Below are 139394 nucleotides of genomic sequence, written 5' to 3'. Positions count from 1 at the left end.
ACACTCAGGAGGCAATTCTATAACAGGATGCCAACATTTAGCCACCATAAGTGCATGGGTTATGAGCCTATTCTATAAGAACAGATACACGCACAAGTGTCCTTATAGAATACTAGTGTAAACCAGCACCAACACGCCTAAATGCAGGCACGCATATTTTCACCAGGTCTATGACTAGCATAAATGGGCAACATCTAAATACAGCATTTACACACGTAACTTACATAGTAACATAGTAAATGACGGCAGATAAAGATCTGAAAGGTCCATCCAGTCTGCCCAACAAGATAAAGCGAAGATACTTACCTGTAGCAGGTATTCTCCGAGGACAGCAGGTGAGTTTTCTCACACTTGGGTCGACGTCCATGTCGGCCAAGGATCGGAAGTTTTGCTAGCAAAATCTCAAAAATCTTCCAGAGTCTTCTGGCACACGAACGGTGCGCACCACGCATGCGTGGACCGGCTTCCTGCCCGTTGCGTGAGTAAGGCGCTCAGTGTAGTCCAAAAGCAAGAGGAGAACAATGAACAACTTCAAAGGGGAGGAGGGCGGGTCTGTGAGAACAATCAGCCTGCTGTCCTCGGAGAATACCTGCTACAGGTAAGTATCTTCGCTTTCTCCGAGGACAAGCAGGCTGCTTGTTCTCACACTTGGGGTATCCCTAGCTGCCAGGCTCACTCAAAACAATGAACATTGGTCAATTGGGCCTCGCAACGGCGAGGACATAACAGAGATTGACCTGAAAAGAAACACAACTAAGTGAGAGTGCAGCCTGGAACAGAATAGAAATAGGCCTAGGAGGGTGGAGTTGGATTCTAAACCCCAAACAGATTCTGCAGCACTGACTGCCCAAACCAACTGTTGCGTCGAGTATCCTGCTGAAGGCAGTAGTGAGATGTGAATGTGTGGACTGATGACCACGTTGCAGCCTTGCAAATCTCTTCAATAGAAGCTGACTTCAAGTGACCCACTGACGCAGCCATGGCTCTAACATTATGAGCCGTGACATGGCCCTCTAGAGTCAGCCCAGCTTGGGCATAAGTAAAGGATATGCAATCCCCTAGCCAATTAGAGATTATGCGTTTTCCGATGGCAACTCCCCTCCTGTTGGGATCAAAAGAAACAAACAACTGGGTGGACTGTCTATAGAGCTTTGTCCACTCCACATCAAAGGCCAATGCTCTCTTACAGTCCAAGGTGTGCAACTTGTCTTCATCAGGGCGGGTATGTGGGCGGGGAAAAAATGTTGGCAAGACAATTGACTGATTCAGATGGAACTCCGACACCACCAGAACTACTCTGTTATGATGAAATTTGATATCAGGTGCATGCACTACCAGGGCTTGGAGCTCACTGACTCTACAAGCTGAAATAACAGCCACCAAGAAAACGACCTTCCAGGTCAAGTACTTCAGATGGCAGGAATTCAGTGGCTCAAAAGGAGCTTTCATCAGCTGGGTAAGAATGACGTTGAGATCCCATAACACTGGTGGAGGTTTGACAGGGGGCTTTGACAAAAGCAAACCTCTCATGAAATGAACAACTAAAGGCTGTCTAGAGACAGGCTTACCCTCTACACAATGATGATAAGCACTAATTGCACTAAGGTGAACTCTCACAGAGTTGGTCTTGAGACCAGACTCTGATAAGTATAGAAGGTATTGAAGCAGGGTCCGTGTAGGACAAGAAAAAGGATCTAGGGCCTTGCTGTCACACCAGACGGCAAACTTCCTCCATTTGAAAGAATAACAATTTTTCGTGGAATCTTTCCTGGAAGCAAGCAAGACTCGGGAGACACCCTCTGAAAGACCTAAATGCAATTTCTAAGCTCTCAACATCCAGGCCATGAGAGCCAGAGACTGGAGATTGGGATGTAGAAGCGACCCCTCGTTCTGGGTGATGAGGGTCAGAAAACACTCCAATCGCCACGGTTTTTCGGAGGACAACTTCAGAAGAAGAGGGAACCAGATCAGACGCGTCCAGAAGGGAGCCACCAGGATCACTGTCCCGCAGTCTTGCTTGAGTTTCAGCAAAGTCTTCCCTACTAGAGGTATGGGAGGAAATGCATACAGAAGGCCTGTCTCCCAATGCAGGAGAAAGGCATCTGACGCTAGTCTGTCGTGGGCCTGAAGTAACAAAATTGAGGGACTTTGTGATTGAACTGAGTGGCAAAAAGATCCACCGAGGGGGTGCCCCACGCTCGGAAGATCTTGTGGACAACGCCCATGTTTAGCGACCACTCGTGAGGTTGCATGATCCTGCTCAACCTGTCAGCCAGACTGTTGTTTACACCTGCCAGATACGTGGCTTGGAGAAACATACCGTGACAGCGCACCCAAAGCCACATCCGGATGGCTTCCTGACACCGAAGGCGAGATCTGGTGCCCCCCTTGCTTGTTGGTGTAATACATAGCAACCCGATTGTCTGTCTGAATCAGAATGATTTGGTTGGATAGCCGATCTCTGAAAGCCTTCAGAGCATTCCAGATCGCTCGTAATTACAGGAGGTTGATCTGAAGACCTTTTTCATGAAAGGACCAGGCTCCTTGAGTGTGAAGCCCATCTACATGAGCTCCTCACCCTCACCCTAGGAGGGATGTATCTGTCGTCAACACTTTTTGTGGTTGAGGAATTTGGAATGGACATCCCAAGGTCAAATTGGATCGAATGGTCCACCACTGAAGGGAACTGCAAAAGTCGGTGGAGAGATGGATAACATCCTCTACATCCCCTGTGACCTGGCACCACTGGGAAGCTAGGGTCCATTGAGCTGATCTCATATGTAAGCGTGCCATGGGAATTACATGAACTGTGGAGGCCATCCAGCTTATAATCGAAAGTGCTCGCCGGCTATCTTCCAACACAAATCGGGAGATGGCCGGCGATTTCTTAAAAGCGGCGAAATCGGTATAATCGAAAGCGTCATTTTAGACAGCATCGCCGCTTTCCCGTTGCTTCGCCGGCGAAAGTTCAAGGGGCCGTGTCGGTAGATTAGCGAAGGCGGGACATGGGCGGGCATGGGCTTGGCTACCAGATGGCCGGCTTTCGCCGATAATGAAAAAAAAAAAAAAGCGGCGTTAAGCAGTATTTCGCCGGGTTTACTTGGTCCTTTTATTTTCACGACCAAGCCTCAAAAAGGTGCCCCAAATGACGAGATGACCACTGGAGGGAAATGGGGGATGACCTCACCATACTCCCCCAGTGGTCACCAACCCCCTTCCATACTAAAAAAATAAAACTAAAAACCTTTTTTGCCAGACTGTATGCCAGCCTCAAATGCCGTACCCACCTCCATGACAGCAGAATGTGTTGTATCCTCCGACAGCCTTTCCCTGGTTGCGATGTGGCTCTCTGGTGAGTGTGACACCTTTTCAGTTAGGTGCCCTGCAGAGTCACATTAGCAATGCATTGTGGTGGATGTAGGGTACTGGGCTCTACTCCCATGGTGCTTTTCCCCCCTGCTAACTGGGTCAGAGTGTGCCCTGTTTTGTTTCCTGTTGTAGTCCATGCGGTAGTGGCCATTTTTGTAAGCCAGTTTTAGTTCCCTTTCCTGTGTTACCCACGTTAGAGAAGGTAGTTCTTACCTTGAATGGTGCTGAAAGAGGGCATTGTACACCATTGTGCCAGCTCTGACCTACTGCTAATCTTAGTACCAGGGGACTCTTTGTCAGTGGGGCACAACCTCTGATCTGCAGTTAACTGTGAGTAGACATGCTTATTTCAAGAAAGGACTTTTTCAGAGAGATTAGTCTTCAGGTGTGAACTGGTGTGCCAAAGTTATACAGCAGCAATAAGTCCTAGAGGCTGTATGCAGGTCCCTGGAGCAATTTTAGTGGGTGCAGTACATTTGTGGGTAGTGGGGTTTGGGGGGCTCAGCTCCCAAAGTAAGGGAGCTATGCACGTGGGAGCTTTTCTGAAGTCCACTGCAGTGCCCCCTAGGGTGGCTGGTTGGTGTCCTGGCATGTCAGGGGGGCCAGTGCACTAAAAATGCTGGCTCCTCCCATGGCCAAATGCCTTGAATTTGGCCGGGGTTTGAGATGGCCGACATAACTTTCCATTATCGCTGAAAAACAAACCCGGCCATCTCAAACCCGGTGAACTCCAAGGCATTTGGCCGGGCTAAACCGTATTATCGGAAAAAAAAAGATGGCCGGCCATCTTTTTCAATAATATGGTTCCAGCCAGCTGTAGCGCCGCTGCCAACATAGATCGTCGGCGATCTATTTGGCCGGCGATGTTCGATTATGCCCCTCTATGTGTCCTAAGAGGCTCAACATCTGCCGAGCTGTGATCTGTTGAGACGCTCGAGCTATGGACACGAGGGCCAGGAGATTGTCTGCCCTTGCCTGGGGAAGATAATCTCGAGACGTCCATGTGTCCAACAGAGCTCCAATGAACTCCATTTTTTGAACTGGCATGAGATGGGACTTGAGATAATGGATCACAAACCCTAGTAGTTCTACCACTCGAATAGTCATCCGCATGGACTGTAGAGCGTCTGCCTCCGAGGTGCTCTTCACCAGCCAATCATCAATAAGGGAACACATGGACTCCCAGTCTGCGTAGCGATGCTGCGACAACCGTCAAGCACTTTGTGAAAACCCTGGGCGCAGCCGCGAGGCCAAAGTGCAGTACACAGTACTGAAAATGATGTGTTCCCAGCCGAAATAGAAGATACTTCATGTGAGGTGGGAGTATCGAGATGTGGGTATAGGCATTCTTTAAGTCCAGAGAGCATAGCCAATCGTTTTCCTGAATCATGGGAAGAAGGGTGCCCAGGGAAACCATCCTGTACTTTTCTTGGATTAGAAATTTGTTCAGGGCCCTTAGGTCTAGGAAGGGACGCATCCCCCGTTTTCTTTTGCACAAGAAGTACCTGGAATAGAATCCCAGCCCTTCTTCCCCTGGTGGAACAGGTTCGACTGCACTGGCCTTTAGAAGGAAGGAGAGCTCCTCTGCAAGTACCTGCTTCTGCTGGGAGCTGTAAGAATGAACTCTCGGTGGACAATTTGGAGGCTTGGATTCCAGATTGAGGGTGTATCCTAAGCGGACTATTTGAAGAACCCACCTGTTGGAGGTCATAAGAGGCCACCTTTGGTGAAAAAATATTAACCTCCCCCCAACCGGTAAGACGTCTGGAACGGACACTTGCACTGTGGCTATGCTGCACTGGAGCCAGTCAAAAGCCCGTCCCTTGCTTTAGGCGCATGCTGTTGACGAGAATGAGCACGCTGGGACTGAATCTGGATAGGCTGCCGAGAAGCAGGAGTTTACCTACGCCTATTTCAGGAATAGGGAGCACTCCTCTTCCCTCCAAAAAGCCTCCTAGATGAGGAGGTGGTAGCAGAAGACGCCCGGCGGGAGAAAGAATCCATAAGAATCCATTGTGCTTTTTGATCTGATCGACCACATCCTCTACTTTTTCACCAAAAAGGTTATCTCCCCGGCAAGGAACATCCGCCATTCGCTGCTGGATCGTATGATCCAGGTCAGAGACACGCAGCCATGAGAGTCTGCGCATCACTATACCTTGAGCAGCTAATCTGGATGTCACATCAAAAGTGTCGTACGTACCCCTGGCCAGGAATTTTCAACACGCCTTCTGCTGCCTGACCACCTGGTGAAAAGGTTCAGCCAGCTCTAGTGAAAGCGCTTCGACCAAACTAGACAGTTGCCTCACCGAGTTCCGCAAGTGGATGCTCGTGTACAGCTGGCATGTCTGAATCTTGGTTGCGAGCATAGCGGCCTGATACGTCTTCCTCCCAAAAGAATCCAAGGTCCTAGACTCTCTGCCTGGGGGCGCCGAGGCATAGTCCCTAGTACTCTTGGGAGCAGAATCCACCACCATGGAATCGAGAGGTAACTGAGACTTCACCATTACCGGCTCTCCGTGGACTCTGTACTGGGACTCAGCTTTTTTGGGGACCACTGGATTAGAGAGAGGGAACGACCAGTTTCGCATAAGAACTTCCCTGAGTGTGTTATGCAAAGGAGCCGTTGCAACCTCTGTAGGTGGAGAAGGATAATTCAACACCTCAAGAATCTCGGCCCTGGTCTCATCCACAACCTCCATAGGGAAGGGAATATCCTTAGCCATTTCCCGGACAAAGGAGGAAAAAGACTCTCAGGCGGAGACATCCTTCTCTCAATGGGCGGAGTAGGATCAGAGGGGTCCCCATAGGACTCTTCTTCAGAAAAGTATCTGGGATCTTCCTCTTCCTCCCACGAACACTCATCCTCGGTATTGGACAAAAGCTCTCTAAGAGCAGCCCGAACCCAAACCTGTCTCAACGTCGAGGAACCAAGACCTCGAGGGCGATGTTGAGAAATTGACCCCTACCTGGAGTGCGGCGAAGCTTCCTCCGCCGACGGAGAATCGACCTGGGTGACAGCCGAAGCCAATGCCACAAATGGCACCGAGGTCGGGGACCTCACCACAGGCGAAGGACCAGATGCCACTTCAACAGATGGTGCAGAAGGTGCAAGCACCTCTGGCACCAAAGTAGACTGGCGCAGCAATCACTCCAGAAGCTCTGGAAGAAAGGCACTGATGCGCTCGAGAGCCGCCATCAGAAAAGGCTGCGGGGCCAGTGCAGGGGCCGGTGGCAGAATCTGTGGGAACTCAAGAGACGGTACCAGGCTGCCAGAAGACAGACGCATTGGCACCTCCTGTATAGAGGGTGAGCGGTCCTCTCGGGCGCCGACACTTCTCGGGTGCCGAATCCCTCGGCTTCCCGGAGCTCTTGGTACCGTGCATGGAAGGAGATCGATGACAGTGCTACTTAGCCTTCACTCGACGTCCGTCATCGAGACTCCTCGGTACTGAAGAGGAGGACATGGAATCCTCACGCCTCCTCGGGGCCGGGTCCGACGAAGGGCGGTCCCGGGGGGCCTGCATAGCAGTAGGCCTCGAGACAGGTGGAGACCCACTCGATGTCTCGCTGCTCCCAGCACGATGTGGTCGTTCGACAGCCATTACCTGTGCTCTTGAAGTCGATGCTTCCCTCAACGTCAACGCCGCTGACCTCGATACCGATGCCAACGTTGAAGGACCGAACCGATCTGCAAAAAGATTTTCTCGTTGAGCCTCCCGAGACACTTGGGGCCGTTTTTTTCATCAAAGGACACAGCTTACAAGCAGCTGGTAGATGATTGGGCCCAAGGCACTGGAGACACACCACGCGTGGGGGTCGATACCCGAGATGGTCCGGTTGCACCGAGTACAACACTTGAAGCCGCTGGGTGTCCTCGATGACATGGATGGTAAAACGGCGGCTGTGAAATTAAAGGACGCGATTCTGCCAATTAAAAAGGCACAAAAAAGAGAACAAAAAACGGCCGCGGCGAAAAGAAAGAAAACTTAAACTTAGTGACAAAACTAAGGAAAATAAAGGTAAAGAATTCTTTTTTTTTTTAAATTTGTGAAAACAAAGAACAAAAAAGAAGAAAAAGAAGCGGTAACACGAAGACTCTCTCCTGGGTCGAGAGGAACACAGCGAAAAATCCATGTCACCTCAGTTGTGGAGAAAAAGAAACTGATCTCCTTACTCACACGACAGACGGGAAGCCAGTCCGCATATGCGTGGTGTGCGCCATTCGCGCACCAGAAGACTCTGGAAGAGTTTTGAGATTTTGCTAGCAAAACTTCTGATCCTGACCCAAGTGTGAGAAAAAGCAGCCTGCTTGTCCTCGGAGAAACTCATTTTACATGGTACGTAATATTTATATGTATATCCGAGTTTGATTTGTCCCTGACTTTCTCAGGGCACACACCGTAGAAGTCCGCTCTGGACCAGTTTTATTCTCCAAATACCGGCGGCATCACCCAATGTCTGCTAAGATTCCATAGATCTATTCCTTCTGAACAGGATTCCTTTGTGTTTATCCCACGCATGTTTGAATTCCATTACCATTTTCATCTCCACCACCTCCCGCGGGAGGGCATTCCACGTATCCACCACCCTCTCCGTGAAAAAATACTTCCTGACATTACTCCTGAGTCTGCCCCCCTGCAACCTCAATTCATGTCCTCTAGTTCTACCATCTTCCCATCTCTGGAAAAGGTTTGTATGCGGATTAATACCTTTCAAATATTTGAATGCCTTTATCATGTCACCCCTCGACCATTCTTTTAACTTTCGGAGATCCCTTCTCATAAAGAAGCCCACATGTCAGCCATGGCTATGGCACCCCATACCCCTCCCTTGAGAACACCCATTTATGCTAGTCTTTAATTGAATTTGAGCACCAAGATGTTACAGAATTAGTGCTTAGGGCGCTGCAGCTTGGTGTCTAATTTTTAGCACCCTTTATATAACTGTCCCCTTTGTGAATACCCGGGTGCTGATACGAAGCCAAATGTCACATGTGACAGTGATAGTAGTGCTTCCCTAGCTGGAATTTCAGATACCTCCTGTGGCCTGGATATATATGTATATGGACATAAGCATCCTTCAAGTCCAGAGAGCATAACCCATTTCCTTTTTGAATCGTGTGAATCTGGGTTCCCAATAAAACCATCTTGTACTTTTGCTTGACCAAATATTTAAGGGCCCTCAAGTCTAGAATGGGACAGCCCCCCCCCCCCCCCCCCCCAATCTTGTGACCAGAAAGTACCTGAAGTAAAATCCTTTCCCTCTTTCCACTATTGGAACAGATTCAAACACATTGGCCTGTAAGAGGGAAGAGTTCTTTGGTAAGCAATTCCTGATGCTGAGAGCTTAATTTTGACACACTCAGTTGGCAATTTGGAGGAATCCTTGCCATCTGTGGAATGTAATGTGTACTGACACATAGGTCTCAGGATATAAGGAGCCACCTTGTCTGGAAAAAAATTCAGCACCCTTCCTCCTGGTATGTCACTCAGACAGTTACTGAGGCTATGTTCTCATGGAGTCAGTCAAAAGCTCGCCCGCTTTGACTGGGGAACTGGTTGGGAACCCTCTACTGTCTTGCATGATAGTGAGGTCCCTCTGTCATTTGGAATGCAGGGTGGGGGGGGGGGGGAGAAGAATACCTACCCCTTTAAGAGCAGCAGGACCTCTGTTGCCCTCTGTCCAATTCCCTTCTGGGTGAGGAAGTCAAGCTGGGAGTAGGCCTGGGGGACAGTATCAGTTAACTCCACCACACTGCACACAATATCCCACAAGTCCATGCTCATTAAGAGCTGGTAAGAAGGAGAAGTGATGTCATCAGCCTAGATGGCAGCTTAGCTTGAGGGCTCCTGACTCCTCACCTTTATTTTTCATAATCAACCAACATCCAAAGCTTTTCTGCTACATACCTTCTTTCTATACAATGTGGCTAGTGCATTGATGGATGTGAAATCAAAGCTACCTGACGTGGGAGAGACTGGGCGAATATGAAAGAGCTGGTCGAGAACAAGGTGGATGAACACACGGAGGCCTTAGATGAGGCACGGGCCCAAACAGCTACGTTCGTTCTGCAAAAGGAAAAACTGCAATTTAAAATTGATGACTTGGAAAATAGAGGAAGAAAGAAAAACCTACAGTTTCAGAGTTTACTGGAAGCAGATAATGCAGATGTCCTGTCATAGTACAAACTTTGTGCTTACAATTGCTAGGGGGGAGTGATATTCAGGACCCGGTAGAGCTGGAAAGAGTGTAACGGATTCTGCCCCCCCCCCCCCATTACGAAATAAGCTGCATGATATTACAGTGCAGTTCGCAAAATAATCAAGGAGCTGCTCCTGCGGAAGCTTGGAAAGGGGTTTCTCTTCAATTTCAGCATACCAAGATGTTTCGTCCTTTATCCTGGAAAAGAGAGAAATACGTCCTGTTTTGGACTGTCTCAGCAAGGGAAAATTTAAATACGGATTGTCTTTTCCTTTTAACCTGTGCTTTGGTGCTGCTGGGAAGCTACACAGAGTTAAGTCTGTGGCCAAGGCCTGGAAAATCCTACAAGAGGCAGGTGTAACATCAGTGCTTTTACCATCTGCCTCAGCCACTCTAGTGGCTTCCTCGGCCTCGTGTCTAAGGTGTTCTAGTGGCAGAAGGTGTCATAGAGAGCCTATGGGCTTATGAAATGGTGAATCTCACTTGCAGCACTAGCTAGATAAATGTCTGTATCTTTATTTGCCTCACCTGAGAAGCACTGTACTGTTTCATTGAATACAAAGACTTTTCTAAAGGGGAAGAGTGAATGTAAAAGTATGTGTGACTGAAGGATATTTGCTTAATATAAGTTTTACTATGAGGGAGGGGCGAGGTCTCAAATGGGAACTGGATTGGAGGCTCAGGAACCTCTTTAGTCCTCACAAATTAGTGAGAGGTTTGGTAATATTTGTTACTGTTCAGGACTGTGGTTGCGGGATGTTGAGGAGAAAATGAGGAAGGAGTATTAGGTGGGGGAGGAGTACAGGATTGGGGGGGGGGGGGGGGTCACCAGTACTAATTTAATGTCAGCCTCCAGTCACTATGATTATCATATTGCTCTGACGTATTTTGTTAAGGAGAATGTCTAAACTATCTATTGCCATGCTAAATGTAAAGGCCCTGAACTCCTAATAAGCGGATTAAAGAACTAAAATGATTATCTTGGGTTTTTGTTTTTAGGGTTTTTTTTTAAGAAATGCATCTCAAACTGGAGAGTGAAGGGCTGCTTTGTTGTGCCCGGTATCCTACTGTTTTATTTTCTGAAGTAACAAACTCTAAGAAGTGTGGTGTGGCTATATTGATGCTCAAATTCATAAAGTTAAATGTGACTCTAGGGACTGTTTTTGTACAGCTGAGTGTGGATACAATGGACTTTGCTCTCGCAAATCTTTAAGCCCCTAATGTTGACCAACCTCTTTTCTTTCAATCACTTGTGCCAAGCTAGTCTCATTTCAAGTTGGTAAATTTATTGTGAGGGGCAATTTTAACTCATTGTATGATCCTTTTTTGGATACTACTGGTGCATAAGTAGGGGGAGCTGTATGTAATTCCCAAGCCTTTGGGGACCTACTACAGGTCTTAGGGGTTTAAAATGGATGGAGTGAAGTGCACCTAGGCAGACCAAATTACACCTTTTATTCTGTCCCCATAGAATGTACTCTCGGATTGGTGCGAAGGTGCAGCGAAGGGCGACTAAAATGATAGCCGGGATGGGACGACTTCCCTATGAAGAAAGACTAAGGAGGCTAGGGCTTTTCAGCTTGGAGAAAAGACGGCTGAGGGGAGACATGATAGAGGTATATAAAATAATGAGTGGAGTGGAACAGGTGAATGTGAAGCGTCTGTTCACGCTTTCCAAAAATACTAGGACTAGGGGGCATGCGATGAAACTATAGTGTAGTAAATTTAAAACAAATCGGAGAAAGCTTTTCTTCACCCAACGCATAATTAAACTCTGGAATTCGTTGCCGGAGAACGTGGTAAAGGCGGTTAGCTTGGCAGAGTTTAAAAAGGGGTTAGACGGTTTCCTAAAGGACAAGTCCATAAACCACTACTAAATGGACTTGGGAAAAATCCACAATTCCAGTAATAACATGTATAGAATGTTTGTACGTTTGGAAAGCTTGCCAGGTGCCCTTGGCCTGGATTGGGCGCGCTCGTGGACAGGCTGCTGGGCTCGATGGACCCTTGGTCTTTTCCCAGTGTGGCATTACCTATGTGCTTACTTATGTACTTATATACTGCTGGAAGGTTCCCTGCACTTTCAATAATGTACAGCTGATACTGGCAGTACTATTCTTTCCAATCATGTACCTTGTGTGGTAGTAATTCCAAATTTTATTGAGGAGTCTAAATCCAGATGCTGGACTATAAATGTGAGTTTGTTGCAAGAAGAACAAGTGGTTGCTAAATGCAGAGTTCAGCTTCATGAATTAGAGCCCAATTTGCCCTCGGGTCCTTCTCTGGACACTGTATGGGATGTTCTTAGTCATTAGCTGTTAAAGCTGTTATAGAAAAGTGAATGCCCTCTTTTAGTTTCAATCAGTGAAGAAGTGAATCTATTTATTTATTTGTTACATTTGTATCCTACATTTTCCCACTTACAGTGGTGGAAATAAGTATTTGATCCCTTGCTGATTTTGTAAGTTTGCCCACTGACAAAGACATGAGCAGCCCATAATTGAAGGGTAGGTTATTGGTAACAGTGAGAGATAGCACATCACAAATTAAATCCGGAAAATCACATTGTGGAAAGTATATGAATTTATTTGCATTCTGCAGAGGGAAATAAGTATTTGATCCCCCCACCAACCAGTAAGAGATCTGGCCCCTACAGACCAGGTAGATGCTCCAAATCAACTCGTTACCTGCATGACAGACAGCTGTCGGCAATGGTCACCTGTATGAAAGACACCTGTCCACAGACTCAGTGAATCAGTCAGACTCTAACCTCTACAAAATGGCCAAGAGCAAGGAGCTGTCTAAGGATGTCAGGGACAAGATCATACACCTGCACAAGGCTGGAATGGGCTACAAAACCATCAGTAAGACGCTGGGCGAGAAGGAGACAACTGTTGGTGCCATAGTAAGAAAATGGAAGAAGTACAAAATGACTGTCAATCGACAAAGATCTGGGGCTCCACGCAAAATCTCACCTCGTGGGGTATCCTTGATCATGAGGAAGGTTAGAAATCAGCCTACAACTACAAGGGGGGAACTTGTCAATGATCTCAAGGCAGCTGGGACCACTGTCACCACGAAAACCATTGGTAACACATTACGACATAACGGATTGCAATCCTGCAGTGCCCGCAAGGTCCCCCTGCTCCGGAAGGCACATGTGACGGCCCGTCTGAAGTTTGCCAGTGAACACCTGGATGATGCCGAGAGTGATTGGGAGAAGGTGCTGTGGTCAGATGAGACAAAAATTGAGCTCTTTGGCATGAACTCAACTCGCCGTGTTTGGAGGAAGAGAAATGCTGCCTATGACCCAAAGAACACCGTCCCCACTGTCAAGCATGGAGGTGGAAATGTCATGTTTTGGGGGTGTTTCTCTGCTAAGAGCACAGGACTACTTCACCGCATCAATGGGAGAATGGATGGGGCCATGTACCGTACAATTCTGAGTGACAACCTCCTTCCCTCCGCCAGGGCCTTAAAAATGGGTCGTGGCTGGGTCTTCCAGCACGACAATGACCCAAAACATACAGCCAAGGCAACAAAGGAGTGGCTCAGGAAGAAGCACATTAGGGTCATGGAGTGGCCTAGCCAGTCACCAGACCTTAATCCCATTGAAAACTTATGGAGGGAGCTGAAGCTGCGAGTTGCCAAGCGACAGCCCAGAACTCTTAATGATTTAGAGATGATCTGCAAAGAGGAGTGGACCAAAATTCCTCCTGACGTGTGCAAACCTCATCATCAACTACAGAAGACGTCTGACCGCTGTGCTTGCCAACAAGGGTTTTGCCACCAAGTATTAGGTCTTGTTTGCCAGAGGGATTAAATACTTATTTCCCTCTGCAGAATGCAAATAAATTCATATACTTTCCACAATGTGATTTTCCGGATTTAATTTGTGATGTGCTATCTCTCACTGTTACCAATAACCTACCCTTCAATTATGGGCTGCTCATGTCTTTGTCAGTGGGCAAACTTACAAAATCAGCAAGGGATCAAATACTTATTTCCACCACTGTATTTGCAGGCTCAATGTGGCTTACTTAGCACCATAAAGGCGTTCGCCAAGTCCGGTAGATAACAAATACAAGGTAATGTTGTGGTCAAATAAGGTTCATGGGTTTTGGACGTAATGGGGATAGAAGAGAGGAAGAGTTATGTGGAGTCCATTACGAGCTGTGGTTTTGCTGTGTTGCAGAGTTCAGGCACTTATGTTGGGTCGGTAGGATATGCCTTTTTAAACAGGTAGGCTTTTAGTGATTTCCTGAAGTTTAGATGGTCATAGGTTATTTTCACGGCTTTTGGCAGCGCATTCCATAGTTGTGTGCTTATATAGGAGAAGTACTGTGAGCAGTACACTTTTAAAACTTGTTGACTGGGCTCTGATTGGCTGGAGTTTGAAATTATCCAGCAGTTGTTGTTGCTGCTGGCTGTTACTTCAGTCTTAGCCCAGGAGAAAAGAGAGACAGATCTCTTTGCTGAGGCTCAGTGAATTATATGTCCTGATCTTCCCAGGTACTGTTTAGACAGTATGCAAATGTTTAGTTAGTGTTATAATTGATTCATATTTCAGTTGCCTGTTATTGTTTGCTAATTGCATTTTGTTTGTTCCACTGTTCAATTTTTAAGACAATAAACAATATTTAGTTTATTGCCTTTCTATCTGGACTGATAAAAATCCTGGTGGTTTGTGTGTTGGGACTATGAGTGCTTTCTGGGAACTGGGGGACTACTGAGAGTGTGGCCCCAGTAACCTAGAAATCACTAGGGATAATTTGAGAGGACTTGCCCAGAGGCGGTTGTGACCCAGTCGGTGGAAGGAGGGTGCTAGTGTAGAGCAGAAGCAGCAGGTGCAGGCGAACCTGAGCTGGGCCAGGGATAGACCCTCTAATTGGCTATGGGGTAAACCCAGGCGGGTGGCTAGGCATTTCGTGACAACCACTTTGAACTGCTAGTAGCAAAGGCGGTATAGCAAATGCAAATAAATACTGAGGGGCTAGGTCTCAGCTCTTGGAGGCCAACTCGCTCATCTGATGTCAAGGAGGGCAAGATACCCCATGTTGGAGGCACTTCAAGGGTACACATCTTAAAACCACTGGGAGTTTCCTGTTGAAACATGCCAGGGAAAATAGCTGCAGCAAAATCAGATGATTTGACTATGAAAACATTTGCACAGCCGCTTCACAGAGGCCCTAACTTCAGAAGGGTACACAGAACCAACTTATTGTTGAAAAACTTGCAGTACAGTGGACCAGTCACTACAGTCTGGAGCCAAAGTCAAGGCCACCAAAAACATGATCTTACTTCAGATCACATGACTCTAGTAGCTCTAGTGGGATGGTGAAACTAAAAACATAAGAAACAAAAACACTAAGTAGGGGAAAAATCAGGAAAGAGGCACCACATGGCTGTAACAGAACTTACAAACTGCAGCCGACAAATTCTGAGGAAAAACACACTTCAGTGACAAATCACAATGCAAGTTGACAGGAGGGTTATGAGGCGGACCCATACTGCTCCAAAGAAAAACAAAGACTGACTGGGTTCTATGATGCAATTCTTCCAAAAGCTTCTAGATATTGAGTTGATGAGCATTACCACATGGGCTCAATCAGATGACATCATCCATCTGTAAGAATCTAACATTCTGCTTGTCCTCAGAGAAATGCAGTCTGGTAGACAACTGCATAGAATGCATGTGACAACGGCAGTCCCAGGTTTATTGGGGTCAAAAGAACCAAAACCTGGGGTTGTAGTCCACTCTAATTAGAAGGCTAAGGCTTGTTCACAATCCAAAGTGTGGAAAGCACTTTTATCTTCATGAGTATGAGAACAAGAGAAAAAAGTTTACAAGGACAATTGACTGGTTAAGGTACAAATTTGGCACTACCTTATGAAGGAACTTCAGAAGGGTACATAGAACCACCTTATTGTTGAAAAACGTGGTGTAGGGTGGACCAGTCACTACAGTCTGGAGAAAAGTCAGGGCCACAAAAAACATGACCTTACTTCAGAACACAGGACTCTAGCTGCTCAAAGGAAGCTTTCATCAGCTGGGATAGAACAATGCTGGGATCCCAGGACACAGTGAGTGAGTGTCGTGATGGGAGGCTTCCATAGAGGCTGTACAGAGAGGGGTTTACCTCCTGCATTGTGATGATAATGTACCAAGCGCATTAAGATGAGCCCTAATAGAGTTGGTTTTCAAACCTGACACTCAAAGATGTAGATGGTACTGAAGCAGTCTGTTGAGTAGGATAGGAAGAAGGCAAATCTACTTAAAACATAAAATAATCCTTCTAGTGGATTATTTCCTACAAGCCAGAATGATCTCTGATACATGGCAGCTAAGGTTGCCTGCTCAACATCCAAACTGGAGGCAAAGGGGCTTAATGCTGGGAAGCAATCCATCGGAACAGAGTCCTGTAGAGGTCTGATAATGCAGATTATATTGTGGAACTTCAGAGTGGACTCCACACACTGCCAAGTGCAAATCCCTGAAATCAAAAGCTAACAATAAGGCAGCGGATCACACTCTCCTTATATGTACACACACATATATAGAGCTCTGTCTCTCCAGCTCCTTCCATGTTGTACATTATCTTTCCCCTTGAAGTGTCTAGACTTGTACAGAATAGCTCTCTCAAAGTGTGTGCCTTGCAGGTGCCTGAAATCCTGAACTGTTCTCAGTCTCGCCAAAACAGCACTGGACTTTGGGACCAAGCAGATCACACTCTAAGAGAGCCATGCTGTGCAGAGAGATGTTGACACTGGCTACACAGCTCTGTCTCCTATCACCTTTGGATAATTCTGCATAAATCTGCCTTGCATAGGTGTAATTTCATCAGTAACAAATTCTGTGGTGAAACATGTCCTCTAGTGTCCAAAGAAAATATAGCAGTCTAAAAAACTTCCAATAAAGAACATTAGAGGTTGGATCAAAATGAATTAGTATTAGGATCATACTAAGCCCACAGTTTTGCCACCTGACAGAAACGGTGGGGCCAAAGCAGAACATGAGAAGATAGGAGATATGCATATAGTTCTGGATAATCAATGCTATGTGCATATTTTCTGGTGCAAACATTGTGTACAGAAAAAGCAAGTGCAATTTAAGTAAATTAATTTTTCTAGGTATAATAATCAAAGCAAACACTGTCTTGCTACCTCTATCCCCTGTATTCCCCTTCCAGTTCCCAATGTACCAGCTCTTGCATGTTCCCTTCCCACTTGGGACTCAGAGATGGTTCTTCATCCATCTAATACTGAAGAATTCCTTTCTTAGCAAGTACTAAAGCTAACAGTACAAACTTGCACTCTTTCACTGCTCTAAGGATCTGTTATTCCCCAAAGCAAATAAAGCATAGGTCCACTGTACAGAAAGCGGAAGAGTTTTTTTGAATAACACAAAGATACTTACCTGTAGCAGATATTCTCAGAGGACAGTAGGCTGATTAGTCTCACACATGGGTCGATGTTCGCATCGGCCTGGGAACTGGCGAGCGTGCAGGGGTAGAGAAATGCCCAGTGTACCTGAATTAGAGAGCTGCACGGGAACGGGGATTCCCGCAGGGACGGAAGCAGTTCTGCGGAGTTCCCGTGGGGACGGAAGCAGGTCCTGCGGGGTTCCCACGGAAGCAGGTCCTGCGGGGATGGAAGCAGTTCTGCAGGGTTCCCGTGGAAGTGTAAGCTGCACTGCATCAGCCTCTCATCTACTGAGTACCTTGAGTGCTGTCTCCTCCTCTTTCTTCCTTCCTTGCTTTAACAGCACAAATGTGGAAAGTCTTCCGTTAAGGAGGTGGTAGAGACACAAATGATGATGGAATTCAAAAAGGCTTGGGATGAACACAGAGGATCTCTAATTAGAATATGGAAGTTATAAAAATCCTAACCTTAAATGGCTGCATGTGTGTGGATGTGTCAAGTAACACTTAGATGGTGACTCTGGCTGTGAATAACTAGGGCCGATAACGGGCAGACTTGTATGGTCTGTTTCTAATATATGGCAGTCTGGTTTAGGATGGGATAGAAAGGGCTTAGACAGCAACTTCAGTGGCTGGAACACAAGGACAGTGCTGGACAGATTTTTATGGTCTGTATCCCACAAATGAGAAGATGAATAGACTGGAGTGGGCTTCAACGAGAACTCCAGCAGTTGGAACATATATATATATATATATATAGGGCCAGATAGACTTCTATGGTCTATGTTCCAGAAACACGAACGAAAGTATATAATATCACACTCGTTGATTTAATCATGAATTGATAATGAGTGTGACTATTGGGCAGACTGGATGGACCGTTCAGGTCTTTATTTGCTGTCACTTACTATGTTACAATTAATCCTCTTTGCTCCCGGGCTGATGCGCAGACCTCAGCTCTGACACAGGCAAGAGCATCGGATGTCACCTGACCTACTGGCGCGTGCATGTGGTGACCTCTCAGCACACAGTGCCAGAAATCAGAGACAAATCTTACATGTGCACACCAGAGTGTTCTAAGTTTCAGCTTCCATTCTTTCCTTGTCTACAGTGATGTGGCTCAAATCCAGAGAGAGACTGAGGGAGCTGACCAGAATTTTCTTTTATGTACCATTAAATTCTTGCTGGGACGGGTTGGGATGGGTTAAATTTTTGCGGGGATGGGTTGGGATGGGTAATATTCCAGTGGGGACGGGTGGGGATGGGTGAGATTCTAGCAGGGACGGGCGGGGATGGGTAAGATTTCTGTCCCCGTGCAACTCTCTAACCTGAATGCAACTCACCTTGAGCTACTAATGAAAAAGTGTAAGCAAAATCCAAATAAAATAAATAAAATCTAATGCAACATCAGGACCATGACATGGAGTCCTTCAAACCACAAGTAATGTAATGTTTGAGTAATCAATCTCCTAAAAAGAGAATTAACAGTTTTCCAAACTTAGCAAATTGACATCAAAATAACTTATGGGGACCCAATAGTAGTAGAGTGTTCTATCCCTACATCATATCATAATTTCAGAACCAATCTATAGATCCTCCACATGCATATATGAATGTCTATTCAGCTGCATACCTTCCAACATCATCCCAAAGGCTGCTGGAAACCTAATGATGAAGATCAGGTACTGTATCTGTATGTTCTGTTTAAAAATCTGATAAGGGAAGGGATTTTGGTTCCCACTATTTTTCAGTTGTAGCTCAAGTTGAGTTGCCTTCAGGTATTTCCTGTCTCCAGGGGGCTTACAATCCAAGTTTGTACCTGAAGCAATGGAGGGGTAAGGTAACTTGCCCAAGATCAAGAGTCACAGTGGGATCTGAACCAGACTCCCTTGGTTCTCAACCTGCTGCTCTAACCATTAGGCTATTCCTCTACTCCAGTTCAGTTTGTTTAATCAAAATGCAGAAAGCTTTGTGGTAGAGCTGGGTCAGTACACAGCTCTATCGCAAAATTAGTAATTCAAAACCACCGCGGAATGCTATAAAAATGAGAATGCAAATTACTGACAAGTTATAATTGTGGCAGTAATTTGCAGCTCATTGCGACATGTCACCCTTTCAGTCTGTACCGGCCCTATCTCCCTTTCCTCCTTCCTCCCACTGTACCTGCCCTATCTCCCTTTCCTCCCTCCTCTCACCTACAGCCGGTCTTAGGCAGGGGTGACAGGGGCGATTGCAAAGGGCCTCACACTCCCAGGGACCCCACAGCAGCCTTGGCATCTCCCTCCCGCTCCCTGCTATTGCCGTCTCCTCTCCTGTTTAGAGAGCTGCATGGGAGGGGGGGAATGAACGGCAATCTAAGCTTTGCCTCTCCTCCCCTGAGCTGCAGGGTGCCCTCCCGACACATACCTCAAGCCACCCTGGTGGTCTAGTGGATTCTTCGGGGCAGGAAAGATCCCCAGTCTTTCCTGCCTGCTGCCGCTGAACCTCTTGCCAACACATCACTTTTTAAAAATGGCTGCTGAGACGTCCAGCAGTGGCCTCATTCCGCTGAAGTCTTGTGAGGCTACCGCTGGAAGTCTCGGCAGCCATTTTAAAGAAGATGTGGCAGCAAGAGGGTCAGCGGCAATGGGCAGGAAAGGCTGGGGATCCACTAGACCACCAGAGTGACTTGAGATATGTGCCGGGAGGGTACACAGGTGAGGAGGTCTGGAATATGTGGAAGGGAAGGAGGGGAGGGGAATGTAAAAAAAAAAAACCACACACACACACACACACAAAGGTAGCATGTTTCCCCTTCCTTGAGCAGCTGGATCCCTGTGCACTCAAAACAAGCAAGCAAACCTATGAGCTGCTGCATCCATGTTGTCTTTCTTTATTGTTGGTGGAATTTTTACTTAATCTTCACTTAGATTTTCAAACATGCTGTGCATACAGATTGTACACAGAGGCAGTATAACAACAGAATAACTTTTTATAGGTACAGTAGTAATTTGTTATAAATCATAATCAGTGTGTCATCTGGAGGGGCTGGTTAAAGGGACACCCTAGTACTGTTATATTCGTGCAGAGATTTTTTTCTCCTGGCAAAGGGCCAATAAACAGACATCATGTTATGAGAATCAGGTGTTCAACATTCAGAGTTTCTATTTATTTATTTACTTATTTATGGCATTTATATCCCACATTAAACATGAATTAGGTTGAAACCTGGGAGCATTTAAAATCTTTTTTTTCCCCTGTACCTACATCAAAAGAAAAAAAGATGGCATGTGAGAACTTGCTCCTTTTGCTTTGTGGAATGCAGTGGTATATTATAAAAATGCACTTGCCTTTTGTTTTAATTACTATTACTACAATTTCACAGAGAAGGTACTGAATAATGGGGGAAGGGTTTCCTTCGTGCAGAACTGTCCAGAGTTAGTCAAAACGTGCCAGCATTGGCCAGTTCAGCACACTATTAGCAGCCAAGTTCATACAAAGTTAATTATGTTCAGTGGAAAATAAGGGCCCTGTTTTCTAAGCCGTGTTATAGGCGCATTAGCAGTTTTAACGTGCATTAACTGTGTACACGCCTACAATACCCCTACAGGCACCTACACAGTTAGCGCACATGCTAATTGTAGCCATGTTAAAAACAATAACGTGCCTTAGTAAACAGGGCCTAAATCTGTTGGCTCAGGCTGCTTATTATGTGAATATTCAATCACTGTTTCATTATTGCTACCAATTATTACATATTAAAGGCATTTGTTTTAATTCATTTATCCAGTCCTTACATGAACATGGTTTTGCTTTTTAAACCCAAAGGTTTCCTATGATAGCATTGTGCTTATTTGAATTAGTTTTTCTGTAGAAGTTTTGCTTGATTTGTCTGTATTTGAAATCAAAAAAAATGTTAAAACACATCTTGTCAACAAGGGGCGGGGCTAGGTGGGGCAGGGGGCCCCACCAAACTGGTCTGCACAGGGCCCCACAATTGCTAAGACTGGCCCTGCTCCCACCCAACCTGAATTGACCCCCCCACACACTTCAAAAAGCTTTTCCTGGTACTCTAATGACCCCTGTCCCTCAACAATCCAACCCCCTACCCCATTTTCAAAAACCTTTCAAAACTTTTCCCTTATATGGCAGACTGACCCCACTTGGTGCATCCTGGGGATGCACCATGCAGGGTAGGGTGCTGCCATTTTTGAAGATGGCAGTGCTGGAGGCTGGAGCAAGTGGGCATTGCTCCTGCCTCCCATTTAAAGGTATGGAACGTGAGCTTGGGTGGGCCTAGAAAATGGAATGTGCTACTAAACACCAGGGATCTAATTTTTTCATTTTTAGTTGGGGAAAAGGAGGGTGGATCAGGGGGAGACAGAGGGAACCACTAGACTACTAGGAAAAGCTTTTTAAAGTCAAGGGAAAGAGGGAGGTCATGGGGGTCCACTAGACTATCAGGGGGCCAATGCACAAAAGGTATCCATGGCAGAATGCTCAGGTTGAGAAGCAAGGGGTGCCCCTCTCAACCAACCCTGCTATGCTGCCCCGACCTGTCAAAACTTTTCTCATGTTATTCATGTGCCCCAAAATGTTTTTCTTCCATGGCTGCTAAATGGGTAATCACTGTATTAGCATTAATTTTAATGTGATGTACAGCCAGGGTTTCTGTGCAAATTAACACCCATGCTGAAACTCTTTCTGCATTGCTTGGATAGTAAAAGCCCATGGTAAAACAAATTTAAACCCAAGGTAACTACAGGGAAAGCTTTCTGAATTGGCCCGACATCTTATGAGCAGATTTCTAGATTCTTTTTTTTTTTTTTTGCAAGTACCTGAAGATGTCCTCCTCTGTGAAAATCTCTCCTTTGCTATTTAAAAGTGGGTCTGTCACTGCAAACATTCTCAGTCTACTCATGAGTGTGGACAGACTTGGTAGCTGCTTTCTGTATTCCACAAGATAGTCAACAAATATAAAGTCATCCAAGATATAAAACTCTTGAAATAAAGAGAAGACACAGACAGCAACAGTTGGCAGTTTTAGTAAGATCACAAGACAAGGACACTCATTAACTAAAGTAAACATGCTACCATATTGCTTAACAGCAGAAAATTAATGTCACCCGAGTTAAAATCTTTTTCCCTGCCTTCATTTTCTGACATATAAATGGGTTTTTTGGGCACGTGAACACCATATTTTTAAGTTATGAAAAACATATCTACAATTAACTGCTGAAGCAAGTGCAAATGACTCTAAATGGCACAGAAGCAGTTCATAACATCTTAACAATAATAGAATACAATGCTCTACTGCATCTCTAATATCACTTTATACACATAAAAAGCAATTTGCTGCAGTTTGTGTCTGTTGTGCTTTTATGTTTGATATCTACTCTGTACATGCACTGGAAGGAAATATCACATGCTGTAAGTCCCATTTTGCATAGGGGCTCAATGTGGGAAATAGGATGCCACATTAGGATGCTCACATTTTCCCCATTATTTTACACAAAGTGTGCAAAACATGCTTAACAGACAGAAACTGATTTATAAGAATCTTCACTCATTGGAGGCAATTCTATACATTGGTGCCTCCATTTAAGGGTGCCAATGTTGAGCGCTGGGTGCTAATTCTATAATGGCATCTGGGTGACAAGATCCCATTACAGAATATTAGTATAAGTCAGCAAGGATGCACCTAAATTTAGGCATGGCCATTTATGCCATTGTCAATGGCAGGTGTGAATGGGTATGTCTATATGTGCAAAATGATTCACATAACTAATAAGGCATGTGGCACATGAAAACATGCCTATGTCCCTGCCCATGCTCCGCCTGCATATATACCCCCCTGCAGTTATGTACTATGGTGGTTATTTTAGAAATTCTATTCTTGTTTTAGATGTCTGAAAACCAGCATTGAGAGGGCCATATTGCATGGATGTCCAAATCCCAATTTTATAAAGCCAGGATATGGATGTTCTAAAACTGCAAGGGAGCATGGACAGGGTATGTTTTGGGACGGATAGGGAGGGGGCCAAAATATGGATGTCAAACTCCGATTTCAGAAGAGGAAGGAATATCTATTACTAAAAAGATGGACATTATTATTTCCATCTCATAATTGGAACGTCCAAGTTACAGAAGGGTGTTCCTATTGATCAGCTGTCCACTGGAAAGATTAAAACACATCTGTTCCCTAATCCCACAGTAGCTGCTGTCCCCTTCCCTGCCTCAAATGTGAAACTGGCAAGGGATACCAGGCTCTATGATAGATCTGCATGGAGGATTATTAAGAATGTCCATAGTTCCTTTAGCTGAGTAGCCACCTAAAGCGAATGCTACATACCTGTAGAAGGTATTCTCCGAGGACAGCAGGCTGCTTGTTCTCACTGATGGGTGATGTCCACGGCAGCCCCCTCCAACCGGAAACTTCACTAGCAAAGGCCTTTGCTAGGCCTTGCTCGCCAATGCGCACCGCGCATGCGTGGCCGTCTTCCCGCCCAAACCGGCTCGTGTTCGTCAGTCCCGTATATAGCAAGACAAAGACAAGGGAAGACACAACTCCAAAGGGGAGGCGGGCGGGTTTGTGAGAACAATCAGCCTGCTGTCCTCGGAGAATACCTTCTACAGGTATGTAGCATTCGCTTTCTCCGAGGACAAGCAGGCTGCTTGTTCTCACTGATGGGGTATCCCTAGCCCCCGGGCTCACTCAAAACAACAAACATGGTCAATTGGGCTTCGCAACGGCGAGGACATAACTGAGATTGACCTAACAACTTATCCAACTAACTGAGAGTGTAGCCTGGAACAGAATAAACATGGACCTAGGGGGGTGGAGTTGGATTCTAAACCCCGAACAGATTCTGAAGCACTGACTGCCCGAACCGACTGTCACGTCGGGTATCTTGCTGCAGGCAGTAATGAGATGTGAATGTGTGGACAGATGACCACGTCGCAGCTTTGCAAATCTCTTCAATCGTGGCTGACTTCAAGTGGGCCACTGACGCTGCCATGGCTCTAATATTGTGAGCCGTGACATGACCCTCAAGAGCCAGCCCAGCCTGGGCATAAGTGAAGGAAATGCAATCTGCTAGCCAATTGGATATGGTGCGTTTCCCCACAGCCACTCCCCTCCTGTTGGGATCAAAAGAAACAAACATTTGGGCGGACTGTCTGTTGGGCTGTGTCCGCTCCAGATAGAAGGCCAATGCTCTTTTGCAGTCCAATGTGTGCAGCTGACATTCAGCAGGGCAGGAATGAGGACGGGGAAAGAATGTTGGCAAGACAATTGACTGGTTCAGATGGAACTCCGACACAACCTTTGGCAAGAACTTAGGGTGAGTGCGGAGGACTACTCTATTATGATGAAATTTGGTGTAAGGGGCCTGGGCTACCAGGGCCTGAAGCTCACTGACTCTACGAGCTGAAGTAACTGCCACCAAGAAAATGACCTTCCAGGTCAAGTACTCCAGATGGCAGGAATTCAGTGGCTCAAAAGGAGGTTTCATCAGCTGGGTGAGAACGACATTGAGATCCCATGACACTGTAGGAGGTTTGACGGGGGGCTTTGACAAAAGCAAACCTCTCATGAAGCGAACAACTAAAGGCTGTCCTGAGATCGGCTTACCTTCCACACGGTAATGGTATGCACTGATTGCGCTAAGGTGAACCCTTACAGAGTTGGTCTTGAGACCAGACTCAGACAAGTGCAGGAGGTATTCAAGCAGGGTCTGTGTAGGACAAGAGCGAGGATCTAAGGCCTTGCTGTCACACCAGACGGCAAACCTCCTCCACAAAAAGAAGTAACTCCTCTTAGTGGAATCTTTTCTGGAAGTAAGCAAGACAAGGGAGACACCCTCTGACAGACCCAAAGAGGCAAAGTCTACGCTCTCAACAACCAGGCCGTGAGAGCCAGAGACTGGAGGTTGGGATGCAGAAGTGCCCCTTCGTCCTGTGTGATGAGGGTCGGAAAACACTCCAATCTCCACGGTTCTTCGGAGGACAACTCCAGAAGGAGAGGGAACCAGATCTGACGCGGCCAAAAAGGTGCAATCACATTCATGGTGCCTCGGTCTTGCTTGAGTTTCAATAAAGTCTTCCCCACCAAAGGTATGGGAGGATAAGCATACAGTAGGCCGTTCCCCCGATCCAGGCGGAAGGCATCCGATGCCAGTCTGCCGTGGGCCTGAAGTCTGGAACAGAACTGAGGGACCTTGTGGTTGGCTCGAGATGCAAAGAGATCTACCAAGGGGGTGCCCCACACCTGGAAGATCCGGCGCACTACTCTGGAGTTGAGCGACCACTTGTGAGGTTGCATGATCCTGCTCAACCTGTCGGCCAGACTGTTGTTTACGCCTGCCAGATATGTGGCTTGGATCAACATGCCGTAACGGCGAGCCCACAGCCACATGCTGACGGCTTCCTGACACAGGGGGCGAGAGCTGGTGGTGGGAGGCGGGGCTGGTGGTTGGGAGGCGGGGATAGTGCTGGGCAGACTTATACGGTCTGTGCCAGAGCCAGTGGTGGGAGGAGGGGATAGTGCTGGGCAGACTTATAAGGTCTGTGCCCTGAAGAGGACAGGTTCAAATCAAAGTAGGGTATACACAAAAAGTAGCACATATGAGTTTATCTTGTTGGGCAGACTGGATGGACCGTGCAGGTCTTTTTCTGCCGTCATCTACTATGTTACTATGTTACTATGTAAATCGTGGCAACACTCCATGCTACCAATCCTAGGGCAAGCATTTGCTTTCCCATGTTTGTAACTGAATGTATAAGAAACCTGCAAGACTAGTGAAGTGCTGTATATTCTCTGGAGAGCTCACAATAAAAAATTTAAAAAAATTAAAAATTAAAAAAAATCACAAACGGCTGAAGTGGATTTTGAATCTGAGTCCCCTGGTTCTCAACCTAGTACTCTAACCATTAGGCTACCCCCCAGTTCTTCACAGATGGCTATATGGCCGTTTTATAACATGGACGTTTCTATGCTGCCACAAAGATGCCCATGTCCCTTGTTATTCTCCATTCATAATTTGGACATTTCAGTTTGTAAAATGGATGTTCACTGGACATCTCCAGCATATGGATGTCCATTTCTCATGTATTTTAGAACAGGCTGTATATCAGCAGATCCTATTCTAAAATACATAAGAAATGGACGTCCATATTCTGAGTTGGTCATCCTTTCTAAAACCTGCCTCTATAGCACTTAGGCACTATCTTATAGAATAGCGCCTAGTGCACATTTGTGCATAAACTATCAGTTGTTGGCACCTATGACCTGGCATAAGTGGCACATAGGTCTAGGTGCCAGTTTATAGAATAATCTCCATAATGGGCTCAATTTTCAAAAGGCTATGCAGGAAGTTGATATCTAAACTTTGCACTTACAGTAACAATAAACATCTAATAATTTTTCAATAAACCCCAGCTGCACATCTAAATAGTTAGGTTTTATTTATGTTTGCTGAATTTATTTTCTCTGTACTGCTTTCCTTAGTAACTTATCAACTTAAGAGGATTCATTAGATATATTTTTAATTACCCATCACTCCTAGGAAAGATCATTTATAAATAAATTATATAGCACATGTACCAGTACAGGTCCTTGAGGCAACTCTACTACTGACCTTTTTACATGTGGAAAACTAATCATTTGTTTCCTGCCTCTTTTAGCCAGTTTCGAATTCATAGAAGTTCATTGCCTCCTATTACACGACTCTTTCACTATCTAAGGAGTCTCTCATGAGAGACTCAATACAGATCCAAAACCACCAAAATAACGCCCCCCCCCCCCCCCCCACCTATAAATCAAAACAAGGAAGGGAAAGCTTGTTCACACAACCAAGTTTTTACTTTGGATTTTGTTCCTACCTAAAATCCAAAGTTACAAAGATGAGGACACTGTGAGGACACTGAAGAGTGAGCCCTAGAGCTTTTGGCTTTTTGACAGCAGATTTTACCATCACAGAATGGTGAGGAAGCTGAAGCTTCTCAATTCTGGGGGCCTTCGGGACTCTATATAGAGTTAGCCTTCTTATGAATGAGATGTGGGTCTCCCACTGCTTCATCTGTACAGACTGAAGTATCCTGTGCATGGACACTATTGCAGCTTCCTTTCAGAGGGGCATCAAAGTCTAGCATATCCAATATCTTAGCCCTGGTCTCATCATCAACATCTAACTGAAACTAGATGGACTGAGTCATCTCCCATACAAAAGAGATGAAGGTGAGTTCTGCAGGGGGATATTTTCTTCTCTCGGGGTGAGATGGATCTGATGGGATACCGAGGGACCTCTCTTCTAAGAGGACATCTGGTTCCGGGTCAGACTCCCAGCAGTCCAAATCAGACTCAAGAAAATAGTCCTCCAAGGACATCCCAGTCTATGTCTGCCTCAGTCAACTGAGCTGATGGCCAGGCTCAGAGCAGGAACGCTGAAGAACGGGGGTTCTCCTGGGCCATGAGGAAGCTTCCTCCCTCCGAAGGACTGGGTACTGACACAAACTTGCATGATGTAAACCACCTTGACTTTGTAGATTTGGCAGTATATCAAGTTTGAATAAATCATAAATCAGATCACCTTGACCAGTACTAACTCCAGTGTCCTTCAATACATTGATGCTGGTGCACAGTCCACAGGCAGAGCATGGACCTCCAAAACAGGCTATAATTCCATTGGGCCCAGCATTGAAGCCCTCAAAGCCTTAGTCTCACACTGAATGAGAAAACGCCCCATCTCCTTTTAGAGGAACGCTTGGATTCACTCCTTGAGGTCAGCCACTGGTAAAGGCTGTGGCCCAGCCGGTGTTGGTCAGTTCTTCAGAAGGTATAAGGGTTGAATCAATGGCCCGGTCCTGGGTTGAAGGCGGCTGGTGCGGCTGTTCCGATTCCTTGGAGGGGGAGCAAACCTGTTCTGCTCCCATTACAAGGGGCAGCTTGTGTTGTCTGAGTATATCAGATTACCTGTCTATATATTATTAAGATGCTTGTATGGACCAGGTCTCTGCATTTCTGCAGTCCTTTCTGATTAGCCTTTGTTAACACCTCTATTCAGCACTCAGTGTGTTTTAGACCTTTGTTACTGCTTGCCTCTAGGCATGCTAGGAGAAGCAGAATTCCCCTTCCCTCTGATTGCTCTCTGTGAGAGAACAGGAAGCTGTACCTAGGTCTTTGATCCAACATACAGACAGCATGAACTCTCCATGTTGACTCAGTAAACTGCTGCTTGTTTTTTACCTTCTCAGGGTAGAAAAGTATAGTGATTTTTCACCTCTGCGTGGTTGCTTATGATTACCTGTACTGCTACTCTGCCTGTTGATTTCAGTATCCAAATTACCAGGCACTGACAGTTCCTACTCTCTGGAGAGAGGCTTATCACAGACACAAACTCAATCTGTATATGCAGTATCCCTAATCCATTTTAACACAACTGTGACTGAATTTTTATTTTGTATCAATTGGATTAAATAAAGAATTTGGAATAAGGATTAAGAGTTTGTTTGGGGGGGTTTTTTGTAACTAGAAGACTTCTGGATACACAGGACTAATGTAACACCTTTTTGAGACCAGAATAAACCCTCTCAGCGCAGACGTTTCTTCGGTATGGAGGTTGTCAATGCCTGGTGCTCCTGACTCCATGCCTCAAAGGGGATCAATGTCGATGCTTACTGATCTTCACCCAACACTGATGCTCCTCAGTGTCGATAAAGATGACGTTGAATCCTTGAGTCCTCAGGGCAGGGTCCAAAGATGCTCGAACCTGATTATCCACTACCAACAAGACAGGTGAAGACCTCCTCAAAGTTGATGTGCCCCCAAGTGCCTTATGCTTCTCCCAAAGCCATTAGGTTCAACATCCCTCAGTGCCTTATGCTTCTCCCAGAGCCATTGAGATCAACACCTCTAATGCCAAAGTCAATAGACAGGACTTCTCCATCCCAAAAATCTTTTTACACTACTTCTCATGACTTTGAATATTTCTTGTTGCCATCTGTGAACACAGTTTACAAGAAGGATTATGATCAGGCCCCAGACATGACAACCACTAATTATGGGTGTATTAAGGATATGGTCCTGTCACACCAGAAGCCACTTTTAAAACCACTGGGAATTTTCTGGGACATATCAGGAAAGATAGCCAAGGTGAAATCAAATAATTGAATTGTGGAAAAAAGGTAGCTGACCAGGGTGTTCGAGGCAGAAAATAAAAAGAACTTGAAAATGATGAAAAAACTGAGAAACTAAGGGAAGGGTGGAAAACCTGGGGAAACCCTACACATTGAAAGCAGCAGAAAAATAGCAAAAATTACTCAAAAAAAGTTCAAAGACATGAGTTGAGGGGACAGGAAGAAGATCATGTCCTTGCTCCTCTGCAATGAGAAAAGACTGCCCTGGTCCCACACATCGAACATAGGTGGGAAAGCACATAAATGTGCAGAGGCACACGTCCAAAGGCTTCTAGAAATTAAGTTGGGAAGCATCTCTGCACCAGGATCCGTTGACGAAATCAGATATATCAGATCTGATCTGCTTGTCATTGGAGAAAGGTTTTATTACTATAACCCTCTATTCACCTGTTCAGTACAGATTGTAAAATTATGTCTTATCAGATAATTTTCTTTCCTTTAAAAACGCAGCAGATGAATCCAGTGACTAGTGGGTTGTGACCATCTACCAGCAGGCGGAGATAAGAAACACTGAACTGAAGTGCCTCATGGGACGGATAGCTCCTGGCTAGTTAGTATTTCTCCTAACAAAGCAGAAGGAAAACCAAGGAAGCAAAAACCACCAAATTCTCCTTTCTCACAGTAACCAATATCCACTGAAATTTTGACGTGAAGAACAATAACTGAGCAACAACAACAAAACCAACATCGCCGAAAACTAAGGGAGGGCCCCTGGACTCATCTGCTGCATCTAAAGGAAAGAAAATTATCTGGTATGACATAATTTTACATTCCTTGGCACCAGCAGCAGATGAATCCACTGACTAGTAGGATGTACCCAAACAGTCCAAACTAGGGTGGGAAATCGATGCACCCAAATAAAGGAGCAACATCCCAAACCCTGCATTGGCATGAGCTGTGACATCCAGATGATAATGCCTGGAAAAGGTACGCAGGGACGACCATGTCAGCGCTCTACAGATTTCATCCTAAGAAACCAGCCGCATCTCTGCCCAGGAGGTAGCCACCGTCTGAGTACTATGCGCCCACAGCCACAAAAGAACGGACTTCCCAGCTGCCAGATATGCTGCGACTATCGTTTCCTTAAACCAGCGAGCGATAGTTGCCTTAGAAGCCGCTGCCCGCCCCTGCAAGGGCTGGCATGAAGGATGAACAGGTGGTCAGACCTCCAAAAGCCATTGGTCGAGTCTAGATAGTGAAGAAGGAACTGACGCAAATCCAGAAGCCAAACTCCCACGGGTACAAGTCCTTCCAAAAGGCGTGAAGAAACAATGGTTGATTAAGGTGAAAGGATGACACCACCTTCGGAAGAAAGGAGGGAACAGTCCTGAGTGTAACCCTTTCGGAGGAAAAATGCAAAAATGGGTCCCAACAAGACAACACCTGTAACTCCGACACACTGAACGCTGATAACACAGCCACCATAAAAACTGATTTGAAGGTCAAATCCTTCAAAGATGCCTGATGTAAGGGATCAAACAGAGCCTTCTGAAGTGCCCACAGAACCAGATTCCATTCCAGGCATATGCCTGTAAGGGTGGGCATACCTCACACGCACATTTAAAAAAAACAAGACGACATCTGGATGAGGCAATAAAGAACCAAGAATCCAGCCCCTGAAACAGGCCAAAGCTGCCACTTGAACCCGCAGAGAACTACAAAATCTTTCTCCAAGCCAACCTGCAGGAAGGCTAAAATTTGGGGAAGGGAAGAATGAAGCGGGTCTAAAGCCCACTCAGCATACAACTCAAAAAGCCTCCACAATCGTGCATAAGCCGCCAAGGTCGAATGCTTCTTCGCCTGTAACAGCATAGCATTGACATCCGACACACCCTTTCTTCCTCATCTTTGCCTGCTCAACAGCCAAGTTGTAAGACCATAATGGAAGGGATCCTCCATCTGAATTAGGCTTTGCCTTAGAAGGCCAGGAGAGGGAGGCAAGCGAAGAGGTTCATCTACTTGTAACAGAACCAGGTCCACTTACTACGGCCTCCGAGGCCAATTGGGTGCCACCAGAATCACCCGACCTGGATGGCAGAGAATCTGTTGCAGCACCCTGTCCAGCATGGACCAAGGAGGGAAGACAAAGCAGGAGAGTGCTTGTCCATGACTGGATCAGAGCATCTATAGCTTCTGATCCATGATCCCACTTTCTGTTGAAAAGCCGCAGGGCTTTGGTGTTGAGATGGGTCACCATGAGATCCAAACCCGGTGTCCCCCACTTGGCTTCTATCAGCCAAAACGCTGACCTGGAGAGTTCCCATTCTCCCGGATTCAGGAGACATCTGCTCAAATAACCTGCTTTAAACATTCCCACATTGATAATTGCAAAGTGGATGTCCCTGCTGTTGTAGCCACCACCTAAATGTGCACTCCTACATGTATGTTACAAAAGTATCTACATTCTGACCTGGATCTCTCAATCCTGAGTTCTAGGTTCTATATAAAATTAGCCTTCTGAGGTATACTACAGTCTAAGCAAATGGAAAAAAATGAAATTCACTAAAAGTATCAGAAACCTGATTCATTATCTTTTCAGCATAAAGAACACTACAATACCATAAGCTTTTGCTTCACGTTCCGTGGCACCAAATATGAATCTGTCAATGTGGGTGTACTCTTCCTTCCAATCATTCTGCAGAAGACAGAGTTCCTCCATGTCTGCCTGAGAACATGGATTTGAACTTGGAACAACTTCCACAATTTTGGTACTGATATGGAAGACTGTGGATGAAGTCCATTTCCTAAAAGTCAAAAAACGAATTAATACATTTAATAGTCCATGACCTAGAGATTTCATTTGGTATAAGGTAGCAGTTTGGGTAGAAAGTTGCAACTACAACCACTTTAATTCCCTTTATCAATACCTAGTGGGGTTGTTATCAAGCTGCATTTGGCTTATTAAGGGCTCTAATAAAAAGGGAGGGGGTATCACATGGAAAATTACCATAAGGTGTGTATGATCTGTATAGCGCTAATGGTTTTCTGTGTTGTTTCAATTTGTTGATTTTTGTGGTTTGTAATAAAGAATACTTTTTTTTAAAGGACTCTTATGTTGGTTTCAATGCCGTAATCCAGCATTATTTAGGTTAGCCTGTGGTATATAATGAGGTGCAAAACACTTCATTGTACATAAGTTCTATAACACATTATAGCTGGAGCTGGAAAAATAACCCCAGAAAAAAGCTAGGGCTATTTTACCATCCCAGGAGCATCAGGCCAAAAAGCCATAGCCCAATGTTCTTGGGTCACATCTTAAAAGGCCATTCATAGCACCCACGAGGTGCCCCCGCCTCCCCAGCCCAAGCCAAACTCCTTCCTGAAGCCTCCCTCCAAATAAAAGCCCCCCCATACAAGATTCCGAACCTGAACCTCCCGCCATAATACAAAATCGGCCTCATAAGTTAAGGTCCCAGATCCCCCGGGTCTACTTTAACAAATACCTGGTCCCTAGTGTTAGTCTTGTGGTACTACCACTGGGAGTCTTGCTTCTGTATAAGGCTTACACAGAAACATGACTCCTAGTGAAAGTATTGTGAATCTATCTTTAGGGGTCACTGGCACCATTCTGAACCAAGACTCAGCAAGAACAGGAACGATGGGGATCAAATATAATTAAGAAATACAGATTCTGTTTGGGAAAACAATGGCAGATTTAGGGAACATATTATGTATCATTCAGTGGCACTAAACAGATGCAGTGTAAGGTTTTTTTTAGGCTAACATGACCTGCTTGAGAGAACTGCAGCTGGTGAGAAAAGGACTCTGCACTAGGTAAATGCTAGATGTTCTCTAAACAGGCTAAAAGTAAAGGCTGAGAGGATCTAGAAGTAATCTGGTACCTCTTGCTAAGGGCGTAACCAGCCCTCCAATTTTTGGAGATCCCAGAGGTGGACTGAGAGAGCAACATATTCCCCCTTCTCCCAGCATTAAAAATAATACCTTTGCTGGCAGAGATACCCAAACCAGCACTGTAAACACTGAAGTGGATACTAAAATATCAGGGATGGTCCAAGAAAACAGCAGGGTAATCGATCTGCAAACTCCAAGATGGAAACCAAACGAAGCAGATATATATGTGGAAAACAATATTTAATGGATACAAGTCAATAAAATTAGCAAGCCCGACACAGGCCGTGTTTCGCCCCACTGGGCTGCATCAGGGGCTACAAAACAAACAATCATATAACAATTAAAACAAGTATAAAAGCAAATAAAAATAAAATAATCATTTCATTCCATTATCATAATTACATGCTCGGCTGATAGTCATAGAACACCATGATAATATAATTCGATATAAAAAAAAAATAAATTAATTAAAATATCCAAATGATATTACGACGTACTTAATTACACAAATTAAATGATAGACATGAATTAAACAATATTAATCAATAACATACCATTCACAAACAATATATATATATATATATATATACAAGTATATATATATATATGTGTGTGTGTATATTAATAAACAAATATGGAATGAAATATGTATTATAATAATAATTAATAAAAAATTACATAATATGTTACACATATAAAACAGTAAATTAGGTAAGTTAAAACCAATGAAATATATGCTGCGTTTATGCTTGACATAGATTTGACACATACCTAATAAATATCTGTATGATTATATAATCTCCACTTGAGTATCTAAAGAATATTAAATAATAAATAGTAGAAAAAGATGTAAAAAAAAATAAATTAATAATAAAAAATAAGATTAAAATTAAAAGTTAAAAAGTTTTAAAAGATTATTTAAAAAAATTTATTGAAACAAAAATGCTAAGGATTATCAAAATCATAGACAAGCATCCAAATTCGAATCATCTCTCCCTCTATATATACACACACATATATATATATATATATATACACACACACACACACACACACATACACACGTGTGCATTCTCTATTAAACTAACCTGATTCAAAGATTAGATATATAAATTATTAAATAAATAAATCATAAGCAAATCAAACATATAAATGGCAAGTGACCGACTCACCTGCAAATGCGCAGTAGAGACTTCCCTCTCTGTCCCGCCCTCGCGTCAAGACGTGATGACGTCAGAGGGCGGAACAGAGAGGGAAACGGAGTCGGACTGTCAGACGCTGCCGCTGGAGCCTGGAAACGAACATCGCACGCACCAACCTTCACCCTCCCCCCCATCCCCGCCGCCGCTCCCGCCCCCCCCCCCCCGTATCGGGCCCCCTGCACTGACCTGACAGCGCCTCTCACATCCGTGTGAAAGCGCTGCAGGCAGCAACAGAGATCTGCTGCTGCCTGCAGCACTTTCACACGGAGGTGAGAAGCGCTGTCAGGTCAGTGCTGGGGGCCCGGCACAGAGGGGGGAGGGAGCGGCGGCGAGGAGGGTAGCTGGAAATCTCGCCCGTTTTAACGGGCTTAACGGCTAGTTAAAATGAATAAATAACTAATTACAATTGGTGATAAAATCCAATAATATAGGTTACCTATCTGTTGCACAATCTATTTCAAACATAAACGCAGCATATATTTCATTGGTTTTAACTTATCTAATTTACTGTTTTAGATGTGTAACATATTATGTAATTTTTGATTAATATTTATTATTATAATACATATTTCATTCCATATTTGTTTATTAATATATATATATATATATATATATATATATATTGTTTGTGAATGGTATGCTATTGATTAATATTGTTTAATTCATGTCTATCATTTAATTTGTGTAATTATGTCGTAATATCATTTGGATATTTTAATTTATTTATTTTTTTGTATATCGAAATATATTATCACTAGTAAAAAAAGCCCCGTTTCTGATGCAAATGAAACGGGGGGGGGGGGGGGGGCTAGCAAGGTTTTCTTCAGAGTGTGCATGTGGGAGTGTCCCTGCCCTCTGCCCTCTCTCCCTCCCCCTCCCCTCCCCCCTCCGAGTCCAGTCCTTCAGTGTTAAGTTTCCTGCTGTGCTGTGTTTGTGTTAGGGAGAGAGTGAGGGCATTTCTCTCCTCCCCCCTCTGAGTCCTTCACTGTTACAGAGAGAGGGATTTCGTGCTGTGCTGTTTTCCTTGACTCATGGGGAAACCGGATATCTCTGGCGCTTCACACTTCCGGCTGGAGGCTTCATAGAACGTTGGGGTTGCCTTTTATATATATAGATGGTGTTCTATGACTATCAGCCGAGCATGTCATTATGATAATGGAATGAAATGATTATTTCATTTTATTTGCTTTTATACTTGTTTTAATTGTTATATGATTGTTTGTTTTGTAGCCCCTGATGCAGCCCAGTGGGGCGAAACACGGCCTGTGTCGGGCTTGCTAATTTTATTGACTTGTATCCATTAAATATTGTTTTCCACATATATATCTGCTTCGTTTGGTTTCCCTACTAAAATATCAGTGCATCTACTGGAAAACTAAACAAACCTAATAACTACAAATTCATCCTACACAGACATTCAGTGCTAAAAGAACACCCGATCTCTTGCACACGAGTAAAACCTCACCAAGTCTAAGTAATCACAAACTAAAGATAGAAATATGTAGACAAAAATTAAATTGAAGATCAAGAAGCCAAACACTGCACACAATGCAACAACTAGATAAAGAGAAGCAGTGATGCATGTTCCCCTGTACTGTGAAAATTATAAAAGCGAGCAGGTGTAAATTTCAAAAATTGACATACTCTAACCATATTTCAAATAAAGAAACAAAACAAAAAAAAAGGAAAATAAGGTACTAACGTTTTATTGGATTAACTTAATCGTACAGTATACTCTTTTCTTGATGGAGGTTTTGGCCTCTGAAAGCTAGACAAAAATGTTTTTAAGTTAGTCCAATAAAAAGGTGTCACGATTTTCCATTTTTTAAAAATTTATTAACATCTAAAGTAGATTAAGCAAAGTTACTTACCTGTAGCAGGTATTCTCCGAGGACAGCAGGCTGATTGTTCTCACATGTGGGCCAGCAAAGCGCGGGACGGACGCACTGCGCATGCGCGGCCATCTTCCCGCCCGCGCGCGTCCGTTCCCGCCTCAGTTATATTAAAAGCAAATAAAGAATAAAACAACTCCAGAGGCGAGGTGGGCGGGTTGCTGAGAACAATCAGCCTGCTGTCCTCGGAGAATACCTGCTACAAGTAAGTAACTTCTCTTTCTCCGAAGACAAGCAAAACAACAAAGAAAGGTCAATTGGGCCTCGCAACGGTGAGGACATAACAGAGATTGACCTACGAAGAAACAACTGAGTGCGCAGCCTGGAACAGAACAAAAATGGGCCTGGGGGGGGGGGGGGGTGGAGTTGGATTCTAGACCCCAAACAGATTCTGCAACACCGACTGACCGAACCAACTGTCGCGTCGGGAGTCCTGCTGAAGGCAGTAATGAGATGTGAATGTGTGGACAGATGACCACGTCGCAGCCTTGCAAATCTCTTCAATAGTGGCTGACTTCAAGTGAGCCACTGACGCTGCCATGGCTCTAACACTATGAGCCATGACATGACCCTCAAGAGTCAGCCCGGCTTAGGCATAAGAGAAGGAAATGCAATCTGCTAGCCAATTTGAAATGGTGCATTTCCCGACAGTAACTCCCCTTCTGTCGGGGTCGAAAGAAACAAACAGTTGGGCGGACTGTCTGTGGGGCTGTGTCCACTCTAGATAGAAGGCCAATGCTCTCTTGCAGTCCAATGTATGCAAGTGACGTTCAGCAGGGCGGGTATGAGGATGGGGAAAAAATGTTGGTAAGACGATTGGTTCAGATGGAACTCTGACACCACCTTAGGAAGGAACTTAGGGTGCATGCGAAGGACTACTCTATTGTGATGAAATTTGATATAAGGTGCATGAACTACTAAGGCCTGAAGCTCACTGACTCTACGAGCTGAAGTAACAGCCACCAAGAAAATGACCTTCCAGGTCAAGTACATCAGATGGCAGGAATTCAGTGGCTCAAAAGGAGCTTTCATCAGCTGGGTGAGGACGACGTTGAGATCCCATGACACCGGTGGAGGTCTGACCAGGGGATTTGACAAAAGCAAACCTCTCATGAAGCAAACAACTAAAGGCTGTCCAGAGATAGGCTTACCCTCTACACGGCGATGATAGGCACTAATCGCACTAAGGTGAACTCTTACGGAGTTGGTCTTGAGACCAGACTCTGACAATTGTAGAAGGTACTCAAGCAGGGTCTGTGTAGGACAAGAGAGAGGATCTAGGGCCTTGCTGTCACACCAGATGGCAAACCTCCTCCATTTGAAAGAGTAACACCTCTTTGTGGAATCTTTCCTGGAAGCGAGCAAGACTCGGGAGACACCCTCTGAAAGACCCAAGGAGGCAAATTCTAAGCCCTCAACATCCAGGCCGTGAGAGCCAGAGACTGGAGGTTGGGATGTAGAAGCGACCCCTCGTTCTGAGTGATGAGGGTTGGAAAACATTCCAATCTCCATGGTTCTTCAGAGGACAACTCCAGAAGAAGAGGGAACCAAATCTGACGCGGCCAGAAGGGCGCAATCAGGATCATGGTTCCGCCGTCTTGCTTGAGTTTCAGCAAAGTCTTCCCCATGAGAGGTATGGGAGGATATGCGTACAACAGGCCCTTCCCCCAATGAAGGAGAAAGGCATCTAACCCTAGTCTATCGTGGGCCTGGAGCCTGGAACAGAACTGAGGGACTTTGTGATTGATCTGAGTGGCAAAAAGATCCACCGAGGGGGTTCCCCACACTTGGAAGATTTTGTGGACTACACCCATGTTCAGTGACCACTTGTGAGGTTGCATTACCTTCCTCAGCCTGTCGGCCAGACTGTTGTTTATGCCTGCCAGATAAGTGGCTTGGAGAAACATGCCATGATGGCGTGCCCAAAGCCACATCTGGACAGCTTCCTGACACAGAGGACGGGATCCGGTGCCCCCCTGCTTGTTGGTGTAGTACATGGCAACCTGATTGTCTGTCTGAATTAAGATTACTTGGTTGGACAGCCGATCTCTGAGAGACTTTAGGACATTCTAGATCGCTCTTAATTCTATGAGGGTGATCTGCAGACCTTTTTCCTGGAAGGACCAAGCTCCTTGAGTGTTAAGCCCATCTACATGACCCCCCCTCCACCCCAGAAGGGATGCATCCGTCATCAGCACTTTTTGTGGCTGAGGAATTTGGAATGGACGTCCCAAGGTCAAACTGGTCTGAATCGCCCACCACTGCAAAGAATTCCGAAAGTCGGTGGACTGTTGGATCACATCCTTTAAACTGCCCGCAGCTTGATACCACTGGGAAGATAGGGTCCACTGAGCTGATCTCATGTGTAGACGTGCCATGGGAGTCACGTGAACTGTGGAGGCCATGTGACCCAAAAGCCTCAACATCTGCCGAGCCGTGATCTGTTGAGACGCTCGAACCGTAGACACTAGGGACAGGAGATTGTCTGCCCTCGCCGCGAGTTGTCTTTGTGTTCAACAGTGCTCCAATGAACTCCAATTTTTGAACTGGGGTGAGATGGGACTTGGTATAATTGATCACGAACCCCAGTAGTTCTGGCACCTGAATAGTCATCCGCATGGACTGCAAAGCACCCACCTCCAATGTGCTCTTCACCAGCCAATCATTGAGATAAGGGAAGACATGCACTCCCAGTCTGCATAGAGACGCTGCGACTACAGCCAGGCATTTGGTAAACACTCTGGGCGCAGACGCCAGACCAAAGGGCAATACACGGTACTGAAAGTGCTGCGTTCCTAGCCGAAACCGAAGATACTTCATGTGAGTTGGAAGTACCGAGATATGGGTATAAGCATCCTTTCAGAGAGCATAGCCAATCATTTTCCTGAATCATGGGAAGAAGGGTGCACCCAGGGAAACCATCCTGAACTTTTCTCGGACTAGATAATTGTTCAGGCCCCTTAGGTCTAGGATGGGCCGCATCCCCCATTTTCTTTTGCACAAGGAAGTACCTGGAATAGAATCCCAACCCTTCTTCCCCTGGTGGAACGGGTTCGACCGCATTGGCCATCAGAAGGGCGGAGAGTTCCTCTGCAAGTACCTGCCTGTGTGAGAGCTGTAAGAATGAGCTCCCGGTGGGCAATTTGGAGGTTTGGATATCAGATTGAGGGTGTATCCTAACCGGACTATTTGAAGAACCCACCGGTCGGAGGTTATGAGAGGCCACCTTTGGTGAAAAAACATCAACCTCCCTCCTACCGGCAAGTCGTTCAGCACGGACACTTTGACAGAGGCTATGCTGAACTGGAGCCAGTCAAAAGCCCGTCCTTTGCTTTTGCTGGGGAGCAGAATGGGCCTTAGACGCATGCTGTTGATGAGAACGAGCGCGCTGGGGCTGAGCCTGGACAGGCTGCTGAGAAGCAGGAGTGTACCTACGCCTAGAGTAGGAATAGGGAGCACTTCTCTTCCCTCCAAAAAACCTCCTAGATGAGGAGGCTGTAGCAGAAGGCGCCCGGTGGGAGAATCCATAGCATCATTATGCTTTTTAATCTGATTAACAAGATCCTCTACTTTTTCTCCAAAAAGATTGTCCCCCCCGAATGATCCAGGTCAGAGACACGCAGCCATGAGAGTCTGCGCATCACTATACCTTGAGCAGTGATCCTGGATGTAACGTCAAAAGTGTCAAAAGTACCCCTGGCCAGGAACTTGCAACATGCCTTCTGCTGCCTGACCACCTGGCGAAAAGGCTCGGCCAACTCCGCAGGGAGTGCATCAACCAAGCTGGACAGTTGACTTATCAAGTCCCGCAAGTGTATGCTCGTGAAGAGCTGGTATGACTGGATCTTGGGGGCGCCGAAGCATAGTCTCTAGTACTCCTGGCTCTCTTGAGAGCGGAATTCACCACCATGGAATTGTGGGGTAATTGAGACCTCATCATTCCAGGTTCACCGTGGATCCGATATTGGGATTCTGCTTTCTTGGGAACCACAGGGCCAGACAGAGGAGCGGACCAGTTTCTCATAAGGACTTTCTTCAGTACCTTATGGAGAGGGACTGTCACAGCCTCTTTAGATTGAGAAGAATAATCCAGGACTTCCAACATGTCAGACCTGGGCTCATCCTCAATCTCCACAGGGAAAGGAATAGCCGTAGCCATTTCCCGGACAAAAGAGGAAAAAGAAAGACTCTCTGGTGGACATAATCTTCTTTCTAGCAGAGGAGAGGGGTCAGAGGGAATTCCTAAAGTCTCATCAGAAGAGAAGTAGCTGGGATCTTCCTCTGATTCCCATGAGCACTCCTGCTCAGTGTCAGACACAACCTGAGTGAAAGTACTCTGACACTGGACCTGTCTCGATGCCAAGGAACGATGTCCTCCATGGCGATGTCGAAAAGTCAACCCCCGATCCGACTGCGGCAAAGCTTCCTCCACCGACATCGAAGGGGAGTCAACCTGGGTGGCAGCCAATGCAGATGCCGCAGGCGGCACCAGAGTTGAAGACCTCACCACAGGTGAAGGGCCAGGCACCGCTACAGCAGATGACACAGAGGGCGCAAGCACCCCCGACATGGAAGATGATTGTCCCAGTAAGCATTCCAGAAGTTCTGGAAACAAGGCCCAGATATGCTCGTTGAGAGCCACCATCGGAAAAGTCTCTGGGCCGGTGGAACAGGCGGTGTCAGAATCCGTGGAGGCTCGGGAGCAGGTACTGGGCTGCCTGCAGACCAACGTATCAGCACCTCCTGTAACGAGGGGGAGCGGTCCTCTCGGCGCCGACACTTCTCGGGTGTCGATTCTCTTGATGCCCTGGAGCTCCCGGTACCATGCATCGAAGGAGAACGACGACGGTGCTTCTTAGCCTTCGCTCGACGCCCATCATCTAGACTCCTCGGTACCAACGAGGAAGACGTGGAATCCTCACGTCTCCTCGGGGCCGGGTCCGACGAAGGTTGGTACCGGGACCATGCATAGCAGGAGGCTTCGAGACAGGTGGAGACCCACTCGACGTCTCACTGCTCCCAGTGCGAATTGGTCTCTCAGCAGCCATTACCTTGCTCCCCGAAGTTGATGCTCCTGTCAATGTCGACGACGCCGACCTCGGCACCGATGTCGACATCGAAGGACCGTACCCCGGCTCCAAAAAGCTTTTACCGTTGAGCCGCTCGAGACGCTTGGGTCCGTTTCTTCATACTAAGACACAGACTACAAGCAGCTGGGCTATAGTCGGGACCAAGGCACTGGATACACCAAGCATGGATATTGGTACCTCAGATGGTCCGGGTGTACCGAGTACAACGTTTGAAGCCGCTGAGTGTCTTCGATGACATGGAAGAAAACACAGCCTTGGCGAAATCAAACGGCGCGATTGTGCCAAAAAGGAAGGGCAGAAAAAGGGGAGAACCCGACCGAGCGGCCTAAAGGTCAGCCGCGTCGAAAAGGAAAGGAAACTTTAAAATTGTCAAAAAAGAATAAGAAACTACGGGAAACTAATAATTTTTTTTTTAATATGTTGAAATAAAAGAAAAAGAAAGCAAACAAGGATCGCGGAAGAAGTCTTAGTCCTGGGCCGAACGGTGCGGAGCAAAAAACACTGCCACACCTAACCGCGGAGAAAAAAAGACTAAGGAGACATGCTCATGCGGCAAGCGGGAAGCCATTCGCGCATGCGCGGTCCATCCTGCTCGTGCGATGGAACATTCCCAAAGTCTATTTTTGCTGGCAAAATTTCTTTCCGGTTCCTGGGCCGCCGTGGACAACGACCCAATTGTGAGAACAAGCAGCCTGCTTGTCCTCGGAGAACTAGCAATTTTAGAACAGGCACTACTTATTATACACGTACCTGAAACACATAGAGGGAGCATGTTCAAGGCATTGTTTATGTGGACTTAGAAAGCATATATGTATTCTGTGCTCTGCAATAGTAATGCATTTAATATTTCAAAAAATGCACACACTGGCATTTACACCTGTTTTTATTGGGCAATTTTTAATTTGGACTTGGAAGGACAGCGTGAAGAAAAATTGTGATTACCCTTCTGGTGTTGAAAAACAACTCAAAATGCAAAAAAAAAAAAAAGTTTTGGGGCACTTGACTTATCTGACACAGGCATTTTTTTGAAAAGCAACTATACATTTAAGTAGCAAAATTTGACTTTTACATATCTATGAACTGCTACTCATACATGCAAAGCTCTGAGTAATGATGCTCCTTATTTTTTCCATAATAGCTGTTCCTGCTGTATATGCTGCCAAATACCTGTATTTTTTCCATGCCCTTACACATTTTATAAACCCCACATTCAGCAAGTCTTTAGTAAAATATAGGGTAGAACTGAATCACCACTTTCAAGACCTAGATGCCCTTATATATATTTTACAAACAGTCCTACATTGCCTGTTTTTTTTGGTAAAACAGAACACAATTTAAACATCTGAGTTGACCACTTTCAAGAATTTAGATCAGTGGTTTTTAACCCAGTCCTTAGGGACCACCTGGCCAGTTGGGTTTTCAGAATATCAACAATGAATAAGCATGAGATACATTAACAACACTTTCTCCACTGTATGCAATTATCTCTCATGCATATTCATTGCTGGTATTGAAAACCTGACTGGCCAGACTGGGTTGAAAACCACTGACCTAGATTACATAATGAAACTAGGTTTTATGTTGTATGAATGAATCCCTTAGGTTTTACCAAAATTAACCTTTATCCTGCTGCATTTTTCAAGATCTATAGACTAATTCTAATTTAACATTTCTCTGATATTCAATAAACTAACACAGAGGCAAAACAGTCTTCCTGGACTATGATGCTGTTTTTTGGTCAGCCACCAAGAGGCAATGTGCAGCAAGGTAGTCTCTGGGGTCATCTTCCTTGCCTTTTCCTAAAACCATTCCTCCAATACTGATCAGGACTTTCAATGTGCTCTCAACAAAACCAAAAGCCTGAAACAAAAAATGACATTTTTTTTTATTTCAAAGTTTAAATGAAGGATACATACTTCTCCAACAAGTCCTTAATACAGAAACTTTTTTTCCATTCATTCAGTGCTGAGTCATCCATCAACAATTTGTAGGTTGGAAGAACTGAAAGTAGAACAGAATGTAAATACCCAGGTTCCATGAAAAGTCAGCCATTTGTTTTAGTGGGGGTTATCATGCTTTACTGAATAGGCCCAACTACGAAATAGCAAATATGTTGGTAAGGGTTGATCTGGCCCTTAACCTTTCAGGTTCCTCCTCTGTACCCAATTAAAAGACAAATCAATACATAGCTTTCAGATCTTTAATGTTTGAAACCTCTGTTTTTTACTTGTCTGCTAATTTCTTTTTTTTAGTCATCTTCATCTCCAAGTCTCTATTTAATGTTTCTAAGCTGAGGAATATTTTATAGAAAGATGAACAGAGAGCACATTTTGCATTTGTGTCAATGCATTTTCTTTATTACAAATCATGCTCAGTTTAACAGAGAACAAAATGAAAAGAGAAAGGAAATCTGGACTGGTCCCAGAACAAGGAATTCTCTCACATAAAACAGCACTAAACACAAGAACTTGAGCAACTGTAGAATATGTATTTTGTATTGAATACTACAGGGCCCCAATTTTTGTAAGAAAAAAAAAGCAACAGACAAGTCGAACATGGTTACAACTTAGCCACTCCAAAACAGAAACACCCTACGCCTGGAATAAACTTCCTGAGCCCCTACGTCTTGTCCCATCCATGGCCACCTTTAAATCTAGACTGAAAGCCCACCTCTTTAACATTGCTTTTGACTCGTAACCACTTGTAACCACTTGCCTCCACCTACCCTCCTCTCCTCCTTCCTGTACACATTAATTGATTTGATTACTTTATTTTTTGTCTATTAGATTGTAAGCTCTTTGAGCAGGTACTGTCTTTCTTCTATGTTTGTGCAGCGCTGCAGAAATGCTAAATAGTAGTAATAGTAGTAGGAAAGTAATGGACGTACTCCTAAATCAGCACAAATTTTGATAAACCTTCATTGCTTCACAGAATTTGTCCTCACAGAGGATGATGCTGAAAAAAAGTGACTTTGCTTTTAAGACTTTTAATAGAACTTCAGTAAAATGTATTATTATTTTCATAGTATAGCATAGTTACTCACCTTTAGCAGATGTTCTCTAAAGACAGCAGGATGAATATTCTTACTAATGGGTGACATCACCAATGGAGCCCTGGCGCAGGGACAGTCCCCAGCATTCTTTGCTAGAAGCTTTTGAAGTGCCGCTTGCGTCATCCTACCCGCCACCACCATCATGAAGGACCACGTCAATCTAATACAATAGCTGGTAGAATACAACTCCAAGGGAAGATGAGCGAGGTAATAAGCATATGCAATCATCTCTGGGAAAAAATGGCTGAAGTAGCAAATCAAAAATGCAGGGAATGGACCTATGGGCTATGTAGGAAAGAGAGTCCGAGAAGCACACAAGTAAAATCAAGCACACAAAAAGAGCACAAGGAGCATTTCTCACAAGACCTGACATGGTCTGTGTTTTGGCGAAGCCACCTGCTTCAGGGGTCTAGCAGCAGTTTCAAACTTCTAATGTATCAATCGACAAGAAATACAGTCTTGCAAAATCTCCAAACCATAAAGACGCCAACAATTGAGTGGGAACTAAAAGTAGAAAAAAACAGTACAAATGCTCAGTCATAAACAGTCTGCAAAAGTTACAGAATTTCTGTAACTTTTTTAAAAATTGTTTTCACATAAAAAAAAGAATGGGGTTTGAACGGTTATATTACAAACCTCATTTTTTTTCTAGAAACTTTTCATCCTGCTGTCCTTTAAGAACAACTGCTGTTACAAATAGGAATCCCTACCAAGCTATCTGAAATTTAAAAATAAAATAGAGGGAAGAAGAGTTTGCAATAGGCAAGGCCCAGTGAACAAACTGAGAACTATAACTGGCATTAAGTTTCTTCTTCATTTATTTATTGATTTATGTCTTTATTTTTGGAATCACCTGGAAAAGTAAACGTGCCTGGGGGATGGAGTTGATGCTAGACCACAAATAAATTCTGAAGGACTGACCAACCGACCGACCTAGCTTTCACATGGGGAATCCTGTTCTAAACAGTAGTGCAATGTGAAGGAGTGCACTGAAGACCACATCACAGCTCTGCAAATCTCCTCTATGAAGGATGATTCCAGGCAGGCAACTGATGCAGCCATGGCTCTGACAATGTGAGCCATGACATGATCCTCCAGAGTCCTCCCAGACACAAGTAAAGGAGATGCAATCTGCGAACAAATCGGAGAGTGTGTGTTTACCAATGGCATCCCACATAATTTTTTGGCCAAAAGAAACAAAAAGCTGGGTGCGCTTTCTAAGAGTTTTGGTCTACTTCAGATAGAAAGCCAAAACTCTCCTGCAATCCCAAGTGTGCAGTATGCTTTCACAATGACGGGCATGGGACTTTGGAAAAAATGTTGGCAGAACAATTGACTGATTAGATAGCACTCTGACACTACCTAAGGAAGAACTTCCATGGATGTGCCTGTACTAGCTGAGCCCCAGCCTTTACTGATAGTGGGCATCAAGGAGTGGCTAAGGGCTATGATGCAGGAAAATGGAGGATGGAGGAGTGGCCTAGTGGTTAGAGTGGTGGACTTTGGTCCTGGGGAAGTAGGTTCGATTCCCACTGCTGGCAGAGGCAGCTCCTTGTGACTCTGGGCAAGTCACTTAACCCTCCATTGCCCCATGTACAAATAAGTACCTAAAGTCACATTACGCCTGCCATGAGTGGGAAAGCGCGGGGTACAAATAAAAATAAAAAAAATAAATAAATTAAAAAATATAGGGAGGCTTCTAGCCCGGCACGATGCTACAGCATCGAGAGCATCAACATTGACTCCTCAAGAGCTCCAACCCATCCTATAGACCCGTATCATGCCTGTTGGGTGTGAGAAGTGTCGGAGCCGGAGCACAGCATAACAGTGTCAATCTCCAGTCCCTCAGAGAGGGAGCTTCTCAGGGTGCTGGAGATCACCAGTTCCTTGGTGGCCTTACCCAGGGCCTGACCAGAATGTCAGTACACTGACAAGGAGTATTTTTGTGAGTCTGATTCAGACTGCTCCTGGGTGTCTGAGGAGGCACCAGAGGTATTCTCAGAGAAAGGGGTCCATTGGTCTTCCTTCAGACCTTTCCCTTCCACATGAAAGACGTCTCTGCTGGAAGAGCTCTCCTTTTTTTTATTTTTGTCAGGGAAATGGCTAAGTCCATCCCGTTTGAGTTAGAGACGAGGATGCACCCCAGGCTAAGTTCTTGGACATCCTTCAGTTTGACACACTCCCAAAGGAAGCTGTGACAGTGCCCACGCACAGTATCCTTAAGAATGTACAGATGAACCAATGGGAGGCCCTCCCTCTCTGTACATCTGATCAATAAGAAGGCCAACTCACATATACAGTTCAGAAGTAAATTTAAACCAAATCGGAGAAAGTTTTTCTTCACTCAACGTATAATTAAACTCTGGAAATCATTGCCAGAGAATGGAGTAAAAGCAGTTAGCTTAGTGGGTTTAAAAAAAAGGTTTGGATGGCTTCCTAAAGGTAAAGTTCATAGACCATTATTAAATGGACTTGGGAAAAATCCACTGCTTATTTCTAGGATAAGCAGCATAAAATGTATTGTACTTTTTTGGGATCTTGCCAGGTACTTGTGACCTGGATTGGCCACTGTTGCAAACAGGATGCTGAGCTTGATGGACCTTTGGTCTGTCCCAGTATAGCAATACTTATGTACTTACAAAACTCCTGGATTCGAGAAGCTACAGCCTTCTCACCATTCCCTGGTGGTCAGATCCACTCTCAGAAGAGCCTGGAGTTCCAAGTCTTACTCCTCAGTGCCCCAGGGAGGGAAGCTCAGACATCAGAATCTTTTGGGAAAAAGCTTTTTCAGAATGCTGTGTTCACTTTCCAGCTCTTAAAAAGCATGCACTTGAGGAACATTGTGTGCAGTGTGGCGGAGTTAGCAGATACTCTCTCCCACCCCCCAAGGAAGGCAGAGGAATTTTGTCAGTTAGTAGCCAAAGTGTGGGAGTGTGAAAAGTACATGGTCCGTGTAACCTTTGATACTGTCAAGATGGCATCCAGGGCCTCCACTATGGCATTGGGTTACACAGACTCGCCTAGTTGTGTGCCTCAGACGTAGAACCTTTGGTTCAGAAGTTGGTGAACGTTCCATGCCAAGTGAATCTTTTTGGTGACATAAGTAGAGGACGTTGTGGAACATAACTAAAAAATGCACTGATACTATCAAGTCACTGTCCCGATCCACTCCTTGGCACAATGGACTTGGATCTAAGGATAAGGGGCGACACATTTATTACTGGCACTATATTTACTAATGTTAGTTTTATTTGGGACCCACTTCTGTCATAAGTTATACTAAGTGTCGGGTACCCCAATAACCCCCCCCCCCCAACCACCCAAAAAAAAAGAGTGCTGTTTTGTGCCTACAATTTAATAGAAAAGGAAAAAGCTGTACTGTTAGTGTCCTCAAAGAGGAAGCAGCCAGAATGTGTTTGTAAGCTGTTCACAACTTATAAGGGGCCTGGGACAGAAAAGAGGAACTAAGAAAATTATGTGAATTAAAGAATCGAATGCGGTTATTATTGTAAAATGTCAGGATGTTATTTTTTTATAAAACTGAAGTATACCAGCAGATAATAGAGAGCGCCTGTCAGGGTGGCTCAGTGTAAGTATCGCAGATGAGGAGGAACAGGTTTGAATATGTGGAAATCCACAGAAATTTATAGGGCGTTGAGGTAGCTATAAATGGTTTGGGAGGAAGGTAACACCAGCAGTTTCTACTAAACCACTTATGCAGATTGGCCAATTGCCCATGAGAGAATATTCTGTTTTAACTGTACTTCTTCAAGGATATATAATTGGAACCAACATTTTGAAGGGGTTACTTTACATTTAAGGGATGGGCAGTATTCATTTGGGAGATCACTGCATATATATGCTCGGCTATAATAGTGGGTAAACTAAAAATGCCTCCAGTTCCACTGCCAGTTGTAATCAAGATTATCTGGATGAAATAATATAGAATGCCTGGGGGACTTGATGTAATATAAAATACTATTTGAGATTTATTGAAAGTTGGGGTATTAAGATACACCACTTGAAAGCATTTATGTGTAACAAAATCTATTTTGGTTTCTAGGAATAAGAAAGAAATATACCTCACCATAAAGAGGTGAAGTCCTAGTAGAAATGGAATTTGTATTTATCCACTACAAATATGTATTGCGTCTAAGTTTTTTAACCTGCTTTTATATTCAGGGTTTTTTTAACCACTGTTCAAACAGTTTTGTTTTGTTTTTGGATTTAATTTTTAAATCAAAAGGCATTTGAAAGGTTGTTCTTTTTTTGAGAGAGTGACCATTTATGTTTGTATATACTGTATTTGTGGAAGAATGTAGTGATGGAGCTCCTATATCTGTATGTCAGACTATAGTCATGTCTTGTCTGATATTGTCTATCATATGAGATCTCATATTAAAAAAAGAGGGTTTCCGGCAAGTTTGTAAACACCGAATATTCATTTTGTATATGGTTATTTCTGGTGATACTTAGTGCTATAGGTTTCATGCTAATTTGGGTTAAACCATAAATGTTTACATAAGTACATAAGTATTGCCATACTGGGAAAGACCAAAGGTCCATCGAGCCCAGCATCCTGTTTCCAACAGTGGCCAATCCAGGTCACAGATACCCAGCAAGATCTCAAAAATGTACAAAACATTTTATAATGCTTCTCCCAGAAATAGTGGATTTTCCCCAAGTCTGTTTAATAACGGTCTATGAACTTTTCCTTTAGGAAGCCGTCCAAACCTTTTTTAAACTCCGCTAAGCTAACCGCCTTTACCACATTCTCTGGCAACGAATTCCAGAGTTTAATTACACGTTCAGTAAAGAAACATTTTCTCCGATTCGTTTTAAATTTACTACATTGTAGCTTCATCGCATGCCCCCTAGTCCTAGTATTTTTGGAAAGCGTAAACAGACGCTTCACATCTACCCATTCAACTCCACTCATTATTTTATAGATCTCTATCATATCTCCCCTCAGACGCCTTTTCTCCAAGCTGAAGAGCCCTAGCCGCTTTAGCCTTTCCTCATAGGGAAGTCGTCCCATCCCCTTTATCATTTTCATCACCCTTCTCTGCACCTTTTCTAATTCCACTATCTTTTTTAAGATGCGGCAACCAGAATTGAACACAATATTTGAGGTGCGGTCGCACCATGGAGCAATACAAAAGCATTATAACATCCTCATTTTTCTTTTCCATTCCTTTCCTAATAATACCTAACATTCTATTTGCTTTCTTAGCCGTAGCAGCACACTGAGCAGAAGGTTTCAACGTATCATCAACGACGACACCTAGATCCCTTACTTGGTCCGTGACTCCTAACATAGAACCTTGCATGATGTAGCTATAATTCGGGTTCCTCTTTCCCACATGCATCACTTTGCACTTGCTCACATTAAACGTCATCTGCCATTTAGACGCCCAGTATCCCAGTCTCGTAAGGTCCTCTTGTAATTTTTCACAATCCTCCCACGATTTAACAACTTTGAATAACTTTGTGTCATCAGCAAATTTAATTACCTCACTAGTTACTCCCATCTCTAGGTCATTTATAAATATGTTAAAAAGCAGCGGTCCCAGCACAGAGCCCTGGGGAACCCCACTAACTACCCTTCTCCATTGAGAATACTGACCATTTAACCCTACTCTCTGTTTTCTATCTTTTAACCAGTTTTTAATCCATAATAGAACACTACCTCCTATCCCATGACTCTCCAATTTCCTCTGGAGTCTTTCATGAGGTACTTTGTCAAACGCCTTCTGAAAATCCAGATACACATTATCAACCGGCTTCCCTTTATCCACATGTTTGTTCACCCCTTCAAAGAAATGTAGTAGGTTGGTGAGGCAAGATTTCCCTTCACTAAATCCATGTTGACTTTGTCTCATTAATCCATGCTTTTGAATGTGCTCTGTAATTTTGTTCTTAATAGTCTCTACCATTTTGCCCGGCACAGACATCAGACTCACCTGTCTATAATTTCCCGGATCTCCTCTGGAACCTTTTTAAAAATTGGCGTTACATTGGCCACCCTCCAATCTTCCGGTACCACGCTCGATTTTACGGATAAATTACATATTTCTAACAATAGCTCTGCAAGCTCATTTTTCAGTTTTATCAGTACTCTGGGATGAATACCATCCGGTCCAGGAGACTTGCTACTCTTCAGTATGTAGAACTGCCCCATTATATCCTCCAGGTTTACAGAGAATTCATTAAGTTTCTCCGACTCGTCAGCTTCAAATACCATTTCCGGCACCGGTATCCCACCCAACAACATTTCCTCTTTAGATAGAAGAAATTATTCTAGCTGCTTAGGGTCAAAAATTGAAATTGTTTACCCTGAAAAATCATAAAACATAGACAAGGAAATTTAAGCACAAAATTGGTAAAGCCTGTACCCTAGGCCGAAAAGATACAGGCTTTACCAATTTTAGCAGAGGGTACAGGCCAGGAATGCTTTGGGGCTCATTTTCAAAGAACTTAGACTTACAAAGTTCCATAGAAACCTATGGAACATTGTAAGTCTAAGTGCTTTGAAAATACACCTCTGTGTCTCATCGAACTTTAGAACCCAAACACTGCATCCCTAAATGTCTAAAACAAAGCTTCAAAACTGCATTGTGGTCTGGCTCCAGGGCAAAAGATACCACCAATGTAGTTCTCTGTGTAATTACTTCCAATGAGGACTCTAAAAAGGATGTAAGATTCATGCTATCCCCTTCTGGACCCCGAAGGGCCTCACCAGTAGATCTCCCCGACGTCAGCATATACTGGGCTCATGTAATAGGGGTAACGAATCACTAGACATTCCCAAGAGCTCAGTTAAATATTTCTTGACCATACAGGAGCAATCAATGGAGACCTAGGAAAATTAAGTAATCTCGTTATGCCTCCAAATTTGATTTTCTAGATATTCTAATCGATGTATAAAGTTCTTATTTTTAACTGAGGCTGAACCCAAAGATTCCACGGACTTAATTTTAGTCTCTAAAAAAATCTAATTTAGAGGACTGCTGGGCAGAAGCCTGTGACTGGAAAAGAACTGCTTCAGACAAAACTTTATCTTTAGTATTTTCCAATGTCAAAGTTTGTAAAGAGGAATGCATGTTAAATGCAAGGTCCCACAATGACTCCAATGTTACCACAGCTGGTTTAACAAAACCCCGTGAAGAAATAACAGGAGTAGGTAAGCTTGTGACCTGGGAGAGGTTAGTCAGTTTGTAAAGGCAAAATACAAGCAGCAGATTGCAGCAACTCTTGACCAGAATCCAGGCTTCCATGTGCTAAGGACTAGTGCCCTCCCTGTACACCCAGTTCTTCAGCCACAAGGGCACCGGGGACAGAACCAGCCAAAGCTCCACTACTTCCTGGTTGCGGGGGAGCTGCAGCAACTCTTGACCAGAGCCCAGGCTTCCAAGTGCTAAGGACAAGTGCCCTCCCTGTACACCTGGTCCTTCAGCTACAAGGGCACCGGGGACAGGAACAGCCAAAGCTCCACTACTTCCTGGTTGCGGGGGAGTCACCCGCTCGACAGGGCTCAAGGAAGCTGCATCACTGCTGCTGAAAGATGCCAATGTGCTGGCACCGACAGAAGGGGAAGAAGTCTGTACGGGACCCACTGGAACGCTGAATCTGTCTAACACCGCTTGCTTCAGTGCTGGAGCAGTAACGGAAGTCAAGGGAAACTCCTGCACCTTCCCTCTCCTCTTGCCCATCTCCAAAGCGGACAGGGAGATGCTCTGAGACCAGCAAAGTCGTCCAGAGACAGAGCTACTGCAGGTACAACCAGCCACTACGTCGTCATCTTGGATCGCCAGGATCAAATCCCAGAATCTTAATAGAGGATGACAATTTATTATTTTTTTAAATATGTTTATTAAAGGCTTTTTCATACCGATAATACAAAAGTAAACTCAAAAATAAACATAAAAGCAAACAACCCCCCCCCCACAAATAAACACAAAGGAAGATCAAAGAGCCATGGCAATACCCGGAAACACACAGTATGGATACACAAGATCAATTGGTGCTATGCGACTCCTTGCAAAAGAGATCTAAACGAGCCCAGGTCTTCAAAACAGACTTAATTCGTCGACGCCTATGGGCCAAAATGGTTTCATATTTCCTAATCACACAAACGTAACTCCACCATTCATTATAATTGAGGTACACATTATTTTTCCAATTGGAGACAATTAAATGCAGTGCAACAGCTAACAGTATGTTGAACAACTTTTTATCGGACTCCAGAAGGGAGACATTAGGACAAGAGGCCCGTAAGATCACAACCTCATAAGAAAGCGCAGTAGTCTCTGGCAGGTGAAAAATAAGACACATTCTTGTCCAAATAAGTTGCCAGTAAGCTCTGACGTTTTTACAGTAGAAGACCATATGCGCTAATGATTCAGCCCTCTCCTGGCAAGACCAGTAACTAAAGTTGACACTCTTAGTGATTCTTGCCACACGAGCAGGAGTCCAATAGGCTTTGTGAAATATAAAATATGAGGATTGGGATATCGCTGCTGACTTAGTGGAACGCAGGGAGTTAACCAAGAAAGTATACCAGTCAAATTCTGACGCATCCAAACTGAACTCCGCTTCCCAGGACATCCTTAATGGTGCAACTGTATCAGCATATGAATCCTGAAGTTTTTTATATAGTAGGGATGCCTTCTTTCCACCCGATGTGCTGGTGCGACAAAAGGAGAGAAAATCTGAAGGAGTTGTTGTAATTGAATTGGAGACCTTAAAGGTTGAAAGATATGTGGATATGTCCTTCCATGTGCCAGAATCTATTAAAGAAACATTATACAATGCAGACAGAGCATCACGTGACAACAAAGTACCAGCACATTGGCATCTTTCAGCAGCAGTGATGCGGCTTTCTTGAGCGAAATCTTTGATGGACTCAAAGTAGATTTATTTGCAAACCATATAAACTTTCTTTTGTCCGAGTTTAACTTCAATTTGCGTTTATACATCCAGTTTTCTATTAAATTTATCCCCATCTGTACTCTAGACAGTACTGCGTCTGAAAAGTAACTAAAATGAATTAGTACTGAGATGTCATCTGCATAGATATAAGATATGTATCCATTCTTCTCAAATTCATATCCTAAAGTGCTCAGAAAAACGTTAAAGAGTATCAGAGATAGCAGAGAACCCTGAGGCATCCTGCTTGGATTCTTCCAATTTTATGAGACATCTGTATACATCTTAACTGTATAAAATCTGTGAATTACAAAGCCCTGGAACCAATTTACACCCTACCTGCTATTCCAATATCCTCAAGAGTCATCAGCAAAATATCATGATCCACAAGATCGAAGGCAAATGACAGGTCGAATTGAAGAACTGCCTGTTTCCCCTCACTAAGTAAAGCATGTAAATTATTTACCAATGATCCAATAACAGTTTCAGTATTAAACAGCGAGTGAAATCCAGATTGAGAATAGTGTAAAACATTATGTTGATCCAAAAACTCTGTCAGCTGAACCACAACCAACCCCTCCATTAACCTTGCAAATAATGGTATAGATGCCAATGGCCTAAAATTTGATATAACCATGTTAGATTCTTTCTTATCTTTAGGAATAAGTGTAATAATAATTTCCCCTAATCTAACAAGAAAAATCCCCATATTCAACTGAGATTGGATCCCCTCCAACAATTGACGCTTTGTCACGGTCTTAGGCTCTCGGACACTGGAACAACGTGAGCCCTTGGGCTACTGTCGAGGAGCGGCAGCAGCAGACAAAATCCCCCAACCAGGACTAGACAAACGAGCAAGGATGGAGCTGGAATCTGGAACGGACTTGGCTTATTATTATTATTTATTGCATTTGTATCCCACATTTTCCCACCTATTTGCAGGCTCAATGTGGCTTACATAGTTTTGTTATGACATTGTCATACAGGATATCAGATACAATTAGTGGTGTGCAAAGATTAAGGGAAGAAAGAAGGAAATTATTAGGCGGGTGAGTATAAACGGTGGACTTTCATAACTGGGTGGGTTGGTGAGGTGGATTAGTAGAGCTGTAGGTTCTCTTTGTAGGCCTCGTTGAAGAAATATGTCTTCAGAGATTTGCGAAAGTTGTTTGTTTCGTCGATTGTTTTAAGGTCTGTAGGTAATGCATTCCATAGCTGCGTGCTCATGTAGGAGAAGGTAGAAGCATGCATCAGCTTGTATTTTAGTCCTTTACAGCTGGGGAAGTGCAGATTGAGAAATTTGCGGGATGATCTTGTGGCGTTTCTGGGAGGTAGGTCCACAAGGTTTAGCATGTAAATTGGGGCATCTGCGTGAATGATTTTGTGTACAATCGTGCAGATCTTGAACGCAATGCGTTCCTTAAGTGGGAGCCAGTGAAGTTTCATTCTTAGGGGTTTTGCGCTTTCATATTTAGTTTTTCCAAATATGAGTCTGGCGGAAGTATTCTGGGCTGTTTGGAGTTTTTTGATAGTCTATTCTTTGCAGCCGGCGTACAGTGCGTTGCAGTAGTCCAGGTGGCTTATTACCATTGACTGTACCAGGGTGCGGAAGATGTATCTCGAGAAAAAAGGTTTTACTCTTTTGAGTTTTCACATGGAGTGGAACATCTTTTTCGTCGTATTCTTCACGTGGGTATCGAGAGTGAGGTTTTGATCAATGGTAACACCAAGAATTTTCAGGTTTTGTGAAATTGGCAGAGAACAGTATGGTGTGATTAAGGTGGAGAAGTTTTTTGTGTTGTGTTGTGTTGTGTTGTGAGGTAAGTACAAGACATTGTGTTTTCGCTGTGTTCAGTTTTAATTGGAATGCATCCGCCCAGGTGTGCATGATTTGGAGGCTTTGGTTGATTTCGTAGGTGATTTCATTTAGATCATTTTTGAACAGCATGTGGATTGTAACATCGTCTGCATATATGTAGGGGTTAAGGTTTTGGTTGGCTAGAAGTTTGGCTAAAGGTATCATCATTAGCTTAAATAGGGTTGGTGAGAGGGGGGAATCCTTGGGGGACTCCACATTCAAGTATCCATGGGGGTGATCTGTCCGCATTCGTTGTTACTTGGTATGATCTTGTGGTTAGGAATCCTTTGAGCCATTTGAGAACTGTGCCTCCTACTCTGAAGTATTCTAGTATATGTAATAGTATTTCATGATTAACCATGTCAAAGGCACTGGACATGTCAAATTGTAAGATGAGTATGTTGTTACCAGTTGCAATTGCTTGTTTGAATGAGTTCATTGCGGATACTAGAACAGTTTCGGTGCTGTGACTTGACCAAAATCCTGATTGAGACTCGTGCAGAATTGAGTGTTTATTTAGGTATTCAGTGAGTTGTTTCGTTACTATGCCTTCCATGAGTTTCGTTATGAGCGGGATAGATGCTACTGGGCGATAGTTGGTTAGGTCCATTGTGCTTTTCTTAGCATCTTTTGGCAGCGGAGTAAGATGTTTCCTTTATCCGTGGAAAAGAGCCCATTTTGAAGTCTGTGGTTTACGTGATTCGTGAGGTCTGTTTTGAATTGTTTGGGTGCAGTTCTTATTAGGCTGGTAGGGCAAATGTCTAGTTTGCATTGTGATTTGGCATATTTTCCGATCCAATACGAGATTTCATCTGACGAGAGCATATCAAAGTTGGTCCATGATCAATCTGCTGGGCATTCCTCGGGTTTTGGGTCTAGACATTCAAGGATGATTGTGTAATCTGTTATGTTGGTGGGTATCATGCTTCGGAGCTTTATGATTTTTTCATTGAAGTAATTTGCAAGGTTGGTTGCTGATGGGGTGTCTGTATTATTAGAGGTAACTGGTGTAGTATTTAGGAGCTTGTTTACGAGTGAGAACAGTTTGTGTGTATCCTTGTAATTTGGTCCTATTTTGATTTGTCTGATAGCATATTTGTATTTTCTTTGTAGCTGTTTCCAGTCTTTGAGTGTGTGTTCGTCTTTTTTCTTACTCCAAGCTCTTTCTAATCTTCTGACCTGTGTTTTTAGTTCTTTCAATTCTTCATTAAACCATGGTATTGAGTTTTTTCTATGTGAGGTTCTGGTTTGAAGTGGTGCTATGTTGTCTAGTACCGTTCTGCATCTGTTGTCCCATTCTTGGAGAAATGGGGGTGAATCTGTAGGTGTTGTCCATTCGTCGTTGTATAATTGTTGCCAGAATGTTAGTTGCCTCTCGTAGTATAGGTTTGTTGTTATTGTTTTTGTTGTGTCTTTTTTGTTCTCCATTGGAGGGAAAGGTTTGCACTGTAGTGATCGGACCATGGCTTGGCCGTCCATTTTATGTCTATTAGTGTGAAATTTGGTTCTGATAAGAATTTGTGGGTAATGATATCTAGTGTATGTCCTTTGTTATGGGTGGGTTGCATGTTTGGCCAGTGGAGCTCCCATAATTGGAGGAAGTCCTTGCATTCATGCAAATTGCTTGAGTTAGTATCTTCAAGGTGAAGATTGATGTCTCCTGCTATGAGAAGGTTCTGGGTGGAAACACAGGTGTTCGATATGAAATCCAGAAAGTGTGTTTGTGAGTCTTGCCAGTTGCCCAGGGGTCTGTTAAATAATATTAGGTTTAGGTGATCACGTAGGTTGGAGTGGTTGATTCTGACTGAGGCTATTTCAAGTTGGGGAAGGATATATTCTGCTGTTGTTGTGACTGTGAATTGAGATTTATAGATTATTGCTATGCCTCCTCCTCTTTTTCCTTCTCTTATCCAGTGGGTAATTTTGTATCCTGGAGGACAGAGCTCTAGAATTATTGGATCTTTGGAGTCATGGATCCAAGTTTCGTTAATAAGTAGGAAGTGGAGATGGTCTGATGTAATCCAGTTGGTTATTGTCGTGGTTTTATTGACTGCCGATCTGGCATTAATGTATCCTATTTGTATTTGTTGGTGGTGTTCCGTTGGGTTTGAAGTGGTGATAATTTCTATCAGCTGTCTGTCTTCTTGATGTGTGAGTTTGTTATGTCCTTTCTTTCCTTTCTGTTGATGGTGACCGTGGATAGGCATGTTGTGTGTGGATTGTGTGGGTGGTTTATGAATTGTGGGAGTGTTATTGTCTCTGTTAGGGGTTGTGGGTGTGTGGTGGGTTAGTGAGATACAGCAGATAATTAGGAATAGTTTGTTGGCGTTCATATCAGTGTTAGTTTGTGTTTTAATTTGTATAACTGTGTAATTCAGTGTTTTACGGAGTGGAGTATCAGAAGTGGTTAGTGTCACTTGGCGGTTTCCAGTGCTGGAATTGGTATAGTGTTATGAGATGTATTAGCAGTTTTGCCTTACATAAGTTACATGGTTGGTTTGTATCAGCTTTAGCAGAATTCAGTGTTAGAATTCAGTGTAATGCTGTGAGATATCTAAACAATTCAGTTCTATAATGATACAGTAATTGTGTCTTGCATAGATTACATAGATTGTTAAACTGGGCTGTTAGCTGCAAGAAAAGCTTTTAGAATGATTAGAGGTTTGAGATCGTTAAACAATTCCCTCCAACAATGAATCAGTAATCTAATCTAACCTGCGTAAGATGCATAGACAAGAGAATTAGAAATTCTGTAAGAAAAGCATTTAAAATTTAAAGCATTTAAATTGGCTGGACCCAAACACAGGAAGGGACTAGTGCGCATCAGCTCTGGGTCCCCATGGATCCGATACTGGGATTCGATCTTCTTGGGAATGTGGGGATTAGTTAGAGGTTTTGTCCAGTTCGCAAGCAATGTCTTTTTTAGGACATGGTGCAAGGGAACAGTGGACGCTTCCTTAGGTGGAGAAGGATAGTCCAGGAGCTCAAACATTTCAGCCCTGGGCTCGTCCTCCACAACCACCGGGAAGGGGATGGCCGTAGACATCTCCCGGACAAAGGAAGCGAAAGACAGACTCTCAGGAGGAGAAAGCTGTCTTTCAGGAGAGGGAGTGGGATCAGAAGGAAGACCCTCAGACTCCTCGTCAGAGAAATATCTGGGGTCTTCTTCTTCCTCCCACGAGACCTCACCCTCGGTGTCAGACACAAGTTCACGAACCTGTGTCTGCAACCTCGCCCGGCTCGACTCAGTGGAGCCACGTCCACGATGGGGGCGTCGAGAGGTAGACTCCCTGGCCCGCATCGGCGAAGCTCCCTCCGCCGACGTAGTCGGGGAGCCCTCCTGGGAGGTGGCCGCAGTCGGTACCGCACGCGGTACCGACGTCGGGGACCTCACCCCGGGCGATGGGCCAGCCGGCGCCACGCTCGACGGTACCGGAGGCGCAAGCACCGCCGGTACCGGAGGGGTAGGGCGCAACAGCTCTCCCAGAATCTCTGGGAGAACGGCCCGGAGGCTCTCGTTCAGAGCGGCTGCAGAGAAAGGCAAAGAGGTCGATGCAGGCGTCGACGTCAGAACCTGTTCCGGGCGAGGAGGCTGTTCCGGGCTGTCCAGAGTGGAGCGCATCGACACCTCTTGAACAGAGGGTGAGCGGTCCTCTCGGTGCCGATGCCTGCTGGGTGCCGACTCCCTCGGCGACCCAGAGCTCTCGGTGCCGACGCGGGGAGGCGACCGGTGTCGATGCTTCTTCGATTTCTTCCGAAGCATGTCACCGGAGCTCCCCGGCACCGACGAGGAGGACGTAGAATCCAGCCGTCGCTTCCTCGGGGCCGAGGCTGAAGGAGGTCGGTCTCGGGGGGGCTGTACCGCAGGAGCCCTCAGGGTAGGAGGAGACCCACCCGAAGGCTCACCGCCACCAGCAGAGGAATGGACAGCCCTCACCTGCACTCCTGACGATGCACCACCGTCCGACGACATCAGCAGACGAGGTCCCGGTACCACCGACGTCGATGCACTCGATGCAGGGGCGGCCGAGGAAGATGGTCTGGACGCTGACGACGTCGATGCACTCGAAGATCCCGGTGCCGATGCCGACGAAGAGCCCGAGAACAACACGTTCCACTGGGCTAGTCTCGCTACCTGAGTCCGCCTTTGAAGCAGGGAACACAGACTGCAGTTCTGAGGGCGGTGCTCGGCCCCCAGACACTGAAGACACGACGAGTGTCGATCAGTGAGCGAGATAACCCGGGCGCACTGGGTGCACTTCTTGAAGCCGCTGGAAGGCTTCGATGTCATGGGCGGAAAAATCGCGCCGGCGAAATCAAAGTCCGAAATGACGGAAAAAGAGCACCAAAAAATTTGTAAGGGAGAAAATCTCGACCGAGGCCGAAAAGAGGCCTACCCCGACGACGAAAGAAAACTTATCGGGGCAAAAAGCTGGAAGTACGGGGAGGATTAACACGAAACCCGGGGGGGGGGGGGGTCCGGAGCACTTCCCGACACTTGAAAGACTTTTCCGAAGAAAAAACACGTCAAAATAAATTTGGACGCGCGAGGTCGACTTTCCGGGGCTCGACACGGCGAAAACACGACCGTACCGAGTGCGGACAAAAGAAGACTGGCCGGCTCGAGCCGGTTTCGGGCGGGAAGACGGCCGCGCATGCGCGGTGCGCGCGGGCGCGCGAGGACTAGCAAAGGACTTTGCTAGAGAAGTTTCCGATTGGAGGGGCTGCCGTGGACGTCACCCATCAGTGAGAACAAGCAGCCTGCTTGTCCTCGGAGAATTTGTGTGAGAAGAGGTCCAGTGTATGCCCTTTAATGTGGGTAGCTTGCATGTGTGGCCATTTGAGATCCCATGAGTGGAGGAATTCCTTACATTCGCGTGCGTTGGTAGAGTTTGGGTCTTCTAGGTGAAGGTTTATGTCACCTAGTATTAGTATGTTGGAGTTGGTTACAAAAGTGTTTGAGATGAAGTCCGTGAAGTTAGACTGGCTTTCGTTCCAATTATTGGGTGGTCTATAGAACAGGACGCAGTTCAGGTGATCAAGCAGGAATTTGTTGTGGATTCTGATTGAGGCAATTTCAAGTTGGGTTGTTATGGACTCGGCAGTGGTATCGGTGGTGAAGTGGGAGCGGTAAATTAGTGCTATGCCTCCACCTCTCTTTTCCTTTCTGGTCCAATGAGTGATTTTGTATCCTGGCGGGCATAGGTCAAGGATTATGGGATCCTTTTGATCGTGGATCCAGGTTTCGTTAATGAAAAGTAGATCGAGGTTTTCTAACATGATTCAGTATGTTATTGTTGTTGTTTACTACGGATCTGGCATTAATATAGCCCACTTGAATATTTTGGTGTGGGGCTTCTATGTTTGGTGATGTGTGGATTTTTGTTAGCTGTTGTTCCTTAGTTAGTGTGTGTTTGTTGTGACCTTTCTTTCCGTTCTGTTGATGTTGTCCACATGTAGGTATTCTTCCTTTATTTTGGTGATTGTCAGTTTGGTGAGGTGCTTATCCCAGAAATAAGCAGTGGATTTTCCCATGTCCACCTTAATAATGGCTTATGGACTTTTCTTTTACGAAATTATCCAAACCTGCTAAGATAGATGCTTTTACTAGATTATCTGGCAATGAATTTCAGAGTTTAAATACTCATTGAGTGAAGAACTATTTCCTCTGAATTGTATTAAATTTACTACTTAGTAGCTCCATTGCATCCCTCTAGTCCTTGTATTCTTGGAGACAGTAAACAAGTGATTCAAGTCTACCCATTCCACTCCACTCAGTATTTTATAAACCTCTTAACATATCTCCCCATAGCTGTCTCTTCTCCAAGCTGAAGAGCCCTAGCCACTTTAGCCCGCAGTGACCAGAATTGTGCACAATATTCGAGGTGTGGTTGCACCCTGGAGTGATACAAAAACATTTATAATCTCAATTTTGTTCTCCATTCCTTTCCAAATAATTCCTAACATTGTTTCTTTTCTTAGCTGCCACTGTACACTGAGCAGAGGGTTTCAACATATCATCAACAATGACACCTAGATCCTTTTCCTAGGTGACTCCTAATGTGGAACCTTGCATCATGTAGCTATAAGTTTGGGTTCCTCTTGCCTACATGTATCACTTTGCACTTGCTCACATTAAATTTGCTGATGACACAAAGTTATTCAAAGTTGTTAAATCACAAGGATTGTGAAAAATTGCAAGATGACCTTACAAGACTGGGAATCCAAATAGAAGATAACATTTAATTACCTCACTAGCAATTCCCATCGCTAGACCATTTATAAATGTTAAAAAGCAGCAGTTCCAGCATAGACCCCTGGAAAATATTGCTATCTACCTTTCTCCATTGAGAGAACTGACCATTTAACTCTAATCTCTGTTTTCTATCATTTCACCAGTTCTTAAACCGCAATAGGACACTGCCTTCTATCCCATGACTTTCTAATTTTCTTAGAAGTCTTTCATGAGGTACTTTGTCAAATGCCTTCTGAAAATCCTGATACACATTATCAACTAGCTGACCTTTATACACATGTTTATTCACCACTTCAAAGAAATGTAGCAGATTGGTCAGGCAAGATTTCCCTTGGCCAATGTGGATTTAGTCTCGTCTCATTAATCCATGCCTATGTACATGCTCAATAACTTTATTCTTTATATTAGTCTCTACCATTCTGCCCTGCACAGATGTCAGGCTCACCTTGCATCATCAGGCAAGCTCTTGTGTGATTTTACCATGAGTTTTTTCCCCCCACAGGATTTAGTAAGCTGTGGCATTTCTGCAACCACATTTTAAATCAATCACATATAATATATCATAGTGTTGCCATGGCTGGGAAATTCATCATTCCTGACCATGACAAGGCATGACAGCAGCCCACATCAAGGTTTCTGCTTATAGGGGTTCAAGGTCCTTTAGCATCCCTCCTACCTACCACCTTGATAGAATCTCTAGTGACCCATGAGTGCAAGTTAAATCACTGCGCTACTACCCCTTGGTCTCCAAATTCCAACCCATTGTTAAATGTATCCACTAGGTATTGCTCTTACCTGAGGGTTACTACACATACATATATGCATACACTTCCGAACCTTTTCAGCTTACCCCATAAGCGATGGAACTAAAAGAGGGCAGGATCAAACCTCACTCACACCTGCCCCTTCACTGCCATAATACAAAATTGTGCCTAACAAACTGTGAGCCAAAGGACAGCTACAAACCAGTCAGTGCCATTGTGGCAATGGCAGTGCAGAAACGAGTGGGAAATACTCTTGCTCTCTTTTGGATCTGTCACCTCTAGGGATAACTAGGAAGGGTTTGGGTGAAGTGGGGGCAACCCACTGATAAATCTGAATAAAAGGGCACGGTCTGGGGGACAAGGAGTAGGGCTTTAATAAAAACACTTTTATATGGATCAGGGCCAGGGATGTAGTGCAGGAACATTACACTTGCCCCCAAGAACTACCAGAAATTTTATCCAGTGTGTGGGGGAGATTCTAAGGGGTTTAAAAAATAGCTATATTTCTTGAGGTGTACCTAACTTTCCTGAATCAGAACAGCTCACAAAGTATTTCCATAAGCTGTACTAATGGATAGCATGCTAATTAGTTGATTTGCATGCAGTGTCTTGCAATGCAGCCTTATTACTTCATGCATCTAATTTATTTTTAGCACTGCACTGTGAAGTGGCTAAATTACTGGCAAATAATTCATGTTACTGACTGATACCGTAACGTATTGCCATTTCACAGCTTAAGACCCATGGCAGCACTGTAGACAGGCAAAAGTAGGTAGGCAAGACTGACCAAATGCTTTCTTAATTTCTTTCTCTATTACCAATTATGGATAAGTTAAGTATATTATACCTCTTCTCCATGGTCTCCTATACTTATCATCAGTAACCATTCCTGTGTGACAGTAATTCTTGTCTTGATGTAGACAGTGAGGGACAGAAAGCAATAACCAATTAATGGAAAGTTTTGCTCTCGACACATTCTGTATAGAAAAAGAGTATAAATTTTGAAGGTGAGAATACTAACTTAGTTATGAAAGCACTCAAAAGAACTACCGAGAACAATTTTAAAAAGGATTTTTGTGGATAAATGCAAACTGCATGTGGGATTTAAAAATTGTCTTAATGACACACATCTGTTAAAGGTTACTGAGACTACAATGTACCATCTCTTTATTCAAAAGCAAGGGTCAAAACCAATGGATTGAGTACATTTACATAATGGTTGCAAAAAATAAATAAATCAACCTTAGTAATCTGTCACAGAGGGAAGATGTACTAAAGTGCACTAGTATCAACTATTAATACACTAGGGTATGGCATCTGTGGTTTATTAAAACTTACCGTCTTTCCTGGGAACATAGCAAGGTAGTTTACAATAAACAAATACTGAAAAGTATTTGAAATGACATTTCAAATAGGAAAGAGAGAACTGAGCAGATACACATGTATACAATCAAAGATAGGGAAGGAAACAGGACAAAAATCAATCATCCATCAACTAATCAGTGAACAGAGAAGAAATATATAGACAGCACAGAGTAGAAGGTCTTGGTCCTGCTGCCCAATACATATGCTGCATATATGTTGGATTCCAAGGCCCTGGAGAATAGGTAAATCTTGAGAGCTAGAATGAAAATTCTAATCTGAGCATGGACGGGAAGGAGTTCCAGGATAAGGGCACTGTGCAACCAGCAATATGAACTCTACTTTCTGTCCCTTGGTGAAATGGAATTCTAACAGGCTGAGCCTCAGGCTCCCCCCCCTCAAGGGATAACCTTTCCTTCCACCGGGGAGCCAATTCTATTCAGTTTCTTTTTCTTTTTAAACTCACGTTGGGGAATGTTAATGACTGCAGCTGCCTTGAGTATAGCTCCACCCTGCACTGCCTGCTTGGAGATGTAGTTCCTTCAGGAAACCCTTATTCCTTTACAGTTACCCAGTGGAACTGGCCATCTGGGCCTATTTGTGTTTTAAGGTGAAATGGGATTTTCCATATGTATCTCCCTAGTCTTTCCCTGACTGAGATGATCACACTAGACTATGGTGCTCATTTTTGAAGCAGATGGACATCTCAAAATGGCAAAAAAGACATACATCTGATGAAAATCTAATCTAATTCATGATTTATAGACCACACTGGTGTCAACAGGAGGTTCTAGGCGGTTTACAATGTAACAGCCCACATAAAGATGAGGAACAACAACTATAAAAACATACATTCAATATAGGAAAAGAATAAAAAAAAATTTGGGAATGGAAAACCATTAAAACCTGTCAAATAATGTTTTCAGCTTCTTGCGTAATCATATATAATCAGATTCCAAGCAGATAAAAACAGGTAATTCATTCCAAGTAACAACCGCCTGGAAGAAAAACATGGTGCTAAACTGACATTTAAACCATATACTCTTAAGTACTAGAAATTCCAGTAACAGACTATCTCAAACTCAGAGATATAAAAGCTGGGGGGGGGGGGGGGGGGGGGCTGAATCAGCAATGCTGATATATTTCCATACAAAACTTGAAAAGCAAGACAAGTAATCTTAAAAGTAATTCATGCACAAACACAAAACCGATAACTCTTTAAAGTAAGCTGAAACACTATCATATTTTCTTAATAGAAAAATCAACCACACCGCCTTGTTCTGTAATAGTTGTAATTTATGTAGTAGCTTACTGCTCAAACCGGTACATAAAGAGTTACAATAGTCCAGATTAGATAACACTAACATCTGGACCAAGAGAATAAAATGAGAGTTATGGAAATAGGATCTAATCAATCTTAGCTGCTGCATACGGAAAAAAGATCTTTTTCAAATCTTGTTTAATTTGGGCTTCAAAAGTTAAGGAATAATCCAAGATAACGCCAAACTCTGGACTCTTTTCCACTTTCAAGATGTTCCCATCAATCAGTGTAACTGTGGAAGGAATAATCTCCAGAGCATTAGAAAACCACAAAACCTTTGCTTTAGTCTGATTCAATTTCAGTAGCCCATTTCTCAATCTTGTTCATAGAACATGAATATTGTCAGAAGTTTCTCTCAAGGTGGAACATTAAAATGTCATCAGCATTAGAAAACAAGCATTCCCCATCACCCAAAGCAATTTGAGTTAGAGAGCTCATGAAAAGATTGACCAACATGGGTGACAAAGGTGATCCCTGAGGGACCCCACAAGTTGACAACCAACTATTTGACATTTCACCATCCTTCTAGAGTACAAGACCTACTGGCCACAAAATCTTGGAACCAATCAGACCCAGTTCGCTCAGTTGTCAACAACAATCCGTGGTCCACCGCGTCGAAAGCAGCTGAAATATTATATTGAAGTAAAAGTATCTGTCTACCTGTACTTAAATAATCTCCAACAATGGTGGTTAGAACTAATAAAAGGGATTCAGTGCTATGTTGAGATCTAAAACCAAACTGTGCAAGATGCTAACAAGAGTCTCCAGTAGTTTGGTAAGCAAGGGAATCCCCACTACTGGTCTAAAGCTGGATGTAAGGGATAGGTCCAAGTTCTGGGATTTAGGTATAGGAGGAGTAAGCACGAGGCATATTTTCAAAGCACTTAGCCTTCCAAAGTTCCATGAACTTTGGAAGGCTAAGTGCTTTGAAAATGAGCCCCAATGTAACCCATCTCTAATGGAAGTTTCCCTAGTATCAGCAAATTATTGAAGGGAAAGGGAATGGGACTTGATATACTGCCTTTCTGTGGTTTTTGCATATGGTTTACATGGTATATACAGGTACTTATTTGTACCTGGGGCAATGGAGGGTTAAGTGACTTGCCCAGAGTCACAAGGAGCTGCAGTGGGAAATGAACCTAGTTCCCCAGGATCAAAGTCCGCTGCACTAACCACTAGGCTACTGCTCCACTCCACAAGCCAAAGAACAATGGTAGATGGTGGACAAAAAAATAAATATGAAGGACAGGTATCTAATACATACTGACAGGTTGAAAGTTTTTGGAGCAGAGATTAAAGATCATTTACAAAAATAGGTTCAAAAGTATTCCATAACTAATTAACAGCTTTACCTGTCTCTAAACTTATATCAGGTTCTAGAGAATGAGCGGTTATTGTCTGCAACTGAATTTTTATTATAAGGTTTTCACAAACCTGCTGAACTTCTGTACAGAAAAAAAGTCAGCCATTTCCTGAGCTTTAGGTTGTACACTAATCGTCTACACGTCAGCATTAGGGGGAGAGAGAAGATTACTTACTAACAAACAGTTTTTTTAGGGTCATCTGGATCAGTGCCTATAACTTTAGTATAATAGGCCTTTTTGGCTACTACAATATGAAACTTGTAAGACCTTAAAGCCTCCTTTCATTTTAACTTAGTGAACGGATCATAGTTCTTTCTCCAGGTCCTTTCCAGACATCTACAGGTCAACTTTTATTTTTTTTAAGAATTCATAAACTAGGGACTAGACCTAACTTTCTGAATTCTCACGGGAGCAATAGTATTCAGAGAATTTTCTATAATTAAATCCCATTCAGATTTCATTGTAATGGGGTCACTATTTTTGAAAGACAGAATTTGAACATTTTACACTGTTCATCCAAATAACAAGGAGGCATGTTAGAAGCGTGTTTAGGGCAGGACTAAGATATCTTTCAGCGATAATGGAATAGGAAGAAACGTCCAAGGCAAAAAAAGGACTTTTTAGCTAGATCTGTTTCTATCACGTCCAGGATACAAAAGGGTACCCTGACTGAGCTGCTGACCACTACAGGGATGAAGGCATGACCCCTCCAACTCCCTTTACCCCCCTCTCACCCACCTAAGAAATGAAAATGATAGTGGATACCAGGCTCTATGACACCTTCAGGTATTATAGCCATTCCTAATGGAGCAGCAAGTATAAGGAGTGTAAGGAGTAGCCTAGTGGTCAGTGCAGAGGATTTTTAAACAAAGGGACGCAGGTATAATTCCCACTTCAAAGTCCACTGCACTGACCACTAGGCTGCCCCTCTGCTCTGCAGGGATGTCTGGGTGGCCATTTTTGTACAAATGATGCCAGATAGACATTTTTGTGCCTGTTATTATGACCTTTCATTTTGGAAAATAGCTACTCATTTTGGATGTTTCAGTGCAAGAATGTCCATGTATTTTCGAACAGGAAACCTAACATTTTTCCTGTTCAAAAATGGCTGCAAGATGGATGTTTTTGGGAGGCGTTACGAGCAGGGCATCCTAATTCTGACTTGGATGTTGTCACGATGGCGACTGTTTCCTTGTCTGTGCTCACCTCGCCCTCTGGTGGCCAGTACGGGTGGCTGGTATGGACTACCACACGTTCCAGACTTCCAGGCTGCCAAACTTGCTTTTCTTGTTTGTGCCTGAACAGCACCCGTAGCTGCGTTGTGATTCCTGCAGCTAAACTTCAGCTGCTGATGGGCTTTATTAACCACCTGGAGACTTCTGTGTTTGCCTTTGCATTGTCAAGGGTCGTCAGGTTAGTCGGTGTGCTGTTGCACGGTTTACCTAGCCTTGTTCTGTGGGCTCTTGCCCTTCTGCTTTGTCTTGCTCTTGTCTGTGGGCTTCCAGTCCTTCTGTTTGCCTTGTTCACTGTCTGTAGTCCCTGTTTGTGGCGGCTTGTCAGCCTTCAGTCTTGGTTCTGTTCTGTTGCCTGTATGTGGAGCTCTGGTCTGTCATTCTGAGTGTCTGCAGTAGCCAGCATTGTCCCTAATTAGCTCTCTGCTGTGCAGGTGGTCTGCTCCTGTTCTACCCTATCTGCTTTCAGCTTTCTTCCCTCTGTTTGGGACCCCTGCTTCTGCCAAGCTTGTGTGAATATCCTAAACCTTTGCTTCTGCCAAGCTTGTATGTATATCCTGAACCCTGCTTCTGCCTAGCTTGTGTGTATATCCTGAACCCTGCTTCTGCCTAGCTTGTGTGTATATCCTGAACCCTGCTTCGGCCCAGCTTGTGTGTATATCCTGAACCCTGCTTCGGCCCAGCTTGTGTGTGTATCTTGAACCCTGCTTCTGCCAAACTTGTATGTACGCCCTTGTCTGCCTGGGAATCCTGATCCCGTCCAGCTCCATCCTTTAAGTTCTGCAGGCCGCCCGCACCCAGGGGCTCAACCTCTGGGGAACGGCAGTCAGCGCAGATGAAACCCGGAGCTTCTCCAGTCCTGTTTGCCTCCTGTTATCCCAGTCCTGTGGTTCCAGCATTTGTCTGCCTACAGCCGCAGTTCCAGTCCTGTCATTCTGGCCAAGTCCATTCCAGATTCCAGCTCCAGCCTCGCTTGTTTGCCCAGTCCCAGCTGGGGGTCTTGCCTATGCCGCTCCTCGGCAGTGGTCCAAGGGCTCACGTTCTAGAGACTGTTTGTTTTGAACCTGAGATCGTAACAGATGTTTTATCGAAAATACCGCTCCATGGGTTCAAAGGTTCTGAAAGGTGCACTGATGGATTTGTTCAATCAGTATTTGGAGATGGGTGTGGTTTGACTATTTGTAAAAGGGCAAATATTAAAGTTCTTTATAAATTTTCACGAGAAGGCTGGGAACCCTAGATCAGTTAGTATAATCTTATTGATGGGATAACTACTCTGTTGCCAGTCCAGTCCCACTCCTATGCCCAACACCACCCCCTTTTTTACCATGGCAGAAGGTGTATGCTATAGAAAATGTGCATACTTTATGCACGTTTATGCTGTGAGGACTTCCAGAACAAGACAGAACGTCATTGGTAAGTTATTTGCTGGAAATTGCTTTAAACTTGGGGAAAGGTAGAATTCGAGATAAATAGGTAAATCTCAGTGTCTGTATTTTTAAAGTTACTCTACTTATTTAGCAAAAGCAGTTTAAGGAATAGGGTTTTGTTTGTTTAGCATTTAAAGTCTATTTACAGTTTCACAGGCTAGCAGTTAAGGGACTATTCTAGAGTTTACCAAAGTATCAGTGTAGAGCAGAACTGATAGTCACAGGAAAACCCAGTTTAGAGTTTTAACTTTAGTTTGCTGCACAGCTTAGTTTCCACAGGGTAACCCTTATCCTCATCATTCTAAAACTGTGAACTTTCTGCCACAGCCTACAGCAGATAGGCCTTGCTCTACCTTCTAGAAGCCAGTTTAGTCTTCATACCCACCCACTCCTAGCACATCTCTTCATTTATAGTCAGTTATTCTTTTTTTTTTTTAAGATTTCATCATATTAACAAACAAAATAAAGAATAAGAAAATAAAATCTCATATTAATACATATCCAAATACAAATCTTATAGCCCACATCAAGGACAACACACTGCAAATTAGTCCAAGTAACATTCAAACAAAAATCATAATCAGCAAATAACAGGCACCTAAATATATTTAGAAAGTGAATGATACATACCTGTAGCAGGTGTTCTCCGAGGACAGCAGGCTGATTGTTCTCACGACTGGGTGACGTCCGCGGCAGCCCCCACCAACCGGAACAAAACTTCGCGGGCGGTCCCGCACGCAGGGCACGCCCACCGCGCATGCGCGGCCGTCTTCCCGCCCGTGCGTGACCGTTCCCGCTCAGTTGAATGACAAGCAAAAAAGATGAAACGCAACTCCAAAGGGGAGGAGGGAGGGTAGGTGAGAACAATCAGCCTGCTGTCCTCGGAGAACACCTGCTACAGGTATGTATCATTCACTTTCTCCGAGGGCAAGCAGGCTGCTTGTTCTCACGACTGGGGTATCCCTAGCTCTCAGGCTCACTCAAAACAAGAACCCAGGTCAATTGAACCTCGCAACGGCGAGGCATAACAGAAATTGACCTACGAAGAACAACTAACTGAGAGTGCAGCCTTACCAGAATAAATTCGGATCCTGGAGGGTGGAGTTGGATTTACACCCCAAACAGATTCTGCAGCACCGACTGCCCGAACCGACTGTCGCGTCGGGTATCCTGCTGAAGGCAGTAATGTGATGTGAATGTGTGGACAGATGACCACGTCGCAGCCTTGCAAATCTCTTCAATAGTGGCTGACTTCAAGTGGGCCACCGACGCTGCCATGGCTCTGACACTATGAGCCGTGACATGACCCTCAAGAGCCAGCCCAGCCTGGGCATAAGTGAAGGAAATGCAATCTGCTAGCCAATTGGAGATGGTGCGTTTCCCGACAGCGACCCCTATCCTGTTAGGGTCGAAAGAAACAAACAATTGGGCGGACTGTCTGTGGGGCTGTGTCCGCTCCAAGTAGAAGGCCAAAGCTCCCTTGCAGTCCAATGTGTGCAACTGACGTTCAGCAGGGCGGGTATGCGGTCTGGGAAAGAATGTTGGCAAGACAATTGACTGGTTAAGATGGAACTCCGACACCACCTTCGGCAGGAACTTTGGGTGAGTGCGGAGCACTACTCTGTTGTGATGAAATTTGGTATACGGAGCATGAGCTACCAGGGCTTGAAGCTCACTGACCCTACGAGCTGAAGTAACTGCCATCAAGAAAATGACCTTCCAGGTCAAGTACTTCAGATGGCAGGTATTCAGTGGCTCAAAAGGAGGTTTCATCAGCTGGGTGAGGACGAGGTTGAGATCCCATGACACTGCAGGAGGCTTGATCGGGGGCTTTGACAAAAGCAGGCCTCTCATGAAGCGAACGACTAAAGGCTCTCCAGAGATGGCTTTACCTTCCACACGATAATGGTAAGCACTAATCGCACTAAGGTGATTCCTTACTGAGTTGGTCTTGAGGCCAGACTCTGATAAGTGCAGAAGGTATTCAAGCAGGTTCTGTGCAGGGCAAGAACGAGGTTCTAGGGCCTTGCTCTCACACCAAACGACAAACCTCCTCCACTTGAAAAAGTAACTCTTTTTAGTGGAATCCTTCCTAGAGGCAAGCAAGACACGGGAGACACCCTCAGACAGACCCAACGCAGCGAAGTCTACACCCTCAACATCCAGGCCGTGAGAGCCAGGGACTGAAGGTTGGGGTGCAGCAATGCCCCGTCGTTCTGCGAAATGAGAGTCGGAAAACACTCCAATCTCCACGGTTCTTCGGAGGACAACTCCAGAGGAAGAGGGAAACAGATCTGACGGGGCCAAAAGGGCGCTATCAGAATCATGGTGCCGTGGTCTTGCTTGAGCTTCAGTAAGGTCTTCCCCACCAAAGGTATGGGAGGATAAGCATACAGGAGGCTGGTCCCCCAATGAAGGAGAAAGGCATCCGACGCTAGCCTGCCGTGTGCCTGAAGTCTGGAACAGAACAGAGGCAGCCTGTGGTTGGTCTGAGAGGCGAAAAGGTCCACCGAGGGAAGATCTTGCGTACTACTCTGGAATGGAGCGACCACTCGTGCGGTTGCATGACTCTGCTCAGTCTGTCGGCCAGACTGTTGTTTACGCCTGCCAGGTATGTGGCTTGGAGGAGCAAGCCGAACTGGCAAGCCCAACGCCACACCCCGACGGCTTCCTGACACAGGGGGCGAGATCCAGTGCCCCCCTGCTTGTTGATGTAAAACATTGCAACCTGATTGTCTGTCCGAATTTGGATAACTTGACAGGACAGCCGATCTCTGAAAGCCTTCAGTGCGTTCCAGATCGCTCGGAGCTCCAGGAGGTTGATCTGAAGATCCTTTTCCTGGAGGGACCACAGTCCCTGGGTGTGAAGCCCATCGACATGAGCTCCCCACCCCAGGCGAGATGCATCCATCGTCAGCACCTTCGTGGGCTGTGGAATTTGGAATGGACGTCCCAGGGTCAAATTGGTCCGAATGGTCCACCAGTGCAGTGAAGTGCGGCAACTGGTGGAGAGGCGGATGACATCTTCTAGATTCCCGGTGGCTTGAAACCACTGGGAAGCTAGGGTCCATTGAGCAGATCTCATGTGAAGACGAGCCATGGGAGTCACATGAACTGTGGAGGCCATATGACCCAGAAGTCTCAACATCTGCCGAGCTGTGATCTGCTGAGACGCTCTGGTCTGTGAAGCCAGGGACAGGAGGTTGTTGGCCCTCGCTTCGGGAAGGAAGGCCTGAGCCGTCTGGGTATTCAGCAGAGCTCCTATGAATTTCAGAGACTGGGCTGGCTGGAGATGGGACTTTGGGTAATTTCTCACAAACCCCAGCAGCTCCAGGAGTTGAATAGTGAACTGCATGGACCGGAGAGCTCCTGCCTCCGAGGTGTTCTTGACCAGCCAATCGTCGAGATATGGGAACACGTGCACTCCCAGCTTGCGTAGATACGCCGCTACCACCACGAGGCACTTTGTAAACACCCGTGGGGCAGAGGCGAGCCCAAAGGGCAGCACACAGTACTGAAAATGCCGTGTGCCCAGGCGGAATCTGAGATACTGTCTGTGAGCTGGCAGTATCGGGATGTGAGTGTATGCGTCCTTTAAATCCAGGGAACATAGCCAATCGTTTTTCTGAATCATTGGCAGAAGGGTGCCCAAGGAAAGCATCCTGAACTTTTCTTTGACCAGGAATTTGTTCAGGCCTCTCAGGTCTAGGATGGGACGCATCCCCCCTGTTTTCTTTTCCACAGGGAAGTACCTGGAATAGAATCCCTGCCCTTCCTGCCCAGGTGGTACGGGCTCGACCGCATTGGCGCTGAGAAGGGCGGAGAGTTCCTCTGCAAGTACCTGCTTGTGATTGGAGCTGAAGGATTGAGCTCCCGGAGGACAATTTGGTGGCAGGGAGGCCAAATTCAGGGCGTATCCGCACCGCACTATTTGGAGAACCCACTGGTCGGAGGTTATGAGAGGCCACCTTTGGTGAAAAAATTTCAACCTCCCTCCGACCGGCAGATCGTCCGGTACGGACACTTTGAGGGCGGCTATGTTCCCATGGATCCAGTCAAAAGCCCGTCCCCGGCTTTTGCTGTGGAGGCGCAGGGGGGCTGCTTAGGCGCACGCTGTTGACGAGAACGAGCGCGCTGGGACTGTCCCTGTGCCTGGCGAGGCCTTCGGGCCGGCTGGGTGTACCTACGCTTGGGAAAAGCATAGGGCGCAGCCTGCCGGGCCCGGGAAAAACGTCCACCTGCTGAGGTGGATGCTGAAGGCGCCCGGTGGGAGAGCTTATCGAGGGCGGTTTCCCGCTGATGCAGTTGGTCCACCAGCTGCTCGACCTTCTCACCAAAAATGTTATCCCCCCGACAAGGGACGTCGGCCAGTCTCTGCTGGGTGCGGATGTCCAGGTCAGAGGCACGCAGCCATGAGAGCCTGCGCATCACTATACCTTGGGACGCAGCACGAGATGCCACGTCACAGGTGTCATATATACCCCTGGACAGGAACTTTCTGCACGCCTTCAGCTGCCTGACCACCTCCTGAAAAGGCCTGGACTGCTCCGGCGGGAGCTTGTCAACCAGGTCCGCCAGTTGCTTCACATTATTCCGCATGTGGATGCTCGTGTAGAGCTGGTAAGACTGGATGCGGGTCACGAGCATGGAAGATTGGTAGGCCTTCCTCCCAAACGAGTCCACAGTGCGAGATTCCCGCCCCCCGCCGACTCTTGAGAGCAGAGTCCACGACCGCCGAGTCATGAGGCAATTGGGGCCGCATTAACTCTGGGTCCGAGTGGATTCTGTATTGGGACTCTGCTTTCTTGGGGATGGTGGGATTAGATAATGGTCTCACCCAGTTCTGAAGCAGTGTCTCTTTGAGGACATTGTGCAACGGTACCGTGGAGGACTCTCTAGGTGGTGATGGATAGTCGAGGACCTCGAGCATCTCAGCCCTCGGCTCATCCACAGAGACCACGGGGAAGGGAATGCATATAGACATGTCCCTGACAAAGGAGACAAAAAGAGAGGCTCTCAGGAGGCGAGAGCTTTCTCTCTGGTGAAGGCGTGGGGTCGGAGGGAAGCCCCACAGACTCCTCTGAGGAGAAATATCTGGGGTCCTCCTCCTTCCCCCACGAGGCCTCTTCCTCAGTGTCGGACATAAGCTCGTGCAGCTGAGTCCTCAACCGGGCCCGGCTCGACGTCGAGGCACCGAGGCCTCGGTGTCGTCGAGCGGTGGACTCCCGCGCCAGCGGGGATGAAGCTCCCTCCATCGACGTCGACGGGGACTCCACCTGCATGGCGGTCGAGACCGGCGCCGCAAGCGGCGTCGAAGGCCTCGGCACCGGGCTAGAGCTCGCTGGCGCCACATTCAACGGCGCCGAGGGCGCAAGCACCCCCGGCGCCTGCACAGTCTGGCGCATCAGCCCTTCCAGGATCCCCGGAAGGATGGCTCGGAGGCACTCGTCCAGGCCCGCTGCCGGGAAAGACGGGGGGGGGGGCCGGTAGAGGCGTCGGTGCCGGAAGCTGCTCGGGTCCAGGAGACTGCACCGAAGTGCTGGGACCCTGACGCGGCGGTACCTCTACTACCGAGGGGGACCTCTCCTCTCGACGCTGACGCTTTCTTGGCGTCGACTCCTCTCCGGCGCCGGGGGCCGGATGCATCGATGGCGACCGATGACGGTGCTTCTTTGTTTTCTTGCGATGCCCGTCATCGGCGCTAGGTGGAATGGAGGAGGAGGAGGTAGATCCCCCTCGGCCTCGAGGGACCGGGTCCGACAGGGTTCGGTCCCGAGGGCCCTGGGTAGAGGGAGTGACCAGGGTCGATTGCCCACGCGGCCTCTCACCCCTGCCGTCACCGGAGGACCGGCGGGCCGACGGGACCTGTGCTCCTGGGGTCGATGCCATCGGTGCCGATTTCGCGGACATCGATACCGGTACCGAAGAACCGGCCGTCGATACCGATGCCGTCGAGGTCGAGGGGCCGGCGCAAGTTCCAAAAAGACGGTCCCGAAGAACTTGCCTCGCTACTTGAGTCCGTTTCCGGAGACCAAGACACAAAGTATACGACTTGGTATCGTGCTCCGGCCCGAGGCACTGGAGGCACGAAGCGTGAGTGTCGGTCTGCGAGATAGGCCGGCCGCACCGACCACACTTCTTAAATCCACTCGGGACCTTCGAGGACATCGACGGAAAAATCGTGTCGGCGAAATCAAAGTCGTCGATGGTGGCGGTAAAATCACACCTCGAAAAGAAATCGCGCGGCCACAAAGCCGCAACGCGACGCCCCCGCTAAAAGACGAGGGAAAACAAGAACAGCGTGTGTGGTGTTTTTTTTTTTAAGAAACTAAAGAGAAAACGCGTCAATGAAAATAAACGAAAAAATAAACGAAGATTCGCGAACAACGCGATCCGGTTTCCGGGGCTGACAGAGAGCCGTAACACGTCTCTCTCCAGGCGCGGAAAAAAAGAGACTGAGCGGGAACGGTCACGCACGGGCGGGAAGACGGCCGCGCATGCGCGGTGGGCATGCCCTGCGTGCGGGACCGCCCGCGAAGTTTTGTTCCGGTTGGTGAGGGCTGCCGCGGACGTCACCCAGTCGTGAGAACAATCAGCCTGCTTGTCCTCGGAGAATGTGTGTTTCCCAATGGCGACTCCCATCCTGTTGGGATCAAAAGAAACAAAAAGATTGGGCGGACTATCTGTGGGGCTTTGTCAGCTCCAAGTAATAGGCCAGTGCTCACTTGCAGTCCAAAGTGTGCAAGGTGCTCTCGCCAGGATGGGAATGAGGTCTGGGAAAGAATGTTGGTAAGACAAATCGACTGGTTCAGATACAACTCCGACACAACCTTTGGCAGGAAATTAGGGTATGTGCGGATGACTACTCTGTTACGATGATACTTAGTATAAGGTGCATCCACTACTAGAGCCTGCAGCTCACTGACTCTACAGGTTAAAAGTAACAGCCACCAAGAAATTGACCGTCCAAGTCAAATACTTCAGATGGCAGGAATTCAGTGGCTCAAAAGGAGCTTTCATCAGCTCGGCAAGAACGTTGAGGTTCCATGACACAAGCAGAGGTTTGACAGAGGGCTTTGACAAAAGCAAACCTCTCATGAAAGAGCTGGTAGGACTGTATACTGGAGGCCTAGACCATCTTCTTCCCAAAAGAGTCCAAGGTCCTAGCTTCTCTGCCTGGGGGTGCCAAGGCATAGTCTCTAAAACTCCTGGCTCTCTTGAGAGCGGATTCCACCACCACGATATTGTGAGGCAACTGGAGTCTATCAAAACCAGGCGTGCTGTGAATCCGATACATTGTGTCAATCTTCTTGGGAAAGACAGGGACCAACAGAGAGGACTCTCACTTCCTACTGAGGACTTCCTTGAGTACCTTGTGAACAGTGACGGTCATAGCCTCCCGAGGGGACTTGTAGCCCAGGATCTCGAGCATCTTAGCCCTGTGCTCATCCTCCACTTCCAAATGAAATGGAATAGCATCAGCCATTTCCTTTACAAAAGAGGAGAACAAAAGGCTCTCCGGAGACTTTCTCCTTCTATGTGGAGGGGAGGGTTCAGAGGGGATGCCATAGGACTCATCCTCTGAAAAGTATCTTGGGTCCTCCTCTGACTCCCATGGGCATTCCTCATCGGTGTCAGATAGAAACTCCTCATGGGAGAGCTGAGACCTAGCCTGCCTCGAGTTAGAGGAACCATGTCCCTGAGAGGGGCATTGAAAAGAAGGTTCCAGCCTCGACTCCGGCGATGCTTCCTCCACCGACATCGAGGGGGTCGAAGGACGCACCGCAGGCCGAGGGCCAAGTGGGGCCGCAACGGGCAGTAGGGCAGGCACAAGCAGCCCCCCCCCGGATACCAATGCACACCACTGCAGAAGGCCATCCAGCAGCTCAGGGAGCAAGGCCCAGATATGCTCAAGGGCTGACACTGGGAAAGACACTGGTGTCAGCTCCGAGACAGGGTGCAGAACCGATGGGGCCGAGATGAGAGCCGGGTCCTGGCTGCCTGGAGACAGCCGCATCAGTAACCTCCTGGATAGAGGGAGTGAGATCCCCCAGTGCCGATGCTTCTCGGGTACCGAATCCCTTGACGCCCAAGAGCTCCTGGTACCATGTGTTGAGGACGACCAATGCCGATGCTTCTTGGCCTTTGCCAGAAGCTCAGCGTCTCCTTGGTGCTGACGAGGATAACATCGAATCCTCACATCACCTTGGGTCCAAAACTGGCTGGTCCTGGGTCCCTGCCCAGCAGCTGGTGTCGACACAGGTGAAAACCCACCCAACGCACTATTGCTCCCAGTGTCTTCAGGTCTCGAAGCAAACATACAGACCAAGGCTCCCAATGTAGTCTTCAACGTCGCTGCAGACCTCTTGCCGAGGACTCTGACATGGCTCCATAAATTCTTGCGTTGAGTCTCTCTGGAAACCTGAGTCCTTTTCTTTATATGAAGACAAAGGACACATTTGGCAGGGCTATGGTCGGGCCCTAAACACTGAAGACACCAAGAATAGGTACCTTTGCCAGAGAATGTCCGATTGCACCAGGTACAGCGCTTAAAGCCACTGGGTACTTTAGTGGACGTGGAAGGAAAAACTCTCAGCCAAATCTCAAGACACGATGGTGCCTGATAAAAGGGGCAAAGCACCAGAAAAATATCAAGAGAAAGACCCGACCAGAGACTAGGCTTAAACACAGCCTAAGTCATAGAAAATAAAGGAAACTTGAAAAAAGGGCAAAATAAACTGAAACAGTACAGGAAGAGAAGGAGACCGAAGCCTAGAATAGAAACTGTAAAAAAAGTCTGAAAAGGCACCAAAAATTAAGCTCTTCCAGACCGCAAGTGAAGAAAAAACCAAAACGTGACCTCTCCTCACCGTGGAAGAAAAACAACTGTATTAACCCACGCCTTCATGGCAGGCAGGAAGGCACATGCTCATGCACAGTGGAGCATGTGTCACACTCCACAAAGCTCTCTAAAGCTTGTCAGAAGCTCTGGAGTTGGCAACGTGGCACCGCGTTACCCACTTGTGAGAATTAATGGCCTGCTTATCCTCGGAGAAAAAAATATTTTCTCCTATTCATTTAAAATGTGCTACCATAAAGCTTCATGCAGTGTCTGAGTCTTTGTACTTTCTGATAGACTAAACAATTGATTCACATTTACTTCTACCACTCTATTCAAGATTTTATAGAGCTCTATCATATCTCCCCTCAGCCATCTCCAAGCTGAAGAGCCCTAACCTCTTTAGCCTTTCTTCATATGAGAATAATTCCATCCCCTCAATTATTCTGGTCACTCTTTTTGCTACCTTTTCCAGTTCCACTACATCTGCTCATTGTAATTGGTTACTGCTTCCCAAGCAGATGCAGTTGCAGCCTTCTTTGGTCTGTTACCATGATCTCAGAATGCAATGGTTATTAGACATCTAGTACTTAAATATTGGCATATATAAACAGTCTCCTGAAATTTTTGCAGATGCCCTTGGTTTGCATATCAATGAGGGAAAACTTTGGGATTTATTAACCCAGTTTTGTCAAAATCAGAAATAGCTCAACAAGTCATTTTTCCCAAGCATCATAAATATGGACACTGTACATATTGACAGTATGTATGGGAATCTGACTTTGTGTTTGCTATGCTATGGGCAGGGACTATTTTTTAATACACAAAACAAATTGTACCACCACTCAGTGGTGTATTATATAAAATGTCCTAGCAGTTTTATTACATTGGTCATACAAAAAGGAAGATTAAGAATTAAATAGTGGAGTATTTAAGTAACCTACAGTTATGTAAGTGAGAGGCTCCTTTGGTATCCTACTGGCAACATGCTTCCCTGAAGGTGAAAGATTTATGGTTTGTCATACTGTCAGTGGTTCGAATACATTGGAAGCTCAATGTGTCACAAGTGCTTTTGCAGAAAGAGCAAAAATGTATCTATGGGAAACTGTTATTCCAAAAGGCTTGAATATGGAAACAGAACAGACAAGCCTTTGAATTGTGTGTTTTGTTTCCACTGGAGGACTGGATGTTCGACATGGGGGTGTTATTAAGTTTTCTATGGCATTATAAAAAAAAAAAAATCAGCATTTTTGAGCCGTTATTCTTTCCCTTATGACTATTATTAAGAATAAAATTGCAGAGCATATACAAAAACATGGACTGATGAGACAAAGTCAGCACGGATTTAGTGAAGGGAAGTCTTGCCTCATCAATCTAATGCATTTTTTTTGAGGGGGTAAGCAAACATGTGGACAATGGGGAGCCGGTTGATATTGTATATCTGGATTTTCAGAAGGCGTTTGACAAAGTGCCGCACGAAAGACTCCTGAAGAAATTGCAGAGTCATGGAATCGGAGGTAGGGTATTATTATGGATTAAGAACTGGTTGAAAGATAGGAAGCAGAGAGTAGGATTGCGTGGACAGTATTCTCAGTGGAGGAGGGTAGTTAGTGGGGTCCCGCAGGGGTCTGTGCTGGGTCCGTTGCTTTTTAATGTATTTATAAATGACCTAGAGATGGGAATAACTAGTGAGGTAATTAAATTCGCCGATGACACAAAATTATTCAGGGTCGTCAAGTCGCAGGAGGAATGTGAACGATTACAGGAGGACCTTGCGAGACTGGGAGATTGGGCGTGCAAGTGGCAGATGAAGTTCAATGTTGACAAGTGCAAAGTGATGCATGTGGGTAAGAGGAACCCGAATTATAGCTACGTCTTGCAAGGTTCCGCGTTAGGAGTTACGGATCAAGAAAGGGATCTGGGTGTCGTCGTCGATGATACGCTGAAACCTTCTGCTCAGTGTGCTGCTGCGGCTAGGAAAGCGAATAGAATGTTGGGTGTTATTAGGAAGGGTATGGAGTCCAGGTGTGCGGATGTTATAATGCCGTTGTATCGCTCCATGGTGCGACCGCACCTGGAGTATTGTGTTCAGTACTGGTCTCCGTATCTCAAAAAAGATATAGTAGAATTGGAAAAGGTACAGCGAAGGGCGACGAAAATGATAGTGGGGATGGGACGACTTTCCTATGAAGAGAGGCTGAGAAGGCTAGGGCTTTTTAGCTTGGAGAAGAGACGGCTGAGGGGAGATATGATAGAAGTGTATAAAATAATGAGTGGAATGGATCGGGTGGATGTGAAGCGACTGTTCACGCTATCCAAAAATACTAGGACTAGAGGGCATGAGTTGAAGCTACAGTGTGGTAAATTTAAAACGAATCGGAGAAAATTTTTCTTCACCCAACGTGTAATTAGACTCTGGAATTCGTTGCCGGAGAACGTGGTACGGGCGGTTAGCTTGACGGAGTTTAAAAAGGGGTTAGATAGATTCCTAAAGGACAAGTCCATAGACCGCTATTAAATGGACTTGGAAAAATTCCACATTTTTAGGTATAACTTGTCTGGAATGTTTTTACGTTTGGGGAGCGTGCCAGGTGCCCTTGACCTGGATTGGCCACTGTCGGTGACAGGATGCTGGGCTAGATGGACCTTTGGTCTTTCCCAGTATGGCACTACTTATGTACTTATGTACTTATGACTTGCTGAGCGAGTCCGCAGCTTGTATACATTCATGTTTGTTTGAAGTACTATTATATTTATTGGGGGGGAGGTTGTTTTGTTTTTTTAAATATTAGCTGATGTAGAGAGGCATTTTTGATATGACATTCAAATGGTGAAATAAACATTTATCGGAAAACAAAACCCAAGTACTTAATGAAAGAAAGAAGTAAACATAAAAAGAAACGTTTAGAAAGAGGCCGCACTGCAAACATCATAGATGTTCGGAGATAAATGTTTCTGAAAAATCGGAAACACGCTACGCGAAATGTACCATGGCAGTACTCGTCTCCACATGGAGAAAACATTCCCTCCATGTGCACATGTACTTCTGCATGTGGAAGAACGTTCATCAATGTACACAGTGGCGTTCCTAGGGGGGGCGGTGGGTGCGGTCCGCCCCGGGTGCACGCCGATGGGGGGGGGGGGTGCCGTGCGCGCCTGTCCTCCGTTGTTCCATGCTTCTTCTCTGCCCCGGAACAGAAGCATGGAACAACGGAGGACAGGCGCGCGCGCCCCCACCCCCCCCCCCAGCGGCGTGCACCCGGCGGGAGGGGGGTACTTCGCGGGGGTGTCCTTTCACCGGGGGGGGGTGTCCGCACTGCATTTGGAGGGGCGCTGCACCCGGGGAGCGGGGCGCATCGGCAATCCGCCCCGGGTGCCAGCCCCCCCAGGAATGCCACTGAGTGTACATAAAGCGAATGCTACATACCTGTAGAAGGTATTCTCCGAGGACAGCAGGCTGATTGTTCTCACTGATGGGTGATGTCCACGGCAGCCCCTCCAATCGGAATCTTCACTAGCAAAAGCCTTTGCTAGCCCTCGCGCGCCGGTGCGCATGCGCGGCCATCTTTCCGCCCAAAACCAGCTTGTGCCGGCCAGTCTCATATGTAGCAAGACAAAGAGAAGGGAAGACACAACTCCAAAAGGGGAGGTGGGCGGGTTTGTGAGAACAATCAGCCTGCTGTCCTCGGAGAATACCTTCTACAGGTATGTAGCATTCGCTTTCTCCGAGGACAAGCAGGCTGCTTGTTCTCACTGATGGGGTATCCCTAGCCCCCAGGCTCACTCAAAACAACAAACATGGTCAATTGGGCCTCGCAACGGTGAGGACATAACTGAGATTGACCTAACAACTTATCCAACTAACAGAGAGTGTAGCCTGGAACAGAATAAAACATGGGCCTAGGGGGGTGGAGTTGGATTCTAAACCCCAAACAGATTCTGAAGCACTGACTGCCCGAACCGACTGTCGTGTCGGGTATCCTGCTGCAGGCAGTAATGAGATGTGAATGTGTGGACAGATGACCACGTCACAGCTTTGCAAATCTCTTCAATAGTGGCTGACTTCAAGTGGGCTACCGACGCTGCCATGGCTCTAACATTATGAGCCGTGACATGACCCTCAAGAGCCAGCCCAGCCTGGGCGTAAGTGAAGGAAATGCAATCTGCTAGCCAATTGGATATGGTGCGTTTCCCCACAGCCACTCCCCTCCTGTTGGGATCAAAAGAAACAAACAATTGGGCGGACTGTCTGTTGGGCTTTGTCCGCTCCAGATAGAAGGCCAATGCTCTCTTGCAGTCCAATGTGTGCAGCTGATATTCAGCAGGGCAGGAATGAGGACGGGGAACGAATGTTGGCAAGACAATTGACTGGTTTAGATGGAACTCCGACACAACCTTTGGCAAGAACTTAGGGTGAGTGCGGAGGACTACTCTGTTATGATGAAATTTGGTGTAAGGGGCCTGGGCTACCAGGGCCTGAAGCTCACTGACTCTACAAGCTGAAGTAACTGCCACCAAGAAAATGACCTTCCAGGTCAAGTACTTCAGATGGCAGGAGTTCAGTGGCTCAAAAGGAGGTTTCATCAGCTGGGTGAGAACGACATTGAGATCCCATGACACTGTAGGAGGCTTGACAGGGGGCTTTGACAAAAGCAAACCTCTCATGAAGCGAACAATTAAAGGCTGTCCTGAGATCGGCTTACCTTCCACATGGTAATGGTATGCACTGATTGCACTAAGGTGAACCCTTACAGAGTTGGTCTTGAGACCAGACTCAGACAAGTGCAGAAGGTATTCAAGCAGGGTCTGTGTAGGACAAGAGCGAGGATCTAGGGCCTTGCTGTCACACCAGACGGTAAACCTCCTCCATAGAAAGAAGTAACTCCTCTTAGTGGAATCTTTCCTGGAAGCAAGCAAGATGCGGGAGACACCCTCTGACAGACCCAAGAGGCAAAGTCTACGCTCTCAACATCCAGGCCGTGAGAGCCAGAGACCGGAGGTTGGGATGCAGAAGCGCCCTTTCATCCTGTGTGATGAGGGTCGGAAAACACTCCAATCTCCACGGTTCTTCGGAGGACAACTCCAGAAGGAGAGGGAACCAGATCTGACGCGGCCAAAATGGAGCAATCAGAATCATGGTGCCTCGGTCTTGCTTGAGTTTCAACAAACTCTTCCCCACCAGAGGTATGGGAGGATAAGCATACAGCAGACCCTCCCCCCAGTTCAGGAGGAAGGCATCTGATGCCAGTCTGCCGTGGGCCTGAAGCCTGGAACAGAACTGAGGGACTTTATGGTTGGCTCGGGATGCGAAGAGATCTACCAAGGGGGTGCCCCACACCTAGAAGATCTGTCGCACTACACGGGAACTGAGCGACCACTCGTGAGGTTGCATAATCCTGCTCAACCTGTCGGCCAGACTGCTGTTTACACCTGCCAGATATGTGGCTTGGAGCACCATGCCGTGACGGTGAGCCCAGAGCCACATGCTGACTGCTTCCTGACACAGGGGCGAGATCCGGTGCCCCCCTGCTTGTTGATGTAATACATGGCAACCTGGTTGTCTGTCTGAATTTGGATAATTTGGTGGGACAGCCGATCTCTGAAAGCCTTCAGAGCGTTCCAGACCGCTCGTAACTCCAGGAGATTGATCTGCAGATCGCGTTCCTAGAGGGACCAGCTTCCTTGGGTGTGAAGCCCATCGACATGAGCTCCCCACCCCAGGAGAGACGCATCCGTAGTCAGCACTTTTTGTAGCTGAGAAATTTGGAAAGGGCGTCCCAGAGTCAAATTGGACCAAATCGTCCACCAATACAGGGATTTGAGAAAACTCGTGGACAGGTGGATCATGTCTTCTAGATCCCCAGCAGCCTGAAACCACTGGGAAGCTAGGGTCCATTGAGCAGATCTTATGTGAAGGCGGGCCATGGGAGTCACATGAACTGTGGAGGCCAGGTGGCCCAGCAATCTCAACATCTCCCGAGCTGTGATATGCTGGGACTCTCGCACCCGTGAGACGAGGGACAACAAGTTGTTGGCTCTTGTCTCTGGGAGATAGGCGCGAGCCGTCCGAGAGTCCAGCAGAGGTCCTATGAATTCGAGTTTCTGCACTGGGAGAAGGTGGGACTTTGGATAATTTATCACAAACCCCAGTAGCTCCAGGAGGCGAATAGTCATCTGCATGGACTGAAGAGCTCCTGCCTCGGATGTGTTCTTCACCAGCCAATCGTCGAGATATGGGAACACGTGTACCGCCAGCCTGCGAAGTGCCGCTGCTACTACAGCCAAGCACTTCGTGAACACTCTGGGCGCAGAGGCGAGCCCAAAGGGTAACACACAGTACTGGAAGTGACATGTGCCCAGCTGAAATCGCAGATACTGTCTGTGAGCTGGCAGTATCGGGATGTGAGTGTAGGCGTCCTTCAAGTCCAGAGAGCATAGCCAATCGTTTTCCTGAATCATGGGAAGAAGGGTGCCCAGGGAAAGCATCCTGAACTTTTCCTTGACCAGATATTTGTTCAGGGTCCTTAGGTCTAGGATGGGACGCATCCCCCCTGTTTTCTTTTCCACAAGGAAGTACCTGGAATAGAATCCCAGCCCTTCTTGCCCGGGTGGAACGGGCTCGACCGCATTGGCGCTGAGAAGGGCGGAGAGTTCCTCTGCAAGTACCTGCTTGTGCTAGAAGCTGTAAGACTGAGCTCCCGGTGGACAATTTGGAGGTTTTGAGGCCAAATTGAGGGTGTATCCTTGCCGGACTATTTGGAGAACCCACTGATCGGAGGTTATGAGAGGCCACCTTTGGTGAAAAACTTTCAACCTCCCTCCGACCGGCAGGTCGCCCGGCACTGACACTTGGATGCCGGCTATGCTCTGCTGGAGCCAGTCAAAAGCTCGTCCCTTGCTTTTGCTGGGGAGCCGAGGGGCCTTGCTGAGGCGCACGCTGCTGACGAGAGCGAGCACGCTGGGGCTTAGCCTGGGCCGCAGGCTGTCGAGAAGGAGGATTGTACCTACGCTTACCAGAAGAGTAGGAAACAGTCTTCCTTCCCCCAAAAAATCGTCTACCTGTAGAGGTAGAAGCTGAAGGCTGCCGGCGGGAGAACTTGTCGAAAGCGGTGTCCCGCTGGTGGAGCTGCTCTAACACCTGTTCGACTTTCTCTCCAAAAATATTATCCGCACGGCAAGGCGAGTCCGCAATCCGCTGCTGGATCCTATTCTACAGGTCGGAGGCACGCAGCCATGAGAGTCTGCGCATCACCACACCTTGAGCAGCGGCCCTGGACGCAACATCAAAGGTGTCATACACCCCTCTGGCCAGGAATTTTCTGCTCGCCTTCAGCTGCCTGACCACCTCCTGAAATGGCTTGGCTTGCTCAGGGAGGAGCTTGCCCACCAAGCCCGCCAACTGCCGCACATTGTTCCGCATGTGTATGCTCGTGTAGAGCTGGTAAGACTGGATTTTGGCCACGAGCATAGAAGAATGGTAGGCCTTCCTCCCAAAGGAGTCTAAGGTTCTAGAGTCCTTGCCCGGGGGCGCCGAAGCATGCTCCCTAGACCTCTTAGCCTTCTTTAGGGCCAAATCCACAACTCCAGAGTCGTGAGGCAACTGAGTGCGCATCAGCTCTGGGTCCCCATGGATCCGGTACTGGGACTCGATCTTCTTGGGAATGTGGGGATTACTTAGAGGCTTGGTCCAGTTCGCCAGCAATGTCTTTTTGAGGACATGATGCATGGGTACTGTGGACGCTTCCTTAGGTGGAGAAGGATAGTCCAGGAGCTCAAACATCTCAGTCCTGGGCTCGTCCTCCACAATCACCGGGAAGCGGATGGCCGTAGACATCTCCCGGACAAAGGCCGCAAAAGACAGACTCTTGGGAGGAGAAAGCTGCCTTTCAGGGGAGGGAGTGGGATCAGAAGGTAGGCCATCAGACTCCTCGTCAGAGAAATATCTGATGTCCTCCTCCTCCTCCCACGAGGCCTCACCATCGGTATCAGACACAAGTTCACGGACCTGTCTCTGAAGCCGTGCCCGGCTCGACTCCGTGGAACCACGGCCACGGTGGGAGCGTTGAGAGGTAGACTCCCTCGCCCGCACCGGCGAAGCTCCCTCCGCCGACGTCGTCGGGGAGCCTTCCTGGGAGGCGACCGCAATCGGTACCGCAAGCAGCACCGATGTCGGAGACCTCACCCCGGGCAAGGGGCCAGCCGGCGCCTCACTCGACGGTACCGGTGGCGCAAGCACCCCCGGTACCGGAGGGGAAGGGCGCAACAGCTCTCCCAGGATCTCTGGGAGGACGGCCCGGAGACTCTCGTGCAGAGCGGCTGTGGAGAAAGACGTGGAAGCCGATGCAGGCGTCTATGTCAGAGTCTGTTCCGGGCGTGAAGGCTGTTCCGGGCTGTCCATAGTGGAGCGCATCGACACCCCTTGAACAGAGGGTGAGCGGTCCTCTCGGTGCCGATGCCTACTGGGTGCCGACTCCCTCGGCAACCCAGAGCTCTCGGTGCCGATACGGGAAGGGGACCGGTGTCGATGCTTCTTTGACTTCTTGGAACGAAGCATGTCACCGGAGCTTCCCGGCACCGACGAGGAGGACGTAGAATCCAGCCGTCGCTTCCTCGGGGCCGAGGCCGAAGAAGGTCGGTCTCGGGGGGGCTGTACCGCAGGAGCCCTCAGGGTAGGGGGAGACCCACCCGAAGGCTCACCGCCACCAGGAGGGGAATGGACAGCCCTCACCTGCACTCCAGTCGAAGCACCACCGTCCGTCGATATCAGCAGAAGTGGAGGTCCCGGTACCGCCGACGCAGCCTTCCGATGTCTCAGCCCCGATGCAGAGGGTCGATGCCTCCATGCAGTCGCGGCCGAGGATGGAGGTCTAGACGCTGTCGACGTCGATGCACTCGATACTCCCGGTGCCGATGCCGACGAAGAGCCCGAGAACAAAACGTTCCACTGGGCCAATCTCGCTACCTGAGTCCGCTTTTGTAAAAGGGCGCACAGACTACAGGCCTGCGGGCGGTGCCCAGCCCCCAGACACGACGCGTGCCTGTCAGTGAGCGAGATTACCCGGGCGCACTGGGTGCACTTCTTGAAGCCGCTGGGAGACTTCGATGACATGGGCGGAAAAATCACGCCGGCGAGATCAAAACTCGTGATTGCGTAAGGCACCAAAAAGAGGGGGAGAAAAAAATTCAACCCGAGGCCTCAAAAGGGCCTACCCCGAAGACGAAAAGAAACTTACCGGGGCAAAACTGGAAATAGAGGAAAGGGAAAAAGACCGAAAAGGTCTTTTTTTAGCGAAAAGTCAAAAGAGACGCGCGAGGTCAACTTAAGGGGTGCGAACGGCGTAACACGACCGTACCAAGCGCGGACAAAAGAAGACTGGCTGGCACGAGCCGGTTTCGGGCGGGAAGATGGCCGCGCATGCGCGGTGCGCATCGGCGCGCGAGGGCTAGCAAAGGCTTTTGCTAGTGAAGATTCCGATTGGAGGGGCTGCCGTGGACGTCACCCATCAGTGAGAACAAGCAGCCTGCTTGTCCTCGGAGAATCATATCTACTACTACTATTTAACATTTCTAAAGCGCTACTAGGGTTACGCAGCCCTGTACAATTTAACATAAAGGGAGCCAGATTTCGGTGTGCCAGAGACAGAGCTCCTGGTTCTCCTGTGTCTGAGAAATTTTTAAGCACCACAACCACCTGCAACCCCCACCCCCTCCAACGTTTCCATGAGAACATGGAGATCAGATGCACCCTGGCAAGGTGAGAGTGAAGCATTTTCCCTCTTATGTTTAGTGTTATAACTTGCTTATTATATTTTTTTTTGCATTGATGTGAATCTGTTTTGGTTGATTTTGATTCCGTTTCATATATTTTTTATGTAACACAGCACCACTCAGGGTCACATACAGGGAGGTCCCTTTGTTGTTGCAATACATGTTATTGATTTATCTTAGAACAAAAAAAAAAACTGCTGAAATCAGAATATGCAGAATATCAAAAATAAACCAATGTAGGCATAAGTACATAAGCACCGCCATACTGGGAAAAGACCAAGGGTTCCATCAAGCCCAGCATCCTGTCTCCGGCAGTGGCCAATCCAGGCTTCAAGAACCCGGCAACCGCCCCCCCCCCTAAAAAAAACAACTTAATTCTTAATAATGTTCAATGGACTTTTCCCTCAGGAATCTGTCTAAACTCCCTTTAAATTCCGTAAGGCCAGCTGCTGTCACTACATTTTCCGGCAACGAGTTCCAGAGTCTAACTACATGCTGAGTAAAGAAAACCTTTCTCCTATTTGTTTTAAATCTACCATATTCTAGCTTCATCTTTTGTCCCCTGGTTTTGTTGTTGTTTGAAAGTGTAAACAAACGCTTCACATCTGTCCGCTCTATTCCGCTCATTATCTTGTAGACTTCTATCATATCACCCCTCAGCCACCTTTTCTCCAAGCTTTTCTCCAGATACAAACCATATGGCCTTTTACTCTCCCTATCACTCCCTTAGAGATCCTATGTACTTCTCCCAAGTACTTTTGAATACAGATATTATTTTCAATGTAGATACTGTAATTATGGGGCCCCCTCAACTACCCATTCAATGCTAAAAATTAGGGGGCTGCACATATTTGGACCCCCTCCCCCCTCAGCATCCTGTCCCACGTCTACATACTGATATTTCCAGCATCCGTCCCTCTCAAACATCTCTCTCTCTGCCCTCCTTCTAACAGCAATTTTTCCTGCTCTCCTGAATCCCTACCCCTCCCCGTGGTCCCCTTTCTCTCTCTGTGTTCACTCCTGAACACTCACTGCTCCCCCCCACCAGTCCACGTTCTCTCTCTTCTTATACCTGCTCCTCTCAGCCCTCCGACTTCGTCATTAGTGCTGAAGTACTAAGCATAGAAAGTCTCCCCGGTCCCCCTCCCCGGCAGTGATTAGTTAGAACTGAGATTGGTCGTTACCTAACCGGCGCCCCTGTGCGCGCGAGATCAGCTGGTCCTGGCGGTGGCTTCGCCTTCTCTCCACCGCAAAAGTAAATAAAGTGGTGACCGAGGGGTCGTCCCCTTCTCTAGTTGGCGTTGCGGGTGGGCAGATAATTGTGCTGCTGCCTAGAGAGAGAGGCCACGTCAGGACCAGACTATGCTGCTGAGGGAGAGCAGAGGGTTCAGGCTGAGATTTGGGGGGGGGGGGGTTCCGAGTTGCACAGGTGGGCGAATAAAGTGTATTTTCCCTTGTCTGCTATCACCACGGTTCTCCAAGTACGGTATACCGTCCTCATGCTGGCTCTTGATTTGCCCGGCAGGGTTGATCTGGTCCTGCCTCTAACCATGTCGGGAGAGACCTGTGACGTGCCGCGCATGCGCGCAACAGCTGTGCTGTTCTGCGCATGCACGGCACATCGGTCACTCTTCATTTATATAGTAGGATTGATACCTGCACTTGCTTTCACAGTTGTGAATTTGGAAGCACCCCGCAGAGGTTTCCAGAGGCAATTAGACAAAGGGGGCAGGAGGTTCACCCCAGCCAGCGTTCCTATTTGTGTAAGAGGATGCCAAAAGGATATTCAATAGCTGAAAGGAAGAAAAGGACAGGGGAAGAAAAAGGGGGGGGGGGGGGGGGGGGGGGGGAAAGCTCCACACACCTAAGTGGCTGCTGTGATGAAATGTAGAGAGAGTTACAGCCACTCAGGCAGCCGGAAGCACAGTGAAACAGGAGTACTTACTTCTTCATAGCTGGCGCTGTCCGTGTGTTTGAGCATGGTGCAATTGGTTTTGTTCATTCCAGTAAGTGATTAACACATTTGCCAGAGCTAATTTCATCGTCCTTCTCGTACGTGTAGAATTTAGAGGCAACGATTCCAGCATTGCTGTGTATGAAGTAGTCCGTACTTGTGCTTTTATTTGGGAAACTTTGCTTTGATGAACGATATAGTGAGAAGTTTATTCGCAGTTTAGACCGCATGTGTGCTCAAACCTCTTGTGGTGTAAAGTGAAAGTGTTTATAGCTGCGTGTTAGACAATTTAAAGGACTTTAGGAATCTTTGATCTTTTGCAGTGGACTTCATTATAAAGTATTGAGTAAGGCTTTTTTTTTTTTTATCTAATCGCTGATTTGTTAAAATTGATAGCATAGGGGAACTGTTGCTTACAGGGTGTAGATTTTAAATTTTGCCTTTGGTTACTGGTTTAAAACATTGTAACCCCCCCCCCCCCCCCCCCACACACACACACACACACTGCAACAATTGAAACCGCGAAGTCCAGGAGAAAAATCTCTATAGAGATGGTTATTTATGGTGAAGAAGAGCACGATAGTTGTCTACTGCATAATTGGGCCGCTGCCTAGAGAGAGAGAGACCACGGCAGGACCCGTCTGTGCTGCTGGGGGAGAGCAGAGGGTTCAGGCTGAGATGGGGGGGGGGGGGGGATCCGAGTAGCACAGGTGGGCGAATGAACTGTATTTTCCCTTGTCTCCTATCACCACGGTTGTCCAATTACGGTATGCCGTCTGTGTGCTGGCTCTTGATTTGCCCGGCAGCGGCAGGGTCGATCTGGTCCTACTCCTGCCTCTAACCACGTCGGGATCGGGGAGAGACCTGTGACGTGCCGCGCATGCGCAGAACAGTGTTTCTATGAGTCTTGTAACTGAAAGCCTTACTTCTGTGCACCTTGTTCCTGAAGCTTTACTCCTGTGAAGTCTTATCCCTGCCTGTGTTTCTATGAGTCTTGTACCTGAAAGCCTGACTTCTGTCTTGAAGCTTTACTCTTGTTCCTACTTGGCTGTGTTTCTATGAGTCTTGTTTCCATGCGTCTTGCTTCTGAACTTTATTCCTGTAAGCCTGGCTCTTGCTACAGCCAAACCCTGCTCTTGGTTTCTGTTACAGTTTGACTCTACTTCTGGCTCCTGCTTTTGCTACAGTTAAGTCCTGTTCTTACTTTCTGCTAAAGCCAAAGCTCTATTCCATGCTACAGATAAATCCTGTTCCTACTTTCTGCTAAAGTCAAAGCTCTGTTCCTTGCTACAGTTAAACCTTGTTCTTGCTTTCTGTTTTTGCCAAACCCTGATTCCTGGTTCCTGCTATAGCCAAAGCTTCAAGCCTGGTTTCTGCTACAGTCAAGCTCCATTCCTGATTCCTGTTCCTGGTTCCAGTAACTGCCAAGCCAAGTCTGGCTACTGCCTTGTCTATAATATTGCTTCTATTGCCTATCTCCTGTCCTGTTTTGTCTGCTGAGTTTGTGTCTGGACCCAGTGCCTTGCCATGTCTGAACCCAGTTCTAGCCTTGTTCCTGTGTCTTGCCATGTACCTGTGTGGGTTCAGTTCTAGCCCTCTGCCTTGTTTTTTTGTCTTGTCTAGATCCAGCTTCTGTCTGCTTTGTCCAGTGCCTAGCCTTGTCTCCTCTTTTCCAGTCCAGTCCTGTCCAGATCCAGTCCTTGCCCGCTTTTTTCTGGACCCAATTTTAACTTAGTTCCATGTCTTGCCTGGTTCTGCTTTGCCTTGTATTGCCTGGGTCCCAGTTTTAATCTAGTTCCGAGTCTTGCCTTGTCCTGTCTGGGTTCCAGTTCTGCCCCTTTGCCTTGCTTTCCATGCCTCGTCTGGATCTGGTCCTTGTCTTGTCTACTGTACCTTGTTACCTCTACCTTGCTAGGTCTAGTCTCCTGGTTTATTCTAGTCCTGACTTGTCTAGTCCAGTCTTGCCTTGTCATGTTCTGCCTTGTGCCAGTCCAGGTGACTTGTCTGCCTCAGCTCCGAATGTGGTCCAAGGGCTCAACACACCTGAATCCGTGACATTTGGTCTCAACCATATAAGAATCCCGTTACCCATATACATGTAATACTTATAGAAATCAATCAGCATGAATATAGTATCCTACCATGTGCATTTCTTATACTGCTAGCTCTTTCAAAGATGGTCAATCAGCAGAGTTAACTGGTAAGCATTCTGCAAGGCCATAATCACTTATTTATTTCTGATGCCATTGTGCAAACCTATTCACAAAATAGTTAATTGGCCTCAAAGTTTGAACCTCATCAGTCCATTTTAACATATTATTGTACCTCTGAACCAATACAATATATTACCAAACACTTTTTAGACATGCTGAAAAGCTGAAACAAATGATATCAACTTCAGTCTCTTACATGCTACAGCAAAAATAGAGAGCTCTAGGCTGAGCATATAAAGATGTAACTGAGTAACTTTCCTTAGAAAACAAAAGTGATTTGATCAAATACTGTACCTCAGATAAGTAGTCTACTGCGTGGTATTTAAAAGCTGGAAACATATTATCCTTCCTCCAGTAGGGATAATCAAAGCTTTGCTCGACTGGAAATAAATGAAATAAAAAACAGCAAAATCTTTAGTAAAATACTAATACAATCATTTTGAGAAATTATACTAGTTTCTGAAAGATTAACAAGTGGGAAAACATGCAGAGCATGGTTCATGATACTCTTTCTAATCCATGTGTATGTGGGTGGTGGTGGTGGTGGGGGGGTGTATATCTGTTGTATGTCTGTGTATGCACTGCATGTGTTATGACTTTGGGACATAACTGCAGGAGTGGATTTTGGGGAGTGGGGCAGTTTGCGAGGGTATAGTTTTTTGGGGTGCTGAAATTGTGGGGGACATTTTGTTGGAATGGGCAGTTTGCAGGACGGTAGGGTAGTTATGGGCCTAAAGCAGTTGTGTGGGGGTAGTTTTTCAGGGTGCAGCACAGTAGGGGAGTATTTTGTTTTTTGGATGTGGGGCAATTGGAGAGTAGTGTGTGGGGTCGGGAAGTTTGCAGGGCTATTATAATGGATAGTATGGGGGATGGGGCAGTTTTCAGAGTGGTTTGCAGGGTGGTTGTGCAGTAGAGGAAGGATATTTTGGGGGTCGTGGGGAAGAATTAGGGGATGGCAGGGCAGTTGCAGGGAGCTTGTTTTGTAGGATAGTTGCAGGGGTATAGTTTGATAGGGTGGCTGTGCTTTGCAGGGTGAGGTGGATGTTGCAGGGATAGATTTTGGAAATGGGACAGTCTGCAGTGTAGTAAGGGTGGGGGCAGTTTGCATGCAAAGTAGTGGGGCAGTTATCAGAGGGTAACTTATGCATGATGCAGTGTTAATGCTAGTGAAGCATGTGTGGAGGGTAGATTTTGGGGATGGGGCAGTTTGCAGCATGATGCTGCATTATTAGTGGCAGAAGTTTTGGTGAAGAGACAATTTGTAGCACAGTGGTAAAGCTGTAGGGGCAGTTATTTAGGAGGGCTGGGCAGCCTTTATTGGTGGTGCAGCATATGCAGTGCTAATTTTTGGTGGCTGGCAGGAGTTTGTTGGGTGGTGAGGCGGTGGCTGTGGCAGATTTTGGGGTGAGGCAGTTTGTGGGATGGAGGTTCAGTTGTAGACAGTTTCTGCAGGAGGTATTTTTGGGGGTAGGGTAGTTAGCAGGGTTGACAGGAGAAAAATGGGGACAGCAGTTTGAAAGAAGGAATTCCCTAACTGCTACAGTTTCACTTTAAGTACGTTTCTGTGCTACAGAAGCTGAAACTCCTTTCCCGTAGAAATGTACTGGTCAACTCTTTCTTTGGGGAGGGTGGGGGCGCTATGCTTCTGGAATATTCGGTCTGAAATAGTTCATTTTCAATTTGTCTTTCTACCAGTTTTTCCCACATGCCAAGTTTCATCCCATTCCGTTAAATTTTTCAGTTTTATACTGCCCCAGTCAGATGTCCAAAGGGGAACAGGAACGTAACCACTACGAAAGTCCAAAGAAGCCAAAGGAGTAGAAGATAAACCACCGAGTTCCACACGGAGAGTATCATAGAGAATGACATGGGGACGGGGACCCGCAGTAACCGCGGGGATGGGGACAGGGACAAACCAGGCATCTATTTTTACCAAACTGGATCTCCGAGGAGCATACAATCAGATCCGAATTCGTCAGGGGGACGAAGGGAAGACCGCATTCAATACCCATGAAGGACATTTTGAGTATCTGGTCATGCCTTTTGGCCTTTGCAATGCCCCTGCCGTGTTTCAGGAGTTCATCAACTTCATCTTCCTTGGTAATATCTCAACTCCTGTCTCTAAAAATAGCAGCATCAGTCTAAATGAGATTCCAAATTATAGGCCAGTAACCTCTATTCCATTGTTTATTAAAATCATGGGCTGTTTAGTTGAAGTCAAAATAAATGTTTATGGGCTTCTTTTACAAAGCTGTGCTAGTGATCCCCACGCAGCAAATGATAAGAAGCCCATAGGAAATGAATGAGCTTCCTCTCATCTGACTCACTGAGAATTGGTAGCGCACCTTTGTAAAAGAGGCCTTATGTTTATTTTAAAAAAATACTACACCACAAGGACTAACTAGCAGATCACAGTGGTTTACAACAACTAAAAACTGAGAAAAAAAACAGAAAACTACTACTACTACTACTTAACATTTCTAGAGCCCTACTAGGGTTACGCAGCGCTGTACAGATTAACACAGACATAAAGGACAGTCCCTGCTCCAAGGAGCTTACAATCTAAAGCACCCATCCATATGTACCAGGACCACCCAATTTTCAGCATCAGCTGCAGTCCACCTACTTTGATAAGTACAATTTACTACACGATTCAATCTCTGGATTTCAAGGATCTACCACTGAAAGAACTTTGGGGGCTTTGTTGACCCCTTTAAAGCAGGGGTCAGCGAACAGTTATTCTTCAATTTGACCTCTCCTGTGCATTTGACCTCAATGACCACGATCTTTTGATATCACTTCTGAGCAGTATAGGTATTCCTTGAAGTGAAGATTACCTGTAGCAGGTCTTTTCCAAGGACAGCAAGCCATTGATTCTCACATGTGAATGACGTCAAACACAGTACACAGTGTAGAACACTTTTACAACACAGTATCTATTTAAAAGCTTGCGGCAGCACTCTCACCACATATGCACAAGTGCCTTCCAACCCACCACAAGAGTGCAGGACCATCAGTTCAGTAATATAGCTATACAAGACAACTCCAAGGGGAGGTAGGAGGGTATGTGAGAATTGATGGCCTGCTGTCCTTGGAGAATACCTGCTACAGGTAAGTATCTTTGCTTTCTCTGAAGACATGCAGAGCAGATAATTCTCACATGTGGGAATCCTTAGCTAACATGCTCACTGAAAACAACAACAGGATAACAGGAACTCGCAATGGCAAGTTCAAAAGTCAATTAACCTGAAACTATATACGTACTGTGTGAGAGTGCAGCCTGGAACAGAATAAATGGGCATAGGATGGTGGAGTTGGATTCTAGATCCCAAACAAAGAACTGTATGTCCTGTCCGACTATCACGTCAAGTATTTTACTCAAGGAAATAGTGAAATGTGATTGTGTGGACTGAAGACCACGTTACAGGCTTACAAATCTCTTCTGTAGAGGCAAATATCAAGTGGGCTACCGATACAGCCATGGCTCTGACATTATAAGCCACCACAGCTTGGGCACAACTGAAGGAAATACAGTCTGCCAGCCAATAGGAGATTGTGCGTTTCCCAATGGCAACCCCCATCCTGTTGAGATCGAAAGAAACAAAAAGCTGGGTGGACTGTCTGTAGGGCCTAGTCCACTCTAGGTAAATGGACAACCTAAAGTGTACATAAGTACAGCCGTACTGGGATAGAAGGTCAATCAAGCCCAGTATCCTGTTTCCAACAGTGGCCAACCCGGGTCACAAGTGCCTAGCAAATCTCAAAAAGCACAGTACATTTTATGCTACTTTTCCTAGAAATAAGTAGTGGATTTCCCCATTTTAATAATGGTCTATGGACTTTTCCTTTAGGAAGCCATCCAAACCTTTTTTTAAACCCCGCTAAGCTAACTGCTTTAACTACATTCTCTGGCAACAAATTCGAGTTTAATTACACATTGAGTGAAGAAATATTTTCTCCAATTCCTTTTAAATTCACTACTTTCTAGCTTCATTGTGTACTCCCTAGTCCTAGTATTTTTGGAAAGTGTAAACAAGCAATTCATGTCTACCTGTTGCGCTCATTATTTTAAGAGACCTCTATCATATCTCCCCTCAGCCGTTTTTTTTCTCCAAGCTGAAGAGCCCTAGCCGCTTTAACGTTTCCTCATAGGGAACTCATCCCATCCCCTTTATCATTTTCTATAGCTTTCATGAGATGCAGTGACCAAATTTGCACACAAATATTCGAGGTGCGGTCGCACCATGGAGCAATACAAAGGCATTATAACGTCCTCATTTTTGTTTTCCATTCCTTTCCTAATACCTAACATTCTATTTGCTTTCTTAGGCGCAGACTGAGCAGAGGGTTTCAACATATCATCAACGACAACGCCTCGATCCCTTTCCTGGTCGGTGACTCCTAATGTGGAACCTTGCATTACATAACTATAATTTGGGTTCCTCTTTGCAACATGCATTACTTTGCACTTGCTCACATTAAACATCACCAGCCATTTAGACGCCCAGTCTCCCAATCTCATAAGGTCCTCTTGTAATTTTTCACATTCTTCTTGCAATTTAACAACTTTGAATAACTTTGTGTCATCAGCAAATTTAATAACTCAACTAGTTATTCCCATCTCTAGATCATTTATAAATATGTTAAAAAGCAGCAGTCCCAGTACAGACCACTGGGGAACCCCACTATCTACCCTTCTCCATTGAGAATACTGACCATTTAACCCTACTCTCTGTTTTCTATCTTTTAACCAGTTTTTAATCCACAATAGGACACTACCTCCTATCCCATGACTCTCCAATTTCCTCTGGAGTCTTTCATGAGGTACTTTGTCAAACGCCTTTTGAAAATCCAGATACACAATATCGACCGGCTCACCTTTATCCACGTTTGTTCACCCCTTCAAAGAAATGTAGTAGATTGGTGAGGCAAGATTTCCCTTCACTAAATCCAAGTTGACTTTGTCTCATTAATCCATGCGTTTGAATATGCTCTGTAATTTTGTTCTTAATAATAATCTCTATCATTTTGCCTGGCACCGACGTAAGACTCACCGGTCTATAATTTACTGGATCTCCTCTGGAACCTTTGGGGTTTTTTTAACGGCGTTATATTGGCCACCCTCCAATCTTCTTGTACCATGCTCGATTTTATGTTTCAACTGTTTTTTATTATGAAAGAAATCAACATATCCACATCTTATAGACATTATAGAACTAATACAAGTATTTTTTTGTTCCTCCATTATCTTGTAACAGCATAATAAAACAATAATTATCTTACACAAGGATAGTGTGTTTCTTTTTCTTTTTCTTTCTCTGTGTGTTTCATTAATTTGTATTATCCATGAATTCAACAGAACATTGCATTATTGTCAACATCTAACATAACCAAATATTGTGCCACCTTCATTATCCGATATTAGTACAACAAATCCATTATTAGTTCCCACCATAGTATAATGTTGCATTCTTCCATCCTTATACCTACTATTTCCCTTTCCCCCTTCCCACCCTCCCTGCCCTCTTATTCTTCATGGTTCCCCCTGTAACCTATAAAATTCCCCATACTTTCCAGTATCGCATAAAGTCCACTCATAAGGTATTAATAATCAGACTTCGCCCTTTCTGCGTCATTTTTTCCAAGTAGCATCCCCAGATTTTAAGAAATCTCGTTTTTCTTTTATCATTTCCTTTAGCCTCTTTTGCTTCCCAAACCAACAATTGATGTACCTGATTACGCCAATGCCAGAAATTTGGCGGGTTGTGTGTAGTCCAGTGCTGCATAATACATTTCCTTGCTATCAAACATAATTTGCGCTTTAGCAATACTTTATCTGCATTTAAACTCGATTGTACCTCCTTCATATCCAATATGAGATGTAATGGATTCATATCTACTCTACTACATAACATACCTGTAAGATAGTTAGTTATTTGTCTCCAATATCGTTGTATTAATACACATTTCCACATCGCATGATAAATGGAGTTCTCGGCATTATGACATTTTACACAAAGAGCTGTTTCTATACCCCCTGCTTTATACAATTGAACCTGTGTAAAGTATGCCCTGTGTATCATTCTAAATGCACATTCCCTATAATCATTTCCCCCTATCAGGCATGGAATACTTTTGATTTGTGCCATTATATCTTCCTTCCCATATCTTTTTCCCATTTCTGTTTCAACAAAGTCAGCTCCTTCGCAGGAGTTAGGCTCCATAGTCTCTGATATAATTGCGATATAGAAGGGGCATTTTCTGTAATTTCCTCAAAGAAGGTAATAATTTTATTACCTAACCTAATTGTAAGTGCTTCTTTATTTAAATTTTGTATGTAATGTTTAAGCTGATAGTGCGCATAAGTATCTTGCCATCCAGGTTCCTCTTGATGAAGCAGCTGCGGCAGTGGCTTAATATCCCCATTCTCTCCTAGTACGTCTGCCAGGGTTTCCACACTTATCTTTCCCCAGTCATCAAAGATTTTGTTCTCCATTCCTGGTTGGAAGGCCGGATTCCCTCTAATACTTATTAACTCCGTTATTCTCGAGTCTCCGCCTAATAGTTTGCCTATAAATTTCCATACCTCTCTCATGGGTTTAAGTAAAATATTGTGCCTAATTCTAGGAGGAGTTTCCCCGCTCCGCAAATGCATTAGGGTAGTAAAGTGATATGGGTTAAATAATGCATCTTCCATCTCTATAGGTGTATAGTCGGAAGCATGAAATAATCTATCTCTCACCAGTCGCAATAAACATGCCATATTATAATATTAAGATTGGGAATTCCCAAACCCCCCTGTCTCCATCCTCCCAACATGTATTTTTGTTGTATTTTAGCTTTTTTCTTAGCCCAACAGAATCTGAGCAGCATTCGGTATAAGCGCTTTATATCTTTCTGCAACAGGGCTATTGGTAAGATCTGCAACATATATAACCATCTCGGTAAGATCACCATTTTAAGAAGGTTGATCCTCCCTATGAGCGAGAGTGTTAGCGTGCCCCATGATGCCAACTGCTGTGTTGTCTGTTCCAGTAATTTTTCAACATTTAAATGATATAGCTCTTTTGGTCTGGCCAGCAACTGTATACCCAAATATACAAAAGATTTATGTGCCTGCTTCAAAGGGAAATCTCCCCCCCATAACTCGTGTATGTCCACATTAATTTGAAGCGCTTCTGACTTGTCTATATTCAGTTTGAAACCCGAATAATCTCCATATTCTCTGAAAATTTGTAAAAGATTCTCTAGAGTATCTTTTGGCTTCGTAATAATCATTAACAAGTCATCCGCAAATGCAGCTATCTTAAATTCCTGATTTTTAATATGTACCCCTGTTATCGCTGCACAATCATGTATGTCTCTAATTAATGGGTCTAATTGAAGTGCAAATAACAGAGGCGACAAAGGACAACCTTGTCTAGTTCCCCTAGTGATCTGAATTTCCCCCGATATATTTCCATTTACCAGCACTTGTGCCCTTGGGTTATGATATAGTGCTCTAATTGCCTGCACAAAGGTGCCATTAAATCCATATTTCTGTAGCACCGAGTATAGAAAGGGCCATTCCACTCTGTCGAATGCTTTTTCTGCGTCGAAGCTGATCATCACAGCTTGTTCTTTGGAGTGACCTAGTCCTTCCAATGACGCCAAAATATTCCGCAAGTTTTTTGTACTTGTTCGCCCTTGGACAAAACCCACCTGTGCTGGATGAATTAGATGAGGCAATATCCCTCCTAATCTTTTGGCCAATATTTTTGCAAATAATTTTGCCTCTTGATTAATTAGGGAAATGGGTCTATATGATGTAACCAACTGTTCATCTCGTTTTGGTTTAGGAAATACTACTATCCTAGCTAAATTCATATTATCAGACAAGGCCCCCTTCTCTATCCAGTCATTGAACATTTCAGTCAAGGTAGGGAGAATCGAGTCCCCCATCATCTTATAAAATTCTGCTTTAAAACCGTCTGGACCTGATGCCTTGCCTGATTTACTTTGTTTGATTGCCCATCCTACCTCGTCTTCACTAATCCTAGCATTTAGCCGCTTTCTGTCTCTACTTTGCAGCCTCGGAATGTGAACACCCTCTAAGTAAGACTCCCCCTGTAGCTCGTCTTGATCTGCCCTCTTATAAAGTTCTTGATAAAAATTTTGAAAAGCTTGTCGAATTTCTTTATTAGAGTGTATGAGTTTCCCATTTTTTTGTTTAATAGTTGTTATATTTCGGGAATTAACCTTAGATGCTATAAGTCGAGCTAAATATTTGCCCCCTTTATTCCCGTGCTTGTAAAGTTGAAAGCGATAGTAGGCCTGAGATTTCACTTCTCTCTCATGTAGTTTGGCATTTAAAGTTGCTTGTATGGTCAGAATCTCTTGTCTGATATCATTACTAGGGTTCATACCGTATTGGCGGTGTAATTTACCTAAAAGTTGTTCTAGTCTCATTATTTCTCTGTCTCTCATTCGTTTATAGTGCGTGACATAGCTAATTATTTCCCCCCGCAACACCGCTTTCGCTGCTTCCCAGTAAGTGCTGATCTCATCCACTGAGCCTTCATTAAAATGCTTAAATTCTGCCCATTTAGCATGTAAAAGCTCCCCAAATCTTGCATCTTTAATTAAGTATGTTGGAAACGTCCAGCTTTAGCAAGTCTTCATCCTCTCCTCCCTTCCATGTCATTCCGACCACTGAATGATCCGATATGACACAGGGATCTATGTGTACCTCAGTAATGTCTGTTATTATAGTTCGTGATACCAGCAAGTAATCAATTCTTGATGCTGACCCATGTGCTCTAGATTGGTGTGTGTATTCTTTCTCCATAGGATGCAAGGTGCGCCAGACATCTATTAAATCTAATATTTCACATAAATCCGGTAGACCCCTAGTATCTATTTTTCTTATCTCCTTAGGCGGATGCGATCTATCCATATTCGGATCCCAAGTCATATTGAAATCTCCTCCCATCACTAGGGGCAAGTTTTCCAATTGAGTGATTTGGGAAAGCAATTTCTTATAGAATTTTAAATCTAACACATTAGGAGCATAGACATTTCCCAAAATTATAGTTTTTTTATTAACCATGCTCGATTTTAAAGATACTACTACTACTTATCATTTGTATAACGCTACTAGACGTACGCAGCGCTGTATACTTGAACATGAAGAGAGAGTCCCTGCTCAACAGAGCTTACAATTTAATTAGGACACACAAACAGGACAAATAAGAGATAAGAGAATTACTAAGGTGGTGATGATAAAATAAGGGTTCTGAACGAGTAAGGGTTAGGAGTTAAAAGCAGCATCGAAAAGGTGGGCTTTCAGCCTAGATTTGAAGACAGACAGAGAGATGGAGCTTGACATACCAGCTAAGTAAGTCTATTCCAGGCATATGGTGCAGCAAGATAAAAGGAATGGAGTTTGGAATTAGTGGTGGAGGAGAAGGGTGCAGATAATAAAGAGTTACCCAGTGAACGGAGTTCCCAGGGAGGAGTGTAGGGAGAGATGAGAGTGGAGAGGTACTGAGGAGCTGCAGAGTGAATGCATTTATAAAGATAAATTACATATTACTAATATTAGTTCTGCAAGTTCATTTTTCAATTCTATCAGTACTCTATCAGTACTCTGGGATGAATACCATCCGGTCCAGAAGATTTGCTAATCTTCTATTTGCCAGGATGGGCATAAGGTTTGGGAAAAAAAATGTTGGAAGAACAATAGACTGATTCAGATGGAAATCTGAGACAACCTTAGGCAGGAACAAAAGAACATAAGAATAGCCATACTGGTCAGACCAATGGTCCATCTAGCCCAGTATCCTGCTTCCAACAGTGGCCAATCCAGTTCATAAGTACTTGGTAGAAACCCAAATAGTAGCAAAATTCTATGCTACCAATCCCAGGGCAAGCAGTGGCTTCCCCCAAGTCCATCTGAATAACAGACTATGATCTTTTCCTCCAGGAACTTGTCCAAACCTTTTTTAAACTCAAATCGCTAACCTCCGTTACCACATCCTCTGCAACAAGTTCCAGAGTTTAACTATTCTTTGAGTGAAAAAATAAATTCCTCCTATTTGTTTTAAAAGTATGTTTACATGATTTTTATTAAGTTTTTCATAAGACATATACATACCAACATTATGCAACATACTCACAACATTGCAAGTCTCTGCAAATAACAACTGATCATCCAATCCCTTAGCCTTCCCTACCTCCCATCCCCTTTTCCCCCCTCTCCCCCCCTCCTGGTTACACCTACTGCCCACCCCCTCCCTCCCCCCCCTAAAGGTAACTCAGTTTCTTAACCTATTAACCAAGTCCTTACTTTCCTTTTCACATATTCAATATTGTTTTAAAAATATTTCCATGTAATTTCACGTGGAGGGGCATTTTCAAAAGGGACATCCAAGTTTTGATTTGGACGTCCTCGCAAAACGTCCCTATCCAAGGGCGGGGAAACCCGTATTTTCGAAAAAAGATGGACATCCATCTTTCGTTTCGAAAATACCATCAGGGACATCCAAATCCTTAAATTTGGTCATCCCTAGACATGGACGTTTCTAATCGAAAACAAGGACGTCAATCTCAGAAACGACCAAATGCAAGCCATGTGGTCATGGGAGGAGCCAGCATTTGTAGTGCACTGGTCCCCCTGACAAGCCAAGACACCAACCAGGCAACCTAGGGGGCACTGCAGTGGACTTCATAAATTGCTCCCTTACGTTGTGTGCTGAGCCCCCCCCCCAAAGAAAACCTCACTACCCACAACTGTACACCACTACCATAGCCCTTACGGGTCAAGGGGGGCACCTAGATGTGGGTACAGTGGGTTTCTGGTGGGCTTTGGAGGGTTTGCTGTTTCCTCCACAAACGTAACAGGTGGGGGGGATGGGGCTGGGTCTGCCTGTCTGAAGTGCACTGCACCCACTAAAACTGCTCCAGGGACCTGCATACTGCTGTCATGGACCTCAGTATGACATATGAGGCTGGCACAAAGTATTTTGAAAGATGTTTTTTTTTAGGGTGGGAGGGGGTTAGTGGCCGATTCTCTCCGGTGGTCATCTGGTCATTTCGGGCACCTTTTTGTGCCTTAGTCCTAAGAAAAACAGGTCCAGGTGAAAACGTCCAAGTGCTCGTCAGGGATGTCCTTCTTTTTTTCGATTATGGGTCAAGGACGTCCAAGTGTTAGGCACGCCGAAGTCCCGCCTTCACTACACCTCTGACAAGCCCCCCCTTGAACTTTGGCCATCCCTGGGACAGAGTGCAGTTGGGGACGTCCAAAATCGTCTTTCGATTATACCGATTTGGACGTTTCTGTGAGGACGTCCATTTTCTGATGTGTCGAAAGATGGAGGTCCTTCTCTTTCGAAAATGAGCCCATAAGTGGGTCTTTGTACTTTTTGAAAGTGGGGGGGGGGGGGGGAAATCGATCCACTTTTACCCATTCTACATCACTCAGGATTTTGTAGACCTCAAATCATATTCGTCCTCAGCCATTTCTTTTCCAAGTTGAAGAGCCCTAACCTCTTTAGCCTTTCCTCATATGAGGAGTTGCATCCCCTTTATCATTTTGGTCGCACTTCTTTGAACCTTTCCTAATTCTGCTATATCTTTTTTGACATACGGGGAACAGAACTGAACGCAAAAGTCAAGGTCGTACGATGGAGTGACAGAGAGGCATTATAATATTCCCAAAAGCTCAATTCCAGCATTTTAACACACAGTTCATATTTTCAGCAAGCTTTATCCCATACATGGTCCCTATTTCACATGTGAAGGCGTCATCAGGAGGATATAATAATCGCTCAGAAGAGCTGCAGTCAAATGGTACCTTAGGGTAGAGCTGCTTTTGGGAACATTTTGAACTTTGATCTCTTCGGATCTTTTGGATTTTCTGCATTGATCTATTTGACTCACTTAAGAGCATGCATCAGAAAAAGCATTACACACCCTGGACTCTTGTCAATAAGAACTACACCGTTTATATGTGGATCACCACAGATCCTTAAGGTAAGTGCCAATTTTTTTATACTTTACAAAATATTTATATATAGCTCTTTAGACTATAGGGTTGAAAGAGGATGGTTATTGGTGCTATCATGGTGGCATGGTGTCATTACAGACACTTGAGACTTGCACTATAAAAACTGAGCACCCATTACACTTATACATTATATTATTTTTGATATCTAGTTTGATTGTTTTTTATATTCTTTATTTTTGTTTTTTTTTTTTATTGTGGTTTCTGGAATATCTGCAGTTACAATTTAATGCCAAGAAGTGTAGAGTGATGCGCTTGGGCTGCAGAAACCCAAAAGAGAGATACTGGATAGGAGGGGAGAGATTAGTAAGCTCGACTCAGGAGAAAGACCTTGGGGTGTTGGTGTCCGAGGATCTAAAGGTGAAGAAACAATGTGACAAGGCGATGGCCGTGGCCAGAAGGATGCTAGGCGGCTAGAAAGGGGTATAACCAGCAGAAGAAAGGAAGTGATGATGCCCCTCTACAAGTCGTTGGTGAGGTCCCACTTGGAGCATTGTGTTCAGTTTTGGAGGCCATATCTTGCTAAAGATGTAAAAAGACTGGAAGTGGTGCAAAGAAAAGCTACAAAAATGGTATGGAATTTGCGTTGCAAACCATACAAGGAGAGACTTGCTGACCTCAACATGTATACCTTGGAGGAAAGAACATGGGTGACATGATACAGCCGTTCAAATAATTGAAAGGTGTTAATCCGCAAACAAACCTTTTTTTTTATTTATAGTTTTCACAAAAATACAAACATATCCAGTTTGCAAAGTAATACAGAGAAATGTTTCAAAGAAAAAATAAATGCTACATCTAGCATATATTAAACAAAGCAATCTTTTCACTCTTCCTTAGACCAACAAAGGGTGGGGGAGGGGACTAAACAAATTTAAGGAGAAATATAATCCAAAAGAAAAGAAAAATTGCTTCAAATTGGCATAGTCCTGTTTGTAAATTCTTCTTTAATTGCTGAATCAATCTTCTTATTCAGTTAGATGGAATTTTAGCGTCCAGAAAATACTTTAGTTGAGGTGGCTCAAAAAAAACTTATTTAATGCCAGACATCCGAATTATACACTTACAAGGGTATACCAAAGTAAAGGTTGCTCCCAATGCTCTCACTTCATCTCTTAATGCAAGAAATTGTTTTCGCCTTTGCTGTGTTGTTTTTGTAACATCAGGGTAAACCCAGATTTTTTGTCCATAGAACAGTGTTGAAGAATATTAAAGTAAAGTTTCATGATCAAGTTCAAATCCTGTTCAAAGACCATAGATACTATAAGAGTCCGTCTAGATGTTATTTCTATCATCAATTCCTCTAGTAATGCAGTCAAGTTTTGCATATCTACAACAGGGGATTCAAGTGTCTCTCCCGGTTTTTGAACATTAGGTGAATAATACACCTTATTGCAAGGAGGAATCTCCGCGGGAGTTAACTTCAAAATCTCTTGAAAATATTTCTTGAGAAAATCTCGAGGTGTCAAAACAGGTAACATTGGAAAATTTAACATTCTGAGAGTGAGGCGTCGGTTGTAATTTTCTATCTGCTCTATTTTACAAGCAGTAAAGAGTTTATCTTTAACAAGAGAATCTACCATTGTTTTAACTTTTAATCTCTTCTTTAATAGCGAAAGTTTGAGTTAAAGATTCTCTTTTTATTTCATCATAAGATTCTGACATTAGATTCAACTTACTTGTTAACAAGGAAACTTCTTTAGTGGATTTAGCCACCTCAATAGTCAGTCTCTGAAGCGCCGTCCATATAGCTGCCATGGTCACCTCCTGGGGCATTTCTTGCTCCAGAATATTCTCCACCGGTGCATCAGGGGAAGAACCACCAGAAAGAGACAAGTCAAAAACTACATCGGTATCTGCTTGTACTCTTGATTCCACTCTGGCTCCAGCGGGACAAGGAGGCGGTTTCAGCAACGGAGGCGAAAGTGTGGTCTCTAAATCCCTGACCGACGTAGCTCCTTCTGCGCTGATCTCAGCGGGTGTCGCCAGTCCAGATTCAGATGGTAAGCTTCTCACAAAGCGATCAAGTGTTTGCTGTATAGGGGACGACGATAGTGCCACTGGCGGTTGCACTTTTGTCGTCCCCTTTCTTTTGGTATGAGGCATATCGAAATCCGGGGAAATTCTTCGTGTTCACCAGCAAACAGTTAGAGAGCGTCTGTGAGCTCAGCTAGGACGCCATCTTGCTCCTCCCCCCACTCAAACAAACCTTTTTCGGAGATGGGAAGGCAGTAGAACTAGAGGACATGGATTGAGGTTGAAAGGGGGCAGACTCAGGAGTAATGTCAGGAAGTATTTTTTCACAGAGAGGGTGGTGGATATGTGGAATGCCCCTCCTGCGGGGAGGTGGTGATGAAAAGGGTAATGGAATTCAAACATGTGTGGGATAAGCACAAAGGAATCCTGTTTAGAAGGAATGGATCCACGGAATCTTAGCGGAGATTAGGTGGCGACACCGGTAATTGGGAAGCAAAACTGGTGCTGGGCAGTCTTCTACTGTCTACAACCTGATTGTGACTGAATAGATATGGATGGGCTGGAGTGTAAATTTTAAGGGGTTTCGACGTTAGCTTCAGAACTTAGTACAAGAACAGTGATGGACAGACTTCTATGGTCTGTGCCCTGAGAATGGCAAGGACAAATCAAACTCTAGTATAAAAGTATCACATGCCATGTAAAATGAAATATCTTGTTGGGCAGATTGGATGGACCGTACAGGTCTTTATCTGCTGTCATTTATTATGTTACTATATTTGGATGCCCAATCTGCCAGTTTCCTAAGGTCTTTCTGCAATTTTTCACAGTCTACGTGTATTTTGACAACTTTGAATAGTTTTATGCCATCTGCAAAATTTAGTCACCTCACTCATCGTTCCAATTTCCAGATCATTTATAAACTAGTAAAAAAAGGCCTGTTTCTGACACAAATGAAATGGGCGCTAGCAAGGCTTTCCTCGGAGTATGTATGTTTGAGATAGTGTGTGAGACTGACTCTGTGAGAGCAAGTGAATGTGCGAGTGTGTGTGTGTGTCAGAGAGAGAGAGTGAGATTGGGTGCGAGTGTGTCTGTGAGAGAGAGAGAATGTGTGTGTGTGAGCATGACAATGTGTGCCAGGGGCCCCTCCCTCCCAGTTCCAGGGTCGTCGTCCCCCTTCCCTCCCTCCCAGTTCCAGGGTCGTCCCCTCCCTCCCTCTCAGTTCCAGTGTCCTCCCTCCCTCCCCCCCCTGCATCGTTTTTCTTTCGTTCCCTCAAGCTGTGGTTCTCTCTCCCTCCCTCCTTTCATGTGCAGCCTGTTGCAAATTGGCAGCTGTCCTGACTTCACCCGCCCCCCCCCTTCTTCCTCTTCTCTCATACCTGTGGCGCTTCTGACCTTTATCCTTGATGTGACAGCGATCAGCGCATGCTGTCTGCAGCTAGTCCTGGAGTCTTTTCTCTGCACGTCCCAACCCCTGCGTAAACAGGAAATGTCATCAGCAGAAGGGCGAGATGTGCAGGACAAAGGTACCAGAGGCAGCTGCTGGTGGCGAGGGGGTTTGACTGACACGGGGGGGGGGGGGGGGTTGATGTGCCAAGTGAGTGGGGTGCTCCTGATCGCGGCAGCCTGGCTGCTGCCGGCCGCCCTGCTGTTTCCCATCAACATCCCCGGCAGCGACGTGAGCCGCGTCCACGTCATACGCCCCACCCACTCACTGGTCAGCCCCGCCCCCAGGGGTGTGGCCACCATCGCAACGGTGACGTCATCCAAGGCTTCGGAGCCTAGCAGACCAACTGTGAAGAAAGCCACGGACACAGGCAGGCAGACGCATAGAACGTTGGAGGTGAGAATTATTATACAGGACTAGTAAAAAAGGCCCGTTTCTGACACAAATGAAACGGGCGCTAGCAAGGTTTTCCTCGGAGTGTGTATGTTTGAGAGAGTGTGTGTGAGAGTGACTGTGTGAGAGAGAGAGTGAATGTGCGAGTGTATGTGTGTGACAGAGATTGAGACTGGATGTGAGTGTGTCTGTAAGAGAGTGTGTGTGTGAGAGTGAGTACCAGGGGCCCTTCCCTCCCAGTTCTAGTGTCCCCTCCCTTCCTCCGTGTTCCAGGGTCGTCGTCCCCCCTCCCTCTGTTCCTCCGAGTTCCAGGGTCGTCCTCCAGGGTCATCCCCCCGCTTTTTTTTTTTGTACAGGTGGTGCATTCCCCTCCTCGTCCCCTCTCGTCCCCTCCTCCAAGTTCCAGACCCCCCTCCCTCCCCCTCCCCCCATTCCAGACCCCCCTCCCTTCCTCCCTCCTTCTCCCCCGAATTTCAGACCCCCCTCTGAGTTTGACTCCCCTACCTCCGAGTTCCAGACCCCCTCCCTCCCTCCGAATTCCAGACCCCCTCCCTCCCGCTCTCCGAGTTTCAGACCCCCCTCCGAGTTCCAGACCCTCTCCCTCCCGCTCTCTGAGTTCCAGACCCCACCTCCCTCCCTCCGATTTGCAGACCCCCTCCCGCCAACCCTCCCCCACCTGATCCAGCTCGTTCCAGTCCATTTGCTCCAGCTTCTTCCAGTCCGCCTGATCCAGCTCGTTCTAGTCCGTCTGCTCCTGCTAACCAAACAACCAACCTGCCTGCTTGTCAGCCCCTCAACTTGCCTGCTTGTCTGCCCATCAACAACCTGCCTGCCTCCCAGCCTGCACAACTACCTACCTGCCTCCCCGCCGGCCATTTTGCCAGCCCATCACTCTCCTGACTGACTGCTCACCCTGCCTACCCACCAGCCTACCCACCTCCTATTCCAAATCGTTGCCTGCTGTTCCAGTTTTAAGTCTCCAGTCTGGCTTCCTGCCCTACCTGTTGCTTAACACCTCAGTCACTACATAGGCACCCGTAACACCTCAATCACTACTTATGGCCCCCATACACATTCTCTTCCTTGCCCTGTCCCTTCCTAATCTTTCCCCCCTCCCACCGCTGTATACAGCACGAACTCACTGCCCATCCATGTCCTCTCCCGTCCTGCTCACTACTGCAATACCCTACCCACCCCTGTCCCCCACCATCCCTACTGTCCTCCTCCTGCTTCCTAGCTCTCAACCTTCAACACCTCCTTCCTACCATGAACCCTTCCCCATTCCTCCTAAGTGCATCCCGTCTTCGTCGCCTTACCTCCCCCACCCTCCTCCTCCTCACCCTCTTGCTCCTTCTCCTGCTATCCACGGGAGACATCAATCCCAACTCAGGTCCCCACACCTGTCCTCCTCCTCGTCTCATCCATGCAAACGTTTCCGCGATGTCTCCAATCTCATCTCTATTCCCCTCCTCCCCCCCTCCTCCCTCCCCTTCTCGTGCGCCCTGTGGAATGCACGCTCGGTCTGCAACAAACTTTCCTTCACCCATGATCTCTTCATTTCCCATTCCCTTCAACTGCTCGCCCGAACTGAAACCTGGCTCACCCCTGATGACTCTGCCTCAGTCGCGGCCCTTTGCCATGGAGGTTATCTTTTCTCCCATTCTCCCCGCCCAGTTGGCCGCGGTGGGCTACTACTTTCGCCCTCCTGCAGTTTTCAACCTCTCCTCCTACCGCAGTCTCACTGCCTCTCATCCTTTGAAGTCCACTCCATCCGTCTATTCTACCAGCTGCCACTCAGAGCTGCAGTCATTTACCACCCCCCTGATAAGTCCCTCCCTTCCTTACCGACTTCGATGCCTGGCTCTCCGTTTTTCTTGAGCCCTCATCCCCATCCCTCATTCTTGGTGGCTTTAACATACACACTGATAACCCATCCGACTCATACGCTTCTCAGTTCCTCATAACCTCCTCCTTCAACCTCCAACTGAGCTCCACCACCCCTACTCACCAATCTGGCCACTGTCTTCATCTCGTCCTCTCTTCTACCTGCTCACCCTCTAATTTCTGCGCCTCAGCTCTTCCTCTCTCTGACCACCACCTGATCACCTTCACACTTCATCACCCTCCCCCTCAGTCCCGCCCAACACTAACCACTACTTCCAGGAATCTCCAGGTTGTTGACCCTCCCACCTTATCCTCTAGTATCTCTGATCTCCTCCCTTCCATCATGTCCTCCGAGTCTGTAGACAAGGCTGTCTCCACTTACAATGCCACTCTCTCCTCTGCTCTGGACACCCTTGCACGTCCATCTCCCGTCCCACAAGGCGTACTAATCCCCAGCCCTGGCTGACCCCTTGCACCCGATACCTTCGCTCCTGCGCCCGATCAGCTGAACGCCTCTGGAGGAAATCTCGCACCCATACTGATTTCATTCATTTCAAATTCATGCTATCCTGCTTCCAGTCCTCCCTATTCCTCGCCAAACAGGACTATTACACCCAATTGACTGATTCCCTCAGCTCTAACCCTCGTCGTCTCTTCGCCACCCTTAACTCCCTCCTCAAAGTGCCCTCCGCTCCCACCCACCCCCCCTAACTCTCTCCTCAATCACTGGCTACTTCCACGACAAGGTGCAGAAGATCAACCTCAAATTCACCACCAAACCATCTCCTCCTCTTCACCATATAACCCACTCCCTCAACCAACCAACCCAGGCCTCCTTCTCCTCTTTTCCTGATATCACCGAAGAGGAAACCGCCCATCTCCTCTCCTCCTCGAAATGCACCACCTGCTCCTCAGACCCCATCCCCACCAACTTACTTAACACCATCACTCCTACTGTCATGCCCCCCCATCTTTCATATCCTCAACCTCTCTCTCCCCACTGCAACAGTCCCTGACACCTTCAAACATGCTGTAGTCACACCACTCCTCAAAAATCCATCACTTGACCCTACCTGTCCCTCCAACTATTGCCCCATTTCCCTCCTACCCTTCCTCTCCAAGATACTTGAACGTGCCGTTCACAGCCGCTGCCTTGATTTTCTCTCCTCTCATGCCATCCTCGATCCGCTTCAATCCGGCTTTCGCCCCCTACACTCGACAGAAACGGCACTATCTAAAGTCTGCAATGACCTGTTCCTTGCCAAATCCAAAGGTCACTACTCCATCCTCATCCTCCTCGACCTATCCACTGCTTTTGACACTGTCAATCACAACCTACTTCTCGCCACACTGTCCTCATTTCGGTTCCAGGGCTCTGTCCTCTCCTGGTTCTCCTCTTATCTCTCCCACCGTACCTTCAGAGTACATTCTCATGGTTCTTCCTCCACCCCCATCCCACTCTCTGTTGTAGTTCCTTAGGGATCTGACCTTGGACCCCTTCTTTTTTCAATCTACACCTCTTCCCTGGACTCTCTGATCTCCTCTCATGGTTTCCAATATCATCTTTATGCTGATGACACCCAGCTTTATTTCTCCACATCAGACATCACTGCAGAAACCCAGACCAAAGTATCGGCCTGCTTATTCGACACTGCTGCCTGGATGTCCAACCGCCACTTGAAACTGAACAGACCGAGCTTATTGTCTTCCCTCCCAAACCCACTTCTCCTCTCCCTCCACTCTCTGTCTCAGTTGATAACACCCTCATCGTTCCCGTCTCATCTGCCCGCAACCTCTGAGTCATTTTCAACTCCTCCCTCTCCTTCTCTGCGCATATCCAGCAGATTGCCAAGACCTGTCGCTTCTTCCTCTATAACATTAGCAAAATTCACCCTTTCCTCTCCGAGCACACCACCCGAACTCTCATCCACTCTCTCATTACCTCTCGCCTTGACTACTGCAACCTACTCCTCACTGGCCTCCCATTTTGCCATCTATCCCCCCTTCAGTCCGTGCAGAACTCTGCTGCACGTCTTATCTTCCGCCTGGACCAATATAGTCATATCACCACTCTCAAGTCACTTCACTGGCTTCCGATCAGGTACCGCATACAGTTCAAGCTTCTCCTATTAACCTACAAATGCACTCGATCTGCAGCCCCTCCTTACCTCTCTACCCTCATCTCCCCTTACGTTCCTACCCGTAACCTCCGCTCTCAAGACAAATCCCTCCTTTCAGTACCCTTCACCACCACCGCCAACTCCAGGCTCCGCCCTTTCTGCCTCGCCTCACCCCATGCCTGGAATAAACTCCCTGAGCCCATACGCCAGGCCCCCTCCCTGCCCATCTTCAAAGCCTTGCTCAAAGCCCACCTCTTCAATGTCGCCTTCGGCACCTAACCACCATACCTCTATTCAGGATATCTAGACTGCCCCAACTTGTCACTTGACATTTCACCCATTAGATTGTAAGCTCTTTTGAGCAGGGACTGTCCTTTTTGTTAAACTGTACAGCGCTGCTTAACCCTAGTAGCGCTCTAGAAATGTTAAGTAGTAGTAGTAGTAGTAGGAGAGGGGGAGTAACAGTTTCAATTTCAGCTTCGGTATAGGCTGAAACCGTTAACTCCGGTTTCAGTTGTTCTCTACATCAGGTGCCACCATTTTACAAGATGGCATTGCTTCTGCCTCTCAGCTTTTTGAGGTCCATTAGGGGAGTAGGGTTGGTAACTTTCTGACAAATAAAAACCCAACACATACCCCACTCCATGCCTCTTCCCTCATGCCCCACCTCAAGTCTCTCACAACATCTACTGAGGCTCCCTTGCCACACTCGCCCCTTTACAACCAACTGTAAGCACTAGGACTGCCATCTCAGAAAAAAAACTACCAAATGTATGTACATTCTATGATTATTGCACAGCAGTATACTACTGGTATTAATACCTTCATTTTTGAATTATATTTTAAAATCCTAAGTGTGGAATTAGATTGTTTTTTAACTTTCAAATTCATGTGAAATCATTAATAGGCAAGTCTTTCATATGTTGTGAAAACTGAGGACACTGCGCTGTTATTTTGAACTGGCTATTTAGACTATTACTCCGGGCACTTATTTTTAGACTTGATTACTGTAACATTATATATTGATTGCTCTAAAACCTTGATTAAATGAATGCAGCTCTTTCAGAATATAGCAAGATTAATATAAATGGTAAGTAGGTTCGAGTCAGCTAATTTGTTACTTAAGGAGCTGCACTGGCTTCCTGTTTTTGCTAGGGCACAGCTTAAACTGTGCATCATTATTTTTAAAATTATATATGGGATAGAACCATCATATTTTTACATAAAATTACAGAGGGCAAAACTTGTAACCAGATGCTGTTATGTTACCCTTTGGTGAGAAAATTGACTGCTTTTATATATTTCTTAAATATTTAACAGTAAATAACTAATTTATTAGTATTTACAGTAAATTCATGATTACTGTTTGTAATTTTAATCTTTTGCTATTTAGCAATTATATTGGTTTAGAGGCTGATTGTAATCTCCTTGGTTATTGTTTCCAGCAATGAACTAAAAACTGGTATTTGCGGAATAGAAGACCTGTGTAACATAAGATAACAGAAGCAAGAGCTCTAGTAAACACACCCTGCAAAAAACAAATATATTCCAGTTCTATACTGACAACCTGTCATAATAAAGTAGCACTAACAACCCTACCTACAAAAAGGCATCACCCTAGAATACCAACATAGTGCCTGATGGAAAATCTTAACACGCCAGAATGCTACAGACCCATAAACGGAAACAAAATACTAGCAGATTATGTCATAGAAACTGACATGCTAGCAGAATACTGCACCTTGGTCACATGCACAAACACAGATAGACCAACAGAAATTAAGGGAACATTAATAGAGATATGAAAGCAAAAACACTGAACTGACCTCAAGTCAGACTTTGCATGTACAGCAATAGTACAGAAACAGAAATTGAAGTGCAAGATAACAGAGATGTACATATGCCAAGATGACATGTTTCAATTAATAAATTCAGAACAAAATATTTGTTCCTACATTTGTTGTCTTAAGCATTTTATTTTTGCATTTTCTTTGGTCCCAGTGTCTCTATTCTGCCTTTCTCAATTTTTTTTCTCATTCTCTTACCAGGGTCTCCTGTCCATCTTCCCTATGTACCCCTCTCTCTCTGCCCCCCCCCCCCACCACCAGCATTGCCCCTCTGTGCCCCTCTTCCCGTTTTGCCAGCATTGCCCCATGTCTCTCCCCCCTTTGCCAGCATTGCTCCATCTCTCTTCCAATCCACTTTCTTTATGGTCTCTCTTTCTACCCACGGGCCCAAGCCTCTCTCTACTATGGTTTTAACGAAGAAGTTTAGATTGAGAACAGGAGACGGAAAGATGTCAAAAATTTGAAGTCAACTCAGCCCCACCTCCCCCGCGCAGCTGTCATCCCCGTGTTTATCTTTCTGCCCTCTCCCAGGTATAAAGGTACTAGTTACCTGTAACCTAGAATGTCCAGGACTCCAGGGATTATGGTCCTAACACCACCAGGTGGAGAGACAGAAAGACACAGAAGGCTTTATTAATATGATGAGAATAATCAGTAATTGTTAATTACATTTACCAATCAGGACTACAATTAGAATACATAATATAATTAATTAATTCTCATATGAGACAGCAACCGGGACACAAACGTGACCTCTGACATTAGCTCTCTGATTGCCTCTGTCCATGATTCTCCTTTTATACCCTTTTCTCTCATAGGCTAGTATTGGAAGTACAAAGTCAGCATATTCTAGTAAATTCTAACATATTCCAGCATATTCTAGCAAATTCTATCTTACAGAAGCAAAGTTCTTCATAACTTTATGACAGGTTGTCTGTATAGATCTGGAATATATTTGTTTTTTGCAGGGTGTGTTTACTAGAGCTCTTGCTTCTGTTATCTTATGTTATACAGGTCTTCTATTCCTTCAATACTTTAAGGAGAAAATCATACAACTGCGACTCAAAATACCTGTCAGCCCAATCGAATACATTACACTCCTAGAGTGCCTAGAACCAGACCCTGGAGTTTACCCAGAAGACCTTGTTTCACAAACACTTAAAAAATTTGCCAAATCTCACTGCAAACTAGACATATGCCCAAATAACCTCATGAAGTCAGCCCCTCAACACTTCATAACGGACCTAACAAATCATATGAACTTCATGTTACAAAATGGCCTCTTCTCATGGGAGAAAGGTAACATCCTACTCACCCCCATTCCCAAGGACGCAAAGAAAAATGCTAATGAACTAACGAACTATAGACCAGTAGCATCCATTCCCTTAATCACCAAAGTAACAGAAGGTGTGGTGACCAAACAACTCACAGAATATCTATACAAGTTCTCAATACTACATGATTCTCAGTCAGGATTTCGCTCTAATCACTAGTACTGAAACCGTACTAGTTACGCTTCTGACCAAATTCAAACAATTGATAGCAAATGGCAACAACATACTACTGTTACAATTCGACATGTCAAGCGCATTTGACATGGTTGACCATGGAATCTTATTACACATCTTCGGACTCAGAGGCAACGTTCTAAATTGGTTTAAGGGATTCCTAACCACTCGCTCACATCAAGTGACATCAAATTCGACTACATCAGCTACATGGACACTTGAATGCGGAGTTCCACAGGGATCCCCCCCTCTCACCAACCATATTCAACCTAATGATGACACCCTTGACTGAACTACTATCGAACCAGAATCTAAACCCATATATATACGCTGATGATGTAACGATTTATATCCCATTCAAACAAGATCTAAGAGAAATCTCCCATGAAATCAACCAAAGCCTACATATTATGAACTCCTGGGCAGACGCATTTAAACTGAAACTCAACGCAGAAAAAACCCAATGCCTAGTACTCACCTCGCAATACAAGACTGAATTCACCACCATCAACACACCTAAACTAAGTCTACCAATTTCGGATACCCTAAAAATTCTTGGAGTCACCATCGACCGACACCTAACACTTGAGAATCACGCAAAAAACATAACTAAAAAGATGTTTCATTCAATGTGGAAACTAAAAAGAATCAGACCATTTTTTCCACGGAGTGTCTTCCGCAACCTGGTACAATCACTGGTACTTAGTCATCTAGACTATTGTAACTCACTTTACGCCGGCTGCAAAGAGCAAATACTTAAAAAATTCCAGACAGCCCAGAACACGGCAACCAGACTAATATTCGGCAAACCAAAATACGAAAGCGCAAAACCCCTACGTGAAAAACTGCACTGGCTCCCACTCAAAGAACGCATCACATTCAAACTTTGTACCCTAGTCCATAAAATCATTCATGGTGACGCCCCAGCATATATGTCAGACCTAATAGAACTACCACCCAGAAACGCAAAAAAATCTTCTCGCACATTCCTTAACCTTCATCCTCCCAAGTGCAAAGGCTTGAAATACAAATCAATGCATGCATCAACCTTTTCGTATACAAGCACACAGCTCTGGAACGCGCTGCCACGCAACCTGAAAACGGTCTATGAATTGACCAACTTCCGCAAACTACTGAAAACTTATCTCTTTGACAAAATGTATCATAAAGATCAACATGTATAACTGCACTATCTCTATATATAAAAAGCACCACCAACGTTCTAAATGAAGCCTCCAGCCAGAAGTGTGAAGGGGGAGAGATATCCGGTTTCCCCATGAGTGTCTGCCCCGCCCTCGCTCTCTCTGTAACACAAACAGTGAAGGAAAACACAGCAAAGCACGAAATCAAATCGCTCTCTCTGTAACAGTGAAGACTCAGAGGGGGGAGGGGAGAGAGGGCAGAAGCCCTCACTATCTCTGTAACACAAACAAAGCACAGCAGGAAACTTAACACTGAAGGACTCGACTCCCAGGGGGAAGGGGACAGAGAGCAGAGGGGAAGGGAGAGAGGGCAGAGGGCAGGGACACACATACTCCCACATGCACACAGAAGAAAACCTTGCTAGCCCCCGTTTCATTTGCATCAGAAACGGGGCTTTTTTACTAGTCTCTAATATATCCAGAAATGTTCTTTAATGTCTTTTGCTTTAAAACCATCATGTATTTCACCACCATGTAACCCAAAACCCTCTGTAAAACCAATTGTATGTTCTCTTCTACCTCCATCATCCATGAAGAATTGTAAGCCACATTGAGCCTGCAAAGAGGTGGGATAATGTGGGATACAAATGCAATAAATAAATAAACAAACAAACAAACAAACAAACATATTTGCTTATCATAAGTAAGGTCTGTAAGGTTATCCTACTTTGCAAAAACCATCTTCCCAGCAACCAAAAGTTGTGTCTCTTACATTATCTGCTATAATGGCCAACAGCAATTTTCCCCTTACATTACTACATTCATGTGGATCAGGTTTTCTCTGTATTGCTCTTCTTTTGCTGTGGTGTCAGAAGTACTATATTTACTTATTTTATTCCTTTGAGTCGTGTTGCAGGTTCACCCTATTCTTATTTACTCTATGTTGACTTCATCCAGAAGCTGCATGCCATTTCCCGTGTGCAACCCTGACTGTAAACCCTCTACTGCAACTGTATGTCGCCGTGTGCAACCCTGACTGTAAACCCTCTACTGCAACCGTATGTCGACTGTGTCCTCTTAATACCAGAATCACCACTGACTTCTGTAAATTCATCTGGCACATGGATATTTCTACACAAACATTATGAACTTTAATTTTCTATTTTTATTCTTACCTTGTATTGAGACCAGTTACAATCTATAATAACATCTGTCTTGCTCTTTCCAGGCATTGCCAGACAGAGGAGGGATAGTTTGCATATTGGATAGTGTGGGTACACCTATCACATTGCAAGGAGGTAGCAGAACCTGGAACTGAAATTGGGTAACCAGAATAGACCAACTTCTCCCAGGGATAAGCCTGGCTACAAAGGGGAGGTGCTTCAATAAGAACCCTCGTCTCAAACCCGGTGAAGAAAACAATAACCCAAGCGAGAACTTAATGGAAGCCTTAACATCTGATCCAGAAGACCCATGTGAACAATGAACTGAAACAACACTTCGGAGTCCCCTTGGATGACTGGAAAAGGGGAAAGCAATCAAGACCTCAACTGACAAACAGATAACAATCCTGGGAACAATTTGTGATATAATTCCATTTTTAAGAGACATACGAGTGTTCCACAGTTCCGATGTTAAAAGATCTCTCTGCAACAGCCGTGTCTAAGAGACACTGATATACAACTTACTGTATTTGAACTCTTGTTTGCTTTGGTATTTCTGTTATTATGGTTTACCACTCAAAGTTTGAATTTATAGATGTGCCAAAGGGAAGGTGCCAGACCACTAACACTGACCTGATTCGAGACTATAACCAAAGCTTTGCAAGGACTTACTACTTTGGCTGACGAGTTGGCAGAATACTCAGGCATTGATACCTCCTGAATAGGATGGTTGGACAATGCCTTTGGAAAGTGGAAAAACTTCTGTCTGGACTGACCACAATCATTGTTGTTATTTCTATTTTTATACTTTTTGGCTGTTGTATTATACCCTGTGTAGAAGATTCGTAGAACGCTTAATTGAAACTGCCTTGAGCCAGCAAGATCCTATCGGACAATATGTGTTATACGAACGAATGCTTCATAATGTTGCACCTGAACATGCTGAAATTGATGCTGATTTTGAATATCTAACTATTAATGTTAATGAACAGTAATGTATAATACATCCATGCATGATCATCTTCCCTTGTCACCAAATACTAATGGGTAACTTAATAAGACCATGGGTGGGTGTTTTAAAGGGTTCCACCTACACCTTATTGTCTTGCTACACATTACCTTCTATCTGTTACACATCCTAACCACTGTACCTCACAATTATAGTACACTAGTGTCTCTCCTATTTACTATCCACCTCCTGGTGCTCATGCAATTGCCTAGCCATAATGGGTAAGTCAGAACTGAGTCTATCCCCCTACTATGGGATTCTCAGGCCTGCAACCTAAGAAAGCCTGGAATTGGAGCACTAATCATCTGCTTGCTGAGAACACACAGATCTTGAGGTGTGAATATTCACCTAGAAGTAGGACTAGGGGCCAGATGCACTAAACGTTTTTCATCGTTAAATGAGCCCTTAAGGAAGAATTTCCTATCCTTTCCATGCACTAAAGCCTATTTTTCGACGGTAGTAGCAGCTAACGAAACTGGAATGCAAATGAGAAACTACCATTGAAATGTAGACAATTCAGAATGCACTAACCATACCGACGATAGCAACGATTCACTTACCACCAGAAATTTAACGTCAGCTCAGACCTGTCGTTAAAGCCTGAAAAACCAAATTGCTGGCATGTTTTAAAAGAAAAAGTGGCTCCCTGCTTCCCTGTGCCTACAATAATAAAAGGAAACTGCTCCCCGCTGCTCCGTTTGTGAAATAAAAGCTTTTAAAAATGAAACCTTTGCAGTTGCTGGGCTCCCCCTCCCTTCCTGTGTCTCTCTTCTTTAGTCGGCAATGCTCCGCCTCCTGCCCTCCTCCACCTCCGTGCCCCGCCCCCCCCCCCGATTTCGTCCCCGCCGTTCCCCCCCCCCCCACCGGACCCCCCCTCCACCATAATGGCCGGTGCAGCGCCTCTCACCTATGTTTGAAGGCGCTGCACAGGATGGATCAGCTATTCTTCAGCTCTTCTGTCTCCTCCGATGTTTCCTTTTTCTTCCTGTGTCCGCCCTCCTCTGACGTCAGTTATCTACGTAGATAACTGACGTCAGAGGAGGGCGGACACAGGAAGAAAAAGCATGCTTTGCGCATGCTTTACGAGCCGATTACCGACGGGGATTAGTGCATCGTTCTTTCCAATACCGCACCAAACTTTTTGGGGCTGTGTTTTTGGAGCATGCTTCGTTATTTGAGATTCGGTAAAGGTTTTTACGTTTCTGATTTTTTTACGTTTGCTTGATGCATCTACCCCTAGGTGTCATATAAAAAACACTGGTAACTCCCAACTTTGGTGAAGGTCTTGCTTATGAAGACCTTCAAGGGAGGAACTGTTTATATGGGACATGCTGGTCATGAACCATAAAACAACTTTACAACAGTAACTGAGAATTATGAGCAAAGCTAGGCCTCTGTGAACAGGCTATGAACAGGTTAAGAGTCACTGAGAAGCTAAATAATAAGAATTACACAGAATGTGAATCTCATGTCAGCTTGCCCTTCTGTTGGAGAGCCAGGCAGATATGGAGTCATAACAGAGATATGTGTGGCAAGAGCATACTGTAAATGAATGTAGTAATGTAAGGGGAAAATTGCTGCTGGCCAAGAAAGCAGATAATGTAAGAGACACAACTTTGGTTGCTGGGAAGATGGTTTTTGCAAAGTAGGCTAACCTTACTGACCTTACTTACGATAAGTAAATATGTTATGAAGAACTTTGCTTCTGTAAGATAGAATTTGCTAGAATTTACTAGAATATGCTGGAATATGTTAGAATTTACTAGAATATGCTGACTTTGTATTTCCAATACTAGCCTCTGAGAGAAAAGGGTATAAAAGGAAAATCATGGACAGAGGCAATCAGAGAGCTAATGTCAGAGGTCACGTTTGTGTACTGGTTGCTGTCTCATATGAGAATTAATTATATTACATATTCTAATTGCAGTCCTGATTGGTAAGTGTAATAAACAATTACTGATTATTCTCATATTACTAAAGCCTTCTGTGTCTTTCTGTCTCTCCATCTGGTGGTGTTAGGACCATAATCCCTGGCGTCCTGGACATTCCAGGTTACAGGAGTGGCCTAGTGGTTAGAGTGGTGGACTTTGGTCCTGGGGAACTGGGTTCGATTCCCACTGCAGGCACAGGCAGCTCCTTGTGACTCTGGGCAAGTCACTTAACCCTCCAATGCCCCAGGTACAAATAAGTACCTGTATATAATACGTAAGCCACATTGAACCCGCTATGAGTGGGAAAGCGCGGGGTACAAATGTAAGAAAAAATAATAGTACCTTTATATCTGGGAGAGGACAGAAAGATAAACACCCGTATACCCAAAACAAACATCAGCTGCTGCATCCCCATTGTCGTTCTTTATTGTTGTAACATTTTTATTTTATCTCACTTATATTTTCAAACATGCCAGCTTGTGCAGCATAAGGATGTACACAGAGGACATATCGGTTTGAGTACTAATTTGTTCTAAATCGTAATCAGTGTATCATTTGGAGGGGCTGGTTATAGGGACTGCCTAGCACCTGTTGTATTCGTGAATATATGTTTTCACCTAGTAAAGGGCCACCAAAAGACATTGTGTTATGAAAGTCAGGTGCTTAACGTTCAGTTTCTATTTATAAGTACAAAAGTTATTTTTAAACCTTAATTAGGTTGAAACCTGGAAGCATTTAACATCTTTTTTTCCCTTGTGTATACATCAAAAGAAAAAGATGGCATGTGGGAACTTGCTCATTTTGTTTTGTGGAATATAGTGGTATATTATAAAAATGCACTTAATTTTTTTAAATTGCTATTTCAAATACAGGTATTAAATAATGAGGGAAAGGCTTCTTTCATGGAGAAGTTCTGTCTAGAGTCAGTCTAAATGTGCCAACACTGTCCAATTCTATTGAATATATTTATTTCTTCTTCAAGTCTGTGTGGTTGTAAAAGGCATTTTTTTAAAATCTTTGTCTCTCGGCTGTGTGTTTGTATATAGATGTGTGATTTTATTATGAAGGCAAACAATAGACCACCAAAATACAGTAGCCAGCAGAACACTATTAGCCATCAAGTTCATTTAGTTAATTATGTTCAGTGGAAAATAAATCTGTTGGCTGCCTACCATGTGAATATTCCATCACTGTTTCATTATTGCTATCAAGTATTACATATTATGGCCATTTGCTTTAAACTTCAATTGTTTTAATTCGTTTACCCAGACCTTACATGGACATGGCATTGCTTGTTAAACCCAAAGGTGAAACCTAAGGGTGGTCAAACAATTTGGAATAATTGTGTTGTGCTGCAGAAGTTGTAGTTTACTTTTGCAATGTGTGTATGGATGCCTGTGATAATGTTTTAATAACTGTCTATACATATGGCTATGATTTCAGAAAATGCAGCACCATTAAAGGCCAGACTTTTAAATGCCCATCTGGGTATATATGGTAATCTCATCTTTGTTAAATGTTTCAGACATATTCATCAACTTGCTCCCATGATGTTACTTAATTCTATTATTCTATATCACTGTATTTTCAAATGTAAGGAACATTGAATCAGAGTTTACTTGGGATAATGTGGGGTATAAATGTCAATTAAAAAAAAAAAAACCTTTATCCTCCACCTTTTAAGGCACTGCCTATCTAACTGGATGGTGATGGCACAAGGAAAGCAAGTTTGGTCCTGTGAAGACTAACTCAAAATAACCTGTTTCTTAGCTGGGCTCTAGTATTACTACACCTCTTCTCAGAAAACTTATCTACCCCAACTTGACATTTTGTCCTTTAGATTGTAAGCTCTTCCGAGCAGGGACCGTCCTTAATTGTTAATTTGTACAGCGCTGCGTAACCCTAGTAGCGCTCTAGAAATGTTAAGTAGTAGTAGTAGTATTATCACATTGAAAATGCGACCATACTATACCATGCCTGTGTTGTTATGTTCCACTAATAAGTTAAAAAATTAACTAGCTTTCTTGAAAGGATTATATAACCTTTGGATACGTGACTAGGAACAAAAACACACACACATATATACACATATGTACAGCCACAAAACAACCTTTTTTAGGGTGGATAGTGTTCACAATTGAGCTCCTTTTATTATCGACCTGATAGAAGAGATAAGTTTTCCATTTTGGCACAGTTTTAAGTCATCACAAGAAACCCAATGGCCTGCATTAGGGGCTTATAGTCCATTTAGTTATGTTTCAACAAATGAGATCTGCATGAAACCAAATATTTAATTGTACTGTTTTGACTTATAAAACCACATGCCCCTGAAACATGCCAAAAAAACAGAGTAATCCATTTGTGTATGTAAAATTTAAACTTCTACAAAAGAGAGGTGAAGATATGATTCCATGTGCCCTAATGAAAGGAGAATTTACTTTTACTTCCATTTAATTTCAATATGTTCCTTCTTTATACCAGTATTCCCTAGGCAGCTTGCAACAGTTAACATAAACCCATCAGGAAAGAGGCTATTCTCACTGAGATTTGGCCATGTATTACTGTATTCTATGGAACATTATAGAAAAATGCAAAGATACCAAGTCACGCGCATTCGACGCACACTTTCACACCCCTCCTCAGGCATTCGGGGACCGGTCTCCCCGCCGCATGATCTGCCATCTCTCCCTTTATCTTCCACTCTCCTCCTTGTCCGCGATACGGCACCTCTCCCTCAAACATCAAACTCATACCTGACCTGAGGTCGCCCACTAACAATCCCACAGCTTTTTCATCTCAAGTGCCCCGTCGCCTATGATACACGACACACCACACAACTTCTCTCCGTCAACTCTACATCCCAATTCCTTCTCCCGCCTTGCCAGAAACAGGAAGTTGCGTCAGAGGAGAACGCAGTATGTCCGAAAGAGCTTTTTCCAAGTGATATATTCAACGCAGCCGCTCTTGCTTTCTTGCGGGGCTAATACAGCAGCGAACCTTATACCAAGGAGAATTATGACCAAAAGGAGGGGTAGACCAAGAACATACTGACACATCCACGTGTCAGCAGCATCAGAGGTCACCTGATCTACTGGCGCATGCGTGTGGCGATCTCCACGTGCCGCCCGCCAGATAAGTACAGTACGCTACTACTACTAGTGGAGGTTGCAACAGTTGAGCGCCAGTGGTCGTTGCATCAGCATAGGCAAAGAGTGCGGCTGGGCAGCCTAGGCAGAATTATTGAAGAGAGGACTGGGAGAACTTATTGCATGGTGCTGTTTGCCACCAAAGCGTTAAGTGTTAATACACCGGGAGTTATTTTATTCTTTTTTTGTTGTTATTAAATTTGCGCTGCTTGGGTAGTTAAGGGCAGACTAGGGGCCAGCATAGGTTATAATGCTTAAAAGTAAGCTCTTAAGGCAACTAAATAAAAGTTCTACCGTATATGCATGAATTGTGACAAAGTTACTGCTTATATGGATTGTTAGTTTGATTTTAAAAAAAGTATAACTTTATTCTTTTTGTTTTATTTTTTAACATCTGTTTCTGTTGCAGGAATTGAGATAGGAATTTGTGATACTTCAGGAGTCAGACAGCACACACCAGTATGAGAGAGTAATCTTCTTTATTTGCCAGCAAACAAAGCAGGACATCAGTTCTAGCTCTCTTCTCTTTCTCTCAGCTCTTTTTGTGTCATGTGGCTTCTGTCTCAGCTGCTTCTCTTCTGCTGTCTCTCCTGTTGTCTTCCAGCTTTCTTCCTTTCTTCTGAGCTCCTTCTGACATAAACTGCTTCTGCTCCTACTTAAATACAGTTCTATCCAGCCTAGCCTAGCCCAGCCCCCTTACTCTCCAATTGGTTAAGGAATAGATTGGTCACTTTGCCTCAACCAATCATTACTTTTGAAATATCAGTTACATAGGTTTGGTATTCCTCAAACTGACCTCTAACCTGGGGCCCCTCAAGCCAGACATTTGGGCTCCAGTCTCTTACATGTTATTATGATTGATTTCTCATATTCCTAGTACTAACTGCTAACTAAACTCTGGCATTCATTAAAGGGGTCAAAAGCCAATCTTACTTAATAGCATACATATCAGGTTATTACTTTCAGGAGGCCAGTCCTACACTTAGCTATAATTAATCAAGGAGAAGAGAGCTGACTAGTCCTGACCTTGTTCACCTATCAGCTTATACATTGAACCAGCCAGTACTATGGCTAAGTCAAACCACATGTTGATCTCTTCACTGTAGCCCTACTCAGAACGTCAGACAGAGAGTTGAACAAACATTCCACACAGAATTATTAATTTACACAGAATACAACATATTCTAAAGTAAGCATTCTTATAAAACATATTCTACATATCAAGAACTTCTAAATTCTAACTCATTTATATCTAGAATTATTTAGAATCTAACTATTTCCTTCTAAGCAGTATTCAATTTAATCCTAAACAAACTGCCTGCTTGCCTTGTCCATTCATAATAGTATCCCCTCAAGATTTAATAGTATACAGATGTGTGTGCTAGCATTAGCAATCCATCAATCACAAGGGTGAAAGAAATTCCTGTCTCTGACCTTTTTAACCCTTTTGCTCGACAGCTAGAGTTCTAGTAATTAACTCCAGCCTGCATTCCTTCACTACTTGCTTGCAAGGTAAAAAGCTAGAATTCAAACTTTTAAGCTTTTAATATCATTTCTTATGTATATAATTTCTCAGAGTTAACCCTTTCTTTGCCCATGGCTGCCTCATTCCCCCCTTTGAGACTAAAATCAGCTTATGCAGAGATAAGTCTCACATCTCAAACTCTGGAGATTATAGTGATCCTAACTGGGAATTGACTTGTGAATCACCATTACCCTACTTGTTAAGGTTCGACGGCATACTGCCGAAGCACATGAGGCCAAGAAACAAAACAAAAACCCTGCTAAAACTAAGACTATTAGGGAAATGAACAAGGGACGTATCCAGGAGGTCAATGACCACCACCAGGAGGTAAGGTCTAATCCTCCTCGGTAATCCTCCACATTAAGGCTAGCCAACTGTAGGACTTTATCCATGGCATGCCTAACTACATGCGTCCTATTTATGACAATAGTACAGCACTCTGAAGAATTTAGCACTGTGCAGAGACCACCCTGGGCTGCAAAGAGATAGTCAAGACCCATACGGTTATATCTAGAAACTATACTTAATTCATTAATTTGATCCTGCAATGCATTGACTACCACGTTCAGCTCATGAACTAAAACATGAAGTAGGGACTGAAGTCTCCGAGTAGCCATACCTAGTTCAGTAATACCCGCTACCGGGCCTCCAATTGGAATCCAGGCCGTGGCAGAAAGGGCTACAAGTCTCTTTTTAGTCAGAGGATAAGTAGAATTGATATACTGGAGGGCTAATTCAATCGCCTCATCCTCTGTGGCAACGGAGGAGGGTAAGGACAAAGCCTCTCGCTTAGAGCGGTGCGGGGATGGTGGCTTAAGAGGAATAACTTTAGGAAAATAATTCAAGGTTACCAATACACAAAAATCATATGTGGAGGGAAGAATCATGTGGAGGACATTATCACAGAGCCAGTAATGACCAAGGAGAGGGTGAGGAAAGTTCCCAATAAATGTTGGCTCAGGCTGGACAGGGTACTTAGGGTGCCCATAATGCGAGCCCCTATCCCAGGGGGAACGAAGACGAAATGGAGACTTTGCACACCATAGGCGCCAATCCCCAATTGTGACAGGCTGCTCATTTGTTAGTAACTCTTCATACCCCGGGGACTTATGAAAGTAGAAAATAAGCTTGGACACTATAGTCTTCTCAGTGGTACGCTTAGGAGCCAGATAATCACCTGGGTCATAATCTACAGGTATGGTAGCAGGGCACATAGGAGTACCTGGAGAAACTACCCACACAGATTCTCCTTTTTCTGGGAGAACATTAGTATAGTTACAGGGAATGGGAAGAACAGTTGAGATGCTTCTTGTTAAACAAAACACTCCAGAGGCTGGATAGGGAGACGTAAAAACTGGCCTTAGAGAAGAGTCAGAGGGGGAAGTAGCATTATAAAAGGACCACCAAGTATAATCCTGGCTCCAAGGACCTGAACTCGAAAAGTAGGGAGGTATAAGAGCTGGGAGCTGCACAGGGACAGGTACAGCTGGGACATCTGTGGTATAAGGAGAAAATCGGGAACACACAATACAAGGGGAAGTAATCTTTGCCTGGCTAATTAGTTCCTGGACTGAGTGTAACCAAAGGTTGGAGCGAGTTGGGGTATTAGGAACAAGGAGGCAAGGAGTAGAAAACAACAAAAGCATCCAAACTACTAACATTTTCTTTCTTCCTAATCTAAAACAAATACAGCAAACTAATTAAGCAATAATATTTCAACAGTCTGTGCTAATCACAGATTACTCTAATATAATGTTCTCAGTCTTTGAGTTCTTATACCAGTTGGGATAGACCCTCAACTGACAAGGATCAAGCTTTCAAATTCCAAGAAAGCCAGAATCTGGGCAAGAAAGAGTCTCAGTGTGAAGCCGAAGTTCAGCCGCTCCTGCAGTATGCAGTTGACCCTTCTTTTCAGCTAGTAGATTCTTTGGTTCGGGTCAAGCACAACTTCAATGGCTCCGCTGGATCACTTTCTGCTCTCCACTGTCTAGGCTCCGTCTGATCCGTGCTGGGCTCAGTCTGGTCAGCAGACTTAATTCGAGACCAATGGACCCATGGAGTAATCCCTGCGACCTTCACAGCTGTAGGGGTAGAAAGCAAAACAGTAAAAGGTCCTTTCCATCGGGGCCCCAAAGGCTGGAGCCTCCAGTCTTTCACCCAAACTCTATCCCCTGGCAGGAAGGAATGTACCTGAGCCTGGAAGGGGACAGGGTTTATTTCTCTCACATAAGACTGAAGCTCAGAAATTATCTTACCCAGGAGGGCTACCTGCTCCTGCACCTGGGCAGACCCTAAAATCCCTATGTCTCCCTTAATTCCCTGTAAAATGGCTGGGGGCTTCCCATACACAATTTCAAAGGGAGAGAGGGCTGTTCCTTTAGTTGGGGTGCATCGGAGGCGGAAGAGGGCTAGTGGCAGTGCCTGTGGCCATTTCAATTGGGTTTCCTGACAAATCTTTGCTAGGCTATTTTCAAGGTTCTGTTTGCTCGCTCAACCTGCCCTGAACTCTGGGGACGATAGGCACAATGCAATTTCCAGGTAATGCGCAATGCGCGGGACAGGGCCTGAAGTGTAGCTTCAACAAAGGCGGGACCATTATCTGAACCTATGGCAAGGGGCAGTCCATACCTGGGGATGACATCCCTAAGGAGAGCTCGAGCTACTTCTGTGGCTTTCTCAGTGACTGTAGGATATGCTTCCACCCACCCAGAAAAGGTACAAACCATAACTAAGAGGTATCGGAACCTACCACTCCTGGGCATTTCTGTGAAGTCTATAACTAGGGACTCAAAGGGTGTTAGTCCTCTAGACTGAACTCCTGGTGGAATACGGGGTCCCTGACGAGCATTATTCTGGGCACAGAGAGTACATCGGGCAGAGGCAGTGGCAACCAGACTATCCAATCCTTCCAGCACCACTACTCGACTGAGTAGGCGGGCTAGTGCTGTTTTCCCTAAATGTGATAGGTCATGAGCTTGAGACACTACAGGCCAAGCTAGGTGGCGTGGCACCAGAACTCTGGTATCAGGGAGATGTAACCAGCCATCAGGTCTCCTTACTGCACCTTCTTCTTGAGCCCATTTCTCTTCCGTTTGGGTATACATAGGCGTCCATTCTTGCAATCGGATTTGGAACAGGGGGGTCACAGTACTTGCTGGGGGTCCTCGAGCAGCTTCCTTGGCCACCCGATCAGCATGGCGGTTCCCTCGGGCCACTGGAGTATCTATTCTTTGGTGTCCCCTGCAATGAATAACAGCTACCTTCTTAGGGGCCCACACAGCCTCTAGCAGCTGAAGTATTTCAGGTCCATACTTAACAGGTTGGCCTGCAGCATTTATGAGTCCCTTTTCCTTATACAAAGCTCCATGAGCATGTAGGGTTGTGAAGGCATACTTAGAATCAGTATAAATGTTGGTTACCAGTCCTGCTGCTAACTCCAGAGCTCGTATGAGGGCCACAAGTTCTGCTTTCTGGGCTGAAGTTCCTTGGGGCAGGGCTCTTGCTTCTATCACCTTGTCCTCTGTCACCACAGCATAGCCTGCCAGTCGCTTGGAGTTCTCCACATAACTGCTTCCATCTGTAAAATAAATTACATCTGGGTCCCTCCAAGGCACATCTTTAAGATCTGGTCGACTGGAGTACACTTCATCCATAGTTTGGATACAGTCATGATCCGGTGGTCCCTCAGATGCTGGCAAAAGAGTGGCAGGATTGAATGTAGCCACTGTTTCCAGGTGTATCCGTGGATTCTCACACAAGCTAGCTTGGTACTTAACCATACGGTTATTTGTAAACCAGTGGTTGCCCTTATACTCCATGAGGGTGAGAACTGCATGGGGGACTTTAACAACCAGTTCTTGCCCCAAGGTCAACTTATCAGCTTCCTGGACCAGTAAGGCTGTTGCTGCAATGGCCCTCATGCAGGCTGGCCATCCTTTAGCCACTCCATCCAGCTGTTTAGACAGGTATGCAACAGGCCTCTGCCAGGATCCCATCATCTGGGTCAGCACACCCAGAGCAACCCCCTGTCGCTCGTGGACATACAATGAGAAAGGTTTCTCCACATCAGGAAGGCCTAACGCAGGGGCTTGGAGTAGGGCTTTCTTTATGGCAATGAAGGATTGTTGAGCAGTAGGTCCCCATTCAAATGGTTCCTTTTCACCCCCCTTTGTGGCTTGGTAAAGGGGTTTCGCCATCAATGCAAAATTTGGAATCCAAATTCTGCAGAATCCAGCTGCTCCCAGGAATTCCCTAACTTCCCTTCTGGACTTGGGTTGGGGGATTGCAGCAACTGCTTGCTTCCTACTAGCATCCAGTCTCCGACTTCCCTGGGAAATGCAAAAGCCCAGATACTTCACTTCTGACTGACAGAGTTGGGCCTTTGAGCGTGAGACCTTATAGCCTGCATCCAAGAGTAGCTCCAGCAATTCTCTAGTAGCCTCAAAACACTCTTCCTGGGTCACTGCTGCAATCAGGAGGTCATCTACATACTGGAGTAAAACTCGCCTGGAAGGCTCAGATTTAAAAGTCTTAAGGTCTTGCCCTAGGGCTGTCCCAAAAATGGTGGGGGAATTCTTGAACCCCTGTGGCAGGCGAGTCCATGTATACTGAAGCTTCCTTCCTGTTACTGGGTTTTCCCATTGAAAGGCAAAAAGCAATTGACTGGCTGGGGCCACCCGAATACAAAAGAAGGCATCTTTTAGGTCTAGTGTCGTGAAATGGGTAGCTCCAGAAGGTATCAATCCTAGCAAAACATATGGATTAGGCACTACAGGGTGTAATGAAATAGTGGATTTGTTAACCACTCGTAAGTCTTGGACTGGCCGGTAGTCCTCAGTCCCTGGCTTCTGAACTGGCAATAGTGGCGTATTCCATGGAGACTGGCAAGGTCGAATAATTCCATGGGATAACAAACGATTCAGATGTGCTTGAATCCCTTCCAGAGCCTTTCTGGGAATTGGGTATTGACGAAGATGGATTGGCCGGGCACTTGGAAGTAAGTCTACATGTACAGGAGGAATATTTCGGGCCAACCCTGGGGGATTATCTTCTGCCCATACCCCACTGACCTGAAAGCTGTCTGCCAGGGGTAGGTCAACTTGGCCATGTGACTGATGCAGCCGCCATTCTTCTTCAAGAGGGCAACAGAAACTCAGTATACCCTTAGGGCTGGATGTTGGGGGCCGAAAGGAGACTGAAGTCTGGCCATCAGAGTCAAAAGAAATTTGGGCCCTAAGCTTGGACAGCAGGTCTCGACCTAACAAAGGGATTGGACAGTCTGGCATATACAGGAATTCATGAGTGACTATGTGTGAGCCTAATTGGCATCTACGGGTTGTCAGGAAGGGCCTCCGGTTCTGCACCCCGTGGCTCCCACCACTCGGACAGTTTTTCCAGACACAGGCGCTAATCGCTCCGTCACAACAGAATGTTCAGCTCCTGTATCAATCATGAATGGAATTGAGCGGCTCCCTATAGTTAGCTTGACCATAGGTTCCTGGGAGCCCAGTTTGTAGGAACCCGGTCTGTCCTATTCGTCCCATTCTGCCATCTCGGCTATCCCGATGATGTCAGATTCAGGAGGCTCATATCTTCCCTCTCGAACTCGGCCTCGGCTTCCTCGATCTCCTGGTCCCCTTCTCAGTCCCTGGCGCCTCTGGGGGCATTCATCTTTCCAGTGCCCTCTTTCCTTACAATAGGCACACTGATCCCTCTCCAATCTTGGTCTGGGATTCTCCCCCCTTGGCCGGGATTGATTGAAGGAATCTCGGGGCCTGGCTGGTGGTCCGGGGTCCCACTTTGGCTTCCCATTAGCTAGAGGTCGACCTCGATTAAGGGTGGAATTAGTAATGGCTGCCGCTAAAAGGTCGGCCTTCTTCTGCATCTTCCGGTCAGCCTCTCGGCGCACCTCCTGATCTCTATTAATGAAAACCTTGGTTGCGATCTCAATTAGCTGGGTGGTATTCATCCCTGCGAATCCCTCCTGACGCTGCAACTTCTTCCGGATATCTGGCATACTCTGGGCCACCAATGCGCTATTCACCATTCTCTGATTTTCTTGGGCTTCAGGGTCAAATGGGGTGTATGTTCTGTAGGCTTCAATTAGTCGCTCTAGAAAGGCCCCAGGGGATTCAGTTGCCCCTTGGAGAATTTCAGAGACCTTTGCCAGATTAATGGGCCTCTTTATGCCTTTCCTCATACCTTCCAGTAAGTCCCGGCAATAGCCAGACAACAGTTCATAGTGCTGCCCATCATTTGGATCCCAATCTGGAGCTGCGCGAGGAAACCGAGCTCTAACCCATCCCTCTGGATCCTGTGTCCCCCCGGGGACACGCTCTCGCGTGATGGCCTCAGCATTTTGCAAAATCTTCCGCCTCTCCTCAGTTGTGAAGAGGGTCAGGAGAAGTTGTTGACAATCAGTCCAGGTTGGGTTATGGGTGGCCATAATGCTAGCCACTAGGTCCACCACTGCCTGAGGCTTTTCAGTATAAGAGGGGTAATGCGTCTTCCAATTCAGGAGATCAGTGGTTGTGAAGGGTACATACTGATAGGCCTGTGCCTGTATAACCTGACCCTCATTATTAGGATCCGGTCGAGTGATGGTTACCTGTCGGAGTGGCAGAACTCTCGAGGAGGTGGGAATGGAACCTGAGGTAGAGCTAGGAGCTACCCTCCTATCATGCTCAAAGGTGATTGCAGCAGGTCTAACCCATTCAGTGGAGGTGTGTTGAACCCCTGAGGGATGGGGAGGGGTACTCATAGACTGAGAGGTGGTCACAGGTGAGTCAGTCCATTGAAAGGGATGCCGGGCCCCTAATGAGTGGGTAGGGGTATTAGAAGGAGAGGCTGGGCTGTCAGGAGTTGAGGAGTCAGGGAGTGGAACCCAAAGCGGGTCTTCAGAGGTTAACAGGAGAGGATGTGGCAGAGGAGAGTAGAGACTGGGTGAAAAGTCCAACCTAGGGTGTGGCAGGTTTGGCACAGGAGGGGAAGAACTATCCGGAGAAGCCTGTGCTGGAGAGGCTTGAGCTGGGCAGCGTGGATCTCTAGGGGCGGCATGGAACCCCAACAATGGGCCATAAGGTGGTGGCTCAAGATCTGAGGGGTCATCAGAGAGTATGGGTTTCTCGGACAGAGTAGGGGCGGAAGCCACCGATTGGGTGGTAGGCTTCCTAGGGCTCTTTCCCTCTTCTAGTTTAGATTTTCTAATCTTTCTTTGAACACGGCCTAACATGAATTTTACTGGGGATCCCATATAAGTTTTCAACCAGGAGGGAGGGTCAGTCACAAGGCTGTCCCAGGAATCTATATAAGGGAGTTGTTCAGAATATTCTGGTTCTCCTACAACTATGCTGTAGACCTTCCGGATTACTTCAATATCTAAGCTGCCACTAGGGGGCCACCCCACTCCCATAGATGGCCACTCAACTTCACACAAGGTTCTTAAAGTACTTGAGCTTAAAGTCTGTCCATAATCATTAATTAAAAATCCTTTTTTAAAGTTCTTAAGCATACAATCTAGGGGGGTAACAATTTGTCTAGATGATGTCCCACCCATAATGCTTACAGTTACAACACACAAAAAGGGAGGGAATTTTTGAGAGTGCAGTAAGGGGTCCGCACTCTCGAGACACTAGGTGACAGACAACAATCGCTTCCTTCCGTTGCTGGTCAATTGAACTCGCGTTAATTGAAAACGCAGCTATAAGAAGTCCGCACTCAGTTAATCATTCACGCATCACACATTCCATACAGAAAATCCCACCCAACAATTTCAGATTTCTCAAATACAGATAAGCTCAAGCGTTTTCGCTTCTAGTCCCCGCGACTAGAAGGTACTAGGGCCTTCGCTGAGAGTTGATCAGGCTCTCCTTCCTCAATTTTCTTTGAGGGGCTGGTTTACAATTTTCTAACTAGAATTACAATACAGAATACAAAATACATACCCGGCGAATGTTCTCCAGTCAGTTGGGTGCTGGGATTAATGCAGGATTCATCCCACCGCTGCCACCAAGAATTGTTGCAGGAATTGAGATAGGAATTTGTGATACTTCAGGAGTCAGACAGCACACACCAGTATGAGAGAGTAATCTTCTTTATTTGCCAGCAAACAAAGCAGGACATCAGTTCTAGCTCTCTTCTCTTTCTCTCAGCTCTTTTTGTGTCATGTGGCTTCTGTCTCAGCTGCTTCTCTTCTGCTGTCTCTCCTGTTGTCTTCCAGCTTTCTTCCTTTCTTCTGAGCTCCTTCTGACGTAAACTGCTTCTGCTCCTACTTAAATACAGTTCTATCCAGCCTAGCCTAGCCCAGCCCCCTTACTCTCCATTGGTTAAGGAATAGATTGGTCACTTTGCCTCAACCAATCATTACTTTTGAAATATCAGTTACATAGGTTTGGTATTCCTCAAACTGACCTCTAACCTGGGGCCCCTCAAGCCAGACATTTGGGCTCCAGTCTCTTACATGTTATTATGATTGATTTCTCATATTCCTAGTACTAACTGCTAACTAAACTCTGGCATTCATTAAAGGGGTCAAAAGCCAATCTTACTTAATAGCATACATATCAGGTTATTACTTTCAGGAGGCCAGTCCTACACTTAGCTATAATTAATCAAGGAGAAGAGAGCTGACTAGTCCTGACCTTGTTCACCTATCAGCTTATACATTGAACCAGCCAGTACTATGGCTAAGACAAACCACATGTTGATCTCTTCACTGTAGCCCTACTCAGAACGTCAGACAGAGAGTTGAACAAACATTCCACACAGAATTATTAATTTACACAGAATACAACATATTCTAAAGTAAGCATTCTTATAAAACATATTCTACATATCAAGAACTTCTAAATTCTAACTCATTTATATCTAGAATTATTTAGAATCTAACTATTTCCTTCTAAGCAGTATTCAATTTAATCCTAAACAAACTGCCTGCTTGCCTTGTCCATTCATAATAGTATCCCCTCAAGATTTAATAGTATACAGATGTGTGTGCTAGCATTAGCAATCCATCAATCACAAGGGTGAAAGAAATTCCTGTCTCTGACCTTTTTAACCCTTTTGCTCGACAGCTAGAGTTCTAGTAATTAACTCCAGCCTGCATTCCTTCACTACTTGCTTGCAAGGTAAAAAGCTAGAATTCAAACTTCAAGCTTTTAATATCATTTCTTATGTATATAATTTCTCAGAGTTAACCCTTTCTTTGCCCATGGCTGCCTCATTTCCATGCTTTAATATAGACTAGCAGGTAATTCCACCACTTTATCCATGTATATTGAATACACGGAGGTGAGAGGTGCTGTCAGGTCAGTGCAGGGGGCCCGATATGGAGGGGGGCGGGAGTGGCGGCGGGGATGGGGGGGGAGGGTGGAGGTTGTTTCGCGTGATGATCCTTTCCAGGCGGCAGCAACGGCGTCCAACAATTCGACTCCGTTTTCCTCTCTGTTCCGCCCTCTGACGTCTTGACGCGAGGGCGGGACAGAGAGGGAAGTCTGTACTGCGCATTTGCAAGTGAGTACGGTCACTTGCCGTTTATATGTTTGATAAAAGTAAAATGAACTTATAAAAGGAAAGACAGTGTCAGGTTGTGTTGGCAGTAGTTATTGTTCCTGCTCAGATTATAGTTCTATCCTGGTGCAGGAGCATGTTCTAACTGCAGTGTTATGGCCTTAACACGCATTAAGGGAATTGGCACGTGCTAAAAGCCCATATGGTGTGCGCTAATTCCCTCAATGAGCATTAAGGCCATAACACTTGATGAGTTTCCCCCATAGTTTTCTGGTGGTTCATTCTGGTACAGGTATGTTCTCAAGCAGTTGTACTATGCAATAACTTAAATTTTCTCCTTTTTTTATATATTTGCCTTGCATGCTTGAAGACTTCTATATTTTGATGTAGTGAAAAATGTAGTCAATTAGCGCTAGCACAAATTCAATATGTGATTCAAACAAAGGTGGGAAAATGTGGGATACAAATGCAATAAATAAAATAATAATGCAACCATTATTCTTTAGGGAGAATTAGATTGAACCCTTACGTGTACAGAATACATTAGAGGCTCTGGCAGAGTCTCCTTTACGAAATATATATTCTTCCCAGTTAATATTTACAAATTAATAAAGTGCCTTTGCTTATTGGGTAGAATACATACTTCAGTAACATAAATGAAATACTACTTCTGAAGGTTATGGGTACAGGTGGGGGATGCAGGAGATTACTTGTGGGGATGGGTGAAATTTCTATCCTTGCATAGCTCTATCTGGAAGGTGAGACCTGGGTATAGTGAGTTTGAGAATGAGGGAGAGATGCTATATCGAGGCAGGGCATGGGCGTGCTTTCAGGGGTTGAGGGGGACATTGCCCCCCCAAATGCTGCTGGGCCGAGTGCCTTACTCTCCCTTTACTCCTCGACCCATTCTAGTATCTGGCCTTCTTTCCTGTTCTACTTTATTCCTTCTTTCTCTACCCCCCCCCCCCCCGCATGCTCTCCCGCCTTCAAATCTGGCCTAGTCCTACAGCTTCTTCCCAGTAGAACCACGATGAGCAGGAACTAAAAACAGCTGGTATAGAGTCCTGTGCTACAACGCTTCCAGCTCCCTCCGATGCACTTCCTGCTGCCAGGGGGGCAGTTCTGGCAAACATTGGCTGGAAGTGCTACAGTACGAGGAGGGTCTGCATTTTTAGTTCTTGCTCACAGTGACTACACTGGGAAGGAGCCGCGAGACAAGGCAGGTTTGAGGGGAGGGGGCAAGAAGGGACTAAGCAGAACAGGGAAGAAAAATTGAGAGGGATGAGAACAGGCTTATAGGAAGGGAGTGGATTCGGGGGGGGGGGGGACAAAAATGGATACAGCTGAACAAGGAAGGAGAGAGGGGGGATGCTGGAATATGTGGGGCAAGGGAGGGAGACGAAAGATGGCACATAGTTTTGGATTGGGAGAGGGGATATGCTGGACACCAGGAAGAAGGGAATAGGGAGACAAAGGGCAGTTTTGAGGGGAGGGGATCAAGAAGGGGCAATGATGAATGGGGAAGGAGGAGAGAGAGGGGGGGAGATGCAGGAACACATGGGGAATGGGGAGGAGAAGAAAAATGGCAGACCTTCTTGAGTTGGGAAAGGGGATATGCTGGACACTGGGGGGAAAAGAATTGGGAAGCCAGGGCCAGCAAGACATGGGCTCAAGTGTAGAGGCACCTAAAGCTTGCCGCACTGGATTTCTCCTTCATAGCTGCCACCATGTTCCACCTCACCCCACCCCAGTATCTGGGATACAAGCATCTAACAGCTCCTTCCCTCCCCCATCCCACCCTCTACCCATTGGGATAGTGGGTGGAAAGAGAGATTGGGGAAGATGTTGGAGAGGAGGTGGGTGAAAGGAGAGATTGAAGGAAAATGCTGGAGATGAGACGGGTAGAAGGAGAAACTGGGAAGATGCTAGAGAAATATGGATGGAAGGAGAAATCGACGGAAGATGCTGGAGAGGAGGCCATGTGAAAAGGAACATCAGAAGAAGATGCTGGAGAGGAGGTCAAGTGGAAGGGGAGATCAAGGGAAGACCCTGGACATGGTGGAAAAATAGATGGGAGGATGTACTGGACATATAGGAAAGTGAAAGGGAAGATCAGGGGAAGATCCTGGAAATGGAGGAACATGGGGAAATCAGGGGGGCATGCTTTACATAGTGGAAAGGGAGATGGGAAGATATACTGAACAGGGAGGTAGGTGACATGGAGGATCAGGGAGAGATAGCTGGACATGAGGGAAGGGAAGACAGGAGAGATGTCTGATACGGTTGGAGAAGAAGGGAAGAGAGGAGAGATGTTTGACAAGGGTGGGGAGAGGTGGAGTGCTAGACAGAAATAATAAAAAGAGGGAGCTTGGAGGATGAGAAGGAGACATTAAATTTGAGAGGCAGAAAATAACTTGGAGGAAGCTGAGTGTGAAAAATCAATGAGGAAATGAAGAAAATAGGAATACAGAAAAGAAATGGCAAATGGACAGGAGGCCCTGGACAGCACACTAAGAGGATAGAAGAAAGAAGAAGCAGAAACTAAGACCAATATGATTAGAGAGAAAAAAAACACCAGAATAAAAAAAAAGGTAGAAAAATAATATTTTCCATTTTTTGATTGGAATGTGTCAGTTTTGGTAATTAACATCTGCTGTCTTACATTACAGGAGCAAATGCTTTTCTTTCTGTTTCTCTGGTGTTGTGCTGCATGCAGAATCTGGCTTTTGAAGTTTCACCTTAATTTTGTCTACATATTTTTACTTTTAGTTTGTGGTCACATTCTGTATTTAGAGAGGGTTGATTTGTGTTCTGCATGTGTGACTGGGGTCAGTTATTCTGATATTGTATTCCAGCTTGTTCAGTTATTTCAATAGGGATCACTGTGATATTTATTATGCTTCCTTTTCCTAGGAAGCTCCTTGTTGGTGCTGATACAGAATAGTAGATTTGACTTTGTAGGGTTTTGTATTCATTCATAATAGGTCTGCTGCTGGAGTTGGGGTTATGTTGCTGCTACTGAGATGAAACTAGAATCAGATTTTTTGTTTTGTTTTGTGAATTCTTTAAGACAGTGGCATAGCTACAGGTGGGCCTGGGTGGGCATAGGCCCACCCATTCTTGACTCAGTCCCACCCAAGACAGTTCCGCAGTGGCCACCTTGTTCCCCTCTCTCCCTCATCCAGATCCAGCATTTGCCACACTCGCCCATTCACCCACAGCATGGACCCCCCCCCCCCCCCCGTTTCTAAATTTTCCCCTTCCTGGTATACCTCACCAACTTCACAGGCAGGGGCAGCAATGAGTATCCACTACTGTGTGTGCCCTGCAGGCTTCCTTAACTGTAGGCCATCCAAAATAACAGATCTGGCTACACTTCTGCTTTAAGAACATACCCTAGTTCTTCTCTGCATATTTTTTTTAAGATGGAGCATCCAGCTAGAGTAGGCATGTGGGGTTGGCTGAAAAACCATAAAAGCAGCCATCTACCTCTTTTTTTTCCCATTGCTGTTTAGTGCAGGGCCAGGAGGAGGCATATTTGGTAGGGTATAGAGAACACCAGAGCCCCAGTTGAATGATACTGTGGTTCCCCCTCCTTTGGTCCTGAGCAGCATCTAAAGTGGATCTTTTCAAGAACCTACTGATTCAGAAGAGTCATGTTTGAGACTTGAAGAGGCAATTGAAAGTCTGGTAACTGAGGATGATTTGGAGACACTGGTTAGTAGCATATTATCCAATGAGTAGCCACAGGCAAACAGCATAGCCATAGAGGTAGTGCATGTTATGGCTGGGGTCAAGAACATGAGAAATGGCTCTGATCGTTTAGCTCTTTATCCACTCTGAAGCCCAACCCCAGAAGCCACTGCAGCAGCACCTATGGATCCAGAGACAAGATGCCACAAAAAAGTTAGAAGTGTGAAAGCAGTTTAGCACTGTGGAAGATCACAAAGTTGCAGAGTGCCTTCACTCTCAGAAAACCATTGCTCTAAAGCAAGATAGAAACTCATTTTCTAAAAAGTGACATGCAATATCATTTGTAAAAAAAAAGAATCATCATTGTTGGTGTTAATGGAAGCTGGAACAAGTCTGGGAACCCTATTTTCACTCAGTGCAACAGCAGAAATGCAATAGGATTAGGGAAATCTATCACCCAAGCTGTTCCCCCAGGAACTATCCATGTGAGATCTGTAGGTCAGTGCCTTGCATCATCGGTGACAGGCCACCGTAGAGTTTTGAATCAATGCCATAGGGCAAGAGGCCGATAGCATCAAAAATTTTCTATACTCCACGATTCCCAATCAGGGTTTAGGTCTAACCACAGTACCGAAACAGTATTAGTAACCCTCATGTCTAAATTAAAACAAACGATTACATCTGGTAAGAACATACTACTTTTACAATTTGACATGTCAAGTGCTTTCGACATGGTGGATCACGGAATCTTACTACACATCCTTGATTACTTCGGAATCGGAGGTAACGTCCTCCAGTGGTTCAAGGGATTCCTAACCACAAGGTCATACCAAGTAACATCCAACTCGACCACTTCAGCCGCATGGGTACCTGAATGTGGAGTACCACAAGGATCCCCCCTCTCACCGACTCTATTCAACTTCATGATGATACTCCTGGCAAAATTACTATCAAATCAAAACCTAAATCCATACATTTATGCGGTTGACGTAACGATCTACATCCCATTCAAACAAGACCTAAAAGAAATTTCTAATGACATCAACCAAAGCCTCAAAATCATGCATTCATGGGCGGACGCATTTCGGTTGAAACTCAACGCAGAAAAGACCCAATGTCTAATACTAACCTCCCAACACAACAAAAAAGAATACACCGCCATCAATACACCAACTCTAAACCTTCCTATCTCAGAAACCCTAAAAATTCTTGGAGTCACCATTGATCGACACCTAACACTAGAGAACCACGCGAGAAACACAACCAAGAAGATGTTCCACTCAATGTGGAAACTAAAAAGAATAAGACCTTTCTTCCCAAGGAGTGTTTTCCGTAACTTGGTACAATCATTGGTGTTTAGTCACCTTGACTATTGTAACACACTATATGCCGGCTGCAAAGAACAAATAATCAAGAAACTTCAGACAGCCCAGAACACTGCAGCTAGACTCATATTTGGCAAACCTAAATTTGAAAGTGCCAAACCCCTACAAGAAAAATTACACTGGCTTCCACTT

General features: G+C 45.4%; 1 protein-coding gene across 1 annotated transcript; it reads right to left on the bottom strand.

Moving 5' to 3' along the window:
* Positions 1-21811: 21811 nt before the first annotated feature.
* On the bottom strand, positions 21812-122905 carry LOC115459007 (protein shortage in chiasmata 1 ortholog-like; the record flags this gene model as incomplete). Its single annotated transcript, XM_030188870.1, has 6 exons — positions 122765-122905; positions 91840-91925; positions 62910-63039; positions 43121-43205; positions 31728-31912; positions 21812-21974 (listed from the first exon to the last, which is right to left on the bottom strand). Coding segments are annotated over exons 2-6 (608 nt in total), but the record flags the coding sequence as incomplete, so codon positions are not given.
* Positions 122906-139394: the final 16489 nt, after the last annotated feature.

Source organism: Microcaecilia unicolor, unplaced genomic scaffold (genome assembly GCF_901765095.1).
Source record: "Microcaecilia unicolor unplaced genomic scaffold, aMicUni1.1, whole genome shotgun sequence".
Taxonomy (NCBI): Eukaryota; Metazoa; Chordata; class Amphibia; order Gymnophiona; family Siphonopidae; genus Microcaecilia; species Microcaecilia unicolor.
This window is presented reverse-complemented; position numbering and strand designations above follow the sequence as displayed.